This window comes from Dendrobates tinctorius, unplaced genomic scaffold (genome assembly GCF_039654945.1).
Source record: "Dendrobates tinctorius isolate UK_male_01 unplaced genomic scaffold, ASM3965494v1 ptg000163l, whole genome shotgun sequence".
Classification (NCBI taxonomy): Eukaryota; Metazoa; Chordata; class Amphibia; order Anura; family Dendrobatidae; genus Dendrobates; species Dendrobates tinctorius.
Genome location: NW_027361830.1, coordinates 12705601 through 12849779, shown reverse-complemented (window position 1 = coordinate 12849779; position 144179 = coordinate 12705601).

Genomic DNA, 144179 nt, shown 5'->3' with positions numbered 1-144179 from the left:
ACTTTTAAGTAGACTTTTAATTCTTGATTAAAATGTACCCTCTTACATTTTTAGTTGAGTGGCTCTCCAAAACTCTACAGGGCGGGCCATTTATATGGATACACCTAAATAAAATGGGAATGGTTGGTGATATCAACTTCCTGTTTGTGGCACATTAGTATATGGGAGGGGGGAAACTTTTCAAGGTGAGTGGTGACCATGGTGGCCATTTTGAAATTGGTCATTTTGGACCCAACTTTATTTTTGTCAATGGGAAGAGGGTCATGTGACACATCAAACTTATTGAGAATTTCACAAGAAAAAGACAATGATGTGTTTGGTTTAAATGTAACTTTTTTCTTTCATGAGTTATTTACAAGTTTATGACCACTTATAAAATTTGTTCAAAGTGCTGCCCATTGTCTTGGATTGTCAATACAACCCTCTTCTCCCACTCTTGACAGACTGAAAGCAAAATCGCAGAATAAATGCTAGCATAGGTGTCCAATATCCATTGTTTCAAATGCTGCACATCTTGTATCTTCACAGCATAGACAATTGCCTTCAGATGACCCCAAAGATAAAAGTCTAAGGGGGTCACCTTGGTGGCCATTCATCTGGCCCATGATGACCAACAATTTCCAGGAAACTGTTCATGTAGTAATGCTCGGACCTGACACCCATAATTGATGGTATGTTGTGGTATATGGGGTACAAAGATAGTGGGGCCATTCTTCATGAATGGAAACCTCAATGCCAATGGATATCTGAAATTGCTACATGATGATGTGTTGCCCTCTTTATGCACTGAAGATGTCAAGTTCCCTGAGTTTTTCCAGCAAGATGGTGCACCACCACATTATGGGTGTCAGGTCCTAGCATTCCTACAAGAAATCTGACCCCCTTAGACTAGCATTTCTTCTGTGGTGCTGCTATCTGTGTGTCAAGAGTGGGTGAAGAGGATTGCATTGACAATCCAACAAAATGGGCAGCACTTTGAACACATTTTATAAGTGGTCATAGACTTGTAAATTACTCATGAAAGAAAAAAATACCATTGTTTTTCTTGTGAAATTCTCAATAAGTTTGATGTGTCACATGACCCTCTTCCCATTGGAAAAAATAAAGTAGGATTAAAAATGGCCAACTTCAAAATGGCCACCATGGTCACCATCCATCTTGAAAAGTTTCCCCCCTCCCATATACTAATGTGCCACAAACAGGAAGTTGATATCACCAACCATTTCCATTTTATTTAGATGTATCCATATCAATGGCCCTCCCTGTACTCCTCTACATTTTTCCTACTTTTTGTCCCAGCCCTATTCTTATATCAACATTTTCCCACAATTGATATTGGTCAACTTAGTTTTCCATCATTATGTGTATCTATTTCTATATTACGAAGAGTTATTCATAGGGTCGACACATCATATAACCATAGTAAGCAATTGTCAACCAATGGGCTGAGGTCCCCCAAGTCATTAGTCATCCCTATGAGAGTGTAGATATGTACTGTTTGTAGGGACCATGCTAACTGTGATATTATATATGAGAAGAAAGTTTCTTAAGCATAGACAATAGTTTATTATTTTAGTTTTAGTTCCCCCACAAACTTGTTTTTATACTCCTAAATACTTTACATTATTCACTTTTTATTTGAACCATTGCTTATTATCAGACATATAGCAAAGAAACATAAAAACTATAGATAACAAGTCTAATGCAAGGTTACAAAAGACTGGCTATGATAACAAATGTGAAGTTTCAAGGTATTCTTTGACACAAATTTTAATAATATTTTCATCCTAAAACTCCAAATTAGAGAAGCCAACTAATTTTATTTTTCAACTGTGCAACCAGAAATTAGAGAGCAAACATTGTTGTGAATTGTAACATTGTGATACTCAAAATAACCTGCACAGTAACCAAGGTAAGTACTATTAAAATACAAGTATCTATTTGCATTAAGAGCATTGGCCAAAAATCCCCAATATTTTCTTGGTGGTCCGTGAATACGTGGTTAAATACAATGGATTGCTTTTTAAAAAAATTCTAAAATGATACAAAAAAGCACAGCTACTGTACGTACAAAGCCCCTCTCAATGCTCATTATGACAAAGTGGTGGTTATTTTAAGAAGCTAAGAACACTGAACAAAAACTTGTCACAACAAAAGGTAGGACATATAAATATATGCATAAGATCACATTTACGTGGTTTTTTTTCTCTATAAGGGACAATACAGTTTTAATGGATCTACATTTTTGGATTGTATACAGTATTGTATAATATCATGCATTCAGAATGTATTTCATTTGGTTCACATAGATTGGATTGAATATTTCTGAGCTTTTATACCGACAACAGACATTTTCACTTGATATATTTCTTTTGACATAATTCTGTTTTAGGTTAATGGATATAGGCTATAAAACCATTGGATCACTTTAGGAAATGAATAAATTAGAACTTGAAAAAGTCACATTTCCATAATAAATACAAGTGACAAGGAAGTTGTATGAAAGGAACTTGCTGTACAAGACGTACAAAAGAACAAAGTTCTAGTTCTGAAATAAGGGTACAACTCATTTATCATTCAATTGTTATATATAATTAGATGAAGTAAAATATCTACATTACAATTTTTTTTAGCAGTCCCGAATGAACTATAGCAAAGTTGCAGCTCTATGACTGAAACAATTACAGCTATTTATTTAGAGGGAATCAATCAGAAGAAATTCACACCCAAATTATTTGTGTGCATATGTTGGCTTGGATTGTTCTACAGGGGATCAGGTGAATCCTTGGGCGGGTTCAGGGCAGGAGTGAGCCAATTAAACTCCTAAATGAGCAATACTGTAGTTAGCACAGTACACTTGGTTCACCATGTACAAAGACAGCATCTTATCAAACTACCCACTGTTTTCAAGCATAAGTAAATTTGTTAAAGATGATAATGTAATATTTGCAGGCAGCTGAACAGTAGGCCCCAAAACTGATCTAACTGGCCCTTAATATCACATTCTGAGATTGTGTGCCTGTGGCTATTTCAAAGACCATTCCAACAAAGACTATAAATTCATAAAAATCCTTGCAACCAGTAAATAAGTATTTTCCCAGTTCATTGGGTGATTGCCGCCCTGTTTAAATGCTGGTTTGATGATTTTTAGCTTGTCTCTATTGGCCCTTAGACAGGACATAGGCAGTTCTGAATTCAAATTCATCAAATTTCACAAATTTTATTGAGAAATTTGATTTGCATGGAATTTATTGTTTGTATGTCACTTATTGTGCTATGGGATGTGGAAAAACCCAAGAGTAAAATAAATGTAAGATGTAGAAAAAAAAAGAAAAAAAAACTGACAGTCACTTCACCACTGAGTTTTGCTCACTGTCCTTTGCATGATTCTTGGCACCTCCTGTTCTGGCTGCCAAGCATGGAAAGAACAGATATCTTCATAGTAGGTCCGTGGTTCCAGCCATCAATAGACTTGGGATCTCCATGTACACTAGTTTGGGGTCACCCAGACAATTTTGTGTTTTCCATGAAAACTAATACTTTTTATTAATCAAATGAATTGCCAAATGAATTTAAAATCTAGTCCAGACATTGACAAGGTTCGAAGAAAAGATTTTTATTTGAAATAATAATTTTCTCCTTCAAACTCTGCTTTCGTCAAAGAATCCTCCCTTTGCAGCAATTACAGCATTGCAAACCTTTGGCATTCTAGCAGTTAATTTGCTGAGGTAATCTGGAGAAATTCCACCCCATGCTTCCAGAAGCCCCTCCCACAAGTTGGTTTGGCTTGATGGGCACTTTTTGCATACCATACAGTCAAGCTGCTCCCACAACAGCTCAATCGAGTTGAGATCTGGTGACTGCGCTGGCCACTCCATTACAGATAGAATACCAGCTGCCTGCTTCTTCCCTAAATAGTTCTTGCATAATTTGGAGGTGTGCTTTGGGTCATTGTCCTGTTGTAGGATGAAATTGTCTCCAATCATGCGCTGTCCACAGGGTATGGCATGGCGTTGCAAAATGGAGTGATAGCCTTCCTTATTCAAAGTCCCTTTTAACCTTGTACAAATCTCCCACTTTACCGGTGTCAAAGCAACCCCAGACCATCACATCTCCTCCACCATGCTTGACAGATGAGGTCAGGCACTCTTCCAGCATCTTTTCAGTTGTTCTGCATCTCACAAATATAATTCTGTGTGATCTAAACACCTCAAACTTGGATTAGTCTGTCCATAACACTTTGTACCAATCTTCCTCTGTCCAATGTCTGTGTTCTTTCGCCCATATTAATCTTTTCCTTTTATTAGCTAGTCTCAGCTATGGCTTTTTCTTTGCCACTCTGCTCTGAAGGCCAGCATCCCGGAGTCGCCTCTTCACTGTAGACGTTAACACTGGCGTTTTGCATGTACTCTTTAATGAAGATGCCAGTTGAGGACCTGTGAGGTGTCGATTTCTCAAACTACAAACTCTAATGTACTTGTCTTGTTGCTCAGTGGTGCAGCTGGGCCTCCCAGTTCTTTTTACACTCTGGTTAGAGCCTATTTGTGCTCTCCTCGGAAGGGAGTAGTACACACCGTTGTAGGAAATCTTCAGTTTCTTGGCAACTTCTCGCATAGAATAGCCTTCATTTCTAAGAACAAGAATAGACTGTCGAGTTTCACATGAAAGTTCTTTTTTTCCTGGCCATTTTGAGAGTTTAATGGAACCACCAAATGTAATGCTCCAGATTCTCAACTAGCTCAAAGAAAGGTCAGGTTTATGGGTTCTCTAATCAGCCAAACTGTTTTCAGCTACTTGCACAAGGGTTTTCAAGGGTATTCTAACCATCCATTAGCCTTCTTACACAGATAGCAAACACAAAGTACCATAAGAACACTGGAGTGATGGTTGTTGGAAATGGGCCTCTATATGAAAATATTGCATTACAAACCAGATGTTTGCAGCTAGAATAGACATTTACCACATTAACAATGTATAGAGTGAATTTCTGAATCATTTAATGTTAGCTTCATTGGAAAAAACTGTGCTTTTCTTTCAAAAATAAGGAAATTTCTAAGTGACCCTAAACTTTTGAACGGTAGTGTACATAGCCCTTTTCTCTAACTTCTCTTTTCTAAGCAATGCTGGGGATGAGATTTCAGACAGTAGATCCAATCTGATCTATATAAACCAAGAATGGGCAGCATTTTAAACCACAGAATTATGATATGTATCAGAGGTTAAAAGATTGGCAGTAAAAATCTTTTCTGACAGTGTTTTCTTTAGTGGTGGAGGATTGTTGCTATTAGATATTGTGCTAGGCCATGTTAAGATTTTTCAGTACTAAAAGAATAATCATTCAGTAGAGTATGGTACTATTAAAGGCTTCCACCTAGGGTTAGGTGTTTTATTTTGCATTTTAGATGCACAGAGAGTATAGATAAGTGGATCTTTTGGAATTTGAATTTGCTGACTTTGCTGAATTTTCCACAAAAATTTGACTTGCAGCAAGTAAGTTTGCCTGAATCTCAATACTGGAAAGATAGTAGTACACATAAGGAAGAGGAGAGAGAAAGTACCTAGCTGACCGACCAAAAGAGCTTATACGTTCCAGGTGAGAGCGAGAACCCCACTGACCATAAGAGCTTGCACACTACAGTAGAAAGAAAGAGTACCCCACTGACCATAAGAGATTATACTCTACAAGAGAAAGAGAAAGGACCCTGCTGACTGTAAGGGCTTAAATTCTAAAGTAGAGAGGGATAAAGAGAGAAAGATCAATAGAGAACGGAAGAGATAGCGTGCGTGCGAGAGAGGACCCTGTTCACTCTACAGAATAATGATACATACCCAGTGATGGTTCTGAAGATGGAAGTGACTGCCATTCAAAACTGTGCTCCTCTGGGAACTGCTCATCTATGAAGGCCCACATACTGACCTACCTATACAAGGTATTAATACCTGTAAGATGTCATAGCTGCAGGGCAATTTGGAAGGCCCATGTGACAACGCAAAATGCCCTCTGAGGCTTCGACAGCGTGGGGGTCAAGTTTTTTTTCTTTGAGAAGCATAAATCAAATCTCAGTATTCAAATTGACATGAAAGTGAGTTTAAAAAAATTCAATTCAAACTCGATCCTCCTCTGGTCGATCTGCATATCTATAGCAGAGAGTGAAATAGGCATGAAATTGGAATTGTTCTTAATTTCCTTAGGTTTCTTGATATTTTTTAGAGAACTACTTAAAGACAACTCCCCAAAAAGCACTATATCAATTGTATATTCTGTGGAAAAAATGCTGTTAAAACTATGAGTGAAAGATAATCTTGAGTTGTTTCTTGAGCAGCTCAGAGCAATGCGTGCAGTGCTTGTCATGTTATCATGCACAATAAGAAGGACTTGACAATTATAATATCAGGCAGAAATTATACTAGACATTTGAAATCTAATAGGAATTCATGTTAGTCAATCAAATGCCAGTTGTGAAAGTGCACTGTGCAATCGGACAGCTGAATCGTCAAGCCAAAAGATGAAAATAAATAATGTTGCGAGGTGCTGGGATATATCCCAAGTGTCTGCTGCAGAAACAGACAATTATAATTTTTACTATAGCATGATTCAAAGTCACATCTCTGCACGTAGACCTAGAGGTATCATAAAAACTCTATGTAGGTACCCCTATTGGTCAGAAAAAAAAATGGGGATTAAATTACTCATCCATACATTAATAAAAGTTTTGTGATACATTTCTATGTTATATAAAACTCCAAAAAAGCTTTTAAAAAGTCATCCATACAGTATAAGGTGTGACAAGTATGACATAATTACCCGAGACTCTAGAAAGAGCCACAGGAGGAATTTTGGAACCTGACCAAGTTGACACGACAGCAGAGGTAGCAGGAGCTTGTGGTCCAGAACTAGTCACTTTACCAGAACCACCAAATATCAAACCCAGGCAGCAGCAATCACGGATGGAAAATCCGGAATCCAGAATCTGGTGTGTGGAATGAGGGTCCTTAAATTAGTTTGGAGAGACAAGCAGGAAGCCAGGATTAGGACTGGAAAAATGCTAGCAGGACCTCTAGCTGCAAGGTACCAAGAGTTGGCATCTCTGGGGGAAGTTGTTATCTATGACTGGCAGCGGAGATGGGAACCATCAAAGAGTTTGGGACCCATCATCATATCTCCTTCAGCCAGTGCGCAGTAGAGATGGAACACTTACCACAAAGGCTGCAAGAGCTGACAACTGGAACCTGGGTCACGTTCCTCAAAATGGAGGGGCAACATCGCTGGTATGTGGTGGGTATGATCCGAGAAGGAAGGGAGCAGGATAAATCCTTTTTGAGGAATGAACAGGTCTGGGAGAGGCTCCCTGAGGTGGCTTGAGATGGGGCTATTGCCACTGCCTAAAGATCAGACTTTCCTTGGGGTTCCCCACCTCCCATGCAGGATCAGGCGATATGCCTGGTGACACAGGGGGCTGTTGCCCATTACTACATGACATGGGCTCCAAAACTACTCAAAGCTGGGTTACTTACTGCTCAGTCACCTGGAAATTGGGCTCCAGGAAACAGAAGGAGGCAATCCCCCTAGCATTCGGAGGAAGTAGAAGTAGAAGCTAATGCCTAAAAAGGATTATTATATTACAGTCATAATATTTTTTTTCCTGGCTTTGCACTACATAGCTCACAGCAACTACACATTAAAAATATTTGAATGAGGCCTGCCTTGATTTCCTTTCAGTGGTCTATGGATGACGCACTAAACTGCTTGGGTACTCATTACTCGAGTGGAGCAAATCGTAATACTCGGGTGCTCGACCCAAGTAATGAGAATAATGGAAATCAATGGGAATCGTGAGCATTTTTCAGGCTCACCCCACTCTGGTCTGGAGGGGTCTAAAAATTGCTGAAATCAATGGAAATAGATCTGAAATGGCATGGGAGCAGCATGGGGAAGACCCGTGGAAGTATTTCTGTATCCCAGGTTGTTGCTGGGAATGTTGTTGAGTCGTATTCCACTTTTACAGACAAACAAAAAAACATACAAAGCAAGGGAGCAGCTGGCGTTACTGAACCCCACTAACACAGGAGCTAGTGTTATTCTCTGTACAGACGGCAACAACTGGCGGTGTTGGAGCCCAGGGATTACAGTTCAGGTGGTAGAAACATGAACACAACAGGAGACCTGGATACTGTTGCCAACCAATTATTTATTCTGGAAGAGGACTGGCAAATTCCGGAGAGATCCAGGCCTTGTTCATTTTCAGAAAAGTAAGCCGGTCAACGCTATCGGAGGATAGTCGCGTGTGACGGTCTGTTAGTGCACCATCTGCGGCATTAAAGATGCGTTCCGATAATACACTAGCAGCAGGGCAAGCCAGCACCTCCAATGCATACTGGCTAAGCTCTGGCCATGTATCCAGCTTAGAGACCCAAAACTTGAAGAGCCGTCTGGGAGTACAATGAGAGGGCAAGACATGTAGTCTGTCACCATCTGATGGAAACGTTGCCTCCTGCTGACTGGAGCCGTCTGTGATGGTGTAGACATTTGTGGCGGGCACACAAAACTTTGCCACATTTGGGCCATAGTGGTCTTGCCTTGTGCTGAGGCGCTGCCTCTGCTCCCTCTTTGTGCCGAGTTTCCTCCACTGGGTCGACACACAGAGGCGCTTTGTAAAGCACTAGCAGCACTGCTCTCGGGTGGAATAGAGAACATGATGGAATGTACCAGTGTGTCTTGGTACTTCCGCATTTTACACTCCCGGTTCAACAGTGTTATGAGGCTTTGTATGTTGTCCCAGTAGGGAGGATCTAGGAGAGTGTACACCCAATAATCAGCCATGTTGAGAATGTGGGCGATGCGGCGGTCGTTTCTCAGGCACTGCAGCATGAAATCAACCATGTGCTGCAGACTCCCAACTGCCCAAGAAACGCTGTCCCCTGCTTGAGGCGTCATCTCTGCCTGCTCTGCATCACCCCACCCTCGCTCTACATACTGACTACTAGAGCATTGTGTACCTCCCTCCTCTGGAGAGATGTCTTCCCCTCCATTGACTCCTCCTCATCCTCCTCACAAAGTGTCCCCTGCCTAGGCCTTTGTGAGGAACCACGTTGCGCAGACTGTCCAGAAGCAGATGGCATTTGTGACTCCTCATCCTCCACCTCTTCCAAAACCTCCTCCCTTAGTGCTTGCAGTGTTTTTTGAAGCAGGCAGATAAGGGGGAGAGTCATGCTGACAAGTGCATCATCTGTACTCGCCATCCGCGTGGAATCATCGAAAGCACGCAAAACGTGGCAGATGTCCTTCATAGAGGCCCACTCAGTGGTGCTGAAGTGTGACCGGCGCACAGTGCGACTTGTTTTGCACCTGATGCAGCTGGTACTCCATTACTGCTGCCTGCTGCTCACACAACTACTCCAACATATGTAACGTTGAATTCCACCTGGTGGGTTAGGTCACATATGATGCGATGTTCTGGAAGGCGGAATCGGCGCTGCAGAGCTGCAATGCGCGATCTTGCCATGCTTGAACGCCGCAAGTGAGCGCACTCTATGCGGACCTTGTGCAGCAGTGCATCAAGATTCGGATAGTCCCTCAGAAAGCTCTGCACAACCAAGTTGACCACATGTGCCAGACATGGGATGTGAGTGAGGTTGCCTAGGCCCAGAGCTGCCACCAGATTTTGGCCATTGTCACACACTACCAAGCCTGGCTGGAGATTCGCTGGCACAAACCACACATCGCTCTCCTGCTTGATGGCATTCCAGAGCTCCTGCGCTGTGTGGCTTCGATTCCCCAAAGAAATTAATTTTAGTACGGCCTGTTGGTGTTTGGCCATGGCTGTGCTCATATTGGTCATAACAGGCTCCTGCAGCACTGATTCTGAGGAACTGGAGTATGAGGAGGAGTCAATGTGTACAGACTGGATTCCTGCAATCCTTGGAGTTGGCAGAACACGTACAGCGCCACTCTCAAGATCTGTACCCGGCTCCACAACATTGACCCAATGGGCAGTGAGGGAAAGGTATCATCCCTGCCCATGGTTACTGGTCCACGCATCGGTGGTCAGGTGGACCTTGCTACTGATGGCGTTTAGTAGCGCATGTTTAATTTTTCCCTCCACATGCTTTTGCAAGGCAGAGATGGCTTGCCTGCTGAAATAAAAGTGGCTGAGCACGGTGTATTGTGGGACTACCAATACCATGAAGTTACGGAAGGTGTCAGTCTCCACCAGCCTGAATGAGAGCATTTCAAGGGCCAGTAGTTTGGCAATGCCAGCATTCAGAGCCTGTGTTCGGGGATGGTTTGCCGAGTATGGCCACCTTTTCTCCCATGCCTGTGCTACCGATGGCTGTAGAGTGGCCTGGGAGTGTGAGGATGACAGGCAATGAGGTGCTGTGGGTGGAATGTCACTGGGTCTCTGGACAACAGTGCCAGAGGTTCTTCCATGACGATCCTGTGAGGAAGCCGAACCAGCTGTGTGTGAGCTGGAGGAAGAGGCTACAACACGAGCTGAAGAGGTGGTAGGTGGTGCTGTAGGTTGGCCTACGTCTTCAGTGTGTCTTTGTAACTACACCACGTGCTTGGTCCGCACATGTTTCCACATATTTGTGGTATTCAGGTTGCTGACACTTTTCCCTCTTTTCACTTTCTGATTACACAGCTTGCATTTGACAAAGCAAATGTCATCTGCAACTGTGTCAAAAAAGGACCATGCACTGCAAGTCCTGGGAGCGCCCGTTTTGGGTTTTGGAAGAGGAATGCTCCTAACGGGTGCCGAAGTGGAGGCTACAGGCAACCAAGTCTGCCCCCTCCCTCTCCCTCCTGTTTTGGCCATTCGGGGAATCTCTTCCTCAGAGCTGCTCCCACCACCTTCCTGTTCCTCACGCCATGATGGGTCAAGGACCTCATCATCTACACTCCCCTCTTCAAACACCTGCTTCTCCTGGGTAGTCTCGCCAGCACCGTACGCACCAGAAATTTGCACCTGAGTCTCATCATCTGATGCGTACTGAGGTGTGCTGACCATAGGCACTGGCCCACCCACCTCTACAGATTCAGAGGGACAAAGCAGTTGTGCATCACTGCATACTCCCTCTTCTTCACATTCTAGAATGCTGCTTGGCTGGCCCCCTCTTTCCAAGCCAACAGACTCAGAGAACAAAAGTAGAGAATGAAATAGCTGCTGTCCAGGGCTCTCTGACTGCCTGGGCAATTTGGCAGGTGGTGAAGAGACAGATGGTTGCTCTTCAGTGCTCTGGCCCTGAGAGGATGTGGAAGTCATTGAAGTCGATGCGTTAGCTGCCATCCATCCGACAGCGGCTTCAATTTCTTTGTCCCGCAGCAGTGGGGTACGGCGAGGTCCTGCAAAGCTGCACATAAAGGACTGTTGCCTGGTAAAACTGGGGGATGCTGAGTCATTGGTGCCTGCAGCAGGCACAGAATACCCACGTCCTCTCCCTGCTGAAATTCCACGCCCATGACCATGTGCCTTACTCCCTGCCTTCTTCATCTTGGTAGACTGATAAAGATAGGCAGAAAAGTACAAAGGGGGGGCTAAGGCTGGTTTCACATTAGCGCATTTTCAGCGCGCGCACGGCCGGGGGTAGCTCCGCCCCCGAGCCGGCTCTCTGCCCGGCGTGCCCGCCCCTTGCTTGTAGCGCCGCCTACTAGCGGACAGCGGCGCCTGCGATCGGCGCACCCTATCTTTAGCATAGGGTGCGCAGATCGTGCGCAGGCCGTGCGCTAGTTGCGCTTTGACCTGCGCTGCGCACTTTTGACGGTGCGCCGTGCGCGCCAAAATCCGAAAAGTTTGATTTTGGCGCGCACGGCGCACCGTCAAAAGTGCGCAGCGCAGGTCAAAGCGCAACTAGCGCACGGCCTGCGCACGATCTGCGCACCCTATGCTAAAGATAGGGTGCGCCGATCGCAGGCGCCACTGTCCGCTAGTAGGCGGCGCTACAAGCAAGGGGCGGGCACGCCGGGCAGAGAGCCGGCTCGGGGGCGGAGCTACCCCCGGCCGTGCGCGCGCTGAAAATGCGCTAATGTGAAACCAGCCTTAGTGTGCTTATTCCTGAACAGCTGCTAACAGGTATAAGAAACACTAATTTTATAAAGTGTGTGGACTACACTTTAATATGAGCTAATGTGGCCTACACAACTGTCAAGTGGAGTGTTTGGTGAACTTTATTTACGTGTTTTTTTTTTCAAAAAAACAAAAAGGATGTGACCAAAGATGTGAAAGCGATAGTATCACAAACTTTTTGGAGCTATTACAATGCAGGAAGGTAACCTACAATGCAATAGATGAGGCTCCAAAAATAGGCTAATACTAATTAGCTGCAGCTGCAGGGCACAAGCCAGCAAAAAGGCTCCTCTATCTACTCCTATATAGTGTTTGCAACCAACCAATGTAGATGGATACGGATGGAAGCACCCTAATACGGGAAAAAAATCAGGAAAAATGAGCTGCAATAAAACAAAAAAAGGACTATGTATGAGGCAGTGACGCACGCTGAGCAGACTACAACCAGAGGTGGTGCAGAACACACTACAACGTGAGCTGCACTCACACACAGAGACCTCACAGACAGCTGTGAACAGTGCAGAGAACTGGGCACTAGCACTGAAAGGCTGCAGAAAGGCTCTGCTGTCTACTCCTATAGTGTTTGCATCCAATGTATATGGATTTGGATGGATGCACACTAATAGGAGAATTAATGAAAAATGAGCAGCGATAAAACAAAAATATGTATGAGGCAGTGACGGACGCTGAGCGGCCTACAACCAGAGGTGGCTGCAGGACACACTACAGCGTGAGATGTGCTCACACAGACCTTGCAGACAGCTGTGAACAGTGCTGCAAGGCAAAAGAAAGCTACAGTGATTGATAATGTAGCTTGGGTAAAGCACAATATTATTTTGCAAATCGCTATCTCTAACTGTCCCTCAGAATCTTGAACAGCAGCCTGTCCCTAACTGAATTCACAGCAGAGTGAACCCTAAATGGCGGCGTTGGCTTTTATAGTGCATCATGACATCATTTCAGCAGCCAATCACAGGAATGCCATTAGTTATCATGCCTACATGCCTAACAGGATGTGCCCACACTTCTGAGGATTCCTCATTGGCTGCATCAAATCAAACTGGCTCATAGCATTATGGGAACTGGATATGCTAAAAGTATCGGAACTCAGTATCGGAGTTGCGATACCGCGAATATTGGCCGATATCCGATATTTGCGGTATCGGAATGCTCAACACTACAGGAGACGCATATTCTTGAAGGACCTTTGCCATGAACTTGTAATGCCTCATATGATGGAGCAAAGCAGCATGAAATGATTGCCAAAACAAACTAAAGAAGCAATGAAACGGTGTGTCGTACAGTGTCAGGATATTCCAGGGCCAGGAGAAAGAAAACAAAAGTGTTGTTTCATTTGTCCAAGAAACTTAGAGAGGAAAACTGAGCGATATTGTACCACTTGTGGGGAAAATATCTGTAAAGAACACTCTTCAGAAAAGAAGACATGAAAATTGCTTGGAAGACCAATAAAATTGAAAAGAAAGAGTCAGAAAAGAAATGTAACTGCAGCTAGTTTACTCTAGATTTATATAACTGTGTGTTTTTCATACCTTTGTTTGAAATTTGGAAAGAAAATGTTTTTTGGTGTTTTCTGCAAAAAATTATAATTAAAATGTTGTGTATTATTCATATCTTATTTTGCAATTTTGAAATAAACTTGTGAAATTTATTTATGTGAGTTTCTCCATATGATTTGCACTGGGGCCTTAAAGGCTCCCGTTATGTAAAAGTGTAGATTTGTGCTGACATACATGCAAGGGTTAAACAAAGCCGCTATCATCCATGGCAACCACTAATACTTGCAGTTTGGAGAACATGGTCTTGCATGACTCTAGGCTACCTTACCTGACTTTGCTTTCAGAGTATTCTGTGTTATAATCAACTCTAATTTCCATTTTCATTTCTATTTTAATAAATTAGTTTAAATCTGTTGTGCATCACTACCACATACTTCCGCCACTATCATCCACCTAAGATCACATACCGTATATACTCGAGTATAAGCCGTCCCGAGTATAAGCCGAGGCACCAAATTTTGCCATGGAAAACTGGGTAAGCTTATTGACTCAAGTATAAGCCGGGTATGCATTGTCCCCTCATCCCTGTCCTGCTATGTGTGGGTCCCCTCATCCCTGTCCTGCTATGTGTGGCTCCCCTCATCCCTGTCCTGCTATGTGTGGCTCCCCCTGTACTGTCGTGCTCTGTGTGGCCCCCCTGTTCTGTCCTGGTATGTGTGTGGCTCCCCCTGTTGTATGCATGGCTCTCCCTTCCTCCCCCTTGCATGCATGGCTCCCCCGTATTCCCCCGTCTATGCATGACTCCCCCTTACTCCCGTATGTATGCATGGCTCCCCCGAAGTGCCCCGTGTATGCATGGCTCCCCCCGTGTATGCATGGCTTTCCGTCATCCCTGTCATACTCACCCCTCCTGGCGCAGTCTCTGCACTTCCCTGCTTCTCTGTTGTCCCTGGGCAGGCAGCTTCTTCCTGTGCAGAGTGGTCACGTGGTACCACTCATTAAGATAATGAATATGCGCTCCGCGCCTATGGGAGAGGAGACGCGTGCATATTCATTACCTTAATGAGTGGTACCACGTGACCACTCTGCACAGGAAGAAGCTGCCGGTTCCAGACAACAGAGATGCAGGGATGGAGATCTAGCGACGGAGGGTGAGTATTAATGTCTGACTCGTGTATAAGCCGAGGGGGCCATTTTCAGCACAAAAAAATGTGCTGAAAATCTCGACTTATACACAAGTATATACAGTACTTCATGCTTCAAAAAAATGTGCACCCATGGTCTCACTTATTATTTTTCTTGAAAACCCTTAATTAACATATGTAATCAATTTTTTGTTATTATGATAAAGTAGAATAATGAAACCTACACAGTAGGTGGGATTTTAATGTGTGGGAAAGTCCCTATGAAACTGTACAAGTGGTTTAGTTTGAGTTTTGGAAGTGACAGACTCCTTTTAAATGGTACACTGAAAGCTTTTTCTTAGCCACTACGTGTATAGACTCCATCCAAGAAAGGAGTAGATGCATTTTATAAAAAAAAAATGGACATCATTCAAGTTGTTTGCTATTTATATTGTTTACAAAATTAGAAAAAAAGATTATTTAATAAATTAATAAACACTGTTTCCAACCAATAGTTTGGGTATAACAACAAGCTTAATAAATACATTTCAACAATGTATTATAAAATTACTCCTGTCAATCCATTTTGTAAAAGAAACATTTGTTTCACAGGTGTAGAGATGACCAAAGATTGTGATCTTATTTGGGAAATACATAAAAACGTAATGAGGAATGCATAGCTAGCATTATTTCCATTAATAATATAATGCTCCTATCTTATACATAGTTTAATGATGAGTTTATATATTAAATATCACAGATGTTTTTCAATAAGCTTGAAATAAATAGATATTGTCCACTGGAGGGCAGTCATATGCTTTGCAATCAAGAATGAAGAAAACACATTGTATATAACAAAGCAATGTATAATATAGCTTTATAATTATACAGAATATAATACATTATTAGATATACTATAAATTAGTAATATTTATATATTACAAATATGTGAAATTGTTTATTGTTTGTTTTTGTCTTTTATTATAGATAAAACACTAATTATAGTTTATATACAGTATGTAGTGCCTTGAAAAATTATTTAAACCCCATGAACCTTTCCACATTTTTTCACATTACACCCACAAACTTAAATGTATTTTATTGGGGTTGAATGTGATATACCAATACAAAGTAACAAGTATTTGTGAAGTGTAAAGATGATTTTCTAAATATTAAAAAAATAAGAATCTGAAAATTGTGACGTGCATTTGTATTCAGCCCCACTGAGTTGATACTTTGTAGGACCACCTTTCACTGCAATTACGGCTGCATGTCTTTTGGGGTATGTTTCTACTAGCTTTGCACATCTAAGGGCTGACATTTTTGCTCTTGCTCTTCTTTGTAAACTAGCTCTAGGTCAGAGAGATTGACTGAAAAGCTTCTGTGAACAGCAATTTTCAAGTCTTTGCACAGATTCTCAATGTGATTTAGATCTGGACTGTGACTTGGTCATTCAAACACATGGTTATGAATGTCATCCGCTCAATGCTGACTTTTAATTCCCATTGACTTGCATTGGGGTCGGGTTTCGGACGAAACTCCGACTTTTTTTGCCGTAGTCGGACCAGTTTCATCTGAAACAAATTTTGTTTCATGAAACCCGATCCGACCAAAGTCGCTCAACTCTAGTCTCAACTGATCAGAGCACCTTCTCCCTGATGCTGGCTGTATCTCCTACATGGCTTTTTGCAGACTACAAACATGACTTCTTATGTCTTGCTTTCGAAAGTGGCTTTCTTTTTGCCACTCTTCCATAATGGCCAGATTTGTGAAGTATATGACTAAGGCTGGGATCACACATGTGAGAAACACAGTCGAGTCTCGCATGTTAATACCCGACACTGCGGTCGGCACTGAGGAGCGGAGCGTGCGGCCACATAGCAATACTCGCAGCCGCATGCTCCGTGCCGGCGGCTGTGCCAGGTATAAACATGAGAGACTTGGCCGCGTTTCTCGCATGTGTGATCCTGGCCTTAGAGTTGTCCTGTAAACAGATTGTCCCACCTGAGCCGTAGATCTCTGTATCTCCTTCAGAATGACCATAGACCTCCTGGCTGCTTCTTTAATTAGTTCTCTCCTTGCTTTGCATGTCAGTTTAGGTTGATTGCTGCAATGACTTGGTAGATTTAATCCGTAGTAAGAAAACTATGGGTAACACCATTTTCAGAGCTGATTCCTGTCATCCCACTCATGTGAGGGTTAATATTCAAAGGGGAGACTTATATAGATCCAAAAGAAACTGCAGTGACCATTAATCTTATATTCAAGAGAGAGAAGAAATCTGTGCACATTTGAGGGAAAGAGGTTATCAGAATTGGTCTTTGGAAAAAGCAAAAGAAACTGTGGAAAAAAATTACCAGAACGGACATGGTAAAATTCAATTAAAAAAGACCAAATAGCAAAGAATACAACCAGGTAGATGATTACCAAAAAATACTTGCCAATGCTCAAAAGCGATCCGGCTTTGGAAAGTATTCTTCAGAAAGGGTGTTTGTTTCCCACAAGCAAAATTCCTACCCTTTCTAATCTGCTAGCACCTAGTATGATAATGGATAATTCTGTTAAAACGTCCTGACTGTCTACTAAAGGTTTCTTTAGCTGCAGGTGTGGCAAAGGTGGAGAATGCAAATATGCAGTAAATATCAAGCAATTTGTTAAGAAAGTGAGGTCTGAAACAATTGTTATTCGTAACTTTATGAATTGTAGTAGTACATATGTTATATATATGGTTACCTGCAATATTTGTGATTTCGCCTATATAGGCTGCACAACACGAAAACTCCAGCAGCGCATCAGTGAACACCTTAGGGATTCAGTGAACAGAGATGTACCTAATCCCTCTAATGTATCAAAACATTTTTATCAAGTGCATGGTGGTGATTTGAGTGGTTTCCAGTTTTTTGGAATGAAAAGGTCGGTAAGCCCAGAAGGGGTGGAGCTTGGTGACAAAAACTTCTTAGCCGAGAAACCCATTGGATCCTAATGATGGAGTCCGCCCATCCCACCGTTTTAAATAAGCGCACAGATTGTTTTATTAATACTGTTCACTGACCTTTTGACTGTGTATAATGACAGCATTATATTGTTGGTTTTAAGGTCGTATTTTTGTACTGGTAAAACATTTTTTTAATGTTTGTGGGTGTTAGAAATGTGAACCTTGTGATGGGGTGGGATTTCGTTGAATCCTTGGTCAATACAAAACCCTGACTCACTGGTATAACACTAGGTTATGACTAAGGGGCATATTTGCACTAGAACGCATAAACTGGTGTCTAGGACCCCTGCTATTTTTGCCATTTTTTCTATTGTCAGTTGTCTATGCTTTTATATGAAGATTTTGCAATAAAGTTTGTTGGAGTGCAACCTCTTGGTGCTGGATTTTTTCCACTATGTATTAGATTTTCCTGGGATGGCAGCCATGCACAAAGTGGACAGGTGAGCTGAAAAAGACTTTTTCATTTACTTATGTCTTGGTAGATTTGCAATTGTGTAGGATAGGTGGGGGAAGGTGATCCTACAGGAATGGGGGGTGACCCACTTCTTGACGCCGACAGACTTGAGACTGAGACAGAAATTGAGTTCAACAGGTCTGTGTTTATTCACCGCCTTTCTGATGACTTCTGCACTTCGCCACAGGAATTTTGCATTTCCTTTATACACAGACCCTGGTACCTTCACTTCTTATTTTGTACGTCGTGGCGTCCTTTGTGACTCAGTCCACTATGGCTGCCCTAGGCACATCCACCACAGTGCTTCATCATTCAAAGTACACCGTACTTGATACTCCAAGACCGTCTCCGTCTGCCGCTACTGTCCTTTGGGCCACCCCGTGACCTTTTCAACTGTCAGATTCTCTCTGAGGGCTTTCCACCGCCTTTCACGTCACAGCAGACTCTCCTACTCTCCCCACTACCCTCTAATATTCACCCTACAGCATGGCACCCTTTTCTCTTCATCTCAGTGCTTTCATTCCTACACTAAGCTATCCCTCTGCCCCTCACTACAGGCAGATCCATCCGTCAGGTCAACCTCCCTACAATCCCCCTTCCTTTGTCCATTGTCATCCTTTACAATCTTGTCCTATTCTCCTGGGGGCCTGACTCATGTACCCCGGTCTGTCTACCTTCTTCCTGTCTCATCGTCCTGTCAACTTGAATAAGTCGTAGTCGGCATACTCCACGTACCCTGGACCTGTTGAACACACATTTTTTTAAAATAACACTTTAACATTTCAAATTCACTACACACTTTACCATATTTGCTGCAATACATTTTTATCAAGGCAGATTTTCTTTTTTTTTTAGATTTTTTTTTAACACAACAACACACTAAAGCAAAATGTTAACCAGATGAGGACAGGGGTGCTCCCCCTTCCTTTAAGAACAACAATTCCTGTAGGCATCCCTGCTACACCAGGAGTAGGATGTTCTTTTCCATGGGGAAGCAGAACAGTCCCCTCTTTGTGCAACGGTGCACTGCTGTCCCGGCAGTCCAATGTAGTAGGTGCTCCAGGTCACCTCCTGGCGGCCGATGTCTCGCCATAACAGGGGGACTCCACAGCCGTGGAGTCTCTGGGATGCCAAAAGTACCTCTGGGCATTGAGTGTCCCTGATGCTCGAGACCCAGGAGTCCTCGTCCTTTTATGGAGGCTTGTACCCCTCAGGGTAGGCGATGACGGCGACCGCATAGTAGCCGCGGGGACAATATTAGTTGTATTAGGAGACCAAATCTTCCTCCCGCGGAACCTGGCCATGCTTGATGGAAGCCACGTTTAAATAAATTTTAAGGCCAGTGGTACGATCTCTGATAAACCCGTAGCCCTTGCCGACATCCAGGTACACCAGCCACCCATATGACCGGGGAACGGGCGTGGCGGCCTCCCCTTTTTCATGGAGCAGCGCCCACACCTCCCGCTCCTTGGCCTTTATTTCCTCAATGATCTCCTCAACCCAAGCAGAGGGTCCGGTATAGGCTGCGGGGTCCGGTGGGCGGGTTGCAACCGAGCATGGAGCAGAGGCGTCCGCATAAATTGAAGAACAGGCCGTAACCGGAGTAGCGGACAAGACAGAAATGGCCACAGGTGCTTTCGGGTAGGCTGCGTGGCTGGCCGCAGCCAGAATCAAGGCGGCCGTGGGCTCGGGTGAGTAGGCCACAGCCATGGTCGCAGATGAAACAGCGGCGGCCACGGGTGTCGGTAAATAGGCCTGATATGACAGCAGGCTCTGGTGAATAGGCCGCAGCTGGAAAATGGATCACCACAGGGGCAGCCGTAGGTTGGCTCCGCACCAGCGTCGCTGAGCAGGGCAGATCAGGACTGTCATCAGGAGTCATGGAATCATCCAGGATTGTAGTTGCTAAAGAGCAGGAGGTCAGCCGGGGAGACTGAGGGCCGAAGTCAGAGTCCGGGGGTCTGTTTGGTGCATTAGGCCTGAGTGCAGGTTCTGCCTGTGATGTCACCGGCTGAGCCGGGGGAACGCTCACCTTCCCCGGCATCGCGGCTCCCTGAAGGCTTTCCCGCAGCTTTTCCAATTGCCATGAGTCTTCACTCTGCCATCCGACAGAGCTGGCCTCCTGGCCTGATGGCTCCGCAGGAGATGTTTGTCCAGCTTCTTCCACTGGCGGGTCCAACGAGGTACGGACCACCGAGAATGGCTACCAGGGGCAGGTCTCCCGGCAGGTTTCAACCTCCTGACGCCATTTCCATTCCAGGCATCCGAGGCCACGGCAACTGCAGCGTCGCATATCGCCTGAGTTTCTGAGGCTCAATGGCGCCAAGCAACTGCACCCAGTCTTTTCACCAGGGCCACTCCCGCTCGGGGGTGGGGCACTGATCGACCTCTCCATCCATTTTCCAAGGGCCAGCATGGGAGGGCGGCTGCCTTCTGATGTAAGCTGTTCCCCCCAGGGGCGGATGCGACACAGTCCTAGATTGTCCATTACAGTTTCAAGCTCCTGTGTTTCCTCCTGACGCTGAAATGTCACAGCCATTTTAACAGTACACTTTTCTGCTCCGGTTTCACTTTTTGACAGCCAGAAACCCGAAGCACAGTCCCAAATTGTAATCCACAGGGAGATTAAAATTCTTCACCCCGTACAGCTTGGGGTCCTCTGGTACTCGCTGGCAGGCTTGTCGCTGAAGATGTTGTTTTTGCGGCAATGATCCTGCCGACTACGCCAAATGTAGGATAGGTGGGGGAAGGTGATCCTACAGGAATGGGGGGTGACCCACTTCTTGACGCCGACAGACTTGAGACTGAGACAGAAATTGAGTTCAACACGTCTGCACTTCGCCACAGGAATTTCGTATTTCCTTTATACACAGACCCGGGTACCTTCACTTCTTATTTTGTACGTCGTTGTGTCCTTTGTGACTATGTCCACTATGGCTGCCCTAGGCACATCCACCACAGTGCTTCACCATTCAAAGTACACCATACTTGATACTCTCAGACCGTCTCCGTCTGCCGCTACTGTCCTTTGGGCCACCCCCCGTGACAGTCTCAACTGTCAGATTCTCTCTGAGGGCTTTCCACTGCCTTTCACTTCACGGCAGACCCTCGTATCTAGTGAGCTCCCCTGGCTGACTGGAACTTCTAGAACCTTCCCTCAGCCTTTATACTACCTGCCCTAGTAGCTACGCCCACTATCACCTGACAGTTATCCTGACCAATGGCAGTTACACAGTCACTCTCCTACTCTCCCCACTGCCCTCTAATGGTCACCCTACAGCATGGCACGCTTTTCTCTTCATCTCAGCGCTTTCATTACTACACTGAGATATCCCTCTGCCCCTCACTACAGGCAGATCCATCTATCAGGTCAACCTCCCTACAATTGTACCATACTACTTCCAGTTTTGGATGATGCATTGAACAATGCTCCATGAGATATTCAGAGTTTGGGCTATTTTTTTCATAGCTTAAACATGTTTTAGTCTTCTCCACAACTTTATCTCTGACCTATCTAGTGGGTTCCTTGTTTTTCATGATGCTTTTTGATTTCACAGAACACCTATAGTTATACTGAGAATAAATTAGACACAGATGGACTTAATTTACTAATTATGTAGTATCTAGAGGCAAGTGGTCACTTAGGATTTTATTTAGGGTTATGAGACTACAGGAGGCTGAATGCAAATACATGTCAGAATTTTCAGATTTATAATTTTAAAATAATTAGAAAACCAGGTATCATTTCCTTTACACTTTACAAATACTTTCTATCTATCACGTCAGTGCCTTTAGCAACACACACTGGGAGTTTCCACACCTCCAGCCACAGACACAGAATGAGACATTTGCCCTCCATTTTATTAGCAAAACCATGCACCTGGGGTTGGGATATGAGATCGGTCATTCTCACACATCTCTTATGACCGCTTGTAAAACCCGGCCCTGGATTGGCCAAATAACTCTTTCAGCACTATATGTGCTAACAGCCGCAATCACACATATCTCCCCTCAAGGAGTCATCTGGCGACCATCTTACAATATACAGTGTATATATACTATGTGTGCATATATATTAAAATTGTGAAATAGAAAAAATTGCAGCCAATGCTCATAGAAACATGGAATAGGTACTGTACAATTGCGCTATTGTAGGGTGCAGGATTTCGGGGCCACCATTATGCATCACAAGGCACTGTGATGCTGATGGGAGAGGGGTGGTATGATATTGAAGACATGAGGCAGAGATTTTTTCCAGGCATGGCACACCCCAGAGCCTGGAAGAAATCATTAGCATACAGAAATAAAATACGATTTATCAACAAGGTGACAAATATGAGGCATACATGTAGGACTAGTTTAAATTTTCTAGCAACTATATACCCATTTTAGTAGGTTATGTACGGCCCAGGTGGTGACAGATTCCCATTAAGTTTTGTTTTTTTATTGTATCAAATATTTATTTCATGCAATAGAATGCAAATTAATTTTGTAATTATCAAGCAATATTATTTTCTGGATTTCTTTTTTAAGTTGAAGTGTATCTACAATAAAAATTACGGACCTCTCCATTTTTTGCAGGTGAGAAAACTTTAAAAATTGCCAGTGTATCAAATACTTATTTTCCCCACTGTGTATGGAATTTTTGCCATATATAGAGTACAGTAGTTTTCGGATTATAAGACACTCCGGATTATTAGATGCACCCAATATTTTGAGGATAAAAATCGGAAAAAAATCTTTTTTTTTAATAAAATGGTGGTGCTTCTTATAATCCATGTGTCCTATTGCTTACCGGGGATGGTGGCTGTGGTGAAGCGAGGTCCCACGGTCACTGCTGGAGGAGGCAAGAGTGGAGTGTTGCTGCAGGTCGTAGGCTGGGATGAGGGAGTGCTCCCGAGATCTTGATGCCGAGATCTCCACCTGCACATGCGCCGCCCTCAGCAGCCATCTTCCCGGAGTCCACCGCATAGGAAACCATGGAACTGCAGGGGCTCTGGTCTTCTACAAAATGTCGGCAGAGCCCCCCGCAGCAGCGGACACTAACCACAGCTCCGGATACCACCCGCAGCACTGGACACCACCCACAGTGGCGCGCCGCACATCTGAACACCACCTTCGGTCTGCAGCAACGCTCCACTCTTTCCTTCTTCAACCGTGACCCTGAGACCCTGCTCCACCATATTATAAGATGCACACCCATTTTCTCCCCTGATTTGGGGGAAAAAAGTGCATCTTATAATCCAAAAAATACGGTATATTATTTTGCAAAAGTTTTAAGCAGGTGTAGAAGAAATGCTACAAGCTAAGAATGCTTTAAAAATTGAAGAGTGAATATTTATATTTATCAATTAATAAAATGGAAGGTTAATGAAGAAAAGTGAAATCTAATCTAAATAAAATCAATAAATGGTGTGACCACACTTTGCCTTCAAAACAGCATCAAGTAGCATAGTTTTTGATGAAACCTAGCAGTGGTTCCATATATTTGGAAAAAATTACCTCACTTCTTCTGTGGATGTAGACTTTAACCCCTTTGTGACATTTGACGTACTATGCCATGCATGTGCCCTGGGCCTTTATACCCATGGACGGTATAGTACGTTATGTACGTTATATTCGGGGGGAGCGCCGAATGCCAGGAGTGGTTCCGGGAGCAGGCAAAGGGGCTGTCAGCTCTGACAGCCTCTCTGCCTTTGGATAGGAGACCCCGTGTCATGATGCGGGGTCCCGATCGCTGCCATGTTGACGCAATATCATCATGATGACATCTGGGTTTCCAGAGCTGAGAGACTTCCTGTCATGTGCAGTGCATGTCAGGAAGTCTCTCAGTTCAGTGTTATAAAAGCTGCAGCGCTGACAGCTTCTAAAGCATGCAGATCTGCATGCTATAGAAGCGATCAGCCTGCACAAAATGAGTGTCCCATAGTGGGACACAGTGTAAAAATAAGAATTAAATAGAATTTTTTTAAAAAATAATTGTAAAAATATTTTAAAAAATAATTAAAAATAATAATAAAAAATCAATATTTATTCCATCAATAAATAAATATTTAAATAAAAAATCTAAACAATAAAAGTACACATATTTAGTATCACCGCGTCCGTAACAACCCAACCTATAAAACAGTCCCACTAGTTAACCCCTTTAGTGAACACCATTAAAAAAACAATGCACAAAAACAATGCTTTATCATCATAACGCCGAACAAAAAGTGGAATAACACGCGAACAAAAAGACGGATATAAATAAACGTAGTGCCGCTGAAAACGTCATCTTGTCCCGCAAAAAAACAAGCTGCCAAAAAGCTCCACCACTGGAAAAATAAAAAAGTTAAAGCACTTAAAAAAAGGAATGCAAAAATAATTATTTTTTATCTAAAATAATTTTTATTGTTAACCCCTTCCTGACCTGTGACTCAGTGTCATGGGGGGATTGCGTTCCTGCGGGTCAGGTGACCGGGGTCACTGAAAGGTCACCCGACCTGCAGGCACAGAACCCTTTGTACTTCACCCCAGGGAGGGTGGCTTAGTCCCCCCATGGCTATGATCGTTCTGATTGGCTGTTAAAAGTGAAACAGCCAATCAGAGCAATTGTAATATTTCACCAATGAAATTTGGTGAAATATTACAATCCAGCCATGGCTGATGCTGCAATAGCATCAGGCATGGCTGGAGACCGAGATCCGACCCCCCCACGACTGACGGGGGCAATCGGCCCCCGTCACTGACTGACGGTGGTGATCTGCCGCCATCAGCATCTGCTCCCCCTCCCATTCCCTCCGCTCCCCCGCCTTCAGATCACCCCCTGGTACCTTCTGAGGCCCGCTGTCCCTTTCCATTTCCAAATGGCGGGCTCATGCGCAGTGCGCCAGTCAAATCTGCCTTTCGGCAGATTCATTCATTCATTCGGGGACATTTTGATCACTGTGATAAACTCTATTTTGCATTGATAAGCCTATTTTGCATTGAAAAGTCAAATGGCACTCCTTCCCTTCCGAGCTCTGCCATGCGCTCAAACAGTGGTTTACCTGCATATATGGGGTATCAGTGTACTCAGGACAAATTGTACAACAACTTTTGGGGTCCAATTTACCCTGCTATCCTTGGTAAAATAAAATAAATTGGATCTGAATTAAGTTTTTTGTGAAAAAAAGTTAAATGTTCATTTTTTTTAAACATTCCAAAAATTCCTGTGAAGCACCTTAATAAAAATGCACCCCTCTGGGTGCTCAAAATCACATTCAAGAAGTTTATTAACCTTTTACATACATTTTAATTCAGAACCAATTTTTTTTATTTTCACAAGTGTAAAAAGAGAAATGAGCCACAAATTTTGTTGTGCAATTTTTCCTGAATATGCCGATACCCCATATGTGGGGGTAAACCATTGTTTGGGCGCATAGTAGGGCTTGGAATGGAAGGAGCGCCGTTTGACTTTTTCAATGCAGAATTGGCTGGAATTGAGATCGGATGCAATGTCGTGTTTGGAGAGCCCCTGATGTGCCTAAACAGTGGAAACCCCCAACAAGTGACACCATTTTGGAAACTAGACCCCTTAAGGAACTTATCTAGATGTGTGTTGAGCACTTTGAACCTCCAAGTACTTCACAGAAGTTTATAACATAGAGCCGTAAAAATAAAAAATCATATTTTTTCGACAAAAGTGATCTTATCGCCACAAAAAATTTTATTTTCACAAGGGTAACAGGAGAAATTAGATGACGAAAGTTGTTGTTCAATTTGTCCTGAGTACGCTGATACTCCATATGTGGGAGAAAACCACTGTTTGGGCGCACTGCAGGGCTCGGAAGGGAAAGAACGCCGTTTGACTATTTCAATGCAGAATTTGCTGGAATTGAGATCGGACGACATATCGCATTTGGAGAACAAACACCTGATGTGCCTAAACAGTGAAAACCCCCACAAGTGACACCATTTTGGAAACTAGACCCCTTAAGGAACTTATCTAGATGTGTGGTGAGCACTTTGAACCCTCAATTGCTTCACAGAAATTTATAATCAGTCATGAAAATAAGAAATAATTTTTTTCCTCAAAAATGATTTTTTTCCCACTATTTTTTATTTTCACAAGGGTAACAGGAGAAATTGGACCACAAAAGTTTGTTGTGCAATTTGTCCTGAGTATGCTGATACCCCATATGTGGGGGGAACCACTGTTTGGGTGCATGGCAGAGCTTCGAAGGGAAGAAGCGCTGTTTTGGAATGTAGACTTTGATGGAATGGTCTGCGTGCGTCATGTTGGGTTTGCAGACCCTCTGATGTGCCTAAACAGTAGAAACCTCCCACAAGTGACCCCATTTTGAAAACTAGACCCCCCATGGAACTTATCTAGATGTGCTGTGAAAACTTTGAACCCCCAAGTGTTTCAATAAAGTTTATAATGCAGAGCAGTGAAAATAAAAAATATTTTTTTTCCACAAAAATGATTTTTTAGCCCACAATTTTTTAATTTCACTAGGGTAACAGGAGAAATTAGACCCCAAAAGTTGTTGTCCAATTTGTCCTGAGTACCCTAGTATTCCATATGTGAGGGAGAACCACTGTTTGGGCACATGTCTGGTCTCAAAAGGGAAGTAGTGATGTTTTGGAATGCAGACTTTGATGGGATGGTCTGCGGGTATGATGTTGCATTTACAGAGCCCTTGATGTGCCTCAGCAGTAGAAACCCCCCACATGTGATCCCATTTTGGAAACTATACCCCCCAAGAAGCTTATCTAGATGTGTGGTGAGCACTTTGAACCCCTAAGTGCTTCAAAGAAGTTTACAACGCAGAACAGTGAAAATAAAAACTCTTTGTTTTTCCACAAAAATTAGTTTTTAGCCCCCAATTTTTTTATTTGTTCTGAGTACGCTGATGCCCCATACATGGGGGTAAACCACTGTTTGGGCATATGTCGGGGCTCGGAAAGGAGGTTGCACCGTTTGACTTTTTGAACGCAAAATTGGTGGGAATCAATGGTGGCACCATGTCACGTTTGGAGACCCCCTGATGTGCCTAAACAGTGGAAACCCCTCAATTCTAACTCCAACCCTAACCCCAACACATCCCTAACCCTAATCCCAACCCTAACCATAACCCTAGCCACAACCCTAACCCTAATCCCAACCCTAACCCTAATCCCAACCCTAACCTTAACCACAACCCTAACCCTAATCCCAACCCTAACCATAACCACAAGCCTAACCACAACACACCCCTATCCCTAATACCAACCTTAACCCTAATCCCCACCCCTGACCCTAATCCCTAAACCTAATCCTAACCCTAATTCCAACCCTAATTCTAATTCCAACCCTAACCCTAATTCCAACTCTAACCCTAACTCACTTTAGCCTAACTGTAAACCTAATGGGAAAATGAAAATAAATATGTTTTCTTTATTTCATTATTTTTTTATCTAACTAAGGGGTGATAAAGGGGGATGTATTATTTTTATTATTTTGCTCACTGTGATAGGGCCTATCACAGTAACCAAAATGAACCAATAGGAAAAATCTTCCTATTGTTGCTGGGTGCCAACCGGCAGATCTCGGCAGGCGCACTGCGCATGCGCCCACCATTTTCTTCCTGGAGGAAGATGGCGGCACCCATGGGGGGAAGCATGAGAGCCGAGGAGCACCGGGAGGTACCGGGGGGATCGGAGACCCTATTTCTCTCTCCTCTGATGTGCAAACACATCAAAGGAGAGAGAAATTAAATGCACATCGGACTTTTTTTTGCGGTAGCCATTATACAGTAAATAACGGTGATCACAAAACCGGGGTAAGTAAAAACCGACCCAAATCATGTTCTCTGGGGTCTCGGCTACCCCCGGTAGCCAAGACCCTGGAGAAAATCAGACTCTGAGGGGCACTATACACTTTTTCCACAGCACCTTGAATTCACAGTGCTGTGGTTTAAGTGCCCTTAACTACCGCCGTTAAAAGGTGTATTGGCGGTTATTAAGGGGTTAATACAAAAAAAATTTAAAAAATACATATAAATGCATGTAAATATTCAAGTAGTCTGCAGACTGAAGCTCTCATGGATGCAGATACTGTTGAAATTTTGATAACAGGCAGGGGGAGTTGGAAGGTAGAGTCCATCAGCAGCCTCCCAGCTCACAGGCTCCCATAGTTTTCAGAACATCTTGAACTTCTTTACCCTAATGATAGTGTGTCTCTATGTTTGTCTTAGAGATTGTCTCTGTTTTGCGTTCATTGTCCTGTTGCAGAATAAATTTGCAGTCAATAAGATGCCTCTCTGATGATATGTTCTCGTAGGTCTCAGCATTGAGGACATGTTATTCCTGACCAAGTCAACAACTTTATTTGCTGAAATTCAGCTCTAAACTTGCAAGGAATCCTCATGATGCTTCACAGCTGCCTCTATACACTCATTATTATATCACTATAAAGGTAGCTCGCCCTGCTTTTTTTACTGCCACCCCCTAATGATGATCCATTTCATGTCAGTGACTGAAGAAGTAGGGTGATGCAACAGTCACTTCTCCTTATTTCTTTCCCTGAAGCAAATTAGGAACCTTGTGAAAGAAGGTGTTGTGTTGTGATAGTGAAAGAAGCTGTGGTAAGTGAATGCAGTTTATACGAATTAACTATATAAAGAAAACAGTAAGGAATTTTCAAATAAAGTCAAATTACAAAAGTGGTTACAGATTAGAAATATAAATTTGATGTCTCAGAAAGCCCCTTGAATAATGCAAATGATGAAAAATTAAAATAAAATGTTCAAAACAGCTCAATTTATTCAGTATGAGTATGAGTTCCATGTACAGAAATACACACACTTATATGCCTTGGCATAAGATCAATGACATTATCAGTTGTTCCCTGAGGAATATTCCACCACGGAGAATGTACTTGGGCACACATATCATCAAGATCAGCTGCTTGCATCTTCCTTTGTAATTGTTAACCAATGATGTCACATAGGTGCTTGAGTCAAGAAGTCCAGATATGCTGTAGACCATGGTAGCAAGCTAAGGGTACACAGGCTGCTCACTGTAGCATGAACAACACGCAGCCCACTATTCTAGTTTCAAGAAACAGCTCTCACACCATAATCTCTAGCAGTAGGACCAATGTGATGTTCCCTCAAAAAGGTATCTTTATGTCTTTTCACATGTGGTCTCCAGACAAATTTTGGAGTACCTTTGCATCCAAGACAAAAGCAGGACTCATTGGATATACCTCATTTGCAACCTTCATTTCTCATCTCCAACCTCCATCTGCAAACCATGTGCAAAATGCTATTTAGAGGCCTTTGAGAGGGACTCCCACACCAATTGCTACTCCTGGGATTATGGTGTGGCATGGCACAACGTATGGTAGTCAGAGATCTTTAGTCCTTACTCAAGGTACAATAACAGCTCAGTGTTACATTAATCTAGTCATAGTACCAGTGATATGCCATTTCTCCAAAATGTGCCAGAAGCTGCTTTACAACACAACAGTGCCTGGCCACATGCTGCTCATGATAAGAAGAGCAGAATTAGCATGCCACCATGACCTGCAGTGTTTTTGGACTTCTCTCCCAACGAGTACATCTGGGATATCATTTGTTGTGAATTGCAATGTGAGCTGCCAGCAGCGGATCTTGAATAGTTGCATTCCCAAATATATTCAGTAAGGTGGAACATTCCTCAGACATATAATAACTTCAATGAAGGCATGCCATAGGGTGTAAGTGTGCATTTTTAGGCATGTGCAACGACACTGAAAAAATTAAACTGTTTTGAAAATTTAGTTTCAATTATTTCATCATTTACATATCATTAACATGTCTATAGTTCTAGCAGTTCTATGATTTCCATAATTCCATGACATTTATTTCTTGGTGTTTCAATTTCATTGTTGAGGTGTTTATGTATTATATGAATTGAAAAAGAAAGGATAGTGTTGCAATGGCCCAAATTCTAAAATATCAATTGAAATGTGGGGCGAGGGTGGGGATCTTAATAAATTAATGCTCACAAACCTCTATAAAGTCAAGCAATGTTGTAAAGTTGGACAAAATTAGTTCTGAAATGATGTTACTTCAACAAATTTTTGTTAAAGCTGATACGTAAAAAAAATCCATGGGGTGTACTTATATTTTTCACTGATTTCTTCTACACTTTGGTATAGCTTTTGTTAAATATCGAAATACAGTGGATGAATTGAGTATTGAACACGTTGCAAATTTTCTAAATAAATATATTTCTAAAGGTGCTATTGACATGAAATTATCAGTGGATGTCAGTAACAACCCATGCAATCCACACAGTCAAAGAAATCAAAACATAGATGCCCATAAATTAAGTTATGTGAAATAATGAAATAATGAGAAATGACACAGGGAAAAAGTATTGAACACGCTTACTGAAATTTATTTAACCCCTCTCTGCCATCCGGACACAGACCGCTCCTGGCACTTTAACCCCCGGAATACTGAGATAGAACACGATCACAAAAGGACAAAAGGTCTATATTAATGTGGCATCTATTCGTCACGGCCGGGCTCTACATGAGGGGGACTGGGTGTCGTACTACAAGGAGTACTGCCCCCGTGGCTACTACGCGGTAGCTGTGAGTTGCTGAGCCAGAGGACCGTGAACCCCCCTAGTAAGAACTCCTAGCACACTCCCTATACCCCGGGTGCTCCACGGCTGTGGGGCCCCTCGCTGCCGGCCACCTGGGAGTGGTTTGAACTCTCGAAATTTCGTTGCACTGTTGTGCCAAAGCATAAGGACAGTTGATGTATATGTTAATGAAAATTTGATATAAGAAGTTAAAGTTGTTGGTTGTATAAAGCCTGGCAAAGCGGGGTGTCAAGAAGCAAGGGAGTGCATGTGTCCAAGGAAGGGGGGGAAGAAAAAAAAAACATGTGATGTTTATTTGTTAAATGCTGGTTTAAAGAAAATGAGCAAAAGAAAATGAAAAAAAATATAAAATGGGTACTTGTGCTATTATAAAGTTGTTTAATGTATAATATACCAAAGTAATATGCAACAGGTCCGAGTAAGGGAAGGTCTGCGGGACCAAAGGAAAGTGTGAGATCCGGTAGGGATCTAAGAGTTGAGGAGGTCTGGGAGACCGGGACGCCGACCATGACATTTTATTGAAAGAAGGGAAAATGAGTTGGAAGACGTGAGAGAGACAGCCATCCTAGGTCAGGTCCCCAACACCACGGACACCCCGGAAGGAGGAAGGCGGGCGCTGGCAATGATCTGGAAGGTAAGAGACCTCGATCATGGCGTACCGAATAGTGGAAGGTGACAGTAGGGGAGAGTAGGGGAAGGTACACGCCATAGAGAGAATATGGGTGTACCTAGCCCAATTTGAAAGACGTTGTCATGTGGCGTGCGCACTGGTGAGTAGCAGTAGGCTGCTCAGAGCATAGTGCTCCCAGTACGGTTCGGCCCCCGCAGATAGTGGGTTTGGCTCAACAGCTGGTCCGACAACAGAATGTAGGTGTAGCTTCAGAACGACGAAGGCAGGGATGATGATTATCGAGGACGACAATGGACAAAGGAAGGGGGAGTGTAGGGAAGGTGACCGGACGGACGGATTAGTCAGAGTGAAGAAGGAAAGGTTTGCACAGTGTAGGTAGGTGTCAGTTATTACAGTGGGAAACAGCTAGAAAGTGTAGTGGACGTGCAGTACCTTGGGTTGACCATTAGATGGCAGGGAGGAGTGTGAGCAAAGGACTTGACATCAGCTTAGGGCTTTAGAAACCGTTGGTCATGGGGGGTGGGGTTACAGTGACAGGGGACCGGGAGAGCTATAAATACTGAGGGAGGGTTCCAGAAGGTTCCAGTCCCCAGGGGGAGCTCAAGTGACAGGAGGACTGCGACAGTCTGTGCACTCTGAGGCAAACCAAACCAGGGGGACTGAGGAGAGAGAACGTCAGGGGGGTGGTCCTGACAGGAAAGAACCGCAGTAGAGACGAGGCTCTGGGTGAAGGACACCGTATGGGTAACGACGAAACTGGCCAGTAAAGTGCTGATGGTGTACGGGCCTAAGGCAGCCACAGTGACTGAGCTGACAGGATTGTCACAGCGTGAAAAGGGGCGGTACGTATAAATACGTCCCTAGTGTAACGTACGGTGTATGAAGCGGCCCTGGACACGGAGGGCTGTGAGAGAGAGAGATATTGCGGTGTGCTGCGAGGGCCGTCAGTCGGACGGTGAACAATAAACTTGGACCTGTTGCACCCAGAATCTGCCTCCATCTTGTCTCTGTTACGTCTCTGAGCAGCATAAAGAGGGACCACCCACCCAGCCCGGCCCACTGACCCTACACACACGCTGTGGAAAAAACGTGCGAATTCGCAGCATTTTATTTTCCACAGCATGTCAATTCTTTGTGCAGAACTGCAGCGTTTCTGCATCAATTGACTTGCATCAAGTCGGACACTTCTGCAGCAAAACCACAGGTCTAAAAAAGATCTGCATTTTTGCTGTGGATGAAACGCTTCAGATCGGGAGGAGGAAAGTGTGTTGGCGGAGTGTGGGTGGTGACTGTGTGCAAGTCTGTGTGTGCGGGTGGGGTCTGCCTGTCTGTGTGTGTGGGTCGGCATGGCTGTGTGCGGTGTTGGCGGGGGTCAGCGGGGCCGTGTGCGGGGTTGGTGGGGCTGTGTGCGGGGTCGACGAGGCTTTGTGTGGGGTCGGTGGGACCATGTACAGGGTCAGCGGGGCTGTGTGCGGTGTCAACGGGGGTCGGCAGGGCCGTGTGCGGGGTCAGCAGGGCTGTGTGCGGGGTCGGCGGGGGTCTGCGGGGCTGTGTCAGTGTGTGTGTGTTTGTAGGCAGGCATTGTCCAATGGGTCTACAAGTTCCATCTGGCTATGTCTGCTACAGTGACAGTGATTGATATATTAGCCAGTGATGGGACAGTAGTAGTCCCATCATCCGGCTAATGTGTTAAATAAAAAAAAACACATACACACACACATATAGTTCATACTCACCATATGCTGCTAATCCCCGAAGCCCTCGCTCACCTGAAAAAAGTAAAATAATAAACAAACACTCTCCTCCCTGTGTCCGAAGTAGTCCAAATAATATGATTGTCCCACAATGATCTCCCGTTGAGAGCTGTCTCATCGGCTGATGGGACAGCTCTCCAGGGGCTCCAGTGATATAATGACGGAGATAATCCTCCCCATTGTATCACTTTGCCGCCAACAGGTCACCTGAGTTCACCTGTCACTTTGCAACACTACAGCATGAGAATTTTCTCACACTGTAGTGCCGTAAAGTGAGAGGCTTATCTCCGATGACACACTGTTGGAGGGTTATCTCCGGTCAGTGTGTCATCGGAGGCCTATAGAGCGGTCACATCTGCTGATGTGACAGCTCTATAGGGGAGATCGTCGTAGGACAATCGTTATTAAAGAGTGACTGCGTCAGACAGGGAGTATACTGTTGATTTGTTTTTTTAAATTTTTTTTGCAGGTGATCGAGGGCTTCAAATGGATTTAGACGTGTAATAAAAACTATGAAAAAATGTGTTGTTTTTTATTTCATTAAAATACTTTATTCTGAATTTGTGTGTGCTTTTTTCACTCTTTATTAGGTTAATCATGGATAGGTGTCTTATTGACTCCTCTCCATTGCTAACCGGGCTTAATATCACCTTACAATAGCAGGGTGACATTAACACCTTATTACCCCATATGCCACCGCTACTCGGCAGTGAGAAGAGAGGGGCTAAGTGCCAGAATTGGCGCATCTTAGAGATGCGCCATTTCTAGAGCGGCTGCAGGCTGGCATTTGTAGCTGGGGGGGCCAATATCCTTGGCCCCTTCCTAGGCTATGAATATAAGCCCGCAGCTGTCTGCGTAGCCTCTCTGGCTATAAAATATAGGGGGACCCCACACCATTTTTTTCTCTTTTTTTTTTTCAAAATTAAACATACTGTTCATCAACAAATATCGACCTTGCTATTATTTATCTATATATATCTATCCATAGATATATCAAAAGATAGATATATCTATGCATATATCTATAGATATATCTATGGATATATCTATGGATATACTCAGAAAAAATTACACAACAACTCTTGTGGTCCAATTTCTCCTGAGGGGCGAAAATATCATTGTTATGATTTTTTATTTTTACCGCTCTACTTTATAAATATCTGTGAAGCACTTGGGGTTCAAAGTGCTCACCACACATCTAGATAAGCTCCATAGGGGGTCCATTTTATCATTTTACCCTTGGTAAAATAAAAAAAATTAGATCTGATTTAAATTTTTTGTGAAAAAAAGTTAAATGTTCATTTTTTTATCTTTCCAAAAAATCCTGTGAAGCACCAGTAGGGTTAATATTCAGGAGAAATTGCACAACAACATTTTTGGCTCAATTTCTCTTTTTAAACTTGTGAAAATAAAAAAAATTGGTTCTGAAGTAAAATGTTTGTAAAAAAAGGTTAAATGTTATTTTTTTCCTTCCACATTGCTTCCGTTCCTGTGAAGCATTAAAGGATTAAAAAACTTCTTGAATTTGGTTTTGAGCACCTTGAGGGGTGCAGTTTTTAGAATGGTGTCACTTTTGGGTATTCAATGAGATTAATGTGATCAGCAATGCAAAAATCAGTCTTGTGTGATTGACATCTTCCCCGATCACCAGTCATCCGCCAAACACATTAAACTATTGGATAAAGAACTGTAGTTTATTGTGTATGGAAGCATTTAGTAGCCAGTGTGCAAATTGCAAAATTTCATTGACAATAAAAAAAATAAAAAAAATACATTATTATTCAAAGACTTAAAATAAAAGTTTGATTCAAATAATAGGTAACTTTCTTCAATAATGTGAGTCTTTTAATTTTTTCATTTCTTTTTAATTTTATTTAAGGCAACCTGTCACCTTGGAAAGCATTATTCATTGGGTAATCTACATGTAAATAACATTACATTGTTGCCCATCCACCTTACTGAAAGTGTGGCTGTTGGGAAAAAAATAACTTGTTTTCTCACAGGAGCCACCAGCTTTCAGTCATAATGGCCGTGTAGAGAGTGACTGCAGTCATTATCATAAGCATGCCCTGGTATATTGATTGACAGGTGCTCTGCAGAGACCGATGTCAATTATAGTGCCAGGTATGCTTAAAGCTGTGACTGATGACTGTAATTGCCTCCCGGAATCATCCCCATGACTGAAAGCAGGTGGTTCCTGGAAGGAAATAAGTTAATTTTCTCCCTGTGGCTGCATTTACGGTGGCCATAATGCTATTAAACTGCAGAAAAATCCTAGATCTGCAGGTAAATAGTGTTTTCTAAGGTGGCAGGTTTCCTTTAATGCTATTTGGATATATTGTGATATTAGAATGAAAAAACAGAAATGTCTTCATGTTTATTTCTTGTAGCACTAACCTTTTGTGACACTATCATATTTTTCTTCCTTTTCCTATTCAAGTAACTTTATTGCTATATTTATAGCTTAGATGCTGTGGTTTGTGCCAAGCACTAGCTTGTTAACATCAAGTGACTCATCCTGACAAGTGAAGTTCAGTATTTCATATTTCAACTTTTGATATTTTTATTGCTATAAGACAAATGTCAAATACGTCTTTGATGTCTAATATTGGAGCTCTGGAAAGCGCATAACAAACATGTTTTCCATTGTGCTTGACTACTTCATCTTTAGTTTTACCCCCAGAGAAACATTCAAACACTGGTCTAAAATAAATCCTCTCTCATTCATCATCATCATCATCATCAGTTTAAGTTCTGTTTTCACATGCAGTTTAAACTTGTCTTGCTGAGTTTCCACTGGATAGCATAACATATGTAGGGGTTCACTCTCTCTGGCATTAGTCATTAGCCTTAGGTACTATTCACATAGGCAATGCAGGTTTGGCCAAACATGTGCATTTTTCCACCGGTTGAACAGCACCAAAGCAAATTCATAAACATACAGTGGGTACGGAAAGTATTCAGACCCCTTTAAAATTTTTCACTCTGTTTCATTGTATCCATTTGGTAAATTCAAAAAAGTTCATTTTTTTCTCATTAATGTACACTCTGCATCCCATCTTGACTGAAAAAAAACAGAAATGTAGAAATTTTTGCAAATTTATTAAAAAAGAAAAACTGGGGGGGCGTGGCCTGCTGCACATGGACAGAAGCATAGTAGAACTTCTCCGGTGCATACTGACCCCATAAAGCCGCACACAGCTACGTACAGCAACGGCTCCAGACCCGAAGGACAGCAGAAAGTAGTGGGAGTGTGGGGCCATGAAAGACCTTTGCAGCAGCAGAGGAAAGGGCAGGAAAAGCCCCCTTAAGCTCACCCAGTTTTATCCGGCGGCGGAGAGTGAGCAAAATGGCGCTGGGAAGCTCAGACACGGCATGGACACACAGCGCTCATCCGCCCTACGCTCAAGGGGAGAGGTAGGAGAATCTCCACGGAGGCATGCAGAGGGGGAAAATAAGGGGAGCAGCCTACCCGATTATAGAAAGGAGGATCAAGGTGGGGTTGACTCTGGAACCTCCACGGCGCAGAGGGATGGAAGCGGCGGGGAGGACTCAGAAATCCAGCCCCAGGCATCCCCTCATGGAAGAGGCCTAAGGGTCTCAAGCAGCTCTGCTGGAGAACCACTAAATGAGCACACTATGAGACAACTTATGTCTGAAATAATGTCTACCTTTAAAAAAGATATGCAAAACATGCTTAGATCTATGCAAAAGGACATTAATGTTCTGGAAGAACGCACGTCTCACATAGAAGATAAGATGGCAGAGTTAACCGCTGTGCACAATGAGGTGGTGGACACAGTGGTGTCCACGGATGAAGAGGTAGATGCATTAAAACTGAAAGTAGCAGATATGGACTACAGATCTTGCCGCAACAACATCCGTTTGAGGGGCATTGTAGAAACGGTGAAGACCGAAGACCTCAAAGAATTTCTTACTGATTATTTCTCATGTCTGTTGCCGGAAACCCCACAGCTTGACTTGATTATGGATAGGGCACATAGATTGCCCAAGCCAAACCGTCTCCCAACCGCAATACCGAGAGATGTTATAGTAAGAATCCACTTCTTTGACATAAAAGAGAAGGTGATGGAAGCTGCTCGAAGTCCGCCATCTCTGCCCGACCGCTTTAAAGACATAATTATATTTGCGGATTTGTCAGCTTTCACTCTAGCACGCAGGAGAACATTTTCATCATGCACGGGGATCCTAAGAGAACACAATATCCCGTACAAGTGGGGGTTCCCAATGAAGTTGGTAATAATGAAAGATGGGCGCAAGCATGTGGCGAACAACTTGGAGCAAGCTTTACGCCTTTGTAAAGAATGGAATCTCCCTCTTAAAACTGGGGAGGTTCAGGGGAAAAATACAACACCACGACCAATCTTGGAGGAATGGTCTCAAGCGTGAGCAGCATGCAACAAGGAACTGGCTTAGTCTCCTGGAACAGGAAACGTAAATCCGGAGGAGGTTCTCTGTTGGTTGATATTTTTCAGGGGAGCTCTTATGGCTTCGTTCTTTTCGGTTATACAAATTGAGAGCAGTAAAACCCGTTGGGGTAGGACTGTCCGAGTCCTAGAAACCGGGGGTCAGTTATGGCAGGACCCCATCACTTACGGCTATCGGGACTTGGACATGGATCATTCATCAGGATCTTCGGAACTCTGGTTTTTGGATTTGCTTTTGTTTTTGTTTTATTCTTTTCTTCATATGGAGATTTTTCATGCAGCCTTTTTGATTTTTTATTGCTTCCCAAATTTTATGTTTTTTTGTGCTGTTTTTCTCCGAATTTGGTACTTTTTCTGGTACTGGTCCAAGTTTGGGACTTATGTCAGGGCCCAGGCCGTATGTGGTCTATTAAGCTTTTGCTGGGTTCCCGATACCTTTGACAGCCAGCCTGTAAGGGCTCTCTGTATGTGTGCCTTAGAGGGCATAGTTACTAGTTTGAATGTTATTTGTGTTTACTGTTTTTTTGCATTCACAGTGGCAGCACTTTACAGTCGGATCTTCAGGGGTGGGGAAAAGGGGTGAGAAGCAATTTGAATAAGTGGGCGCCAGTGCCCAGGATAAGTATGAGTTTGTATGTTTCATGACATGTTTGGTAAACCTACACAGGGGAGTATATCCCACCAGTATACCTTATACACAGCAGCGGCACTTAGCATTTTTAGTCACACTCATAGATGGTGATTAAGTTTTCATCTGTAAATGCCAAAGGCTTAAATTCCCCTTACAAGAGGTCAATATTATGGAAGGAGGCTCTGAGGACCAATGCAGACATATTGTGTATACAGGAGACTCATTTAAACAGTGAAGATACGAGTAGATTAAAACATAAAAGATTCCCTCATGTGATTATAGCACCGGCGAATAGGAAAAAAGGTGGGGTGTCGATTGCAATAAGGGACTTGGTGGCCTTTTCTCTAACTAACCAAATTATAGATTCTCATGTAAGATACATTATACTACAGTGTTTAATCAACAACATCCCAGACACATTAGAAACCATATATGCCCCCAACACAGGACAATATACTCATATTAAGAAAATAATAGCAAAAGCTATTAAAGTCAAGAAAGGTTCTCTTATAGTAGTAGGGGATTTTAATGTAGCGTTGTGGCCCAACATGGATACTACAACTAGATCAAATAAACTCAACCCTAGCCCACTTGCCAAACTGTTTCACATGCAAGAACTGTACGACATTTGGAGACTTAAAAACCCATCTACACGAGATTATACGTTTCTTTCTCACCCGCATAATACGTACACGAGAATTGATTTTTTTCTAGTTGATAAAACAATAATCCCTCGAGTATTAACAGCTAACATAGGTACTATAACTTGGAGCGACCATGCTACTATCACATTAGAAATAGAAGAGAAGCATGTCACAGATAGATCCCCAATTTGGAGGCTCAATACTTATATCCTGAACCACCCCACTTATGCTTCACAAACGCAACAACCCATTCAAGACTAATTTACACAAAATGATAATGGAGAAGTATCGGACGCAACTCTATGGTGTGCACATAAGGCAGTCATGAGGGGGCATTTTATAAAGCAGGCTTCCCATTATAAAAAATCTACGCAAACTGCAGTACATGATATTCAAACCAAATTGGGAAGATTACATAGATTGCACAAAAGATCATACTCTCCCACAAGAGCGGCCGAGATTTCAGACCTTCATAAAAGGCTACATGAGCTTAATTTACACACATACGAGAAAGCCCTCAAAAAACTCAAAATGAAATATTATTGGCATGGAAATAAATCTGGGGAATTATTGGCTAAACAGGTGAAAATACGTGCAGCAAAATCCTGTATCCCATATTTAAACAGCCCCAATAAGGGAAAAATAATAGACCCTCAGAGAATCGCAAACGAATTTGCCAACTATTATGAATCCTTATACAATTTAAAAGGAGATAATCAAACCCACCAACCAAGTGATGAAGAAATAGGGAGATTCTTAGACTCAATAAGCTTACCCACGCTATCACCCACACAGAAAGAAACATTATCTCAGGAGCTCACAATTTTGGAAATTCATAGAACTATTGATACCTTGAAGCTACATAAAGCCCCAGGACCAGATGGCATTCCAAACAACTATTATGTAAAATATAAAAATTTGATCTCTTCTTACTTGGTGAGAGTATTCAAAGAAGCCACCAAGAATGGTGCCTTTCCAGCAGAAATGCTGAAGGCTCATATTATCACCCTACCCAAACCAGGAAAGGATCCAAATACCCCGACAAACTTTCGACCAATTTCGCTTTTGAATACTGACGTCAAACTATTTGCTAAAGTACTATCCCTGAGACTTCTAGACATTCTTCCCGAGTTGATCCACTGGGATCAGGTTGGATTTGTCAAAAACAGGCAAACCAGTGACGGAACGAGACGCCTTATTGATTTAATTGCTGAGGTGGAGGGGAGTCGTGCGCCTTCTCTGCTCCTGTCATTGGATGCGGAGAAGGCGTTTGACAGAATCCACTGGGGATTTATGGAAAGGACGCTTAGATGTTTTGGATTCGGGGGACCCATTCTGTCTTCCATTATGGCATTATACTCTGGGCCTTCGGCCCAGGTGTATGCAAATGGGTATCTGTCTCCTGGGTTTAATATCACAAACGGAACGAGGCAGGGGTGCCCCCTCTCCCCATTGATATTCGTCTTATTGATGGAACCATTTGCCCAGGCTATAAGAATGGAGAAAGAAATTTCTGGGATCAGAGTGGGCACTATGGAAAATAAGATAGGACTATTTGCTGAGGACGTTATGTTATGTGTCACGAATCCTGAAGTCTCCCTGCCCCATATATTTAGACTTATTACCCAATTCAGAAAAGCTAGCTATTACAAAATTAATTTAAGTAAATGTTTATTTCTTGACATGGGTATCCCACAGACTACAAAGCAGAAACTAATGGAACAATACCCTTTGACATGGAGGGCTGACTCAATTCCATACTTAGGGATTCAATTAACTTACCCAATCAAAAATCTGGGGAAAATAAATTACGCACGTTTACTGCAAAATATCCATAAGGAGCTGCAGTCATTTTCTAAAGCAATGATATCCTGGTTGGGCCGGATTTCAGTGGTAAAAATGATGGTATTACCCCAAATTTTATATTATTTTCGCAACTTGCCTGTCCAAGTCCCACTTCACACCCTCCTAAGGCTCCAGTCCGCTTTAATGAACTACATAAGGAACCAACGGAGAGCGAGAGTATCAGCGAAATTCTTGTTTTTGCTAATAAGACTTGGGGGGCTGGGATGCCCATGTGTACAAGCATATTATCGTGCTACGTTGTTAGATCAGTTAAGATGTTGGTGGGATGGAAACTCTACAAAGGCTTGGATAAAACTGGAAGCGCAGATAGTGGGGCATCCCTCTATGGCCTCGTATATGTGGCATCTTCGATTGGCCAAAAAGGAGCAATTGCCAAGACACCCCACGATACGAGCAGGCGCAAACACCTGGTTAATGCAGACGATAGGACAGAAATTACTCCCTACAAGAATACATAAGCTTCCTATGAATGTAGTGGGTAACTTGATCCAGAATTTGGATTTGGGAGACTGGATCTTGTAGGGACTATTTAAAGTTGGAGATATTATGAATAACTCGGATCTCAGACCGTTTGGTGATCTAGTTAGAATGTTTGGGATACATCAGAGGGATTTTTATAAATACCTCCAAATTAGACACCTATTAACAAGTGTTAAAACAGATCAACAGGAATTGGTCTCACCATATGAAAACTTCTTTGAAGTCAACAAAGATACAAAAGGGGGAATATCAAGGGCGTATGAGGTCTTGAATGAAGTGGGCGGCCCGCACTCCCTACCATTTGTGGGGAAATGGGAAATTGATTTAAAACACATTTTCGGGAAGAACAATGGGATTACTCTTTTCAAATACACAAAAAAATGTCCCACTGTATTAATCACTTGGAGATATCTAGAAAAAAGATACAAAAGGGGGAATATCAAGGGCGTATGAGGTCTTGAATGAAGTGGGCGGCCCGCACACCCTACCATTTGTGGGGAAATGGGAAATTGATTTAAAACACATTTTCGGGAAGAACAATGGGATTACTCTTTTCAAATACACAAAAAAATGTCCCACTGTATTAATCACTTGGAGATATCTAGAAAAATTTTGTACAGATGGTATTATACACCAACGCGTTTACAGAAAATATATCCTCAATTATCAGACAAGTGCTGGAGGTGTAATAAACAGCCAGGCTCGTTGCTTCACGTCTGGTGGGAGTGTGGGTTGATTCAACCTCTCTGGGCGGAGACACAACAATGCTTAAGCTCGATACTGGGCTATGGTGTGGAGTTGGGGCCCGAAACAGCCTTGTTGTCCATAGGCCTGGAAGATATGGACCATAACGATGCAATAATAACCGTACAATTTTTGACTGTGGTAAGAGGGTGTATTGCGAGCAAATGGAAAACTTTGCAGGTTTCTACTGTTCAAGAAATAAGGGCCAAGATGCGACATAATTGTAGTATGGAAAAGATGATAGCAATCAGCAAAAATAGAGGGTATAAGTTTGAAGTTACTTGGGGAAAATGGCTGGAGTACTCGGATTCCAGGCGAGATTAGGTCAAGGGGCATGCTGGAGCTCAGGCTGTCTGGTGTATAGGTGGAGGTTCAATCATTGGGGTTTCAATGTTGCATAATGATTGTTAAATTTGGAAACTGGAAACCAGAAAAGAGATAATTGCTTATTATTAAAGATAACCGACTGGATGCAATTGTTACTGCCCATAATCTGTATGTTTAATTTCTATTTTTATTGTTATACTTCAATAAAAAATTATGGTTTAAAAAAAAGAAAAACTGAAATATCACATGGTCATAAGTAGTGTTGAGCGATACTTTCCGATATTGAGAAATATCGGATCGGACCGATACCCAAAAAGTATCGGGTATCGCCGATTCCGATACCGGAAGCCCCATGCAAGTCTATGGGACAGAAATATCGGAATTAAAAAAACCCCTTTCTTTACTTGCACATCCAGTTCGGGAGGGGGAAAGAGTGTGGGCGGTGCGTGGGCAGACACTGTGCGTGTCTATGTGTGCGGGCGGGGTCTGTACGGGCCTCTCTGGCGTCTGTGCGGGCCTGCTGGGGGTCTGTGCGGGCCTGCCGGGGGTCTGTGCGGGTCTGCCGGGGGTCTGTGCGGGCTGCCTGGGGGCATGTTTGACTGTAGGGACCATGTTCTTTTCTTTGAATACCTCTTTTTTTCTCCTGTAAACTCTATGTTGATGCCCTTGCCCAAAAAGCTCTACTTTTGTCTCATCTGACCAGAGAACATTCTTCCAAAACGTTTTAGGCTTTTTTCAGGTAAGTTTTGGCAAACTCCAGCCTGGCTTTTTTATGTCTCGGGGTAAGAAGTGGGGTCTTCCCAGGTCAACTACCATACAGTCACTTTTCATTCAGACGCCGACGGATAGTACGGGTTGACACTGTTGTACCCTCGGACTGCAGGGCAGCTTGAACTTGTTTGGATTTTAGTCGAGGTTCTTTATCCAACATCCGAACAATCTTGCGTTGAAATCTCTTGTCAATTTTTCTTTTCCGTCCACATCTAGCAAGGTTAGCCACAGTAAGAAAATAGGGGGGGAAGCCAGCACTGCTTAAGGTTAGAACGCATAAATTGAAGTGCATATGCACATAATATCCAGCTGTATTCAAAAATGAGATATTTGGCAAAAAAATTGATCAATTCAATTGAGCCACCCCGCCGCGCCAAGGCAATCTCATGTGGGGGGTCCTACTCTACATTTATAATAAATACTGTGCCATTACGGCCTCCTAAGAGCATGACCACATCAAGTGCAATCTGTACCTGAACATTGCTGGATCGCTCCCATGAAGCCAGATGAAACAAGTGCAGATGAAGGCCAACCAGGTCTGAACACAGACATATCAGGATTGACCTCCACACATTGCCCAACCAGCAAACATAGATGAAGGGCGATATTGGCCCGGACACAGGTGCACAATTAAATAAAGCTTGGGGCAGGGCGGGGCTGCCGTGTGTGTGCACAGCAGCCTAGATCCATCATAATGAACACAGAAAAATTTACAGCGGACATAGCCAAGCGTGCACGGCAGCAGTGGTGGTGAGCCACAAACCAACAACAAGAAAATAGGGGGGGGAAGCCAGCACTGCTTAAGGTTAGAATGCATAAATTGAAGTGCATATGCACATAATATCCAGCTGTATTCAAAAATGAGATATTTGGCAAAAAAATTGATCAATTCGATTGAGCCACCCCGCCGCACCAAGGCAATCTCATGTGGGGGGTCCTACTCTACATTTATAATAAATACTGTGCCATTATGGCCTCCTAAGAGCATGACCACATCAAGTGCAATCTGTACCTGAACATTGCTGGATCGCTCCCATGAAGCCAGATGAAACAAGTGCAGATGAAGGCCAACCAGGTCTGAACACAGACATATCAGGATTGACCTCCACACATTGCCCAACCAGCAAACATAGATGAAGGGCGATATTGGCCCGGACACAGGTGCACAATTAAATAAAGCTTGGGGCAGGGCGGGGCTGCCGTGTGTGTGCACAGCAGCCTAGATCCATCATAATGAACACAGAAAAATTTACAGCGGACATAGCCAAGCGTGCACGGCAGCAGTGGTGGTGAGCCACAAACCAACAACAAGAAAATAGGGGGGGAAGCCAGCACTGCTTAAGGTTAGAACGCATAAATTGAAGTGCATATGCACATAATATCCAGCTGTATTCAAAAATGAGATATTTGGCAAAAAAATTGATCAATTCAATTGAGCCACCCCGCCGCGCCAAGGCACACACACACGGCAGCCCCGCCCTGCCCCAAGCTTTATTTAATTGTGCACCTGTGTCTGGGCCAATATCGCCCTTCATCTATGTTTGCTGGTTGGGCAATGTGTGGAGGTCAATCTTGATATGTCTTTGTTCAGACCTGGTTGGCCTTCATCTGCACTTGTTTCATCTGGCTTCATGGGAGCGATCCAGCAATGTTCAGGTACAGATTGCACTTGATGTGGTCATGCTCTTAGGAGGCCGTACTGGCACAGTATTTATTATAAATGTAGAGTAGGACCCCCCACGTGAGATTGCCTTGGCGCGGCGGGGTGGCTCAATGGAATTGATCAATTTTTTTGCCAAATATCTCATTTTTTAATACAGCTGGATATTATGTGCATATGCACTTCAATTTATGCGTTCTAACCTTAAGCAGTGCTGGCTTCCCCCCCTATTTTCAGGTTAGCCACAGTGCCATGGGCTTTAAACTTCTTGATGACACTGCGCACGGTAGACACAGGAACATTCAGGTCTTTGGAGATGGACTTGTAGCCTTGAGATTGCTCATGCTTCCTCACAATTTGGTTTCTCAAGTCCTCAGACAGCTTTTTTGTGTTCTATCTTTTCTCCATGCTCAATGTGGTACACACAAGGACACAGTACAGAGGTTGAGTCAACTTTAATCCGTGTCAACTGGCTGCAAGTGTGATTTAGTTATTGCCAACACCTGTTAGGTGCCACAGGTAAGTTACAGGTGCTGTTAATTACACAAATCAGAGAAGCATCACATGATTTTTCGAACAGTGCCAATACTTTTGTCCACCCTCTTTTTTATGTTTGGTGTGGAATTATATCCAATTTGACTTTAGGACAATTCTTTTTGTGTTTTTTCATTTAAGACAAATTAAAGAAGATAATAATACCAAAGAAATTGTGTTTGCAATCATTTTCAGGAAGAAACTGAGTATTATCTGACAAAATTGCAGGGGTGTCAAATACTTTTGGCCACAACTGTATCCTGGATGAAAACCTCTTCCAGAGTGCTCTGGACCTCAGACTTGGCTGAAGATTCACCTTCCAACAAGACAATGACCCTAAGCACACAGCTCAAATGACAAAGGAGTGGCTTCGGAACAACTCTGTGACAATTCTTGACTGGCCCAGCCAGAGCTCTGACCTAAATCCAATTGATCATCTCTGGAGAGACCTGAACATGCCTGTCCACCAATGTTCACCATCCAACCTGATGGAACTGGAGAGGATCTGCAAGGAAGAATGGCAGAGGATCCCCAAATCCAGGAGAGAAATACTTGTTGCATCATTCCCAAGATGTCTTATGGCTGTACTTGCTCAAAAGGGTGCTTCTACTCAGTACTGAGCAAAGGGTCTGAATACTTATGACCATGTGATATCTCAGTTTTTATTTTTTTTAAAAATGTGCAAAAATTTCTAAATTTCTGCTTTTTTCTGCCAAGATGGGGTGCAGAGTGTACATTAATGAGAAAAAAATTTAAACTTTTTTGAATTTACCAAATGGCTGCAATGAAACAAAGAGTGAAAAATTTAAAGGCATCTATATACTTTCCGTACCCAATATAAGTCCCTAGCCATGTCGAGGCGCTAACTAAACAGAACAAAACCTATCTACTTCTACATGGCTGAGCAAGCCACTGTTCAGTCAAATAAAACAGCTAATGTCCAAAGAAACCACTAATAGTAGTGTTTCCCTGCACACAACCTGTGCAGACTCTTCTCAGAGAGGAATTCTTGCCTCTGCTACATATAGCAAAGTCACTGACTCCCTGTCACTCCATTCAGAGCGCGACCACAACAGTTCTCTCTATCAGATACAGCTCTTATCTTGGCTGGTCACTCACAAAGCCTGTGCATTGAAATCTGCTTCATCCAGCAGACTGATGCTTCCTCAGAAACCTACCACTCAATGAATCTACTTCCTGCTTCTTAGGGAAACACTGCTGGCACTTCTAATTAAACACTGCAACGCTGGAATTTAACCCTCTCATTCCCTTCTATGCTGCACATAGTCAACTGCACTATTTTGACCATTCAAACAATAGAAATTTTATGAATTCAATGATTAGTCAATAGGAACTGTTAAAAAAAGTAACCTTTAGAAAAAGTAGCTGTGAACAGATGAGACAATGGCCTTACTTATAAAAATTAAACTTAATATTTTATTTAATATTTTAATGTCTTTCCTGTAATAAATTGCTTTTTTTGGAAATCTTAAATAAATATCAATTAGATATTGATTATTGTGGTAAAATACTGTAAAATATGTTAATGGCTACATACAATTTTTCAACAAATTTATATTTGCTCCCTTCTTAAATCTAAACCACAAAAAATATGAGGATAAAGACTTCAGGTTCAGATTGTTTTTTCTTTAGGATTTGTCTATTGTCTGTAACCAGGGCCACTTCTTCATTGGGTTTAGATGAATATCTAACCTCAGGTGTCGGTTTGAAGTCTTTTATGGAACATCAATGAGATCTCTGCATTAAAACTTTGCTGACACTGCATGTAACTGACTGGATTATGTAGCACAGGCTCAGGGGCTGATCCCACTCTAGAGCTGCAAAGGGACAGGTGCTCTAATCAGCTTTGGTATGAGGTTGCTACAGTGGGATGAGATCACCTTATCCCACACTGATTTCGCTGCAGCCTCTCAAAGGTGGCAAATATGCAGTAGAATATAAGCACTCCACAGTGAAGCTGAAGATAAAAGGAACTTTTACTAAACTCTGGAAGCTGTTACAGTATACAGAAAAAGTGATAATGTAATGGTACAGAATAAGCAGTGTTGGGAGAGCAGTGTGAAGATGGGGCATAGTATGGAAAAGAGGAAGCGTGAGGGACATTGTGACATTGTGAACATAGGGAATACAGTGTGGAAATTATAGTTCATAAGGGAGGACAGAGTGATAGGTGTAATTCATAAGGGATGACAGTGGCATCAAAGTTTATAATGTAGAATGGTGTGACAGCCATATGTCATGAGGGAGATTGTGTGGTGAGTATAATTCATAAAGGTGGACATTGTGGTTGCCACTGTTTATAATAGGGATAGTATAGTGGATATAATTCATAAAGGTGATGGTGTAACAGCTGTATTTGGTGAAGGGAAAAGTTTGATAGGCATTATTTATGGTGTGGCGGCTATAGTTCATAAGAGGTCAATGTGGTTGGTATAATTCATAAAAGTGACAGCTATAGTTCGCAGGTGGGATGGTGTGATGGTTATAGTTCACCATGGGGGACATTTTATTTATTTCTCCATTATGATGCTGCTTCTTTTTGATTGATTGATCTCATGCAGGGGAAAAATAAATGCCCCAAATGAAAAAATTCTGGTAATGCTTTCTTGGACTTAAAATTATATTCTAAACTTTGCAGTCTAATATCTTCAATGAAGAGGAGAAATTAATAAGCAAAAAATACTTTTTATGTAGCTCTTCAGCCACTATCCCATGATATGGCTAGTTTAACATGCTCAACCGGGAGAAAGGCACTCTGTGATAGTGTTACTGACTGTGTCTAATCAGTACTGTGGTCCCAGTATGGTCCACAGTCTGATGATGGCTGGCAACAACTCCCAGGATCACTTTACCATTGTTAAGTTCTTAGTGGGAGCTGCAGGTACATGCAGTACAATTGTATATGACAGATGCTGACATAAATTTGATGCTATATTTATGTGCTTATGGTTCTGCCTCTGTACTCATGTACTGATAGTTCATATGGTGCTGTATTCATGTACTGATGACAATTCTGGTTGTGAATTCATGTACTCATGATAGTTTTGGTGCTGAATTCATGTACCAATTGCAGATTGCATGCTGTATTTATGTACTGATTCAGTTTTTGTTGCTATATTCATGCAGTAATGATAGTTGTTCTACTGTATACATGTACTGATGACAGTCCTCATGCTGTATTCATGTACTAATGATGGCTTTAGCTTTGCATGCATATACTGATGGTAGCTCTGGACAATCTTTATCTACTGTTGATGGTTCTGGTGTTTTATTCATTTATTAATTATGGTTCTGGTGTTGTACTCATGCACTAATCATGGTTCTGATGAAGTACGTAGTCATGTAATTTTGATGGTTTTGATCTTGTAGTCATGTAAATGCTGTAATCCTTAATTTGAAGGATGATGTGTTACATGACTATGTTAATAAATAGTGTGTCTGACAAGTTAGAGATTACTACATTTGTATTTATGTTTGGAGTATTAAACTTCTATTTTGGAGGAGAGTAGAAAATGTGTGCTAGGCATTCTGTGTAGATACTCTAATCTTGTGAAATACTTGTATAACACATTTTACATTTTCAGTATTCAAATGTTATTTGTTTGCTGTAAAATTGCGGTATTGCACTATATAGAACAAGTAATCAGATTATAGGTTCTAGTCCCATCTTAGGGTCCCGTTACATTTAGCGTTGCACCAGCGATCCCAACAATGATACGACCCGGTCAGGATTGTTGGTGCATCGCTAAATGGTCGCTAGTGAGCTACCAAACAGGCAGATCTCTCAGGCGACGCAGCAGCTATCCAGCGATGCTCGGCGGTCTTTCTTACCTGTCACATGGCAGCGATGATGATGACTTCCGCCTGCGTCCATGCATCACTAGTCAGAGCCAGCAGGACGCCAACGAGGAGAAAATGGTCCTGGACGTTCGCTCGCGAACAGCGATATCCAGCGGGGGGCCGGTCGGAGGTAAGTGTCACATGTAGCGAGATCGCTAGCGATATCACTGTTGCGTCACAAAATCGGTGACGCTTTAGCGATATCACTAGCGATCTCGCTATGTGTAAAGGCCCCTTTACTCTGAAACGCCATCATTTTACAGTATGTGTCAAAATGAGCTGGGAATGGGTAGACTGGTCAACTTGGCAGCTCTCTCCAAGTTTTTTCTGTCTGGGTGTACCTGATTTAGGCTGTGTACCCACGTAGGCATTTTTTTGCGTTTTTTTAAGCATTTTTACCAGCAAAAACGCTTACAAGAAGCATCCCATTCATTTTAATGAATTCCGCACTTTTTCTGCATATTGATGCTTTTTTTTCCGTGAAAAAAACGCATTGCGGTAAAAAATGCAGCATGCGGGGAAAAATCCGCATTTCTAACTATATTCTATGAACAGGAGAATGCTCCTGTCAAAAATGTACAAAAAAACTCGCAAAAAAATACACAAAAATCGTGCAAAAAAACACCCCAAAAAAGTGGGTTTTTCCTGGGAAGGAGACCGTTTTTCTCTGCATATGTGGGTACATAGCCTCAATATTTTCATGCTGTCTGTGTATGGCGAGAGACGAGAGACTAGAGATGACGATTTATTTGATACAATGCAAATTGAATTGGTGTTGAATTGTGCCCTGGTGAATTTGAGAAATTTCTGATTCTATTCAGGGAAATCACTAAAACAATGTTGTTGCAACACCACATTTAATTTGAATTATCCAGACTTATTATTTCAGTAAGCCCAGGGACATGAGTTAAGGCCCCGTCTCACATAGCGAGATCGTTAGCGAGATCGCTGAAATGTCACAGATTTTATGACACAACAGCGACCTCGCCAGCGATCTCGCTACATGTGACACATAGCAGCGACTGGGCCCCCGCTGCGATCTCGCTGATTGTGCTCGAATGTCCTGGGTCATTTTTTGAATGCTGGTGTCCTGCTGGCCAGAATGCATTTTTGTGTTTGACGCCGACGAGCGACCTCGTTGGTGACTCAGAACTCAGGGACGCAGACGGGAGTCGTCAGAATAGCTGCTGTGTGACAAGGACCCAATGACCGCCCCAGGTCATTATACGGATCGCCGGATCGTTTATTCATCATTGAGTAGATCTGTCTGTTTGACAGCTCACTAGTGACCATTTAGCGACGTACCAGCGATCCTTACCAGGTCATATCGTTGTCGGGATCACTGGTGTGTCGCGTAGTGTAATGGTACCCTTAGAGCTCATGTGAGAATGACTGTTTACCCTTGTTGTAATTGAATTATTATTCAATGGCTGTCATTTGTTGACTGGCTGCTGATTAGCTATTATATCTGTCCTAGTATTGTTCTACTATTTTTAAGAAACAAATCACATTGTTTGAATGTTTGTTTATATGCTGATGACTCATTGGTGTTCAGCAAATATGGAGGACAATCTATGCATGTTGTTTTAACACTCCAGCAGTGAGGGATGGACTTCTTCCAACTTCCCCTGAGCCTGTGGTGTAATGACTGAATGAGAAATTGTGACCTATAAAAAGAAGGATCTGCCTGTGTTCAGTTAGTCACTACAATACAGAAGCCATGGCATCATGGCTCCGACTGAAAAAATACACTGCTGCCTCATTGACCATCACTGAATCCTCAAAGACGATTAAAGAATCCAGGTTGGGACAATCAATTCACCTGGCCTCGTACATCAAAGGACTGTCAGCTTCCTAAGCTTGTCATTATCTCCTCACTGTGGGAGCCTGCCAAAAGCAGGAAGCCACTGGTGGGGGTATTTGGCACTGGAAGCAGCTCTAATCCTGGCAAGTCAGCGGAAAGGGTGCGACTGTAATTTGCACCATCTTGGATATTTGCTGGGACTGTTCTATATGCTATTGCGTGTTGGTTCAATAAATTATTGCAACATTGTTTTACCCTCACTCTGTGTTGTCTGAGTAGTATTTTGCCCACGGGGAGAGAGAGAGTGGGCGTTCAGTGGTGTGAGCCCTGGTCCATGCAGTCTTTCTAAAGACAGCTGGGCCAGCGGACGAGAGCCCCCATGAACCCTGTATCTCTACAAATGCCTGCTTCCATTTTACACATTGCAGAAGTTTGCATCAGCCACTGAAAGGTCACATGACCTCAGGACCTCATCTGCGACTGTGCAGATTTATGTCATAGCGGAACCAATCAGGAGAAGCAATCATAGCATGAACAAAAGCTGAGGCTGGGAATATAGCAGTCAGATTAGGTTGATTCAGAATAGTGAGAGTCAGGCTGGAGTCACAATAGAGAGGAATACGGACGAGTGCTATGAAATAAAAAATCTCTTAGCACTTCTGATCAATGTTATTCTATGAGGCATCTCCCATCATCCTTTTTTTTTTCTCATCCGTATTATACACGCGAGTGAAATCGCAGCATGCTGTGATTTGCACCATATAGCGGCTGAGACTCGCCAATGCAAGTCTATGAGAGTGAGAAAAAAACGGACACCACATGGCCCATGTGTGTGACTTGCGAGAAATACGCACCGGTGTCCTTTGAAAAGCCATCAATTCATGTGCGGTGTACATTAAAATCACACTGACAGCTAATAATAGAATAGATAGAATAGAAATATACACATAGTATAGGTGTACATTTATATATGTCAGTGAGAAACATACATATATCTTTATATTTCATAGAGAGATAGATAGCGGAATAGCTGTTAATTCATTTGTCAGCTTTTGTAAAGTCATTGCAGAACCCGATAGGATAGGAGACATGGTTTACATACAGTAAACTCATGCAGAACAGTGAGATTTATATACAGCTCTGGCAAAAATTAAGAGACCACTTGCAAATGTTCAGTTTGTCTGATTTTTCTCTTTATAGGTATATTTTTGAATAAAATGTAAATTATTCTTTTAGTCTACAAACTTCTGACAACATGTCTCCAAATTTCCAAGCAATAAATTTTGCTTTTTTTTCTGAAAAGGAGAAATGGTCAAAATTAAATAAAAAACCCAGTGCTAAAAGATCTAAATAATGCAAAGAAAACAAGTTCATAATCATTTAGAAACAACAATACTAATGTTTTATTTTGTGGAATAACCATGATTTTTAAAAACCGCTTTAATGTGTCTTGGCATGCTTGCCACCAGTCTTTCACACTGCTTCTGGCACAAAAATGTAAGCAGTTCTTCTTTGTTTGATGGCTTATGACTATCCATCATCCTCTTGATTACACTCCAGAGGTTTTCAATGGGGTTCAGGTCTGGGGAATGGGCTGCCCATGACAGGGTTTCGATGTGGTGGTCTCTTAATTTTTGCCAGAGCTGTATATATATATATATATATATATATATATACAGTCATATGTAAAAGTTTGGGCACCCCTATTAATGTTAACCTTTTTTCTTTATAGCAATTTTGGTTTTGGCAACAGCTATTTCAGTTTCATATATCTAATAACTGATGGACTCAGTTATATTTCTGGATTCAAATGAGGTTTATTGTACTAACAGAAAATGTGCAATCTGCATTTAAACAAAATTTGACCGGTGCAAAAGTATGGGCACCCTTATCATTTTCTTGATTTGAACACTCCTAACTACTTTTTACTGACTTCCTGAAGCACTAAATTGGTTTTGTAACCTCATTGAGCTTTGAACTTCATAGCCAGGTGTATCAAATCATGAGAAAAGATATTTAAAGTGGCCACTTGCAAGTAGTTCTCCTATTTGATTCTCCTATGAAGAGTGGCATCATGGGCTCCTCAAAACAAATCTCAAATGATCTGAAAACAAAGATTATTCAACATAGCTTTTCAGGGGAAGGATACAAAAAGTTGTCTCAGAGATTTAACCTGTCAGTTTCCACTGTGAGGAACATAGTAAGGAAATGGAAGAACACAGGTACAGTTCTTGTTAAGCCCAGAAGTGGCAGGCCAAGAAAAATATCAGAAAGGCAGAGAAGAAGAATGGTGAGAACAGTCAAGGACAATCCACAGACCACCTCCAAAGACCTGCAGCATCATCTTGCTGCAGATGGTGTCACTGTGCATCGGTCAACAATACAGCGCATGCATAACGCCTTTTTGTATGACCAAACAACTCAATCTTTGTTTCATCAGTCCACAGGACCTTCTTCCAAAATGTTACTGGCTTGTCCAAATGTGCTTTTGCATACCTCAGGTGACTCTGTTTGTGGCGTGCTTGCAGAAACGGCTTCTTTCGCATCACTCTCCCATACAGCTTCTCCTTGTGTAAAGTGCGCTGTATTGTTGACCGATGCACAGTGACACCATCTGCAGCAAGACGATGCTGCAGGTCTTTGGTGGTGGTCTGTGGATTGTCCTTGACTGTTCTCAGCATTCTTCTTCTCTGCCTTTCTGATATTTTTCTTGGCCTGCCACTTCTGGGCTTAACAAGAACTGTACCTGTGTTCTTCCATTTCCTTACTATGTTCCTCACAGTGGAAACTGACAGGTTAAATCTCTGAGACAACTTTTTGTATCCTTCCCCTGAAAAGCTATGTTGAATAATCTTTGTTTTCAGATCATTTGAGAGTTGTTTTGAGGAGCCCATGATGCCACTCTTCATAGGAGAATCAAATAGGAGAACTACTTGCAAGTGGCCACTTTAAATATCTTTTCTCATGATTTGATACACCTGGCTATGAAGTTCAAAGCTCAATGAGGTTACAAAACCAATTTAGTGCTTCAGGAAGTCAGTAAAAATTAGTTAGGAGTGTTCACATCAAGAAAATGATAAGGGTGCCCATACTTTTGCACCGGTCAAATTTTGTTTAAATGCAGATTGCACATTTTCTGTTAGTACAATAAACCTCATTTGAATCCAGAAATATAACTGAGTCCATCAGTTATTAGATATATGAAACTGAAATACCTGTTGCAAAAACCAAAATTGCTATAAAGAAAAAAGGTTAACATTAATAGGGGTGCCCAAACTTTTACATATGACTGTATATATATACTGAACACATGTTTTGACGAATATTTGAGGCCATGGATCAGTTAAATGTCCATTTTGCAAGTGTGCGAGAAAATAACGGCATACGGATGCCATACAGATGTCATGGATACTTAGATGTGAGGAAATCGCATCGCTAATAGATTACATACGGATAACTGTTCAGGGACCATTTGTGCGTTTCTTGGCTGTCAAAATCGGACCTTTTTTTATACGTTAAGTGTGACTCCAGCCTCAATCAGTGCTCACAGCTCAGGAAATGAGGTAAGAACTGAAAATCTTAAAATATAGGACAAATACTCCAAACTGTAAAGTGTTGTAGAACTGCAGCACTAAAGAAGATGATTGTAGCAATCTGCGTATAAAAAAATGAATCAATTGATAGGGGGAGAGAGATAGCAGAAGTGCCCGCAGCAGTGCCAGACTTAGTGTAATTCCTGCTGAATTTGAATTACAATTAAACATTTTATTTTCTTCATTATTAATGTACTTGAAAGCAGTAAGCCAGCACATTATTTTTGGCAGAAACAAAGTCTCCAACTAGTACCAGTCAGAGATGGTGGGCTTGTTTGTCACAAGTAAACTTATTGAGTTTTTGTAACAATTTTTTTGAAGGGAGAATAAATGTTATTAAAAAAAATCCCTCAATCCAGTCATTTAACTGCAACTATCTACATCACAAATTGTTCATGCTGCAAATAATTTTTTTCTGGATCTAATTTACTATTCAAATTTATATCCATACATGCCTTAGCATTAGAACACTGTGTTGCAGCTACAGACTTTGCTACCTAGCATGTCTTATTATGTAATTTTTGTGAAGGATGTAGAATTTTGTTGAAAAAAATAACTTTTTATTAACTGCAGATATTTTAAAGGGCACGTGTCACCCCCTCCAGGCATTTCCAAGTAAAAGAGTCACCATGTGCAGCACTAATGCTGCATTCTGCTCTTTTACTCAACCTCTGCTCCACCACAGATATAATCGTTTATAAAGTTGTTCCAAAATACCTGAAATTTGTCAGATGGACAGGACTTTCCTCCTCTGCCAGATGCCTCTCATCCATCCTTCCCTTCAGACCTGGCGCCACCTCCATAGTTTGCTTATGAAAGTCTGGCGCCTGCGCTGTACTGTATGTTAGGGGGCATGCGCAGTTTACGCTGCCTGATGTCACCAGGCTGTCAGATAACATCTTGGCCTTTGATCTCGCGCAGCCTGAGATCCTGCCCCGCAGTCGTTTATGATTTATCCACACTGCGGGGCTGGGATTCTCAGGCATGCGCAGTGGCGTTCTGCGGCGCTCCGCCTCCCAGAAATCACTCCGCCTCCTTCTTCCTACATTGCTTTGTCAGCCTTGTAATCATCTGCCCGAGAATCCCAGCCCCGCAGTGTGGATAAATCATAAACGACTGCGGGGCGGGATCTCAGGCTGCGCGAGATCAAAGGCCAAGATGTTATCTGACAGCCTGGTGACATCAGGCAGCACAAACTGCGCATGCCCCCTAACATACAGTACAGCGCAGGTGCCAGAATTTCAAAAGCAAACTAAGGAGGCGGCGCCAGGTCTGAAAGGAAGGATGGTTGAGAGGCGTCTGGCAGAGGAGGAAAGTCCTGCCCACCTGACAAATTTCAGGTATTTTGGAACAACTTTATAAATGATTATTTCTGCAGTGGAACAGAGGCTAAGTAAAAGAGCCACCTTGACAGAATGCAGCATTAGTGCTGCACAAGGTGGCTTTTTTACTTAAAAACGCCTGGAGGGGGTGACAGGTGCCCTTTAACTGTGCATGCCTATTTTTACACACCTGTTTTACTAGTCCAATATGACAACCATATAAGACACACATATGCTGTGGTATGCTGACAAATACAGCATAGCTTTCTGTACCAACTACCTAGCATTTGTTGCTATGTCTTTTTGGCAAGGGTAAGATAATTGTGGTTAAAAACATTATCAAAAGTTAATTCTAGTGATATAAAAATTGTATGATAAAAATTAGCAGTAGTAATGGATGGGATTTTGTCAGGAAAAAAAACCAAAACATTCCACCAACAGCGGCAAAAGCATCACTACACCATGAGCATCAGCTGTTCGGGTAGAAATAGTACCAGATGCCTCTTGATTTTCCCACCTGTCACGATCCCACCTGGTGCCACCAATATGTCACGGACCAGGGGGGTGTGACCTTTGGCCGCACATGGCTATCACAGGCACAAGGGGGCGTATCATAGTTATCCCACTGCTGGTACCATGTGATAAAAACAGCAAGCTAGTCTTACCCTAACAATTTACCTCAGGGGGGTTTATTTTAGTTATCCTTCCACTGCCACAATATGTTACAAGCTGTCGGAATTTATGTATATCCCACTTTCCAGTTCCACTTTGGAAATTGCAGCTCTCCAGTGCCCCCCTTACCCTCAGGTCAGTCAGGGAACTACACCTAGGATAATTAGTTACCGGACAGGCTGCTTGTTGTGCAATGTCTGAGGGGCCAGCTTGCAGTGAGGGAATTATAAATGCTTTGGCCGCAGTCACACAATCAGCTTATAAAACCCGCTCAGTCACTGCCAGCGCTACCCGCCTAGCCAGAATACACTTCGCTGCCACCAGCTTCAGATTCCTCATATTAATATTTAAAATTAATAGAGGGGTTTGAAGCAAACCCAAATCAGTAGCATAATTAGCTTATAGGCACATGACTTCATCACAGAGCAAAGAGACTGAACTAAAAATTTTTATAGTTTATTCCCAAAAGAAGGGCAGTGTTTACAGACAATAAAAAGGCTTTACGAAATGAGACAATAAAAGTATGTACAATACGATTGCAAATAAAAGGGATTTAAAAGCAGAGGTAACTTACATATTGCTTAGATCATTTCAGGCAGAACCATGCGGGGAGGAGGAGCCAGACATCATAAATCATGGATGAGGTCTTTTTGCAACGACTCCCAAGCAGCAACTACCCAGGGGGCTCAGTTGCAGACTTATAAGTCTGGGCTTGTGACATCACCAAAGGGGCTGTCTGGTGACAGTCCTCCCCTTTCTGAAAGTACAGATTTGGGTTCTGAAAACTTATAACCATCATTTCTGGGCTTGAGAACCTAGCAGAATATCGGCAGAACCATCATTCATCTTATATTGAAATTAGCTTTGTAATGACATCAAACACTAGCTGTTTATTCTGCTCTTTTCAGGAGAAATATATTTCTCTGGTTCCGTGGGTGCTAGAAATTAGCAAGAACCACTGTGGTGGAGCACATCCCAATGTGTAATTTTCATATTTCTGTCATAATCTGGCAGCTTTTTATGACCAAATGATTAGATTCTCATTATTGCCTATGAGAGTAGCTGCACATGGTGGAAGGGACAAAGGGACCCCCTGCCATGAGGGAGGAAGCCAGTCACTCGTAATTCAGGTTACACTGATTGTGTGTGTGAGCTGAGGAGGAGGGACAGGGGGGTGAGTGACTGCCAGTGAGAGAATACAATGCTGTAGCTTTGACAGGCTAAGGAAAGGAAAGGGGTCAGTCAGCCCCCACACTGACATAGCATAGTTCAGTGTGTAAATAGAAGATTCTGCAATGTGATAATCCAGGGAATCTTAAGCTGGAGTCACACATAGCGACTTACCAGCGATCCCGACAACGATACGAACAGATAAGGATCGTTGATGCATCACTGTGTGATCACTGGTGAGATGTCAAACAGGCCGATGTGCCCAACAACACAGCAATGATATGGCGACATATAATGACCTTTGTAACGATGTCAGCGGTCGTTGTAACCCTGTCACACTACCTTTCTTCTGATGATGCAGTAACCGATGAGGGTGGTACTCTGTGACGTTCCAGGCACACGGGAGTGGATTTGAGTTGACATTTCCGCGCCCCCTAAGCTCCGATTGGTGGTCGCTACAGCGTTCTGATTGGCGGAGTTTTTTTTTTTACCAGACCCCACGTCGCATTGATTCTGTTCTTTGTTCCTGCCAGTGTATACAGATCGCTGTAGTGTTCTTTGTCCCTGTCAGCGTGTATCACGGATTGCAGTAGCGTTGTTTGTTCCCGCCTGTTGCCCTGCAAGATCACAGTAGCGGTTTCTGGCTGCGACATCAGACCAATTGGATATCCTTTTATTTGTGTTCATTAACTTTTTGGACAACTATATTGCATGGTAGGTTTATTTTTCGTATTTAAAGTGCTGTATTTAAAAGAACATTTTCAAAGTCGCTTAATCGATTGTAGTGAGGTTGGCGGGCGTGTCAAGTTGTGCATATAAATTTTTTCTTTTGTCTTTGTTTTTTAAAAACAATTTAATTCAAATTTATTCTCATGTCTTTTATTGTTTAAAATGAATTCAAGTTCTCAGCTTTCATAGCTCTTGAGGTCGATTTTTTTTTTTTTTTTAACGGGCAGCCATTTTAGGTGGAGTTTGTTGTGCACACCCTTATCCTCTAAAATACTGTGCTTGACTTCAAACTAAATTATTTTATTTTGAACCGTTTTAAAACATTGCTAACTGTATTGAATTCTTTCTTTCAGCTGTCTTACAATACCGAAGAATTTATTCGTGAAATTATCGAATTGCATAGGTCTCTTCCATGCCTTTGGAAAATAAAGTCGTCCGATTATAGTAATCGTATCAAAAAACGGGAGGCATACCAGAAGATGATTGCCCTCTTCCAGCTCCATAATCCGGACGAGAAGGAGGATGAAGGTGTAGTTCGGAAAAAAATCCAAGGTCTCCGCACTGTCTATAAAAAGGAGCTAAACAAAGTGGAGAAGTCATGGAAGTCAGGTGCCGGCACTGAAGAGGTCAATGTGCTTTCATTATGGTCCTTTGACTTACTTGGCTTCACCCGTGACCAGGCGATACCACGGCCATCTGTCTCATCGGTGGGGCAGACCTTGGATGAAGACCCTGTGATCCACCTGGACCAAGATTCTCCAGATGCAGATGTAAGTTCCTTCTTTGTCATCCAGATTATATAAATTTAAAAGTGTGTGGGGGGGTGTGGCCTGGCTTCTGCCACATGAAGAAGCAAGAGTCCTAAGCTCCCACAGAAACCCCACTAAAAAGCGTCATAAGCGACTCTGAGACCCATTACTGGCTAGGATTAGCCTTCTACCTAAAGCCTAACTCACAGGGCTTAATCTGAGACCAAATTCAGATCTCTAGGCTAAAAAGATCTTGTGATAAGAAGATCTGAACATTTTGAGCTGGGAGACCTCATGGTCACGCCGCCATCTTAGACCCCGGATGTACTGTGACCTGCGGCAGAAAACAGAGGAAGAAACTGTCTGTTCTTCCCCGGCTACCAGGAGGTCCCTCGCCTGTCAGCTGAAGAGCGGTTAGGACCTAGGATTTTGGGGCCGCAGCTGCAGAGCGGTCTTCTGGGGAGGTTGCAGTGTCTCATGCGCCGCCGGTTTCACAGCCGGAGCTCCTGCATCTACACATCAGTACTCTGCCAATCGCAATCAGAGCAGGGACCGGAGCCTGTCAGCGATCGCTCCGGGGACTTACCCGGATCACTGCTGAGGAAACTGCTGTGAAGGACAGACCCACCGGAGGACACTGCGACTGGTCACGTGGAAGCGCCGGTGGAGAGGAGACGTGGGCCACTTCTACCCCCTGCAGCATTGGGGGATAGAGACCGGAGTCTGGGCTCCTGATCACCGAAATTGCGTCACCAATCTGAAGCACAGTAGCGACACAGTAGTGTCAGCACCCTCCCTACAAATAGGGGTACAAGGTAAGCCCGGCAACGGGATTCCCCTACGGACTATAACACTCTGCAAATATAGAGAGGGGTGTACCCTGGACTGGCCAGCGAGAAACTGCTGTGGAGTTTGATATAAACTATAATCGGGAAATCACTTCCCCAGCATTAACATATGAGAGGGAGACGGGATTACTGCTTAAGCGAGGGGCATATTGTGGAATATCACAAAGTGTAACCTACACAGTTCAAGGTCCAAGAGACTGGGAGTCAAATTATAGAATTATAGACTGCAGAGCGCAATTTTTACATAAAGTGGACGGGAGGTGCTATAGGTGAAATTGCCGTTTATTGAGGGACAGAGAGCAACGCTGTGGAATATAAAGTAGTCATTGTGGATTGATAATAAATCTCTAAGGTATATAGTACCCACAATAAAGTCTGGCCTAGTACCTCCTCTCAACGCCACTGCTCCACCTAGTGGATAAATAAATATTTCTCTGTGACAATTGAGAATTTGAGGATAATAGCTTTATTCCTTCCTAGCTTTGGCATTTAAAGAGGCACTTGAGTTATGTGACTTACACGGAGGGTGTCCATCCTGTCGCTCTAATTATTTAAAGCCGGGAACCTGTCTACTGAAATTGGGAGACCCAATTTAAATAGCTTGCTTATACACCAATTTTCCAAATGGAACAAAAGTCTGATAACAAAAAATCATTACAAAGCCAAAGAAAAACCTCCGCATCTTATTCCAGATCAAATACAGATATTCTCAACCAGCTGAGCCCAATTAAACTTAGATCTCCCCAAAAAGCTGATGACTATAAGACTCATAAAATAACAACACAATCAAACGGCGCTAAATCCACCTTCCAAAATACCACTCCAGTTACTAGAAGTAAAAACCCTCCTTCTTCGATGACTTCCTCCTCTGCACCGAATCAGCTGATGGATACTTCCGTCTCAACTAAGAGAAGTGCTCCAGAAGAGGAGAGAAATTCGGAATCAGAAAATAAAAATAAAAAAGATCGACCTGAATCTGAACCAATGGCTCCAAAAATGAGCCACGAGGAGATATTCTTTCAAAAAATAACTTCACTAATTGACGAAAAACTAAATACGGGCTTCGCTAAACATAACGCCGCTTTCGAGGAGGTTTGCAGAGGTACCCAAAAACTAGAAATTTATGAATCCAAAATAATTGACCTTGAAAAGAAGACAGAATCACTAATCAGTAGTGTTGAGCATTCCGATACCGCAAGTATCGGGTATCGGCCGATACTTGCTGTATCGGAATTCCGATACCGACTTCCGATATTTTTTCAATATCGGAATTCGGCATCGGAATCGGAAGTTCAGTTGATTGACGGCCTGACGTCATCATGATGCATCATGATGCGCCGTCATTTCGGGCCTTCCGGGGGTCTGTGCCGGCCTGCCGGGGGGCTGTGCCGGCCTGCCGGGGGGCTGTGTGGACTGCCCGGGGTCTGTACCGGCCTGCCGGGGGTCTGTGCCGGCCTGCCGGGGGGCTGTGCACCCTGTGGGGGTCTGTACCGGCCTGCCGGGGGGCTGTGCCGGCCTGCCGGTGGTCTGTGCACCCTGTGGGGGTCTGTACCGGCCTGCCGGGGGCTGTGCCGGCCTGCCGGTGGTCTGTGCACCCTGTGGGGGTCTGTACCGGCCTGCCGGGGGGCTGTGCCGGCCTGCCGGTGGTCTGTGCACCCTGTGGGGGTCTGTACCGGCCTGCCGGGGGGCTGTGCTGATGTCCGGGGGTCTGTGCAAGCATCGTCCGATGGGACTACAAGTCCCATCGGGCGATGCCTGCTACCATGACAGTGATTGACACATTAGCCAATGATGGGACAGTAGTAGTCCCATCATCCGGCTAATGTGTTAAATGTTAAAAAAAAAAAAATACTACATACATACTACATGCTACATACATACTACATGCTACATACATACTACATACATACTACATATATACTACATACATACTACATACATGCAACATACATGCTACATACATGCTACATACATGCTGCATGCTACATACATACATACTACATACATACTACATGCATGCTACATGCATGCTACATACATACATGCATGCTACATACATACTACATGCATGCTACATACATACTACATGCATGCTACATACATACTACATGCTACATACATACCACATACATACTACATACATACTACATACTACATATATACTACATGCATGCTACATACATACTACATGCTACATACATACCACATACATGCTACATACATACTACATATATACTACATACATACTACATGCATACTACATGCATACTACATACATACTACATGCATGCTACATACATACTACATGCATGCTACATACATACTACATGCTACATACATACTACATATATACTACATGCATGCTACATACATACTACATGCTACATACATACCACATACATACTACATACATACTACATATATACTACATGCATGCTACATACATACTACATATATACTACATGCATGCTACATACATACTACATATATACTACATGCATGCTACATACATACTGCATGCTACATGCATGCTACATACATACTACATACATACTACATATATACTACATACATACAATACATTCATACAATACATACATAGACATACAGTACATATAACATAGAGTAACATACTTACCAATACTTGTCACATTGTTCCCCGAAGCCATTGTCTTTTCCGGAATAAATATTAACATAACAAACCACAAAAATACTCACCCACGATCCGAAGCAGTCCACGAGTGTGTCCCACGACGATCTTGGGTAGAGAACTGCAGCATCAGATGATGCTGCCGTTCTCTACGGGCTGCAGGAATCCAATGACGGAAGGTAGGTATCCTTCCGCACTGTATTCCTCCGCCACTTAAAAAAAAAAAGTCCCTAGTCTCACTTTATGCCATTGCTGTGTGGGAAATTCCCACACAGCAATGGCATAAAGTGAGACTAGGGACTTTTTTTTTTTTTAAGTGGCGGAGGAATACAGTGCGGAAGGATACCTACCTTCCGTCATTGGATTCCTGCAGCCCGTAGAGAACGGCAGCATCAGCTGATGCTGCAGTTCTCTACCCAAGATCGTCGTGGGACACACTCGTGGACTGCTTCGGATCGTGGGTGAGTATTTTTGTGGTTTGTTATGTTAATATTTATTCCGGAAAAGACAATGGCTTCGGGGAACAATGTGACAAGTATTGGTAAGTATGTTACTCTATGTTATATGTACTGTATGTCTATGTATGTATTGTATGAATGTATTGTATGTATGTAGTATATATGTGGTATGTATGTAGCATGTAGTATGTATGTAGCATGCATGTAGTATATATGTAGTATATATGTAGCATGTAGCATGTATGTAGTATGTATGTGGTATGTATGTAGCATGTAGTATGTATGTAGCATGCATGTAGTATATACGTAGTATGTATGTAGCATGTAGTATGTATGTAGCATGCATGTAGTATATATGTAGTATGTATGTAGCATGTAGTATGTATGTAGCATGCATGTAGTATATATGTAGTATGTATGTAGCATGTAGTATGTATGTAGCATGCATGTAGTATATATGTAGTATGTAGCATGTAGTATGTATGTAGCATGCATGTAGTATATATGTAGTATGTAGCATGTAGTATGTATGTAGCATGCATGTAGCATGTACTATGTATGTAGCATGCATGTAGTATATATGTGTTATGTATGTAGCATGTAGCATGCATGTAGCATGCATGTAGTATGTATGTAGTATGTATGTAGTATATATGTGGTATGTATGTAGCATGTAGTATGTATGTAGCATGCAGTATGTATGTAGCATGCATGTAGTATATATGTAGTATGTATGTAGTATATATGTAGTATGTATGTTGCATGTAGTATTTATGTAGTATGAATGTAGCATGTATGTAGTATGCATGTTGTATGTATGTAGCATGTAATTTTTTTTTTTTTTTTTACATTCAACACATTAGCCGGATGATAGGACTATTACTGTCCCATCATTGGCTAATGTGTCAATCACTGTCATGGTAGCAGGCATCGCCCGATGGGACTTGTAGTCCCATCGGACGATGCCTGCACAGACCCCCGAAGCCTGCACAGACCACCGGCAGGCCGGCACAGCCCCCCGGCAGGCCGGCACAGCCCCCCGGAGCCTGCACAGACCACCGGCAGGCCGGCACAGCCCCCCGGCAGGCCGGCACAGCCCCCCGGAGCCTGCACAGCCCCCCGGCAGGCCGGCACAGCCCCCCGGCAGGCCGGCACAGCCCACCGGAGCCTGCACAGACCACCGGCAGGCCGGCACAGCCCCCCGGCAGGCCAGCACAGACCACCGGAGCCTGCACAGACCCCCTGGCAGGCCGGCACAGCCCCCCGAAAGGCCCGTACAGACCCCAGAGAGGCTGTACAAGGGCAGGAAAGGGTTTTTCTTATTCCGATACCGGAAGTCCCATAGACTTGAATGGGACTTCCGGTATCGGAATCGGCGATACCGATACTTTTTTTAAAGATCAGCCGATACCATCCGATACGATACTTTGAAGTATCGGACGGTATCGCTCAACTCTACTAATCAGTCAAAACATCGTTCTAAAAAAAGAAGTTAACGATATCAGAACCAAAATGGCTGACTTAGAGGACAGGAGCCGGAGAAATAATTTGAAAATCAGAGGTATCCCCGAAGAAGTAAGCCAATCAGAGCTACCAGAATTTGTCAAAACTATTTTCAAAAAAACAATACCAAACCTCAATACCCTAGACCTGTGCATTGACAGAATACATAGACTTCCTAAACCCAAAGGCATCACAGCAGACAAACCAAGGGATACGATCCTTCGTCTGCATTTCTTTACCACCAAGGAAAAGATACAGAATTATGTCAAAGCCAAGGGCTTGCTCCCGGAACCTTACCACCAACTAAAAATATTTACAGATCTTTCAAAACATACTCTGGATTCCCGCAGATCCTTCAAGCCTTTAACAGATATTTTAAGAGGCAAAAACATCCAGTACAGATGGGGATTTCCTACTAAACTGATGTTCAACCATAGAGATAAATTCGTAGTGATTAATTCTTTGGAAGAAGGCATGGCTCTATTTAAATCTCATCCCTGATCTGACTTTAATGAATTAAAGAGACCTTGGAAAAGTCAGAGCAATCGTCTCAATAACCATGGGGTAAAAAACGAAGAACTTTCTTCTTTTTTCACGAACTTTTCCCCCAACAGGTCGAGACTTCCTCAGGGAAAAGACCTAGAATTGAATTTCTTGCTCATACCAGTAATACTGTACTGTATTTGATTAATACGTTTGTTTCTGATTGTTGAAATTTTCTCTGTTTCTCTTTTGGTGTTCCTTTAGCTCCTTTAACACTTCGAATTATGCAGCTGAAATGTATGTCCTACGATGTCAGAGGTCTTAATAGCCCATGGAAGAGATACACACTGTGGAAAGAAATTAAGAATTCACACGCAGACGTCGTCTGCATCCAGGAATCGAAATTTAAAAAAAGGTAACCATCCAAATTTCACCCACAGGGACTTTCTACATTCTTTCTCAGCCTCATCTCCCAAAAAAAAAGCAGGAGTGATCACGTTGATAAAAAACACAGTGCCATTCCATTTTATGGAGGAGGTGGTGGACCCCGCTGGCAGGTACCATGTTTTGGTGTGCGAAATCAATTCGACTCAATGTACAATTGTCAATGTGTACTGCCCTAATACAAAACAACTGAGTTTTCTCAACAAAGTGATGAGGAAAGTCCAGTTAAAAAAGAGGGGCAATTTGTTCATTATGGGAGACTTTAACATGGTTCCTGACGGAGTTTTGGACTCCACTTCTCCAACTCGCCAATTATCGGGTAATCTCAGTAAATGGATTCAAAATAACGAGCTATATGACACATACAGATGTCTGAATTCCTCATCCAGAGAATATTCACACTTCTCAGCGGCACATAAACTTCTGCGAGAATAGATTTACTTCTCACAGACATTTTCACTCTCACTAAAATGAAAAACTCATCCATACTAGACAGATCAATCTCGGACCACTCTCCCATTTTGTCTGAAATTTGGGTTGGCCCATTCTTTAAAAATTCCACAGTATGGAGGTGCAATAACTTTCTACTGAACATTCCAGAATATAGAAACGAAATTGTCACGACATTAAAACAATACTTTAAAGAAAACGACACAGGGGAAATGAACCCACTTACAGTCTGGTGTGCACATAAGGCGGTAATAAGAGGGAAACTGATCCAAATTACAGCAAGACAGAATGCAAAAAAAAGAGAAAAAATTAAAACTATACAAAAACAAATAAATTCAAAGGAAAATGATCTCTCTAAGACTAACATAAAATCTCAGCAAATTTACAGGGAAATACTTAACTTGAGACAAGAATTAAATAGGGCTATTCTTGACGACTTTGATAAAATCGTTAAAATATCAAAATTTAAAGTATACTCTGAAACGAACAAGCCAACGAGATTCATGATGTCCAAACTGAAGAGCGAGAGAATCCGTAGCAGAATATACAAAATAAAAAACGCAGCCGGAGATATAAAACATCATCCAACCGATATTGTAGAGGAATTCGCATCTTACTATGGGAAACTATATAACCTAAAGAACGTAACTCCTCAACCAGACCCCCAAAAAATAAATGAGTTTATTAAGAAACTACAACTTCCTAAAATCAACCCTCCAGACCTATCACAACTTAACTCACCTATACCAATTTCAGAAATTATAGAAACGGTAAACTCACTAAAACTACAAAAATCACCGGGCCCAGACGGACTAACGAATGAATACTTCAAGAACTTTGCAGACGTACTCGTCCCGTATATGGCTAAAATTTTCAATCAAGTTTCGGAGGGTGGCTCTTTTCCGGGGGAGATGTTGGAGGCAATTCTCATTGTGATACCCAAGACATTAAATAACCTAGAAGAAGTGAAAAATTTTCGCCCAATTTCCCTGATAAATTCAGATATAAAAATTTTTTCCAAAATACTGGCTACAAGACTAAAGGGAATACTACCAAAACTAATCAATGATGATCAATCAGGCTTCATTGAAGGCAGACAAACTTCTGATAGCACTAGGAGACTTGTCAACATTATTAACAGAATTAACTCTACCCGAACTCCTTCAATACTCCTAACACTTGATGCCGAAAAGGCGTTCGATAGGGTCAATTGGTCATACCTAAAAACTGTTCTCCTAAATTTTGGTTTCAACAACAAATGAATAGAATTGGTGTTCACCCTATACTCACAACCAAGCACCAAAATTTACATAAATAACAACTTATCCAAATCATTTTATATAAATAATGGGACAAGACAAGGGTGCCCCCTCTCGCCACTGCTGTTCGCCTTGGCGATAGAACCTTTAGCCGAAGCAATTCGCATAAACGAAAAAATCACAGGGATCAACACTCCATCTAAACAATTCAAAATAAGCCTGTTTGCAGACGATATGCTGCTCTCACTCACAAACCCGACACAATCCATTGCAACATTGCTTGAGATAATAGAGGAATTTTCACAAATATCAAACTTTAAAATTAACGATAGTAAATCGAAAATCTTGCAATTCTACCTTTCAGATACTACAATAAACTCTATTAAAAATATTTCAGAGTTTGGTTGGGAGGAGGACCAAATATCACACCTGGGGATTGTGTTCAAAAAAACATTACGCAATACAGTTAAAGCAAATTGCGAGACTTTTCTAGCCACTATCACAAATGACCTCCAACCCTGGAAAAACATAGGCCTGTCGTGGGTGGGCAGAGTGCTAGCAATAAAAACAGTGATACTCCCGAAACTTTTATACATTTTTAGGGCTCTCCCTCTTTCCTTTCCAATAACATTCTTTAATAGCTGCAACAAAAAAATCTTCTCCTTTTTCTGGGGAGAGAAGAGAGCTAGAGTAGACAGAACAATTCTCTATAAACATAAATATAACGGAGGAATGGGGATTCCAAACATTCTAACTTACTACCACCCATTCTTATCAAACAAAGCCAATATTGGATGAGTGAGACTGCCGAACCATCTTGGAGAATGCTAGAGAGAGACCATAGTCCCTCAAACCCACTCAAAAATCTTCTCCTCAATCATATATTCCATATAAAAAGATATAGACTAAATCACCCAATTTTTCTGGCGATTACCCAAGCTTGGGATCATTTGGCCTCACCGAACAAAGCTGAGAAGCCAAAACTGAAAGAAAATTTCCCAATATCCCTGATCGCGTCTATTTACGGATTTACTGTGCCTGAAATATGGTCAAAAAATGGCATTCGAAAGTTGGGAGACGTTCTTGTAATGGATAAATTACTCAGTTTTTCCGAGATTAGAAACAAATTCAACCTAACCTTCTCAGACTTTATGCAATATTGCATAATCAAGGAGTATATACAAAAATTTGTCAGCTTGGTCCCTCCGAAAACAGAGGTGGTTCACCTTCTTCTAAATAATCCAAACCATAAAATTTTCTGGAGCACTAAATTCCTTTGCAGCTCTCTCAATAAAGATGGCGTCTTCACAAAAAACAAATATATGTTCAAGTGGGAGAAAGACTTCCAGTTCTGCGCAACAAAAGATCAATGGGAAAAGGCAATAAGAGACTCATACTCTTCCAACATATCAATACGACTTCACGAATCATACTACAAAATATTAACAAGATGGTACCTAACTCCTTCTAGAATATCACATTTCAAAACAGATTCATCCCCTTTGTGTTGGAGGGGATGCGGGCTCAAGGGAGATTTGAAACATATTTTCTGGTCCTGCCCAGCTCTCACAGAATTATGGAATAAGATTTCCATATATATTGGTGAACTTCTCGACAAGAACTTTACACTTTCCCCTCAAACAGCTTTTTTTTCCTTGGGCTTGGAAGAGGTACATTACTCAACTAAAAAAGTTATAATACACCTTTTACTGATAACTAAAAATATGATAGCCTCCTTCTGGAGAAGAACTGACATACCAAGATTTTCTGACATTGTGGATAGACTAAAGACGCATAATACCTTAGACTTAAAATTCTCAATAGCAAATGGATGCTTGCATAAATATGACAATAAATGGAGCATATGGAACACTAAATACCAAGATTTAGTTTAGTTTAGCTAAGACTTTTCTTGTTAATAAGTTTTTTTCTTACTCTTAAACTAAAAGTAGCTTTCCAGCTCTTTTCGATGTACATAGTTTAAACATGGAAATTCAAAGAAGATTATCTTACAAAGACAGGTAAATTTTTTTGTAGTAGATAGAGTTGAGCGACTTTTGCTTTTTTAGGGTCGCGTTTCGTTTTGTGAAACCCGACTTTTCCAAAAGTCGGGTCGAGCAAGATCGTCCGATTATAGGGAAAAGTCGGGGTCGTCCCGAAACACGAAACCCAATGTAAGTCAATGGGGAATAAAAGTCGGCAGTGAGAGGAGGACAGGAAACACACCTACAGTGCCCATTTGAATGCCAAAAGCATCAATTTTTCTTACTTAAGCTTGTCAACCTTAATTAACTTCATAATACAAGTTACGCACTGAAAAATGGGGGTTATTTGGCTAAATTTGTGGGGGGGGAGGGCTGGCTGCAGGTTTTCATGTGCCCTGGGCGAAAGAGCGCCCCTTTAACACATACCACAACTCATCATGCTCCGATACGGCAGAGAAATAGCGGTATAGTACAATGAAAAATACCTCACTTTTTACATCTCATGACGAGGCCCATCTATTTCTCCATACAAAATCATTGGTCCCATATAATGTTTGAAACAGTATATGATGAGCTGCACATAATGCTACAGTATATGTTGGTCCCCATGGATGAAGCTCCACTGTCTTATGGGCCCAAATAATGCTCCAAACATAATGGGCCCCATTTCTACTGCTCTAGTGTATAATGGGCCCTGTAAATGCTGCTCCAGTGTCTGATGTCCACCTTTGGAATGTTCCAGTGTATGGTGGGCCCCATCTATCATTCTCCAGAGTATAGTGCTCCCCAAAAATTACTGTCCCAACATAGAAAACAATCAAATAAGTCTCCTCGCTAGGGAATCCCTGTACTTGTCTGGACAGGTGCTGTAGCTTGCTTAACAGCTCGCCAGCCGTTCTCACGCCCAGTATGGATTGCACGTGATTGCACAAAGGTTAGAAAGGGTACCGTATCCCTGGATAACAAGTATGGATAGCGTACACATTCAAAATATATGTCTATACAGCATGAGGCAGGCTCAGACGGTGTTAGGCCCAGTATGGATTGCACGTCATTGCACAAAGGTTAGAAGGGGTACCGTATCCCCGGATAACATGTATGGATAGCGTACACATTCAAAATATATGTCTATACAGCATGAGGCAGGCTCAGACGGTGTTAGGCCCAGTATGGATTGCACGTCATTGCACAAAGGTTAGAAGGGGTACTGTATCCCCGGATAACATGTATGAATAGCGTACACATTCAAAATATATGTCTATACAGCATGAGGCAGGCTCAGACGGTGTTAGGCCCAGTATGGATTGCACGTCATTGCACAAAGGTTAGAAGGGGTACCGTATCCCCGGATAACATGTATGGATAGCGTACACATTCAAAATATATGTCTATACAGCATGAGGCAGGCTCAGACGGTGTTAGGCCCAGTATGGATTGCACGTCATTGCACAAAGGTTAGAAGGGGTACCGTATCCCCGGATAACATGTATGGATAGCGTACACATTCAAAATATATGTCTATACAGCATGAGGCAGGCTCAGACGGTGTTAGGCCCAGTATGGATTGCACGTCATTGCACAAAGGTTAGAAGGGGTACCGTATCCCCGGATAACATGTATGGATAGCGTACACATTCAAAATATATGTCTATACAGCATGAGGCAGGCTCAGACGGTGTTAGGCCCAGTATGGATTGCACGTCATTGCACAAAGGTTAGAAGGGGTACCGTATCCCCGGATAACATGTATGGATAGCGTACACATTCAAAATATATGTCTATACAGCATGAGGCAGGCTCAGACGGTGTTAGGCCCAGTATGGATTGCACATCATTGCACAAAGGTTAGAAGGGGTACCGTATCCCCGGATAACATGTATGGATAGCGTACACATTCAAAATATATGTCTATACAGCATGAGGCAGGCTCAGATGGTGTTAGGCCCAGTATGGATTGCACGTCATTGCACAAAGGTTAGAAGGGGTACCGTATCCCCGGATAACATGTATGGATAGCGTACACATTCAAAATATATGTCTATACAGCATGAGGCAGGCTCAGACGGTGTTAGGCCCAGTATGGATTGCACGTCATTGCACAAAGGTTAGAAGGGGTACCGTATCCCCGGATAACATGTATGGATAGCGTACACATTCAAAATATATGTCTATACAGCATGAGGCAGGCTCAGACGGTGTTAGGCCCAGTATGGATTGCACGTCATTGCACAAAGGTTAGAAGGGGTACCGTATCCCCGGATAACATGTATGGATAGCGTACACATTCAAAATATATGTCTATACAGCATGAGGCAGGCTCAGACGGTGTTAGGCCCAGTATGGATTGCACGTCATTGCACAAAGGTTAGAAGGGGTACCGTATCCCCGGATAACATGTATGGATAGCGTACACATTCAAAATATATGTCTCAGGAGGCAGGCTCAGACGGTGTCAGGCACAGTATGGATTTGACGGCCCAGATTACACAGCGGAGGAGCAGGGAGAGGTAAAGATTGCAAATGCTGGGGCCCTGGCCAAGCAAGGGGGGCCCACTCGTGGGCGTCGGTACTGGCACTGGGCCCCTCATAGTACAGCGGTGTGTCTGACGGCGGGTGTGCACCACCACCGTCAGAGACACTTGATTGCACTATGAGGGACCCTGTGCCAGTGCCCGCGCCCAAGAGTCGGCCTACCCACCTGTCCAGGGCAATGGCACTCGCACGGTGTCGTGCGCTAGGTGGTGACCCCGGCCATGGGGGGGGAGGCAGCACAGTTAGGGAGTTTTAGAAAGTGGCATATGTTGATGTTGGACATTCTACTGATGCAAAAGGCGAAATAGGTGAAGTACCAGGAAGAGGTGGACCAAAGCAAGCCATTTTTCTGTCACCCTATGTGTCATCAGGGGAAGGTGGGACAAAATCCTTGGAAACCCATGCGTGGTTCATTTTAATGAAGGTTAGATCATCCACATTTTGGGTTGACAGACTGGTCCTTTTTTCTGTCAGGATTGATCCAGCTGCACTGAAGACTCTTTCCGATAGCACACTTGCAGCTGGGCAAGCGAGCTCCTGTAAGGCATATTGGGCCAATTCAGGCCAGGTGTCCAGTTTAGCGGCCCAATAGTCAAAGGGGAATGACCTGTGTGGGAGAACATCGATATGGGAGGAAAAGTAGTTTGTAACCATAGTTGACAACTGCTGTCTCCTGTCACTTTCCATCGATGCAGTATTACCAGTTGTGTGAGCGGTATTTGAAAAATCAGTCCACAACATTGTCATGAAACCCCTGTCTCCAACGCCACTTCTGCTGTGTGCACCACGAACACCTCTGCCAAGCTGCCCCCGGCCCGTACGGCTCGTGTGAGAACCATCACCGCTGCTGTGTGCTGGGAATGCCTCAAGCAACCGATTTACCAGAGTTGCTTGTTTATTAGCCAATATTAGGTCAAGGTTCTCCTGTGGCATGATGTTTTGTAATTTGCCTTTATAGCGTGGATCCAGGATGCTGGCCAACCAGTAGTCGTCATCGTTCATCATTTTGGCAATGCGGGGGTCCCTTTTTAGGATCCGCAAGGCATAATCTGACATGTGGGCCAATGTTCCCGGTGTCAATGATGCACTGCGAGTGCTGGGTGGAGGAGCACTTTCTGGCAAATCCACATCCCTCCAGTCACGCACAAACCCTGTACCAGACCTTGCCACGCCAACATTTTCACTTGCCCCACGAGATGCATCCTCCTCCCCTAAGTAATCATCCCCATCATCCTCCTCCTCCTCCTCCTCTTCTTCCTCCATCTCGTCCAGGAGAGGTCCCTGAGCAGACAATGGCTGAATGTCATCAAGGATTCCCTCCTCCTCTTCCTCCTCATCAACATTGGCTGCAGACGCCTGATCCTTAAGGTGCGTCAAAGTTTGCATGAGCAGACGCATAAGTGGGATGCTCATGCTTAGGATGGCGTCGTCTGCGCTTACCAGCCGTGTGCATTCCTCAAAACACTGAAGGACTTTACAAAGGTCTTTCAGCTTCGACCACTGCACGCCTGTCAACTCCATGTCTGCTCTCAAAGTGCCTGGCCGTGTATCCTCCCACAAATGCATTATGGCCTGCCTCTGCTCGCACAGCCGCTCCACCATGTGCAGGGTGGAGTTCCACCTTGTTGCAATGTCGATAATGAGGCGGTGGTTGGGAAGGTGGAGCAATCGCTGCAGCTTCTGCATACGAACGGAGTGTACAGGCGACCGGCGGATGTGCGCGCACAGTCTTCGCACCTTCTGGAGCAGGGCTGTTAACTCCGGATAATTTTTGAGGAAGCACTGCACCACCAGGTTCAAGGTGTGAGCCAAGCAAGGTATGTGGCTGAGTTTTGAAAGGGCTATGGCTGCCACAAAATTACGGCCGTTATCACTAACTACCTTGCCTGCCTCAAGATGTACACTGCCCAGCCATGACTCAGTTTGTCGCTTCAAGTACTCGGCCAGCACCTCGGCGGTGTGTCTGTCGCCCAAACACATCATCTGCAACACAGCCTGCTGACGCTTTCCACTAGCTGCTCGATAGGGGGACACATCGTGTGCAACAGTGGCAGCTGCAGATGGAGTGCTCGTACGACTGCGCTCTGTGGACGAGCTGTCGCTTCTGGAGGAGGAGGAGGAGGAGGAGGGTCGAACGCCTACAGCCAACTGTTTCCTATACCGTGGGCTAGGCAGCACTGTCCCACCACCGCTGTCCCCTGTGGACCCTGCATCCACCACATTAACCTAGTGCGCAGTGATGGACACGTAACGGCCCTGGCCATGCCGACTGGACCATGCATCAGTTGTGAGGTGCACCTTTCCGCTCACTGACTGCTTGAGTGCATGGACAATGCGGTCTTTCACATGATGGTGGAGGGCTGGGATGGCTTTGCGAGAGAAGAAGTGGCGACTGGGTAGGTCATAGCGTGGTACTGCATAGGCCATGAGTTCGCGGAAAGCTGTGCTTTCCACCAACCGAAAGGGCATCATCTCAAACGAGATTAGTTTGGCAATGTGGGCGTTCAAACCCAGTGTACGCGGATGAGAGACTGAGTACTTTCTTGACCTACTCATAGTGTCTGGGAGGGTGAGCTGGACTTGAGAGCTGCATATGGTGGAAGTAGCGGTGGACAGGGCGGACTGAGAGAGGGTTGATCATGGTGATGGAGTTGGTGTTCTTTCTGATGGCCTAGAATCAGTCTTTCATTGATATAACAGTGGGATTCCCTGACTGCTGTGGCCTTGCAACGACACCTCAACATTTGCTGCTGTGCTAACCGGTGGGCTTACAGTGGGGGAAACAATGTAGCGTTGCTGACTACCTTCGTTGTGATCAGTTGCACATGTGGCACTTGAGGTTTAGTGTTGTGTCCACGCTTGCAAGTACATGCTGGTTAAATGTCTAAGCATGCAACTGGTATTCAAATTTTTCAGATTTTTCCCTCGGCTAAAGGTCTTTGCGCACTTCTTACAGATAACCTTGGCCTGATCATGAGGATTTTGTTCAAAAAAGTGCCACACTGCACTCTTCCTACTTTGGCAGACATTTTGCGGCCTAGCACGCTGTGATCTTTTGACCCTCTGGACAAGCTGTCCAGCAACTCTTTTGATGTTTGGAACCTGTCTTTGGAGTGCTCCGGGCCTGCCAGATAACAGCTGTTGCGATGTCGATGTCTGCTGTGGATGCTCCTCATCTGAGCTATTGGAAGCAGCACCCTCTTCCCCCAATGGATGCCAATCTCGGTCAACAACTGGGTCATCCATCACCTCCTCTTCTATGTCATGTGCACCTTTCTCTGTGTCACCGTGTATGGTGGTATAGTGTGCGGGAAGGGGCACCTGAGTCTCATCAGGGTCAAAATCTGGCTCTGTACACTGCGAGGACAATGTAGTGCTCTGAGTGAATGTACCAGCAGAATCATCCATCAGCGGCTGTGCATCAGTGCACTCCATGTCAGATTCATCTTGGCCTGGGTAATTCACCATTTCACTTGATAATCCAGGCATGGTATGTGAAAACAGCTCCATGGAGTAATCAGTAGTATGGCCTGCGTCATCCTTCAATCTTGGTTGGGGTGAAGGACACAAGGAAAGGTGTGGTTCATGAACATGAGCCTCCAATGACGACTCAGTGCTTTTACTCTTTACAACTGAAGAAGAGGAGGCGATAGAGCTGGAGGCTGAGTCAGCAATGTAAGACAAAACTTTTTCCTGATGCTCTGCCTTTAAAAGCGGTTTGCCAACTCCAAGAAAACTAAGCGTTTGAGTCCTTATGTAGCCAGACGATGACGCAGGGTCAGCACCTCCTGCATTCGGTCCTATTTTGCTCTTGCCACTACCATCAGATCCACCACCAACACCATCATTACCAGCTGCCAACCCCCGCCCAATTCCACGGCCTCTTCCACCAGCCTTCCTCATTTTTGGTAGAAATGTAGACAAAATCCAACAAACTATATAGTAATGTAAAACAAGGTACAAGGTGTCTATAGGACAGGGGAGTTTTAGAATTTCTGCACACACTTGTGGACAGTGGACACTTGTGGATTGTGTGCGGCCCACTGATATCTGAGCGCTATGTGACACGCTCGATGGCACAGCTGCCTGTGACAAAAGTGACGAGAGGATAATGGAGATTTTGAATCTCTGCGTACACTTGTGGACAGTGGACACTTGTGGATTGTGTGCGGCCCACTGATATCTGAGCGCTATGTGACACGCTCGATGGCACAGCTGCCTGTGACCAAAGTGACGAGAGGATAATGGAGATTTTGAATCTCTGCGTACACTTTTGGACACTGGACACTTGTGGATTGTGTGCGGCCCACTGATATCTGAGCGCTATGTGACACGCTCGATGGCACAGCTGCCTGTGACCAAAGTGACGAGAGGATAATGGAGATTTTGAATCTCTGCGTACACTTGTGGACAGTGGACACTTGTGGATTGTGTGCGGCCCACTGATATCTGAGCGCTATGTGACACGCTCGATGGCACAGCTGCCTGTGACCAAAGTGACGAGAGGATAATGGAGATTTTGAATCTCTGCGTACACTTTTGGACACTGGACACTTGTGGATTGTGTGCGGCCCACTGATATCTGAGCGCTATGTGACACGCTCGATGGCACAGCTGCCTGTGACCAAAGTGACGAGAGGATAATGGAGATTTTGAATCTCTGCGTACACTTGTGGACAGTGGACACTTGTGGATTGTGTGCGGCCCACTGATATCTGAGCGCTATGTGACACGCTCGATGGCACAGCTGCCTGTGACCAAAGTGACGAGAGGATAATGGAGATTTTGAATCTCTGCGTACACTTTTGGACACTGGACACTTGTGGATTGTGTGCGGCCCACTGATATCTGAGCGCTATGTGACACGCTCGATGGCACAGCTGCCTGTGACCAAAGTGACGAGAGGATAATGGAGATTTTGAATCTCTGCGTACACTTGTGGACACTGGACACTTGTGGATTGTGTGCGGCCCACTGATATCTGAGCGCTATGTGACACGCTCGATGGCACAGCTGCCTGTGACCAAAGTGACGAGAGGATAATGGAGATTTTGAATCTCTGCGTACACTTGTGGACACTTGTGGATTGTGTGCGGCCCACTGATATCTGAGCACTATGTGACACGCTCGATGGCACAGCTGCCTGTGACCAAAGTGACGAGAGGATAATGGAGATTTTGAATCTCTGCGTACACTTTTGGACACTGGACACTTGTGGATTGTGTGCGGCCCACTGATATCTGAGCGCTATGTGACACGCTCGATGGCACAGCTGCCTGTGACCAAAGTGACGAGAGGATAATGGAGTTTTTGAATCTCTGCGTACACTTTTGGACACTGGACACTTGTGGATTGTGTGCGGCCCACTGATATCTGAGCGCTATGTGAAACGCTCGATGGCACAGCTGCCTGTGACCAAAGTGACGAGAGGATAATGGAGATTTTGAATCTCTGCGTACACTTGTGGACAGTGGACACTTGTGGATTGTGTGCGGCCCACTGATATCTGAGCGCTATGTGACACGCTCGATGGCACAGCTGCCTGTGACCAAAGTGACGAGAGGATAATGGAGATTTTGAATCTCTGCGTACACTTTTGGACACTGGACACTTGTGGATTGTGTGCGGCCCACTGATATCTGAGCGCTATGTGACACGCTCGATGGCACAGCTGCCTGTGACCAAAGTGACGAGAGGATAATGGAGATTTTGAATCTCTGCGTACACTTGTGGACAGTGGACACTTGTGGATTGTGTGCGGCCCACTGATATCTGAGCGCTATGAGACACGCTCGATGGCACTGCTGCCTGTGACCAAAGTGACGAGAGGATAATGGAGATTTTGAATCTCTGCGTACACTTTTGGACACTGGACACTTGTGGATTGTGTGCGGCCCACTGATATCTGAGCGCTATGTGACACGCTCGATGGCACAGCTGCCTGTGACCAAAGTGACGAGAGGATAATGGAGATTTTGAATCTCTGCGTACACTTGTGGACAGTGGACACTTGTGGATTGTGTGCGGCCCACTGATATCTGAGCGCTATGTGACACGCTCGATGGCACAGCTGCCTGTGACCAAAGTGACGAGAGGATAATGGAGATTTTGAATCTCTGCGTACACTTTTGGACACTGGACACTTGTGGATTGTGTGCGGCCCACTGATATCTGAGCGCTATGTGACACGCTCGATGGCACAGCTGCCTGTGACCAAAGTGACGAGAGGATAATGGAGATTTTGAATCTCTGCGTACACTTGTGGACACTGGACACTTGTGGATTGTGTGCGGCCCACTGATATCTGAGCGCTATGTGACACGCTCGATGGCACAGCTGCCTGTGACCAAAGTGACAAGAGGATAATGGAGATTTTGAATCTCTGCGTACACTTGTGGACAGTGGACACTTGTGGATTGTGTGCGGCCCACTGATATCTGAGCACTATGTGACACGCTCGATGGCACAGCTGCCTGTGACCAAAGTGACGAGAGGATAATGGAGATTTTGAATCTCTGCGTACACTTTTGGACACTGGACACTTGTGGATTGTGTGCGGCCCACTGATATCTGAGCGCTATGTGACACGCTCGATGGCACAGCTGCCTGTGACCAAAGTGACGAGAGGATAATGGAGATTTTGAATCTCTGCGTACACTTGTGGACAGTGGACACTTGTGGATTGTGTGCGGCCCACTGATATCTGAGCGCTATGTGACACGCTCGATGGCACAGCTGCCTGTGACCAAAGTGACGAGAGGATAATGGAGATTTTGAATCTCTGCGTACACTTTTGGACACTGGACACTTGTGGATTGTGTGCGGCCCACTGATATCTGAGCGCTATGTGACACGCTCGATGGCACAGCTGCCTGTGACCAAAGTGACGAGAGGATAATGGAGATTTTGAATCTCTGCGTACACTTGTGGACAGTGGACACTTGTGGATTGTGTGCGGCCCACTGATATCTGAGCGCTATGTGACACGCTCGATGGCACAGCTGCCTGTGACCAAAGTGACGAGAGGATAATGGAGATTTTGAATCTCTGCGTACACTTTTGGACACTGGACACTTGTGGATTGTGTGCGGCCCACTGATATCTGAGCGCTATGTGACACGCTCGATGGCACAGCTGCCTGTGACCAAAGTGACGAGAGGATAATGGAGATTTTGAATCTCTGCATACACTTGTGGACAGTAGACACTTGTGGATTGTGTGCGGCCCCCTGATATCTGAGCGCTATGTGACACGCTCGATGGCACAGCTGCCTGTGACCAAAGTGACGAGAGGATAATGGAGATTTTGAATCTCTGCGTACACTTGTGGACACTGGACACTTGTGAATTGTGTGCGGCCCACTGATATCTGAGCGCTATGTGACACGCTCGATGGCACAGCTGCCTGTGACCAAAGTGACGAGAGGATAATGGAGATTTTGAATCTCTGCGTACACTTTTGGACACTGGACACTTGTGGATTGTGTGCGGCCCACTGATATCTGAGCGCTATGTGACACGCTCGATGGCACAGCTGCCTGTGACCAAAGTGACGAGAGGATAATGGAGATTTTGAATCTCTGCGTACACTTGTGGACAGTGGACACTTGTGGATTGTGTGCGGCCCACTGATATCTGAGCGCTATGTGACACGCTCGATGGCACAGCTGCCTGTGACCAAAGTGACGAGAGGATAAGGGAGATTGGATTGCTTTTAAAAAAGCAATTTGCGGAGCAGTGGGTAAACAGCAATGCCAGCGTGTCAGGAAGCCTTAAAAGGCAGCCCAACAACCAACACCACTGATACACCACAATATAGCCTCCCCTTGCACTGCACACACAGTGACTTGTGTGTTGTGCAGGCCAAATCGCTAGCAGCAGAAGCAGTTTTTTTGTCTTCTTCCCTGCCTAACGCTCTCCCTACAGAATCAGCAGCAACCTCTCCCTATACTAAGGTCGGCAGAAGTAAGATGGCGGTCGGCGTGCACGCCCTTTTATACCCCCTGTGACGCCCACCAAAGCAAGCCAATCACTTGCATGCCCTTCTGAAAGATGGTGGTGACCCGTGCCTATGTCATCACGTTGCCCACAGTGTCCGTGGATCCTGATTGGCTGAAAAAGAGCGCAAAACAAACTTTTGAAACGCGACTTTGGCGCGTAAGTCGCCGACCTCATGGCCGACCTTATCCTAGGGTCGGGTTTCGTTTCATGAAACCCGACTTTGCCAAAAGTCGGCGACTTTTGAATTTTTTCGACCCGTTTCGCTCAACTCTAGTAGTAGATATACAAATATGTACAGCTCTGTCTATGTTACTATCAAAACTCCTTTCTTTCCCTTCCCTACTCCTATCCCTTTCCTTCCCCCCTTTCCCTACTTACCAATGCGAATTACTACATAAACAAAGAGCATGTTTGTAAATTCTGCTAAAATACCTAATAAAAATATTTGAAAATAAATTTAAAAGTGTGTGCATTTCTATCAGTTAATTGAAAAAAGTAATGGTTTAACCTGTATGATTCTGCAGTTTTCAAACATTAACACTGGCAGTTCAGATAAGTACACCAATAAATAATTAATTTGTTGTGTACTGCATGATTGTGTACTGCATGATGTCCAGTGATTATTTTTGTGGTTTCTTTAACCGTACTTTTCTTTCTCTGCAGCCACATCAGCAAAAACTTGGGATTCCAACAACTGCTGACCTTACAGAGAACAGTATGGAGGACCCTTCTGAGGGTTCAAGTCAAGACCCACCGCCCTCAAATGTACCTCGGCGACACCCACTTTCCAGAAAAAGAAAGTAATCTGTGCAGCCATCGCCAGACCTCCTATGTTTGGCGAATCAAATAATGGCTATTCAGGCCAAGAACAATGTGGACCTCTTTGCACAGTTTACGGCTGAGAGACTGGGAAAGCTGGATTCTCGGCAAAGAAAACACGCTGAAAGGGTCATCTTTGAAACGTTGAGTCAAACCGATGAAGGACAACTGGATGACTCTTCAACTGTCCGACGTTTGTGCGACCATGATCCATCTGAACACACATGGACTCAAATGTTGCAGCCACTGCGTAGCACGCCTGTTCGTCGGTTTGTTCCACCACAAAACCGTGCGTTACCAAACCCCCCCAGTATTCTGATTATTCTCAATCCTTTCTAACACAACTGTCTACTCCGCCTAGGCGTGGTTTTTCTACTGAAGAGTTCCAGTACCAGGAGTTATAGCAACCTTATACTATCTGTTTATATTTGATTTGCAATATTTTACATTCTTGGTTTTTGTGTATATTGTGTATTTATTTTCTGTGTTATTTTCTTATTACTTGAAATCTGCATCAGCTTATTTCCATGACAACCTTGTGTTTTTAAATGTGGTTGGTTTGGGCCATGTATATTTATGCAAACATGTAATGTATGCTAGTAGATGAAATGGGTGTGGTTAATCTTGCGTATCAAACACGGGAGTTAAATGGCCCGCACGGGATTGCAACGGAGTCCCCTCATCATGTGCCCCTCTTCATACCTCCTTCCCACTCCTGTCACCTCATCCCAGGTCCTTCGTCCTGCCTTTGAGAAAAAGAATTGCAAAACAATTAAAGAAAAAAAAAAATTGAAAACAAACCACAAAACTACACAACATGAAAGCGTATAAGAAATAAAACTTTTTTTTTCTTTTGGCCCAAAACAGAGGCCTGAAATGTTGATGTTATTTTCATGAACAAACATATAAAATCTCAATCTATTAGCGGCGGCAACCACCTTCATCTTCTGCAGCCACTGAGCGCATCAGCAGGGCTCTGTGTGCTTGTAAGGCCTCAATGGCTCGGTCCACTGAGGCCACAAGTTCTGCGGTAGAGGGGTTTTCTGAAAAAAAAGAATACTGTTAATATAAATTTAGGTGGCATCATCAAATAAATTTGCAAAGTGTTATTTATGTGACACGAACGTGTGGTTCCACCTCTTCCACGCTACAATCCGCGTCACCGGGTTGTGATGGGCTTAAGGACCATCCCAAGGCCCTTGCATCCTGATGCGGTGGGGTGGCTATTGAGTCCCCCTCTTCCAGCTCACTGTCCTCTTGCGCCAGGTCTGCAGATGTGGGAGAAAAGAAAAACCGCATTATGTACTAGACGATAGTAAACAGAATTCAAAACGTCAATAATGCCACAGTGGTGCAACGCTGTCTCATAACCCCCATTAACAATACCAACAAATATGAGGGGCTTATGGATGCTGCAACAGTGTTGGATGTCCCCCACTATTAATGCCCCAGTATAAGAGGGGGAATCTTAATGGTGGAGCAATGTCTCATGCACCCCAATAACAATGCTCCAGTATATGAAGTGGCCTTATGGATGATGCTACAGTGTCTGATCTCCCCCACTATTAATGCCCCAGTAAATGATGGGGGCTTATATATGCTGCACCAGTGTCTGATGTCCCCATTTTAACAGGAAATAGTATATAAAAGGCCTCAAGGATGGTTTGATTAAGAACTTTCAATTTTTTTTTATTTTCGTTTTTTTATTTCATATTATAAAAAAAGTCCAAATATCTGTCAGTTATATCTGTTGACTGTAGGAAGTTGACATGATGAAGGAAAAGTGATGGCGTCTAAATATTTCAACACTCACCATGATGTGACGCGCTCCGTGACCGTATGTTGTCTATGCGGCCCCGGGATCTATACCGCAGATCAGCAATTTTCTTCCTAATCAGTGTAGTGCTGCGGTTGATGCCAAAATTAGTTGACAGGCTTCGCTTGATCCTGCGCAACACTGCCTGCTTGTGCAGGACAGGGTGTTCGTACAGCTGCGCACAGAAGTAATCTTGCGCCTCCATCTCCTCTACCAGGTACAGCACCTCAGCCTCCCCCCAGGGCGATGCACATTGCCTGGCTGCCATTTTTATGCTCTTGTACAAGTAGTAGGCCGCAGCAACGCTCCTAGACATGCCCATGACACCACTGCTCCGCCCAAAGCAGTTGACAAGCGGCGCCGGTTACGAAATGCAAATGCGTCCTCGAATGAACACCACCTATTAAGTTTAGTAATTTGTGCGACGCTATTGCGTCCATACATTGAGGCTCCCTTAACATGTCAAAAATATGTATACCTACATAAATGTCTGTGTGTTCTATTTTGTGTTTGAGAGTGTGTGTTCAATATATTTGCCCATGTAAAACCACACCATTTTCAAATACGTAAATTGACCGTGTCCCACTCCCACACTTCTACCAACCCCCAAATATTGGCTTACCATTCTGTTGGCCTGGGACAACACCCAAAGTCCAACGGATTTCTGTTCCAAGTATATGCCGACCTCACCAAGAGAACCAAATAAAGGTTTTGGTACATGAAATGAACAAGCATATTACACACAGATTTTTACAAAAATTTACACTTTACAAGAACAAGTTTATTACACATAGATTTTTTAAAACACTTTAAAAGTACAAGTTAATTGCACACAGATTTTTTAAACATTATACATACTGAAGTTAAGTATAAAATACCGTAAAATATAAAATGACATTAGACATATTTACAAAGAATAAAGTAATGTAAATTGGGAAATCACTGTGGACTATATATTCTGTTGCTGCCAATGAACAGCACCGGGTCCATTAAAATAGGCACAGTAATTGTCTCTGCAGGTCTTCGCATCCTGGGTGCTTCTTCTGGGTCCCAAAGGACGAAGGCCTGCAATAACATTTTCGTTTGCCTGCCATTCACCAAGCTGAAGTTCTCCGCTCTGGTTCACATTGTCCACAAAACCTGGCGGACAATAAGTATTTGAATCCCGGCGCCGAAGAAAATTGTGTAGCACACAACATGTCAAAACTACCGAGTCATTAGAGTCCAGTTTTAGGTTGATGGGTGTGTGCAGAACCCGGAAGCGATTTGCCATAATCCCAAAGGCATTCTCCACAAAACGACGTGCCCTTGATAGCCGGTAATTGTAAATTCTCTGTTCTGGTGTCAGAGTTTTTTGCGGGAACGGTTTTATTAGATTTGGAAGAAGTGGAAAAGCCTCATCTCCAATAAAAGCAAAGTTCATGTTTCCTGTTGTGTTTGCGTTGGGAGGCAGGTGGAGTTCGGAGTTATACAAGCGATCTCCAAAAAATGTATTCTCCAAAACCCCACCATCGGAAACTCTTCCATTCATGCCAATGTCCACATAAATAAATTCGTAGTTGGCGTTTACAAGGGCCATCAGTATTATGCTAAAATAGCCCTTTTAGTTGTAAAAATATGATCCGCTGTTGGGGGGCTGAGTAATATGGACATGTTTTCTGTCCAAGGCCCCACCACAGTTTGGGAACTGCCACAAAAGATCAAAATCTTTGGTGATCTTGCTCCATTCCGCCTCCGTCTTGGGAAACTCCATAAAGCTGCGAAGACAAGAAAAAATGGCCTTGCACGTTTCCGGTATGAGAACGCTCAACAGCGGCCTGGAAATGGCGGAAGAAAAATGCAAATCCTGCAATGAGTGTCCGGTGGCCAGGTAGCGCAGCGTGACTGCCAATCTCTCATATACTGGGATGGCAGCACGCATGACTGTATCCTTCCATTCGATAAGTTGGGTAATTTTGTCCAGTAAAAATGTGAATGACTCCTCTGACATTCGCAGATAATTGCGGTAATCATGTGGGTTTTTCTCCTGAAGCTCTTTCAGCAACTGCATGTGGGACAATTCGGACCTCCTCTGCAGCCAATCTCTTGTCCACATGCGACGCCTTCTTTTGGAACACCTCTCCTGCATCCGCGATTCTTCTTGACGCCGATGTTCCTCAACAAGTAATGCAGCAACGACGACAGCACACTCTGCATTATTCATTATGGTGCTAACTGGGGAAAAAAAAAAATTAGTTTTTTTGGATGTCTTATCTCCTACAAAAAGAGGCATGAAAGGTAATAACTTGCTATGTTCTGTCAAGTTGTTAAAATGGAAACGCTGGAGAGACCACAAATGATACAGTCATATGTAAAAGTTTGGGCACCCCTATTAATGTTAACCTTTTTTCTTTATAACAATTTTGGTTTTTGCAACAGCTATTTCAGTTTTATATATCTAATAACTGATGGACTCAGTTATATTTCTGGATTCAAATGAGGTTTATTGTACTAACAGAAAATGTGCAATCTGCATTTAAACAAAATTTGACCGGTGCAAAAGTATGGGCACCCTTATCATTTTCTTGATTTGAACGCTCCTAACTACTTTTTACTGACTTCCTGAAGCACTAAATTGGTTTTGTAACCTCATTGAGCTTTGAACTTCATAGCCAGGTGTATCAAATCATGAGAAAAGGTATTTAAAGTGGCCACTTGCAAGTAGTTCTCCTATTTGATTCTCCTATGAAGAGTGGCATCATGGGCTCCTCAAAACAACTCTCAAATGATCTGAAAACAAAGATTATTCAACATAGCTGTTCAGGGGAAGGATACAAAAAGTTGTCTCAGAGATTTAACCTGTCAGTTTCCACTGTGAGGAACATAGTAAGGAAATGGAAGAACACAGGTACAGTTCTTGTTAAGCCCAGAAGTGGCAGGCCAAGAAAAATATCAGAAAGGCAGAGAAGAAGAATGGTGAGAACAGTCAAGGACAATCCACAGACCACCTCCAAAGACCTGCAGCATCATCTTGCTGCAGATGGTGTCACTGTGCATCGGTCAACAATACAGCGCATGCATAACGCCTTTTTGTATGACCAAACAACTCAATCTTTGTTTCATCAGTCCACAGGACCTTCTTCCAAAATGTAACTGGCTTGTCCAAATGTGCTTTTGCAGACCTCAGGAGACTCTGTTTGTGGCGTGCTTGCAGAAACGGCTTCTTTTGCATCACTCTCCCATACAGCTTCTCCTTGTGCAAAGTGCGCTGTATTGTTGACCGATGCACAGTGACACCATCTGCAGTAAGATGATGCTGCAGGTCTTTGGAGGTGGTCTGTGGATTGTCCTTGACTGTTCTCACCATTCTTCTTCTCTGCCTTTCTGATATTTTTCTTGGCCTGCCACTTCTGGGCTTAACAAGAACTGTACCTGTGTTCTTCCATTTCCTTACTATGTTCCTCACAGTGGAAACTGACAGGTTAAATCTCTGAGACAACTTTTTGTATCCTTCCCCTGAAAAGCTATGTTAAATAATCTTTGTTTTCAGATCATTTGAGAGTTGTTTTGAGGAGCCCATGATGCCACTCTTCATAGGAGAATCAAATAGGAGAACTACTTGCAAGTGGCCACTTTAAATACCTTTTCTCATGATTTGATACACCTGGCTATGAAGATCAAAGCTCAATGAGGTTACAAAACCAATTTAGTGCTTCAGGAAGTCAGTAAAAAGTAGTTAGGAGTGTTCAAATCAAGAAAATGATAAGGGTGCCCATACTTTTGCACCGGTCAAATTTTGTTTAAATGCAGATTGCACATTTTCTGTTAGTACAATAAACCTCATTTGAATCCAGAAATATAACTGAGTCCATCAGTTATTAGATATATGAAACTGAAATACCTGTTGCAAAAACCAAAATTGTTATAAAGAAAAAAGGTTAACATTAATAGGGGTGCCCAAACTTTTACATATGACTGTACCTACTGTGATCAGGAGAACCGTAGATAAGGTCAGTCTGGAATCGCAGCCAGAGAATGGTAGATCTGTGACCAGCAGGAAGTTGAAAGATTGAAAAAAAAAAAAATACAATAGTTGCTTTGTTGGGTGCCTGCACACAAAAGACCGCCTAAAATGGCAGACCAGGCAAACATATGCACAAATAAACCACACCCTCCCTCCTAATGAAAGCTGATATGTTGCAATGTTCTGTAAAATAGTAAAAATGAAAACGCTGTAGAGACCACAAATGATACCTACTGTGATCAGGAGAACTGTAGATAAATAAAAAGGTCAGCCTGGAATCGCAGCTAGAGAACGGTCGATCTTTATGTGGCAAAAAAGTGCAATCTGCACAAGAAAAAAAAAAATTACAATAGTTAAAACCTATGAAAGCTGATAAATTGCAATTTTTTGTAAACATGTCAAAATGAAAACGCTGAAGAGACCACTAACCTACTGTGATCAGGAAAATCGTTGATGTGTCCTGGGTGTACTGTACTGGGTTTGTGACCCTCAACAACGGAGAACGCTGCTATGCTGCCTTCTTCACAGGGTCCGGAACAATGAAGAAAAGCGCATCTATTTTGGCTTTATTAGGACAAGGGCGCCAATCAGAACGTAGTAGCGACCACCAATCAGCTCCAAAGGGGCGTGGAATGTGCACCGCTTAAACACGCCTGTTGTTTCTCGTTTCAAGTCGCTAGCAAGGTCGTTGGCTTGGTGTCACACTGAATGATGCATGCTACCCAGCGGGGCCTCAACGATCAAAAAAATGTCCAGACATTTCTGAACCGACCAGCGATTTCACAGCGGGGGCCTTGTCGCCGCTACAAGTCACACGTAGCGAGATCGTTTGCAAGGTCGCTATTACGTCACAAAACTTGTGACTCAGCAGCGATCTCGCTATGTGTGACTCCAGCTTTACATCATATTTTACATTACCATTACACCACCGCCAGTCCAAATGGAATTGTTTCCGCAGCAGCTGACATCTCCTCCCAGTAATGGGACAGTCTGTCTTCCCTGTATACGGATTTTACCTTAGAATTGAGAATTTTGATAATGACTGATCAATTTTGGAAGAGGAAGAAGCAGATTTTTCTTTTTCTTTTCAATGATCTTTTTATTGATTAATCAAAAGATGATAACACCACATAGAAATAACCAATTTAAGGTAACATGGATTGTAATGGTGTAAAACATTTCGCAAATGCAAAATATTTTCATTTATAAAAGAGTAGAACTAACAATAGAGATGAGGGGGGAAGAGAGCCGTAAAAGAAAATGGGGGAAAGAGAGAAGGAAAGAAAGAGGCAGGGGGGGAGGGAAAGTAGAGGAGAGAGAGAGGGTAAGTGTTCTGAAATATCACAGACCAAGTTTCGAGTTAATCAAATATGCTTACTTGTAGAGGCTTTAGGGTAGATCTATACTTAATCTAGGAGAGCCAGTTCTCTCTGTTGCTGCCCAAAAGGGTTGGAGGACAGGGTAAGTCCACCATATGTGAAGGTAGTCACCCCCTCTTCCTCGCAACGCCAACACCTAGCCCGAGCTCCCGACCGCCAGGTGCAAGTCTGTGCCCGTGTAATGTACCATCATGTAACTATTTTAAAAGCGGTTTCTTGGATTTTCACGCAGCTCGTTGGGCCGTGCGAATGCGTATAGATATGGTCTATTTGTGATTGTGTGAATTTGTATCCTAGGTCTTTTTCTCAGAGGGCAATGTATGCTCTTTTCAGGGATAGGTCTTTAGATAAGAGTGTCTGGTAAATTGTAGAGAAGACCTTGGTTGGTCTTGATACTTGAGCAGAGAACTTCATATGGTATAAACTTGCGTGGATTATCTGGGCAATATTGTATACGTTTCAGTAGCTCTCTCAAAGAATTATAGCAGAGAAAAGTGAAGCTCGTGGGGGCCAAGAGATCACTCAATTCAGTCAGTGGAAGGAGTGCCCCATCCACCATCAGATTTATCTGATAAGATATATTACAAATGTACTTTTTCTCATGTGTAGTATTGATTTATGAAGCAAAAATTAAAGTAATGGTTATTCTTTAATGTTGGATCCTACCTGCCTTTTAAATTTTGAAGCTTTTAGCCCAAGAAAGGCATGTTTGATAAATATTAGGTCTAGGGTTCCATCAAAGAATGGTCACATTGCTATGGTTGATGGGCTTGCATGAATTGGCCAATTTATGTGCTAAGTACCTTCATTTTTAAAAGTACATTCAATATATTAGCAATGCAGTTAAAATTGTATATACTCAATATTTACATCTCAGGGCTTACAGTATGCTGCTTTATTCTTTTATCTGTATATTAAGCAGTCATGTCATCTTGCACCTGTACACACTTGCTTTATCCTGTTCAGAGCTGCTGGTCAATTTTTTTGTCTTGTAGATAGATACAAGCATAGATAGCACCTAAGATAAAAGCAAAATGAGCAAATACCCTACAATATGTAAATATATAATTAGTAATAATATATGTAAATAACATAGGGTACTTATTTTGATCAAGAAGATGTAAAAGCCATCCCACTGTGACAAGATGTACCTAATCGAGATGGACCCTAAAGGGCCCGTTACACATAGCAATATCGCTAGCAATATCGCTGTAACATCACTGATTTTGTGACGCAGCAGCGATATTGCTAGCGATACCGCTACATGTGATACTTACCTCCGACCGGCTCCCCCGCTGATTATCGCTGATCACGCGAGAACGTCCTGGACAATTTCTTGTTGGGCGCTTCCTGCTGGGCTTCCTGTGGCGCCGACGAGCGACGCGTGGACGCGGGCGGGAGGACGTCAGGATTGCCGCATCTGACAGGTAAGTAGCGACCCCCGACCGCTGCAATGTCGCTGGTGAGATCTGCCTGCTTGGCAGCTCACTAGCGACCACTTAGCGATGCACCAGCGATCCATATCATTGTCGGGATCGCTGGTGCATCACTAAGTGTAACGGTACCCTAACTCTAGTAGTTCTCCTCACTCTGTGTCAGCAGACCTAGATAGATAGTAGATTTAAATTATTAATATTATAATCAGAATAAATAAAGGAAGATTACATTAATTGTACTTTGATCTTTAAAAATCTATTGCACATTTATAATCAGGTGCAGTTAATGTGTGCAATGTTACTAAATAAACTTTCTTAATTGAATTAAACATATTTTTGTATGTACCATCAATTTGCATTAAATCCATTGGCTGTAATATTCTCAGTGGCCTTTACTGACATTCTCTTATTGGTACAGAGGATTATTTTTGACAATGAAATGATGCTTATAGCAACTTCTTGTAATATAAAAGATTTACAACTAGTATGCTTTATGTTTGTAAGCGAAAAATGAGAACATCTGACTCATATTTCAAACCATCATAGTGCACTTTTCAAGCTTGATCTATAGTGAACCTTTAGGTTTCCTGACATTGTCATCTAACCTAGCTGGTAGAAGATGTCTATAATTGACTGTAACATGTGCATCGCTTTTGTTTTATAGAAATAAACTGCAGATAGAACCTCACGGGCTACTGTCATATTAGGACTCCACATCTGTCATGTCTGATTGTTGACACTGCTTGCTTGTCAGAATATAACAAAATGAGCAAACACTCATGGTACAACATGTCTGCAGATTTTTACTGAACTTGGTTAACCTAAAAATGTCTGTAAGAATAACACACTACATACAGTATGCTTCTAGTTGGCAAAACTGTTGGTACAAGACTGAATGCAAATGTTCTTATAAGGGAAAACTTGAAGAGTTGCACAATGTTACCAGGAATTAATCTTATTTCTGCTGTTACAACTGAGAAATAGGTGTTCATCCTTAAACATAATGTTGGACTTAGTAATGTGAGCGATTTGACTTCATGAGTTCACAAAAAGCATTTAAAACATGGTAACTAATATAGATGAGTTTATTGAAACAGTACCAATAAAATTTGTGTTGAAATTTAATGGGCCCAGGAAATTTAAACAATTTGTGGTTCACTTTGTGCAAATTGTCAAAAATGGCCACTATCAGTTTACATAATTCAGCATATTTTAGCAGTCAGATAAGGTTCACAGTACTTCAGTCATCCAATTTTCATATAATACCCTGAAGATAGGGAATATAAAGAGGATATCGCCGTGCAGGATCTAAGCACAGTATTAAAAATGGCACTAATGAAAATATAAATCTTGTGCGCTCACCAGATTATAGATGGAAGATACAGTGTATTGACCCTGGGGGCATCCCAACCAAGGTCCTGGTTACTCGGTCTGCTGCACGGCTCCTGGTCCACGAGGCAATCCTCAATCGTCCGTAGGGGAAGGTAAGAAAGATGCAAAAAAAAACAGTCTGGTGCCAGTGCTGCAGAAAAATATATCTTTTGCTTAAATGGCTTGATTAAAAAAGTTTTTTATTCTACATATACCAAGTAAAAATGTTTTACTTGGTATACAGTATGTAGAATAAAAAACTTTTTTAATCAAGCCATTTTAGTACATGATATATTTTTTGGGAGCGCCTGCACCAGACTGTTTTTTTTGCATCTTTCTTACCAGTATTTCAGTCATGGTGAGGTGACACTCCGCATTATGGCTGAAAGTTAAAACATCACATGGCATCATGCAAGTAATAAGAAGAGACTTTCATCAGTTGCCATTTTATCATGAATCTAGATAGTGAGTGGATGTCACAGCTCACAACTTAGCCATCAAGATAGAGAGAAAAAACACACAAAAAAGCAAGATACCATGTGTAACAGAGAAACGTGTCAGACACATTTTTGAGGGCCATTAAAGATATCCATGACTTTACAAAAAACTAAAAATATACCTAAGCACTAACAGGTAGGTATTTACAAATTACCTGCCTGTTGTGCACGGAGCTGTTCTTCCCCAGCACAGTGCCCTCACAGACCGCTCCTGCAGGGGATCCAGAAGCCTCTGCTGACATCATGTCTACAGAACGGAGGCTTCTTTTCCTGTCAACTTTGTTGACAGGGCACTACATCCGAGATTATTCTGATTGATAGACAGGTCCCCACTGCCCACCTGGGGGAGCTGGTTGTCAATCAGAATGACCTCGGAAGTCCTGCCCCATCTTTTTTGTAAAGTCCTAAATACCACCTTTAAAACCTTTGGAGTTCTTCTGATGATTGAGATAATATAGTAAGCATGGCAAATTCAAATTTTAAAGATTTTCTTGTCTCTAATAACTAATAACTATCACAAATTATAAGCTATAAAAGCCGCAGCAGGTAAGAGTCACAGTATGTTATGTTATGGCCAGTTAAATAAAAGGCATAATCTGCTGCAGTTCGGAAGCATTGCAGTACAGTGTACAAATTTTCAGAAGATTTAATTTTAGGTCTCTTAGTAAGGCTGAAACAGCCACTAAAATAGTTTCATACAATATAAGAAATAAAAATTAAAAGCTGCCAATTTTCCCTTATACATTGCTTTAATCCGATCTTACAACCCCCCAAAAAGTGGTACCCACTACAATAAATGGTAATGATAATAACTCAAAAGTGCTACTCAGTATAACTAAAGCTCACCTTGCCATAGCCCCCCACCCACATCTCCATAAATCATAAAATAAAAGTATCTCTCAATATTCCAACACATACGGATATTATTAATTGCAGAATTGCAGTTGTTCTTTCCATTTTCCTACTAAAGAAAAATTATAAAAGTCTTTCAATAAATGATATAATTCCATAAAATGGTAGCAAAAGAACACAGCTCTATGTCATTGTTACAGAGGGTATAGCCTAACATTAATCTATATGGTTCTTTATATATTTCAAAATATAAAATGCTACTCTATATATACAGTGACATGTAAAGTTTGGGCATCCCTGGTCAAATTACTGTTGTTGTGAACAGTTAAGAAAGTTGAAGATGAAATTATCTCTAAAAGGCCTTAAGTTAAAGGTGACACATTGCCTTGGTACTTTAGGCAAAAAAAATATTGTCATTTTTTTAATTTTAAAATTTCAAAAAGGAAAATGGGCAGATGCAAATGTTTGTGCACACTTGGAGATTTGTGTGCTTAGATAACTTTGACCAAAGTTTTGAGACCTTAGCCTGTTAGGTTTATGGCTTGTTCACTGTCATCATTAGGAAAGGCCTGTGATGAAAATATCCGGCTTTATAAAAAAAAATCTGACTCCTCTAACCTTGTGACAAAAACAACTGCAATGGGTTATTCTAAGCAGCTGCCTAGCAAACTGAAATGAAAACGGTGGTGGATCACATTGAAGGAGAAGGCTAAAAGAACATATCAAAGCATTTTCATATTGCCCTTTCAAGAGTTCGAAATATAATTAAGAAATTGAAGTTTACACGATCAATGGAGGTCAAGATAATGTCTTGATTACCAAGCAACATTGCAGTGAATGCTGCTTGTAGCGTTGTAAGAGAGGTAAATCCGAACACCCGCTAGACTGCAAAAGACCTTCAGAAAGATTTTAGCAGACTCTTGAGTTGTGGTACATTGTTCTATTGTTCAGAGACACCTTTACAAATATGGCCATCATGGAAAAGTCATCAGAACAAAACCTCTCCTGCATCTTCACCATAAAATTCAGGGTCAGAAGTATGCAAAAGAATATCTATTCCACTATGGTGTGGACTGATGAGATTAAAATATAACTCTTTGGCCACAATGATCAAAGGTACAGTGAAGGAAATAATTATTTGATCCCTGGATGCAGCCAGGCCCATCTTCCAATGTTAAAATTAACCTACCCATAAAATTATAGACTGTTCATGTCTTTGTCAGTAGGCAAACTTACAAAATCAGCAAGGGATCAAATTTTCTTCACTGTATGTGTGGAGAAAAAAGGGCACAGAATTTCAGGAAAAGAATGTCTTGCCTACCATTAAGCATGCGGTGGATCAATCATACTTTGGGATTGTGTTGCAGCCAATGGCATGGGGAACATTTTACGGGTAGAGCAAAGAATGGATTCAATGAAATTTCAACAAATTCTTGATGCAAACACAACACCATCTGTAAAAAAGCTGAAGTTTAAAAGAGGATGGCTTCTACAAATTGATAATGATCCTAAATGCATTAGATTACCTCAAAAGGCGCAAGCTGAAAGTCTTATAATGGCCCTCATGGTCCCCTGATCTGATCATCATTGAAAATCTGTGGCTAGACCTTAAAATAGCAGTACATGCAAGACAACCTAGGAATCTCACAGAACTGGAAGAATTTTCCAAGGAAGAATAGATGAAAATCCCTCAAACAAAAATTGAAAGACACTTGGCAGGCTACAAAAAGCATTTGCAAGATGTGATACTTTTAAAAGAGGTACTAGGTATTAACCTTGCAGGGTACCTAAATGACTGCATCAGCGCATTTTCTTTTTTGTAATTTTTAAAATGTAAAAGATGAATATAAGTAAAATAAATAAATAAAATATGCAGATCTACAAAACATTCCCAATGAATCCTAATATTTAACATAACGCATAAAGAAAATACATCACTTGATAAAAAAACAATTAAAACAAGCACACTACAATATAAAATAGTGTGGGTGGATAGCAGCACTGACCTATAGTAATAGTGCTCTCTATAATACATGTGATATTATTCAACCTATTCAACTCTCTGCGGCAGTGTACAGATTAAGGCAAATAAATATTGATGCAATCCCCTTGAGGAAAAGAAGAGAAATCTAGCTCTACGTAAGCGTAGTAAGTGAGTATATGATTATTAGGTGAGAAACAGAAAGTGTGCTCACCTATGCCATGCACCATGCGTCGCTCACACACAGACATCATCTGCTGGCCTCTAATCTGCCAGCATCATGTATTACACTGCAGGGAGCCATTAAGTCTTCGCACCGCAATACATCTAACCTGAGTGGAAGTGGATGCAATATTTTTAGGTTCTGTTAGTTGTTTCCTGTCATGGATCAAACTCTTTTGGTATCTCCAGGCTGTTTATTTCATGATGTTCAATACTCCATTACAAGAGTTCTCTTTTTACAACAACCAACAAGTTTCAAACATGACTATAGTACACACATAAATGTAGTGAGACCCCTAGAGGCCACATCATCATATAACATATTGCTGCAATGCAAGTGAATTTGGTGTCATAAACCCCCCCCAGCATGGGCCCTGTTGCAGTCGCGCCCTCTGTGACTACTATTGTTACGCCCCTGCATAAATATATCAGAAAGAATCACCAACAAAACACACACTTCTGAATATTTTTAGTTTTGAGTGGAAAGGGAAAAAAACATCAAACAAGAATAAAAATATTTCAAAGCACCACGAACCAAGGAAAACATAAAATAAATGTTACCTCCCTAACGGAGACCAAAATAAAGTTAATATTCTTAGAATCAATATTAAAAAGATAGAAATAAAGAGGTATAAAGATGGTGTACACTTAATGTTCCAAATACAACTTAATATTTGGATATCAAAAATATGTTGTCCAAAATCCTATAAAAAAAACCCTCTAATTCCAGTTATAGTACCCATAGTGCTGCACACAAAAGTGCTAGGAAAGCATACAGTAACTAAACTGTGATCAGGCATTAGATGCAGATCCTGCCATCATAAGGAAATATCACATCAGTCTTCTGTATGCGACCAAAAGTGCAAAATGCAACAGTAAACAATATAATAACAATAAAGTGACTGCTGTTTTCTAGAGTAGTAGCAATAGAAGGTATACAAGTCCCAATAATAAATACTGAGTTTCATTTGGAACATATTGTTGGTCTCAGTGTTTTGTCAACTGAAAAATTAAAATGCTCTGGCATAGTGGTGAAAAAATAAAAACAAATCACTACCTTATAAATGCTCCAAATATCTGCATTCTGAAAGATCTAAGGATTTTGCTACTCAAAATATAATCAGAGAATCTTAGGATATCTTATATTCAGAATACCCGTGCTTTTTTGTTTCAGTAGCAGATGAAGGTACTGATAGATGAGGGTGCAAAGTAGAGATGAGCGAACTTGTTAGGAAAACATTTGCCAATTTCAAATTTGGCACATTCGGATTCGTGTTCGGTTTCCTGAGAATTTTTACTCAAAGCTGGAAAAAGTCAGTCACACTTCAGTAAATTCAGTACAGCACCGCGTGCGAGAGTGTAGTTAGCAGGGGCAGTAAGGGTTGCCTTTCCTGGGCTGTTTTAAAACTGCAAAGGAGGACCCAACTCACGCTATCTGCCAAATTTGCAAAAAAAAATCAGTAGGTGCAAAAATTGCAATAATTCGACAACTACATGCATGAACCGACACATGCATGATCAACATGTCTTAGTCTGGGAGTCACGCTGTACTAAAATACCGACTAGCGGGCTTTGCCACCCACTGGCCATCACATTGCCTTGTGACTGCTACATGTAAACATACCCTTATAGTTTGTGAAATTCAACTTGTGGAAAAAAAAAAGCTGAAAGACTGCAGCTGGAAAATAAGCTTGCCCAAAAAAGTAAAATGATGAAAAGGAATTTAGAAATGTATTCATTTTAAGTACCCAATTTAATCTATCCATTTTAATTACTCATTTAATTATCCCCAGCACGCTGTCAGTAGAAGGATGTCTGGCCCTTGCCCTCAGCTATGGACCCTCCTTGCTCTATGATCCAGTGATGCATTGTCACACACGGGTCAGAAGAGGCATGCTGCCAGTGGCAGGATAATCATATTTTGTGTCCAAGGAAGACTTCAATTGCACTCCCATTCCAATTTTTGAATTAAGCTCAGTAACTGTACATTGCTTCATGTTATATCGGTGACACCCAAACAAGCCAGAAGCATAAGGTAAAGATGAAATATTCACACTGTGTCTGAAAATATTCTGCACATTTATACACACACTCTCTCCATCCACAGGTACTCTGCAAAACCAGCATAAAAGCTGTATACTCAACTCTGCACATCTGCATGCAGTTCATGCACACTTTGCACATGTACATACACTCAAGTCACACACAATGCATGCCTGTACACACTTTAAACACACACTTGTACAGACATCTGCATACACTACAAGTACACTAACTGCACAGAATACACATATTCTTACATTACTCTCAAGAAAATACTGTGCAATATGACGCCCCCATTACTAACCCCATAGTCATATTGTATAAAAAAAAAACAGAAGACAGTCCTTTTAGTTGAAAGTACTACACAGACTCCTTTAATAAATTTTAATTAAACCATACTTACGACATCAATTATTATATCAGAATTGGAAACGTAAACTCAAAAATTCAATTTGGAGTATGAGGGGAGCATTACTAATTATTTATAAGTAAAATACAACCTTTATTGAATCAATAAACAAAACAAACACACAGAAATCCACAAACAACCGTGTCACCTATATAGGCCCTAAATCGGGGCCCTGATAACAGCTTCCTACCAGCGGAGGTTGGCACCCTAAACACAATCGAGATTGGCGCCCCCGCTCCACGATGGCTGACAACACACAATCACCATTTAAGCAGGAAAGGAGTGTAAAGGTGTCGCCGGTAAGGGTAGGTTTAGGCAACAATAGAAAAGGTGCAAAAAAAGTGCTGTAAACACGAGACATAAAGTGACAAGTGCAAACAAATGAGTACCTGACTATATTGTTCCTTGTGACTGAACACCTTCCTGTCAGCGGAGGTTGGCACCCTACTTGTCAGCGGAATGGTGCCCCCGCTCCACAACGGTTATCCCTGAAGTCCCTGATATAACTGATAAATTAAACAAGGATAGCAAGAGCTAGATAGCCAGAAGGTGCATTTAACCCATAAGGCCAATACTGGCCCACAAGAGAGAAAGATACTAATGATAAATAATTAAATCATGTTGATAACAATAAAAGGGTACTCAAAGTTTGTGGTTGATGGAGTGAAACCTCAACGCGTTTTTCCTTTTAGGATCATCAGGAGGCAGATAATCATATGCTGTGTGCAGTCCGACCAAACTCCCCATATATATAACATAACAGTCAATAGATGCCAATCAATCCTCCATGTTGAAGAGGTCCAATCAATAAGATACAGCAAATGGGGCTAGCCACAGACAAGCACATACACATAGCCATGCCCCTATCATCTTGAGAGGATAGGGGCATGGCTATGTGTATGTGTTTGTCCAGGGTTCTCTAGGAGTAACAGGGTCAGCCATCGTGGAGCGGGGGCACCAATCTCGATTGTGTTTAGGGTGCCAACCTCCGCTGGTAGGTAGCTGTTATCAGGGCCCCGATTTAGGGCCTATATAGGTGACACGTTTGTTTGTGGATTTCTGTGTGTTTGTTTTGTTTTTTGATTCAATAAAGGTTGTATTTTACTTATAAATAATTAGTAATGCTCCCCTCATACTCCATACTTACAACATCACCCATTGCAGTGACACCATTGTCTCCTGCAAGAGAATTAAAATAAAAAGAAAAAATATTCCTCACCTTTCTGCAGAGAAGATAATCCATTTGTCCCATGATGGGTCTAGCACTGCTTCATCTATATGGCAGGCTGCATGGTTGAATGATGCAACTATACAGCCTGTCATCCAGCAGAGACATAGAGCAGAGTCTGCTACCACTGCCTCGTGTCTCACGGTGAACCTTTAATGGTACAATCTCTGCTACAATCCCTGCTTGCTGTCTACTTGCAACATTTCATTTAATGGTATATAACAGTGCCTGCTGAATGTTAGCTAAATTCATTTGTTGCATTTAACTCAATACTTACTGCTGTGTATTCATGTTGTGGCCATTGGCGATGCTATCAGGTGCAAGGTGTTACTAGCATATTGATGTAGCCAAGCCCTGTGCCTTTGATTGTGTAACCTCCTCTGGTGCGCACGCCAATTGCTAATTTATTTCAAATCAGTTCCCACAATCCCTCTCACCTTAGCCTCTACTCAATCCTATATATTTAGATGCCTCCTAAGGGGGGCACGTGTGTGGGGTCTGGCATGTGTCTCCCTGCAGTATAAGTATCACTGCAGCAAAAGTATCTTGAAGATGCAGTTATTACAACGGCAGTTAGTCACGGCAGGAGTCAGGACCCCACACTATACACCTGTCTCTTTTGGGTATGTCTGCTGAGTAAGCACTTCTTATTACTTGTATCAAGCTTTTCTATTAACCCTCCTACTCCTTCATATGTTTACATATGCCCTCACAGTGTTTGCTCCTTTAATCCTCACTCTCCTTTGCTATCCCCAAACCCCAGCACCCTCTAACCAAATAATCATCTCCCCTTCCCTCTTTCCTCCCCACCTGACTTCCTCTGCTGAACTGCTCCTCAACCTCAAATCTGTCCGAATGAAACATAAAACAAGCTGCCCACTCTCCTTCTCCCATCTGCTCTCCCTTTCTCTGCTTCTCCTCACTGCTGGTGACATATCTCCCAATCCTGGACCTCCACAGCTCATACCCCCCATTACTACCCCTTCCTACTGCTCCCTAACTAATAAAAACTACCGCAATCTTTCCAATTTAAAACCTGTGCCATTGACACCCCCTGCTTTCTCTCTCTTGAACACTTTGGAATGTCTGCTCCATCTGCAATAAGCTTCATCTGTTTCACGACCTCCTTCTCTCTCGCAATCTTGCCTTCCTCGGCCTCACAGAAACATGGCTGACACCCTCTGACACTGCCTCCCCTGCTGCGCTGTGTTACGGCGGCCTCCACTTCACCCACGCTCCTCGCACTGGCAATAGACATGGTGGAGGAGTGGGTCTTCTCCTTTCTTCCAACTGCACCTTTAACCCAATCCCACCTCTTCCCTCCCTTATCCTCCCCTCTTTTGAAGTCCACTCTGTCCGCATCTACTCTCCCTCCAACATCCAAGTGGCCGTCATATACCGACCTCCAGGCCCGACCAGTGCCTTCATTGACCAATTCTCTACCTGGCTTCTTCATTTTCCTTCAACTGACATCCCCATTATCATCATGGGTGACTTCAACATCAACACTGATACCCTTCAGTCAGCAGCCACCAAACTCCTGTCCCTTACTTCATCCTTTGGACTTACTCAGTGGTCCTCGTCAGCCACTTACACAGACGGACATACATTAGACCTGGTCTTCACCCGCCTCTGCTCTCTTTTTAACTTTACCACCTCCCCTCTCCCTCTATCCGTCCACCATCAACTCACTTTATCATCCCTGTCCTCCTCTCCTGGCACCCATGTCCAGCAACATGCGCACCCCCGCAGAAACCTTGCACACCTAACACCCACACGCTCTCTGACTCTATTCTACCACTTTTCTACAATGCCACTCTCGCCTCAGCTATTGACACGGTTGCCCCTCTCGTTCATGGCAGAATGCGACATATCAACAGACAACCCTGGCACAATAACACCACTAAAAAGCCCCGTAAAATGTCCAGGATTGCAGAGAGGTGTTGGAAGAAAGCAAATTCGCAAGACGACTTCACCGCATTCAAACAGGCAACACTCGCTTTCAAATCTGCCCTCACCTCTGCTAAAATGGCCTACTTCACAACCCTCGTATCTTCCCTATCTTACAACCCCAAATAGTTATTCAAAACTTTTAACTCCCTCCTCCACCCACCACTGCCCCCACCAACCTCCCTCATCTCTGCCGAGGACTTTGCCACACACTTTAAAAATAAGATTGACCAAACAAGGCAAGTCTTCATCATTCAACCACCACAACCACTTTGTATACCAGACCAATGCCCAAAACCCATAACCTGCCTCTCCAACATCACTGAAGGGGAGCTTAATTGTCTCTTCTCCAAATGGCACCTCACAACCTGTGCACTCAACCCAATCCCATCTCCTCCCCAACCTCACCACCACACTTATCCCATCCCTAACCCACCACTTCATCCTATCACTAATGCCTGGTACCTTCCCTTCTGCTTTCAAACATGTCACAATCATGCCTATCCTTAAAAAGCCAACCCTCAACCCAACCGCTATGTCCAGCTATCACCCAATATCGCTGCTCCCATTTGCCTCCAAACTCCTGGAGCAGCACGTTCACTCTGAACTTTCCTCCACCTATCATCTAACATGCTCTTTGACAATCTACAATCTGGTTTCCGCCCCCATCACTCCATTGAGACAGCCCTGACCAAAATTACTAATGACCTACTTACAGCCAAATCATACGGACAATACTGTATACTCCTGCTTCTTGACCTGTCCTCTGCATTCGACACAGTTGACCACTGCCTCCTACTACAGATGCTCTCCTCCTTTGGCATCAAAGACCTCACCCTATCCTGGATCTCCTCATACCTTTCCAACCGCACATTCAGCATCTCCCACTCCCACACTGCCTCCTCATCCCACCCTCTCTCTGTTGGAGTCCCCCTAGACTCTGTTTTAGGACCCCTATTCTTCTCAATCTATACGCTTGGTCTTGGGCAACTCATAAAGTCCCACGGATTCCAGTACCACCTTTATGCTGATGACACTCAGATCTACCGCTCTGGCCCAGACATCACCTCTCTGCTGTCCAGAATCCCAGAGTGTCTATCAGCCATATCCTCCTTCTTCTCCTCTCGCTTCCTCAAACTCAATGTGGACAAATCTGAACTCATCATCTTTCCTCCATCTCACAGATCTTCCTTGCCCGACCTAGCTATAACAATTAATGACATCATGCATTCCTCAGTACCGTAAGTCCGCTGCCTCGGAGTAACCTTTGACTCTGCCCTGTCCCTCAAACCGCACATCCAAGCTCTTTCTACCTCCTGTTGCCTCCAGCTCAAAAATATTTCCAGAATCCTTCCTTTCCTCAATTCTCAATCTACTAAAATGCTTGTGCATGCCCTCATCATCTCCCGCCTCGACTACTGCAACATGCTTTTCTGTAGTCTCCCTGCTAACACCCTCGCACCTCTCCAGTCCATCCTTAACTCTGCTGTACGACTAATTCATCTTTCTCCTCGCTACTTCTCCGCTTCTCCCCTCTGCAAATCTCTTCACTGGCTCCCATTCCCTCAGCGTATCCAGTACAAATTGCTAATACTGACCTACAAGGCCATCTATAACCTGTCTCCTCCATATGTCTCTGAACTAATCTCCCGATACCTTCCCTCATGTAATCTCCGGTCCTCCCAAGACCTCCTTCTCTCCTCCACACTTATTGCTCCTCACCCAACCGCCTCCAAGACTTCTCCCGAATTGCCCCTATCCTCTGGAATTCTTTGCCCCAACATGTCCGACTATCAACCACATTTGGATCCTTCAGACGAAACCTGAAAACCCACCTCTTCAAGAAAGCCTTCAGCCTGCAATGACCTCCTTCTCTCTCAGCACTACCGGAGATATCATCTCAACCAACACCAGAACTGCTGCAACCCACCAACCTACTGTCTCCTTTCCCACCACCCTGTAGCATGTAAGCCCGAAAGGGCAGGGTCCTCTCCTCTCTGTATTAGTCTGTCATTGTTAGTTTGTTTACTGTAAGTGATATCTGTAATTTGTATGTAACCCCTTCTCATGTACAGCACCATGGAATCAATTGCAAATAATAACACCAGCAAAAAATCTCAAATGTCCATGCTATAAGGCGACTCAATATCATACTTGAAACAAGGAGGAACAACGAGTATATGTAGCCAAAAATTCAGAGAAAATTGTATCTATCAGAAAATGTATTTTAATAAATATAGTACAAAAATTATGTAATAACAAACATGCTTGGGCATATATCAATATCATGTGACTAGCTCCATGGGTCAATATAATGACCAGGAAATGCGGGACCCAACTGTATAACAACACATGTACTATTCAAAAAAGGTCACATGGAAGATTAGAAATTATTCCAAGAGATGTGTTTAGCGATAAGGAGAGAGCAAATAAATAAAAATTCACAGTGCTAAAATCCCATAATACATATCAATCACTATACCGCTAGGTGAACATTATATGGTAAGGGTAAATAAACATACCAATACTCTGAATACCTCCCATTGACACAACATAGCGCCTTTACATATACATAGTCCAGTGCATGGTAAAGGAGGGATTAGTGAGAAATTGGTGAGGAATAGTTACCCATAATGGTGTATGTGAAGTCCCGTCTGGACCCAGGTCATGTACCCCGACGCGCATTTCGCGTACACAGGATGTCGCTTCCTCAGAGGGCGTGGCCTAATCCTGGTCTCGGTCAGGTATTTATAACAAGTAAATCCGGTCACGTGACCGAAGTGAAAGGTGAAGAGTGCGCAAGCGTGGAATGCGGAAGTGCGCTACCCATTGCTACCAAACCTCAGTCTCAGCACACACAAGATGGTCACATAATGGGGCTGGTACCAAGCACCCAATCACGTCACACAATTGCGATGTCAAACCGAGGATGAGAGCAATAGGGCCACATATCACAACAAAAATGTGAACAGTGATCGGTATAATACCAAATTATCACGATATCATAAATATTGCAATGTAAAATAAAGGATGTGAATAAAGTGGTGAAATTATATCAAGTTTTATTAGTAATGAGGAAGCGACATCCTGTGTACGCAAAACACGCGTCGGGGTACATGACCTGGGTCCAGACGGGACTTCACATACACCATTATGGGTAACTATTCCTCACCAATTTCTCACTAATCCCTCTTTTACCACGCACTGGACTATGTATATGTAAAGGCGCTATGTTGTGTCAATGGGAGGTATTCAGAGTATTGGTATGTTTATTTACCCTTACCATATAATGTTCACCTAGCGGTATAAGGATTGATATGTATTAGGGGATTTAAGCACTGTGAATTTTTATTTATTTGCTCTGTCCTTATCGCTAAACACATGTCTTGGAATAATTTCTAATCTTCTATGTGACCTTTTTCAATGGTACATGTGTTGTTATACAGTTGGGTCCCGCATTTCCTGGTCATTATATTGACCCATGGAGCTAGTCACATGATATTGATATGTGCCCATGCATGTTTGTTATTACATAATTTTTGTACTATATTTATTAAAATACAATTTTTGATAGATACAATTTTCTCTGAATTTTTGGCTACATATACTCGCTGTTCCTCCTTGTTTGAACCATGGAATCAATGGTGCTATATAAATAATAATAATAATAATAACCTTTAGGACCTGACTGACATCACCACGAGCTCCCAGTGCCATCAGAAAGGTCCTGAGAGTTTACATTCGATGAACTGACTTCACCTATCTGACGTCAGAGCGAGCACCTTTAGAAATTTTCCCGCAGCGCTCGCAATAACGTCAAAATGGTACTGGAGATGTCAGTGTCCATGTGTGTGATACGTGTGCTGCATCAGTACCACATAATGGGCAACAGGGAAGCAGCAGTACAGTAAGCACTGTTCCCCAGTGCCTGGTGCTAAAGACTCCTGTCATCATTCTCCCCTGCTTTGCCGGCGATCAGCATGAGCGGGCGAGAATGATGAAAGTTGTATTCTAGTGAGAACAATTATAACATGTAGTGGCTTTCGGGAATATTATTCCCATCAGCCTACACCAGCTCCCCCTAATAACATTGACAGCAGGAGCTGCTGATGTGAGCATTCCTCATCTGCCAGCTAGGCTATAAATAAATAAAAAATCCGGCGTGGGTTCCCCTGAATTTTGGAAAACCGGCCAGGCAAAACTCATAGCTGGGGCCTGCAACCATGATCTGTCAGCATTAGCAATGCTGGTTATCAAGAATAGAGGGGTCCTCACTAGAGTTGAGCGAAACGGGTCGAAAAAATTCAAAAGTCGCCGACTTTTAGCAAAGTCGGGTTTCATGAAACGAAACCCAACCCTAGGATGAGGTCGGCCACGAGGTCGGCGACTTACGCGCCAAAGTCGTGTTTCAAAAGTTTGTTTTGCGCTCTTTTTCAGCCAATCAGGATCCACGGACACTGTGGGCAACGTGATGACATAGGCACGGGTCACCACCATCTTTCAGAAGGGCATGCAAGTGATTGGCTTGCTTTGGTGGGCGTCACAGGGGGTATAAAAGGGCGTGCACGCCGACCGCCATCTTACTTCTGCCGATCTTAGTATAGGGAGAGGTTGCTGCTGATTCTGTAGGGAGAGCGTTAGGCAGGGAAGAAGACAAAAAAACTGCTTCTGCTGCTAGCGATTTGGCCTGCACAACACACAAGTCACTGTGTGTGCAGTGCAAGGGGAGGCTATATTGTGGTGTATCAGTGGTGTTGGTTGTTGGGCTGCCTTTTAAGGCTTCCTGACACGCTGGCATTGCTGTTTACCCACTGCTCCGCAAACTGCTTTTTTAAAAGCAATCCAATCTCCCTTATCCTCTCGTCACTTTGGTCACAGGCAGCTGTGCCATCGAGCGTGTCACATAGCGCTCAGATATCAGTGGGCCGCACACAATCCACAAGTGTCCAGTGTCCAAAAGTGTACGCAGAGATTCAAAATCTCCATTATCCTCTCGTCACTTTGGTCACAGGCAGCTGTGCCATCGAGCGTGTCACATAGCGCTCAGATATCAGTGGGCCGCACACAATCCACAAGTGTCCAGTGTCCAAAAGTGTACGCAGAGATTCAAAATCTCCATTATCCTCTCGTCACTTTGGTCACAGGCAGCTGTGCCATCGAGCGTGTCACATAGCGCTCAGATATCAGTGGGCCGCACACAATCCACAAGTGTCCAGTGTCCAAAAGTGTACGCAGAGATTCAAAATCTCCATTATCCTCTCGTCACTTTGGTCACAGGCAGCTGTGCCATCGAGCGTGTCACATAGCTCTCAGATATCAGTGGGCCACACACAATCCACAAGTGTCCACTGTCCACAAGTGTACGCAGAGATTCAAAATCTCCATTATCCTCTCGTCACTTTGGTCACAGGCAACTGTGCCATCGAGCGTGTCACATAGCGCTCAGATATCAGTGGGCCGCACACAATCCACAAGTGTCCACTGTCCACAAGTGTACGCAGAGATTTAAAATCTCCATTATCCTCTCGTCACTTTGGTCACAGGCAGCTGTGCCATCAAGCGTGTCACATAGCGCTCAGATATCAGTGGGCCGCACACAATCCACAAGTGTCCAGTGTCCAAAAGTGTACGCAGAGATTCAAAATCTCCATTATCCTCTCGTCACTTTGGTCACAGGCAGCTGTGCCATCGAGCGTGTCACATAGCGCTCAGATATCAGTGGGCCGCACACAATCCACAAGTGTCCACTGTCCACAAGTGTACGCAGAGATTCAAAATCTCCATTATCCTCTCGTCACTTTGGTCACAGGCAGCTGTGCCATCGAGCGTGTCACATAGCGCTCAGATATCAGTGGGCCGCACACAATCCACAAGTGTCCAGTGTCCAAAAGTGTACGCAGAGATTCAAAATCTCCATTATCCTCTCGTCACTTTGGTCACAGGCAGTTGTGCCATCGAGCGTGTCACATAGCGCTCAGATATCAGTGGGCCGCACACAATCCACAAGTGTCCAGTGTCCAAAAGTGTACGCAGAGATTCAAAATCTCCATTATCCTCTCGTCACTTTGGTCACAGGCAGCTGTGCCATCGAGCGTGTCACATAGCGCTCAGATATCAGTGGGCCGCACACAATCCACAAGTGTCCACTGTCCACAAGTGTACGCAGAGATTCAAAATCTCCATTATCCTCTCGTCACTTTGGTCACAGGGAGCTGTGCCATCGAGCGTGTCACATAGCGCTCAGATATCAGTGGGCCACACACAATCCACAAGTGTCCAGTGTCAAAAAGTGTACGCAGAGATTCAAAATCTTCATTATCCTCTCGTCACTTTGGTCACAGGCAGCTGTGCCATCGAGCGTGTCACATAACGCTCAGATATCAGTGGGCCGCACACAATCCACAAGTGTCCACTGTCCACGAGTGTACGCAGAGATTCAAAATCTCCATTATCCTCTCGTCACTTTGGTCACAGGCAGCTGTGCCATCGAGCGTGTCACATAGCGCTCAGATATCAGTGGGCCGCACACAATCCACAAGTGTCCAGTGTCCAAAAGTGTACGCAGAGATTCAAAATCTCCATTATCCTCTCGTCACTTTGGTCACAGGCAGCTGTGCCATCGAGCGTGTCACATAGTGCTCAGATATCAGTGGGCCGCACACAATCCACAAGTGTCCACTGTCCACAAGTGTACGCAGAGATTCAAAATCTCCATTATCCTCTCGTCACTTTGGTCACAGGCAGCTGTGCCATCGAGCGTGTCACATAGCGCTCAGATATCAGTGGGCCGCACACAATCCACAAGTGTCCAGTGTCCAAAAGTGTACGCAGAGATTCAAAATCTCCATTATCCTCTCGTCACTTTGGTCACAGGCAGCTGTGCCATCGTGCGTGTCACATAGCGCTCAGATATCAGTGGGCCGCACACAATCCACAAGTGTCCACTGTCCACAAGTGTACGCAGAGATTTAAAATCTCCATTATCCTCTCGTCACTTTGGTCACAGGCAGCTGTGCCATCGAGCGTGTCACATAGCGCTCAGATATCAGTGGGCCGCACACAATCCACAAGTGTCCACTGTCCACAAGTGTACGCAGAGATTCAAAATCTCCATTATCCTCTCGTCACTTTGGTCACAGGCAGCTGTGCCATCGAGCGTGTCACATAGCGCTCAGATATCAGTGGGCCGCACACAATCCACAAGTATCCAGTGTCCAAAAGTGTACGCAGAGATTCAAAATCTCCATTATCCTCTCGTCACTTTGGTCACAGGCAGCTGTGCCATCGAGCGTGTCACATAGCGCTCAGATATCAGTGGGCCGCACACAATCCACAAGTGTCCACTGTCCACAAGTGTACGCAGAGATTCAAAATCTCCATTATCCTCTCGTCACTTTGGTCACAGGCAGCTGTGCCATCGAGCGTGTCACATAGCGCTCAGATATCAGTGGGCCGCACACAATCCACAAGTGTCCACTGTCCACAAGTGTGTGCAGAAATTCTAAAACTCCCCTGTCCTATAGACACCTTGTACCTTGTTTTACATTACTATATAGTTTGTTGGATTTTGTCTACATTTCTACCAAAAATGAGGAAGGCTGGTGGAAGAGGCCGTGGAATTGGGCGGGGGTTGGCAGCTGGTAATGATGGTGTTGGTGGTGGATCTGATGGTAGTGGCAAGAGCAAAATAGGACCGAATGCAGGAGGTGCTGACCCTGCGTCATCGTCTGGCTACATAAGGACTCGAACGCTTAGTTTTCTAGGAGTTGGCAAACCGCTTTTAAAGGCAGAGCATCAGGAAAAAGTTTTGTCTTACATTGCTGACTCAGCCTCCAGCTCTATCGCCTCCTCTTCTTCAGTTGTAAAAAGTAAAAGCACTGAGTCGTCATTGGAGGCTCATGTTCATGAACCACACCTTTCCTTGTGTCCTTCACCCCAACCAAGATTGAAGGATGACGCAGGCCATACTACTGATTACTCCATGGAGCTGTTTTCACATACCATGCCTGGATTATCAAGTCAAATGGTGAATTACCCAGGCCAAGATGAATCTGACATGGAGTGCACTGATGCACAGCCGCTGATGGATGATTCTGCTAGTACATTCACTCAGAGCACTACATTGTCCTCGCAGTGTACAGAGCCAGATTTTGACCCTGATGAGACTCAGGTGCCCCTTCCCGCACACTATACCACCATACACGGTGACACAGAGAAAGGTGCACATGACATAGAAGAGGAGGTGATGGATGACCCAGTTGTTGACCCAGATTGGCATCCATTGGGGGAAGAGGGTGCTGCTTCCAATAGCTCAGATGAGGAGCATCCACAGCAGACATCGACATCGCAACAGCTGTTATCTGGCAGGCCCGGAGCACTCCAAAGACAGGTTACAAACATCAAAAGAGTTGCTGGACAGCTTGTCCAGAGGGTCAAAAGATCACAGCGTGCTAGGCCGCAAAATGTCTGCCAAAGTAGGAAGAGTGCAGTGTGGCAGTTTTTTGAACAAAATCCTCATGATCAGGCCAAGGTTATCTGTAAGAAGTGCGCAAAGACCTTTAGCCGAGGGAAAAATCTGAAAAATTTGAATACCAGTTGCATGCTTAGACATTTAACCAGCATGCACTTGCAAGCGTGGACACAACACCAAACCTCAAGTGCCACATGTGCAACTGATCACAACGAAGGTAGTCAGCAACGCTACATTGTTTCCCCCACTGTAAGCCCACCGGTTAGCACAGCAGCAAATGTTGAGGTGTCGTTGCAAGGCCACAGCAGTCAGGGAATCCCACTGTTATATCAACGAAAGACTGATTCTAGGCCATCAGAAAGAACAACAACTCCATCACCATCATCAACCCTCTCTCAGTCCGCCCTGTCCACCGCTACTTCCACCATATGCAGCTCTCAAGTCCAGCTCACCCTCCCAGACACTATGAGTAGGTCAAGAAAGTACTCAGTCTCTCATCCGCGTACACTGGGTTTGAACGCCCACATTGCCAAACTAATCTCGTTTGAGATGATGCCCTTTCGGTTGGTGGAAAGCACAGCTTTCCGCGAACTCATGGCCTATGCAGTACCACGCTATGACCTACCCAGTCGCCACTTCTTCTCTCGCAAAGCCATCCCAGCCCTCCACCATCATGTGAAAGACCGCATTGTCCATGCACTCAAGCAGTCAGTGAGCGGAAAGGTGCACCTCACAACTGATGCATGGTCCAGTCGGCATGGCCAGGGCCGTTACGTGTCCATCACTGCGCACTAGGTTAATGTGGTGGATGCAGGGTCCACAGGGGACAGCGGTGGTGGGACAGTGCTGCCTAGCCCACGGTATAGGAAACAGTTGGCTGTAGGCGTTCGACCCTCCTCCTCCTCCTCCAGAAGCGAAAGCTCGTCCACAGAGCGCAGTCGTACGAGCACTCCATCTGCAGCTGCCACTGTTGCACACGATGTGTCCCCCTATCGAGCAGCTAGTGGAAAGCGTCAGCAGGCTGTGTTGCAGATGATGTGTTTGGGCGACAGACACACCGCCGAGGTGCTGGCCGAGTACTTGAAGCGACAAACTGAGTCATGGCTGGGCAGTGTACATCTTGAGGCAGGCAAGGTAGTTAGTGATAACGGCCGTAATTTTGTGGCAGCCATAGCCCTTTCAAAACTCAGCCACATACCTTGCTTGGCTCACACCTTGAACCTGGTGGTGCAGTGCTTCCTCAAAAATTATCCGGAGTTAACAGCCCTGCTCCAGATCTAACCTTCATTAAAATGAACCACGCATGGGTTTCCAAGGATTTTGTCCCACCTTCCCCTGATGACACATAGGGTGACAGAAAAATGGCTTGCTTTGGTCCACCTCTTCCTGGTACTTCACCTATTTCACCTTTTGCATCAGTTGAATGTCCAACATCAACATATGCCACTTTCTAAAACTCCCTAACTGTGCTGCCTCCCCCCCCATGGCCGGGGTCACCACCTAGCGCACGACACCGTGCGAGTGCCGTTGCCCTGGACAGGTGGGTAGGCCGACTCTTGGGCGCGGGCACTGGCACAGGGTCCCTCATAGTGCAATCAAGTGTCTCTGACGGTGGTGGTGCACACCCGCCGTCAGACACACCGCTGTACTATGAGGGGCCCAGTGCCAGTACCGACGCCCACGAGTGGGCCCCCCTTGCTTGGCCAGGGCCCCAGCATTTGCAATCTTTACCTCTCCCTGCTCCTCCGCTGTGTAATCTGGGCCGTCAAATCCATACTGTGCCTGACACTGTCTGAGCCTGCCTCCTGAGACATATAGTTTGAATGTGTACGCTATCCATACATGTTATCCAGGGATACGGTACCCTTTCTAACCTTTGTGCAATGACATGCAATCCAGACTGGGCCTAACACCATCTGAGCCTGCCTCATGCTGTATAGACATATATTTTGAATGTGTACGCTATCCATACATGTTATCCGGGGATACGGTACCCCTTCTAACCTTTGTGCAATGACGTGCAATCCATACTGGGCCTAACACCGTCTGAGCCTGCCTCATGCTGTATAGACATATATTTTGAATGTGTACGCTATCCATACATGTTATCCGGGGATACGGTACCCCTTCTAACCTTTGTGCAATGATGTGCAATCCATACTGGGCCTAACACCGTCTGAGCCTGCCTCATGCTGTATAGACATATATTTTGAATGTGTACGCTATCCATACATGTTATCCAGGGATACGGTACCCTTTCTAACCTTTGTGCAATCACGTGCAATCCATACTGGGCCTAACACCGTCTGAGCCTGCCTCATGCTGTATAGACATATATTTTGAATGTGTACGCTATCCATACATGTTATCCGGGGATACGGTACCCCTTCTAACCTTTGTGCAATGACGTGCAATCCATACTGGGCCTAACACCGTCTGAGCCTGCCTCATGCTGTATAGACATATATTTTGAATGTGTACGCTATCCATACATGTTATCCGGGGATACGGTACCCCTTCTAACCTTTGTGCAATGACGTGCAATCCATACTGGGCCTAACACCGTCTGAGCCTGCCTCATGCTGTATAGACATATATTTTGAATGTGTACGCTATCCATACATGTTATCCGGGTATACGGTACCCCTTCTAACCTTTGTGCAATGACGTGCAATCCATACTTTGCCTAACACCGTCTGAGCCTGCCTCATGCTGTATAGACATATATTTTGAATGTGTACACTATCCATACATGTTATCCGGGGATACGGTACCCCTTCTAACCTTTGTGCAATGACGTGCAATCCATACTGGGCCTAACACCGTCTGAGCCTGCCTCATGCTGTATAGACATATATTTTGAATGTGTACGCTATCCATACATGTTATCCAGGGATACGGTACCCTTTCTAACCTTTGTGCAATGACGTGCAATCCATACTGGGCCTAACACCGTCTGAGCCTGCCTCATGCTGTATAGACATATATTTTGAATGTGTACGCTATCCATACATGTTATCCGGGGATACGGTACCCCTTCTAACCTTTGTGCAATGACGTGCAATCCATACTGGGCCTAACACCGTCTGAGCCTGCCTCATGCTGTATAGACATATATTTTGAATGTGTACGCTATCCATACATGTTATCCGTGGATACGGTACCCCTTCTACCCTTTGTGCAATGACGTGCAATCCATACTGGGCCTAACACCGTCTGAGCCTGCCTCATGCTGTATAGACATATATTTTGAATGTGTACGCTATCCATACATGTTATCCGGGGATACGGTACCCCTTCTAACCTTTGTGCCATGACGTGCAATCCATACTGGGCCTAACACCGTCTGAGCCTGCCTCATGCTGTATAGACATATATTTTGAATGTGTACGCTATCCATACATGTTATCCAGGGATACGGTACCCTTTCTAACCTTTGTGCAATCACGTGCAATCCATACTGGGCCTAACACCGTCTGAGCCTGCCTCATGCTGTATAGACATATATTTTGAATGTGTACGCTATCCATACATGTTATCCGGGGATACGGTACCCCTTCTAACCTTTGTGCAATGACGTGCAATCCATACTGGGCCTAACACCGTCTGAGCCTGCCTCATGCTGTATAGACATATATTTTGAATGTGTACGCTATCCATACATGTTATCCGGGGATACGGTACCCCTTCTAACCTTTGTGCAATGACGTGCAATCCATACTGGGCCTAACACCGTCTGAGCCTGCCTCATGCTGTATAGACATATATTTTGAATGTGTACGCTATCCATACATGATATCCGGGGATACGGTACCCCTTCTAACCTTTGTGCAATGACGTGCAATCCATACTGGGCCTAACACCGTCTGAGCCTGCCTCATGCTGTATAGACATATATTTTGAATGTGTACGCTATCCATACATGTTATCCGGGGATACGGTACCCCTTCTAACCTTTGTGCAATGACGTGCAATCCATACTGGGCCTAACACCGTCTGAGCCTGCCTCATGCTGTATAGACATATATTTTGAATGTGTACGCTATCCATACATGTTATCCGGGGATACGGTACCCCTTCTAACCTTTGTGCAATGACGTGCAATCCATACTGGGCCTAACACCGTCTGAGCCTGCCTCATGCTGTATAGACATATATTTTGAATGTGTACGCTATCCATACATGTTATCCAGGGATACGGTACCCTTTCTAACCTTTGTGCAATCACGTGCAATCCATACTGGGCGTGAGAACGGCTGGCGAGCTGTTAAGCAAGCTACAGCACCTGTCCAGACAAGTACAGGGATTCCCTAGCGAGGAGACTTATTTGATTGTTTTCTATGTTGGGACAGCAATTTTTGGGGAGCACTATACTCTGGAGAATGATAGATGGGGCCCACCATACACTGGAACATTCCAAAGGTGGACATCAGACACTGGAGCAGCATTTACAGGGCCCATTATACACTAGAGCATTAGAAATGGGGCCCATTATGTTTGGAGCATTATTTGGGCCCATAAGACAGTGGAGCTTCATCCATGGGGACCAACATATACTGTAGCATTATGTGGAGCTCATCATATACTGTTTCAAACATTATATGGGACCAATGATTTTGTATGGAGAAATAGATGGGCCTCGTCATGAGATGTAAAAAGTGAGGTATTTTTCATTGTACTATACCGCTTTTTCTCTGCCGTATCGGAGCATGATGAGTTGTGGTATGTGTTAAAGGGGCGCTCTTTCGCCCAGGGCACATGAAAACCTGCAGCCAGCCCTCCCCCCCCACAAATTTAGCCAAATAACCCCCATTTTTCAGTGCGTAACTTGTATTATGAAGTTAATTAAGGTTGACAAGCTTAAGTAAGAAGAATTGATGCTTTTGGCATTCAAATGGGCACTGTAGGTGTGTTTCCTGTCCTCCTCTCACTGCCGACTTTTATTCCCCATTGACTTACATTGGGTTTCGTGTTTCGGGACGACCCCGACTTTTCCCTATAATCGGACGATCTTGCTCGACCCGACTTTTGGAAAAGTCGGGTTTCACGAAACGAAACGCGACCCTAAAAAAACAAAAGTCGCTCAACTCTAGTCCCCACATCACATTTTTTATTATTTACATAAATCATGAAAAAAAAAGGCGTGTGGTTTCCCTAATTTTGACAACCAGACTTGCTATTTTGCCTTGTATTGTTAGGTGACATCAAGCCCCGAGGTTAGCAATAGTGACGTTTATAAGACGCCCTTCATTATTAATCCCATAGTGATATTATAAAAATATACACACCAAGAATAGAGTCCTATATTTTAAGTAATGACACAGACTTCTTTATTGAATCTAAATTAAACCATACTCACCGAATGCCTAATCCACTGAAGTCAACGTCTTCTGTAACAAAAATAAAATAATAATAATCTTTATTTTTATATAGCGCTAACAAATGAACCACAATATGCGTCACCTGTCCACAGAGAAGATAATCCATAATGCCCCACGACTATCTTGATGACTTTGAGAGCAGTCAGTGATGTGACTGTTTTCAAGAACAGCCGGCTACACACTTGCATAGGAGGTGTTACACCCGTCCCCGTCCTGGCGCTGCGCCCAGGTCTGCCACTGTTACACCTGGCCCTCGTCCTGGCACTGCGTCCTGGCCTGCCGCTGCTCTCCGTTCTGGGCACTCACCTCGAGCCTCACATGCTGCCCCTAGGCAGCAGCCGGCCTCCTCTGGATCTCATGCTGCTGCTCAGCGTTCTGGCCTCCCTCCTGCCTCCTCCTCCTAGCATCCTGTGAGGCGATCTGTAGCTAAGGCTATTAGGGCAAGCCCGCCCGCTCTCTTGCCTTCTTAAAGGGGCGGCATGCATTATTCAAAAAGTGCAATTAACCAATGGCAGCGCACTGGCTGCTATTTCTGGCCTCTCCTCCATAGGGAGAGCGCCGGAGCAACGAGTATCTATCATTGCTACATCTGGTTCTCATGCTAACCTCTCTGCACTGCGTCTGCAGTCTCTGTGCATTGTCTAATGCTCTTTGTCTCCTCAGCATATAAGTATCCTGTGTTACCTGGTTATATCTGCAACCATCTGGGCCTAAGCCATCCCGTTTCGCCAACAGCCATCCGAGTCCAAGGACTGTGTGAAGGTCACTGGAACCGACTCCTTACCAACTACCCGGATCCAGGACCCGTCTCATTACAGACTCCGCTGTCATGACAAGCAAGGGCCCTCGCCTGGCGGCTCCTACCCGCTTCCATGGTGATCCCACTCAGTGTTGGGGTTTTCTCAATCAGTGTACCCTACACTTCAAAATCTTGGGGCACATGTTTGCTTCTGACTGTGCAAAAGTGGGCTTCATTATGTCACATCTAGCAGGAGAGGCTCTCGCCTGGCTGAATCCGATATGGGAGAGAGGAGACCCGCTGGTTAATGATCTTCAATCTGTCCTAGAAACTTTTTGCAGGACCTTTGATGAACCTGGCCGGGTCACGTAGACCGCTTCTGCCCTGCTTCGCTTACGCCAAGGAACCCTCACGGTGGCTCAGTATGCTGTTCAGTTCCGCACCCTCTCGTCTGAGTTATCCTGGAACAATGAGGCCTTGCTGGCTACCTTCTGGGAGGACTTATCTGGAAAAATTAAGGATGAGCTGGCGGGACGGGACAGGCCTATCATCTTGGATGATCTGATTTCCTTGGCGACCCGGATTGACCTGCGTTTTCAGGATCGTTCAATGGAGATTAAGCATGACAGGAGATCTTACCACCTGGACTCTAATTCTTCCAAGACGTCTACCTCATCCTCTTCTCCCGAAGCTATGGAGGTAGATCGAGTAAGTCTGGCCTGCCGCCGCCAGGAGGCGCGTCGCAAAGATGGAAGCTGTCTGTACTGTAGTAGTTCCGAACACCTGATCCGCTCCTGACCAAAGAAGTCGGAAAACTCCTGTGCCTAGGCTCGGTAGGAGAGGCCACCCTAGGTAGAGAACGTTCCTCTCCTTCATTGCAGATCTCAGTCTCCGTGACCTGCAGAGCAATAAAATTTTCTGGACTCTGTCTGTTGGACTCCAGAGCCATGGTCTGTCTCCATGGTTTCCCTCTCCAAATTGTGTCCGACAGAGGAGTCCAGTTCACCTCAAGATTCTGGAGAGCAGGTTGTAAACTGGTAAGAATTGAGCTGGATTTTTCCTCAGCATACCATCCCTAGTCCAATGGACAAGTGGAGAGGACAAATCAAATTCTGGCTGGATTCCTGCGTCACTTTGTCAACGCCCATCATGACGACTGGGTAGACTTACTGTCCTGGGCCGAATTTTCTTACAACAATCAAGTAAGTGAATCTTCTTGAAAGTCTCCCTTTCAGATTGTTTTCGGATTGCAACCTGGAATACCTCTTCCCATTTCCGGATCATCTGGCGTTCCAGCTGCCGATACTTTCTCCGAAGATTTTTCTTAGGTCTGGAGGGATACCAAAACTGCTCTGGAGAAAGCCTCCCAGCGTATGAAAAGGCATGCGGACAAGAGATGTTTGGATGCGCCTATCTTTCGCCCCGGAGACAAGGTATGGCTCTCTTCTATCTACATCCATTTAACCCCTTCCTGACATCCGACGTACTATCCTGTTCACGGTACCCGGGCCCGTATGACCGTGGACGGGATAGTACGTCTACCGCGATCAGCGGCGCCCACGTGGTGAGCGCCGCTGATCGCGGCCGGGTGTCAGCTGATTATCACAGCTGACACCCGGCACAATGTGTCAGGGGCAGTCACGGACCGCCCCGACACGTTAACCCCTTGCACACCGTGATCAAACATGATCGCGGTGTACCGGGAGTTAAAGGGAAGCATCGGCAGGGAGGGGGCTCCCTCTGTGCTTCCCTAAGCCCCCCACGGCAGCGCAATGTGCAGCGCTGCTGCGGGGGGCTCCTATCCTCCAGGCCCCCGAATCCAAGATGGTGACGGGGGCCTTCTGGGACCTGAGGAAGCTGGCTTCCTCAGTGCCTGCAAAGCGCAGGCAAGAGGAAGTCTTCTTCAATGCCTGTGACAGATTGCTGATCTGTCACAGTGATCTATGATGTGACAGATCAGCGATCTGTCACAGGACAGTGATGTCCCACCTGGGACTATGTAATAAAGTAAAAAAAAAAAAAAATGTAAAAATAAATTTAAAAAAATCGCCAAATAAATTAGAAAAAAAAAAAAAATATTCCCTCAATAAATCCATTTTTTGGAAATAATAAAAAAAAAAACAATAAAAGTACACATATTAGGTATCGCCGCGTCCGTAATGACCCGCCCTATAAAACTGTCCCATTAGTTAACCCTTTTAGCGAACCCCTTAAAAAATAAAAATAAAAAATGAAGCAAAAAATAATGATTTATTATCATACCGCCAAACAAAAAGTGTAATAACGCGTGATCAAAAAGACGCATATAAATATCCATGGTACCGCTGAAAACGTCATCTTGTCCCGCAAAAAACGAGCTGCCACACAGCATCATCAGCAAAAAAATAAAAAAGTTATAGCTCACAGAATAAAGCGATGCAAAAATAATTATTTTTAATATAAAATAGTTTTCATTGCATAAAACCGACAAAAACATAAAAAAACGACCAAAATGAGGTATCGCTGTAACCGTACTGACCCGAAGAATAAAACCGCTTTATCAATTTTACCGCACGCGGAACGGTGTAAACGCACCCCCCCAAAAGAAATTCATGAAACGCTGGTTTTTGTTCATTCTGCGTCCCAAAAATAGGAATAAAAAGCGATCAAAAAATGTCACGTGCCCGAAAATGGTACCAATAAAAACGTCAACTCGTCCCGCAAAAAATAAGATCTCACATGACTCAGTGGGTCAAAATACGGAAAAATTATAGCTCTCAAAATGTGGTGATGCAAAAACTATTTTACAATAAAAAGCGTCTTTTAGCGTGCGACAGCTGCCAAATATAAAAACCGCCATAAATAGTAAGTCAAACCCCTCGTTATCACCCCCTTAGTTAGGGAAAAATAATAAAACTAAAAAAAAGTATTTATCTCCATTTTCCCGTTAGGGTAAGGCTGTGTGCACACGCTGCGGATTAGGTGCGGATTCATCCGCGCGGATTTTGTAAAATCCGCAGGTGAAACCGCAGGTCAAAAGACCTACGGTTTTACCTGCGGATTGCTCTGCGGTTTTGTCCTGCGGTTTTTCATCTCCTCAATAGAGGAGATGGCAAACCGCAGGAGAATCCGCAGAAAGAATTGACATGTCAATTCTTTCTGCGGATTGAAAACCGCAGATAATCCGCGCGGAAAATTCCGCACCGTCTGCGCTGCGGTTTTTGATTCCCATAGGGAATCATGGTACTGTACACCGCAGCAGAAACTGCTGCGGGTCCGCAGCAGCCAAAACCGCTGTGGAACCGCAGCAAAATCCGCAGCGTGTGCACACAGCCTTAGGGCTAGGGTTAGGGCTAGGGTTAGGGCTAGGGTTAGGGTTAGGGCTAGGGTTAGGGCTAGGGTTAGGGCTCAGATTAGGGTTAGGGGTGTGTTGGGGTTAGGGTTGGAGTTATAATTGGGGGTTTCCACTGTTTGGGCACATCAGGGGCTCTCCAAATGCAACATGGCGTCTGATCTCAATTCAAGCCAATTCTGAGTTGAAAAAGTCAAATGGTGCTCCTTCCCTTCCAAGCTCTGCCATGCGCCCAAACAGTGTTTTACCCCCACATGTAGGGTATCAGCCTACTCAGGACAAATTGCAAAACAATTTTTGGGGTCCAATTTCTCCTGTTACCCTTAGGAAAATAAAAAATTGGGGGCAAAAATATCATTTTTGTGGAAAAAAATGATTTTTTTATTTTCACGTCCGAGTGTTATAAACTTCAGTGAAGCCCTTGGGGGTTCAAAGTGCTCACGACACATCTAGATAAGTTCCTTGGGGGGTCTAGTTTACAAAATGGTGTCATTTGTGGGGGGTTTCCACTGTTTAGGTACATTAGGGGCTCTCCAAAGGCAACATGACACCCGCAGACCATTCCATCAAAGTCTGCATTCCAAAACGTCACTACTTCCCTTCCGAGCCCCGACGTGTGCCCATACAGTAGTTTTCTCCCACATATGGGGTATCAGCATACTCAGGACAAATTGGACAACAACTTTTGGGGTCGAATTTCTCCTGGTACCCTTGGGAAAATAAAAAAATAGTGACTAAAAGATCATGTTTGTGGAAAAAATACGAATTATTTATTTTCACGCCCGGGCATTATAAACTTCTGTGAAGCACTGGGGGGGTCAAAGTGCTCACCACACATCTAGATAAGTTCCTTAGGGGGTCTAGTTTCCAAAATGGTGTCATTTGTGGGGGGTTTCCACTGTTTTGGTACATCAGGAGTTTTCCAAATGCGACATGGTGTCCGATCTCAATTCCAGCCAAAAACGTCAAATGGTGCTGCTTCCCTTCCGAGCTCTGCCATGCGCCCAAATAGTGGTTTACCCCCACATGTGGGGTATCAGCGTACTCAGAACAAATTGCACAATAACTCTTATGGTCCTGTTACCCTTGGAAAAATAAGAATTGAGGGTGAAAAGATCATTTTTGTGGAAAAAATATGATTTTTTAATTGTATGGCTTTATGTTATAAACTTCTGTGAAGCCCATGGGGGTTCAAAGTTCTCACCACACATCTAGATAAGTTCCTTAGGGGGTCTAGTTTCCAAAATGGTGTCATTTGTGGGGGATTTCCACTGTTTTGGTACATCAGGGGTTTTCCAAACGCGACATGGTGTCCGATCTCAATTCCAGCCAAAAACGTCAAATGGCGCTGCTTCCCTTCCGAGCTCTGCCATGCGCCCAAATAGTGGTTTACCCCCACATGTGGGGTATCAACGTACTCAGGACAAATTGCACAATAACTTTTAGGGTCCTGTTACCCTTGGAAAAATAAGAATTGAGGGTGAAAAGATCATTTTTGTGGAAAAAATATGATTTTTTAATTGTACCGCTGTACGTTATAAACTTCTGTAAAGCCCTTGTGGGTTCAAAGTTCTCACCACATATCTAGATAAGTTCCTTGGGGGGTCTAGTTTCCAAAATGGGGTCACTTGTAGGGGGTTTCCACTGTTTAGGTACATCAGGGACTCTCCAAACGTGACATGGCGTCCGATCTGAATTCCAGCCAAATTTGCATTGAAAAAGTCAAACGGCGCTCCTTCCATTCTGAGCTCTGCCATGCGCCGAAACAGTCGTTCCCCCCCACAAATCAGGTATCAGCGTACTCAGGACAAATTGCACAATAACCTTTGCAGTCCAATTTCTCCTGTTACCCTTGGTAAAATAAAAAAATTGAACCTGAAGTATTTTTTTTGTGAAAAAAAGTTAGATGTTCATTTCTTTTTAAATATTCAAAAAAATTCCTGTGACACACCTAATGGGTTAATAAACTTCTTGAATGTGGTTTTGAGCACCTTAAGGGGTTCAGTTTTTAGAATGGTGTCACTTTTGGGTATTTTCTTTCATATAGACCCCTCAAAGTGGCTTCAAATGTGATGTGGTCCTAAAAATAAAATGGTGTTGTAAAAATGAGAAATCGCTGGTCAACTTTTAACCCTTATAACTTCCTAACAAAAAAAAATTTTGGTTCCAAAATTGTGCTGATGTAAAGTAAACATGTGGGAAATGTTACTTATCAAGTTTTTTGTGTGCCGTATCTCTGTGATTTAAGGGCATAAAAATTCAAATTTGGAAAATTGCGAAATTTTCAAAATTTTTGCCAAATTTCCATTTTTTTCACAAATAAACGCAAGTTATTTGAATGAAATTTTACCACTAACATGAAGTACAATATGTCACGAGAAAACAATGTCAGAATCACCGGGATCAATGGAAGCGTTCCAGAGTTATGACCTCATAAAGGTACAGTGGTCAGAATTGTAAAAATTGGCCCGGTCATCAACGTGCAAACCACCCTTGGGGGTGAAGGGGTTAAAGATGCCATCCTACAAATTGGGTCCCCGGTTCATTGGACCATTTGAGATCTTGAGACAGATCAATCCAGTCTCGTATAAGCTGAAGTTGCCCACTTCCCTACGTGTGCCTAACTCCTTTCATGCTTCTCTCCTCAAACCAGTAGTTTTGAGCCCCTTCTTTAAGGATCCGGGTACCACTCCTGACCCTGTCTCGGAGGATGATGTTTTTGAGGTAAAACATATCCTGGCCGTAAAAAAAGTAAGGGGTAAGACCTACTACCTGGTGGACTGGAAGGGTTTTGGTCCTGATGAGAGATCTTGGGAGCCTAGGGAGAAAATCCAGGCTCCTCTTCTTCTTAAACAGTTCTACGCAGGCTTGAAGAAGAGGGGGTGTAAAGAGGGGGATACTGTTACATTCAGTCCCTGTCCTGGCGCTGCGCCCAGGCCTGCCACTGTTACACCTGGCCCCCGTCCTGGTGCTGCGTCCAGGCCTGCCGCTGCTCTCCGATCTGGGCACTCACCTTGAGCCTCACATGCTGCCCTTAGGCAGCAGCCTGCCTCCTCTGGATCTCATGCTGCTGCTCAGCATTCTGGTCTCCCTCCTGCCTCCTCCTCCTAGCGTCCTGTGAGGAGATCTGTAGCTAAGGCTATTAGGGCAAGCCCGCCCGCTCTCTTGCCTTCTTAAAGGGGCGGCGTGCATTATTCAAAAAGTGCAATTAACCAATGGCAGCGCACTGGCTGCTATTTCTGACCTCTCCTCCATAGGGAGAGCGCCAGAGCAACGAGTATCTATCATTGCTACATCCGGTTCTCATGTTAACCTGTCTGCGCTGCATCTGCAGTCTCTGTACATTGTCTAATGCTCTCTGTCTCCACAGCATATCAGTATCCTGTGTTACCTGGTTATATCTGCAACCATCTGGGCCTAAGCCATCCCGTTCCGCCAACAGCCATCCGAGTCCAACGACTGTGTGAAGGTCACTGGAGCTGACTCCTTACCAACTACCCGGATCCAGGACCAGTCTCATTACGGACTCTGCTTTAATTTTGTTATCCCTTTTGGTCCCGCTGGGACAGCTGCCATGTGTTCGGGGTCTAACTGGAGGTAGCACCTGTGTCCTCCGGGTATTCCATTCTGGCCCTGCCTGAGGGGCTTTAATACGGGTACCCGGGGCTCACGAGTCACACCCCCTTCGGAGCCCCCGGACCGTGGTCCCGAGGTTCCACTTAAAAAATGAAAACGAATGTGAACTTCACCATCTCTGCCTCCGTTTCCATTCGTTACATGAGGTTATTTCTCCTTCAGTGTATAGCAGTGAGCTGCCTTAAGAAAGGTCACACGAGTTCATCAGCTGATGAGCTCCAGTGATCTCACTTATGGCACCATCGCAGTGTGATAAAGTTTACCAGAGTTCATCATGAACTCGTGTGACCTCTTTCACAGCAGTTCAGTGCTTTACACTGTGGTAGCGATTACCTCCCATTGGTGTATCACCAGCAGCCAGGTAGAGCAGTCACATCACCTGATGTGACTCTTCTACATGTGAGATCACATGGGAAACTCTGGATTATGTAGACTAGGGTGGACAGGTGAGTATATGGTGGCTTATTATTTTTGATTTATAGGAGACAACGGCATCATGGATTTAGTGTTAGATGAGTATAATGTGCTTCTTATTGTTATTTGAATGTGTATTTCATTAATTTGCATGTTTTTTTACTTTTTACCGCGGGTCATTGCTGCGGTCACAGTATTTCTGCGAGGTCACGCTAACATCTATATTATGTATACAGTACACATAGTATAGGTGTCATTGACACACATTTATATATATATATATCTATTTCATAGAGATATAGATAGACCAATATCAACCAAAGAGGCAAGGAAAACACCTCAACTCTTGCACAAATCACATGTAGCATATATAATTAGCCACAAAGTGGTGCCCAATTACCCTAACAATAATGCAAATGCAGACAACCATATCCACAATGACAGATACAGTGACCTACCAAGTATCCTAGATCTCTGACTGTCTAAGCATTTTCAAACAAAAAGGTTGATGTCAGATGCGATATACCTCTATATAATATAGCTGCTGTTTCCAAAGTGTGCCCAAAACTTATACCTCCAAGCCTCGAAGAAGCAGTGTGAAATTTTGCTTATAGATTTCCAATCATATAGGTGTGTTACTCAATTTCTATGAGTTTTTGTTTATTAAGGACAATTTTTGTATATTGATTAATTTTCAAACTGTGAATGATTATCCCTTTAATCCAGATCATCACACCACACAAAAACATTAATAAATAACATTCCCTTATGTCTTCTTTAAATCAGAACCATATGTAAAATGTTATTTTATATTATTAGCATTTTAGGAGGTTTAAAACAGTAGCACCGAATTTTCATTTTTTCAAGGAAATTTACAAACTGTATCTTTTTAGGGACCTATTCAGGTTTGAAGTCACTTTGGGGGTCCTATATATTGGAAAACCCCCAAAAGGGATACCATTTTAAAAACAGCACTCCCTGACATATTGAAAACTGCTCTCAGGTAGTTTATTAACCCTTCAGGTGATTTTCAGGAATTAATGCAAAGTGACATGATAGGAATGAAAGAGTGTATTTTTACCACCTAAATATCATTAACTTCTGAACAGGTTACTATAGCCGGCAGACTCTAAGACCACTATTTGGTTATGAATTGCAATGGCCAACATCAGGACCACAAGATCATGATCTCAGGGTGCTGATGGGGTTAGAGGAAGCCCCCACAATCTGTTAACCATTTATATGATGTCGTCACTATTGACATCAGCATCTAAATGGTTAAACAGATATGGACGGTGCCTACACATATCGTGGCTAATGTAGCAAGTTGTCAGCTATAGTGTACAGCCGACAGCTGCTGGATTGTCACCTGTATGGGGACGCTATTCTCTTATATCTCATGTCATTAAAAAGACGTATCGGTGGTCATTAAGGGGTATCAATACATTTAGCTTGTTGGCAGATCCAGGTGTCTGACTCCTGTTGCTTAGTCCTGAGGTAATTGATTCCATACATTTATGAAGCAACCATAGAACACCTGAAATTACTACTAACCTGAGATGAGCAAATTTATTTGCCTCAAGTTAAAAAAAAAATCTCCAGCATTCATTATTTGGCAATTTTCTGAATCATAGTGGGCATGGAAAAGGGTTAAAAAAAATTCCAAAAATAAAATTCACTTTGATGCTCATTTGTCCCACCACCACTACCTCTACATTTTGCCTCTTCACTCTCTGCCAGGGCTACCGGCACTGAGTAGGCATTTGTCATCACAGTGATTCCTTCATCTCTGCTATTAACAAAAGTAGAAAAGTGGAAACACACAGTCAATCTTTTTCCTAGACTGCCTTTACCCTTGTGTGGTGGGTGGTGACTGACAGTTTTCTGATAAACCTTATTATTTCTACATAATAGAAGTTGTATAACATATGGAACCTGTTATTTATCAATTTATGTAGACACTGAATTGCCACATTTTTCCCTGTGAAGGTCCTCCTGTACTAGGGATTAAAGCAAACCTATAATTTGGAACACTTTGATCTGATTATGTCTGATGTGCCTCTCGCTTTGCTAAGTTTCCTTTCCTCCTCATTCTTCCTCCCATCTGTATAGACTTCAATATGATCTATAACCTAAAACCTCAATGTGTTGACTGTCCATTTTGCTTTGACATGGGTGAAATGGGTCAAATTCGCAGCTCCTCTGCACCTCTATCTCAATGGTGGCAACTACCAGTATAGATATCACTACAGAAGCTCATCTGTGGAATATGGCCTGTAGGGACGACTGCAGCCAGTACTATGTCTAGATTATTGCAGCTTAGCATAGTGTGTTGGGTCACATGACTGGACATTTAAATATCTAATTCTCTAATTTAAAAGAACAAGACAATGAATGTCTAATGATTAGATAGCCATTATTTAAACATAAATAGATATATTGTGACAGCATCAATCTAAGTTCCTAGAAGAATATTACAGTCACATTGTGTAAGATTATTTATCATAGAATCATAGAATCGTAGAGTTGGAAGGGACCTCCTGGGCCATCTCGTCCAACCCCCTGCTCAAAGCAGGATTCGCTAAATCATCCCAGTCAGATGTCTGTCCAGCCTCTGTTTGAAGACTTCCATTGAAGGAGAACTCACCACTTCTCGTGGCAGCCTGTTCCACTCATTGATCACTCTAACTGTCAAAAAGTTTTTTCTAATATCTAATCTGTGTCTCCTCCCATTCAGTTTCATCCCATTGCTTCTAGTCTTTCCTTGTGCAAATGAGAATAAAGTTGATCCTTCTACAATGTGACAGCCCTTCAGATATTTGTAGACAGCTATTAAGTCTCCTCTCAGTCTTCTGTTTTGCAAAATAAACATTCCCAAATCCTGCAACCTTTCCTCATAAGACAGGGTTTGCAGACCGGTCACCATTCTGGTCGCTCTTTTCTGAACTTGCTCCAGTTTGTTGATGTCTTTTTTAAAATGTGGTGCCCAAAACTGGACACAATATTCCAGATGAGGTCTGACCAAAGAGGAGTAGAGGGAAATAATGACTTCACGTGATCTAGACTGTATGCTTCTGTTAATACATCCTAGAATTGCATTTGCCTTTTTTGCTGCTGCATCACACTGTTGACTCATATTCAGTCTGTGATCTATTAGTATACCCAAGTCTTTTTCACATGTGCTGTCACTTAGCCCTATTCCTCCCATTCTATATATGCTTTTTTCATTTTTATTGCCCAGATGTAGTACTTTGCATTTCTCCCTGTTAAAAACCATTCTGTTAGTTGCTGCCCACTTCTCCAGTTTATTTATATCTTTTTGAATCCTTTCTCTCTTCTCTAGTATTAGCTATCCCTCCTAGCTTTGTGTCATCAGCAAATTTAATCAGTTTACCCTCAATTCCTTCATCTAAATCATTGATAAAGATGTTGAACAATACAGGGCCCAGGACAGAGCCCTGTGGTACCCCACTTGAGACATTCTTCCAACTGGATGTGCAGCCATTTACGACCACTCTTTGGGTCCGATCACTAAGCCAGTTATGAATCCACCTAACAGTTGCCTTGTCCATTCCATACTTAGTCATTTTTTCAATAAGGATTGTATGAGAGACTTTGTCAAATGCTTTGCTGAAGTCAAGATATACTATATCTACAGCATTTCCTTGATCCACCCAATCAGTGATACCGTCATAGAAGGAAATTAAGTTAGTCTGACATGACTTATTAGTTACAAACCCATGCTGACTCTGTTTAATCACTTCATTCTTATCCAGGTATTGACATACATGTTCTTTAATAATTTGTTCAAAGATCTTTCCTGGTATCATATGATTCTAAAATAATTGCTCCAAGATTTAAAAACAAACAAACAAGACAACTGCATTTTAGTGATGAATGATGTATAACTTTTTCCTTTCCAGGACAATTATCACACATTTTTATGAACACAAATATTGTCTGGAATACAAAGTAAAATAAATAAAATTGTATTTTGCATATTTTCTGAAAGATGACAGCTGGAACATTGTAAAAAATGTCAGCCAGTACTTTACACATTCAAAGGTCCCTTCATACAGCTGTGCATCAAATAATGTGTTTTAAATAATACATAAAAAATCATTTATGTGGTCTTACTTGATGTAGATCTTGATGTGCACAACACGCCATAAAAATAAAAGTTTAAAATATGCAGAGTTCATATTGTACATATTGCTAAATACTATTTTAAAATGCTCAAATCATCACATGTTCCCCAGAACAAAATAAATCAAAAATACCATATCTCAAAGTAATCTTTTGAATTACAGATTTGTGTTTTGTTTATAGGTACAGGGGTGACTGGATGTGTAAATACTCATATTCTAAGGGTACCGTTACACCTAGTGACTCACCAGCGATCCCGACCAGTGATATGACGTGGTCAGGATCGCTGGTGCATCGCTAGGTGGTCGCTAGTGAGCTGCCACACAGGCAGATCTCACCAGCGACATCGCTGGGGTCGGGGGTCGCTACTTACCTGTCAGACGCGGCGATCCTGTGTCCTCCCGCCCAGCTCCACGCGTCGCTCGTCGTCACAGCAGGAAGCGCCGCAGGAAGTGATCGCCGAGGAATGATCCAGGAGCTTCTCGTGCGATCAGCGATAACCAGCGGGGGAGCCGGTCGGAGGTAAGTATCACATGCAGCGATATCGGTAGCAATATCGCTGCAACGTCACAAAATCGGTGACTTTACAGCGATATTGCTAGCGATATCGCAGTGTGTAACGGGGGCTTTACTCTTTAGTACAAGAAAAATAAAGAACTCCCTTAACCCCTTCACCCCCAAGGGTGGTTTGCACGTTCATGACCGGGCCAATTTTTACAATTCTGACCACTGTACCTTTATGAGGTCATAACTCTGGAACGCTTCCATGGATCACGGTGAATCTGACATTGTTTTCTCGTGACATATTGTACTTCATGTTAGTGGTAAAATTTCATTCAAATAACTTGCGTTTATTTGTGAGAAAAATGGAAATTTGGCGAAAATTTTGAAAATTTCGCAATTTTCCAACTTTGAATTTTTATGCCCTTAAATCACAGAGATACGGCACACAAAAAACTTGATAACTAACATTTCCCACATGTTTACTTTACATCAGCACAATTTTGGAACCAAAATTTTTTTTGTTAGGAAGTTATAAGGGTTAAAAGTTGACCAGCGATTTCTCATTTTTACAACACCATTTTATTTTTAGGACCACATCACATTTGAAGCCACTTTGAGGGGTCTATATGATAGAAAATACCCAAGAGTGACACCATTCTAAAAACTGAACCCCTTAAGGTGCTCAAAACCACATTCAAGAAGTTTATTAACTCTTTAGGTGCGTCACAGGAATTTTTTTGAATATTTAAAAAAAAATGAACATCTAACTTTTTTTCATAAAAAAAATAATTCAGGTTCAATTTTTTTTATTTTACCAAGGGTAACAGGAGAAATTGGACTGCAAAAGTTATTGTGCAATTTGTCCTGAGTACGCAGATACCTGATATGTGGGGGGGAATGACTGTTTCGGCGCATGGCAGAGCTCAGAATGGAAGGAGCGCCGTTTGACTTTTTCAATGCAAAATTGGCTGGAATTCAGATTGGACGCCATGTCACATTTGGAGAGTCCCTGATGCACCTAAACAGGGGAAACCCCCTACAAGTGACCCCATTTTGGAAACTAGACCCCCCAAGGAACTTATCTAGATATGTGGTGAGAACTTTGAACCCACAAGGGCTTTACAAAAGTTTATAACGTACAGCGGTACAATTAAAAAATCATATTTTTTCCACAAAAATGATCTTTTCACCCCAATTTTTATTTTCCCAAGGGTAACAGGACCCTAAAAGTTATTGTGCAATTTGTCCTGAGTACGCTGATACCCCACATGTGGGGGTAAACCACTATTTGGGCGCATGGCAGAGCTCGGAAGGGAAGCAGCGCCATTTGACGTTTTTGGCTGCAATTGACATCGGACACCATGTCGCGTTTGGAAAACCCCTGATGTACCAAAACAGTGGAAACCCCCCACAAATGACACCATTTTGGAAACTAGACCCCCTAAGGAACTTATCTAGATGTGTGGTGAGAACTTTGAACCCCCATGGGCTTCACAGAAGTTTATAACATAAAGCCATACAATTAAAAAATCATATTTTTTCCACAAAAATGATCTTTTCACCCTCAATTCTTATTTTTCCAAGGGTAAAAGGACCCTAAAAGTTATTGTGCAATTTGTCCTGAGTACGCTGATACCCCACATGTGGGGGTAAACCACTATTTGGGCGCATGGCAGAGCTCGGAAGGGAAGCAGCGCCATTTGACGTTTTTGGCTGGAATTGAGATCGGACACCATGTCGCGTTTGGAAAACTCCTGATCTACCAAAACAGTGGAAACCCCCACAAATGACACCATTTTGGAAACTAGACCCCCTAAGGAACTTATCTAGATGTGTGGTGAGCACTTTGACCCCCCCAGTGCTTCACAGAAGTTTATAACGCCCGGGCGTGAAAAGAAAAAATTTGTATTTTTTCCACAAACAAGATCTTTTAGTCACCATTTTTTTATTTTCCCAAGGGTACCAGGAGAAATTGGACCCCAAAAGTTGTTGTCCAATTTGTCCTGAGTATGCTGATACCCCATATGTGGGAGAAAACTACTGTATGGGCACACGTTGGGGCTCGGAAGGGAAGTAGTGACGTTTTGGAATGCAGACTTTGATGGAATGGTCTGCGGGTGTCATGTTGCCTTTGGAGAGCCCTTAATGTACCTAAACAGTGGAAACCCCCCACACATGAACCCATTTTGTAAACTAGACCCCCCAAGGAACTTATCTAGATGTGTGGTGAGCACTTTGAACCCCCCAGTGCTTCATAGAAGTTTATAACGCCCGTGCGTGAAAATAAAAAATTCGTATTTTTTCCACAAACATGATCTTTTAGTCACCATTTTTTTATTTTCCCAAGGGTACCGGGAGAAATTGGACCTTAAAAGTTGTTGTCCAATTTGTCCTGAGTATGCTGATACCCCATATGTGGGAGAAAACTACTGTATGGGCACACGTCGGGGCTCGGAAGGGAAGTAGTGACGTTTTGGAATGCAGACTTTGATGGAATGGTCTGTGGGTGTCATGTTGCCTTTGGAGAGCCCCTAATGTACCTAAACAGTGGAAACCCCCCACAAATGACCCCATTTTGGAAACGAGACCCCCTAAGGAACTTATCTAGATGTGTGGTGAGCGCTTTGAACCCCCAAGGGCTTCACAGAAGTTTATAATGCCCAGGCATGAAAATAAAAAAATCGTATTTTTTCCAGAAACATGATCAATTAGTCCCCAATTTTTTCATTTTACCAAGGGTAATAGGAGAAATTGGACCCCCAAAAGTTGTTGTCCAATTTGGCCTGAGTACGCTGACTCCCCATATGTGGGAGAAAACTACTGTATGGACACACGTCGGGGCTCGGAAGGGAAGCAGTGACGTTTTGGAATGCAGACTTTGATGGAATGGTCTGCGGGTGTCATGTGCGTTTGGAGAGGCCCTGATATACCTAAACTATTGAAACTCCCCACAAGTGACCCCATTTTGGATACTAGACCCCCCACGGAACTTATCTAGATGTGTGGTGAGCACTTTGAACCCCCAAGTGCTTCACAGAAGTTTATAACACTCGGACGTGAAAATAAAAAAATCATTTTTTTCCACAAAAATGATATTTTTGCCCCCAATTTTTTACTTTCCTAGGGGTAACAGGAGAAATTGGACCCCAAAAATTGTTTTGCAATTTGTCCTGAGTAGGCTGTTACCCTACATGTGGGGGTAAAACACTGTTTGGGCGCATGGCAGAGCTTGGAAGGGAAGGAGCACCATTTGACTTTTTCAACTCAGAATTAGCTGGAATTGAGATCAGATGCCATGTTGCATTTGGAGAGCCCCTGATGTGCCCAAACAGTGGAAACCCCCAATTCTAACTCCAACCCGAACCCCAACATGCCCCTAACCCTAACCCTAGCCCTAACCCTAACCCTAGCCCTAACCCTAGCCCTAACCCTAAACCTAGCCCTAACCCTAACCTTACCCCAACACACCCCTAGCCCTAACCCTAACCCTAACCCTAATGGAAAAATGGAAATAAATACATTTTTTTTATTTTATTATTTTTCCCTAACTAAGGGGGTGATAACGGGGGGTTTGATTTACTATTTATGGCGGTTTTTATTTTTGGCAGCTGTCGCACGCTAAAAGACGCTTTTTATTGTAAAAATAGTTTTTGCATCACCACATATTGAGAGCTATAATTTTTCCGTATTTTGACCCACCGGGTCATGTGAGGTCTTATTTTTCGCGGGACGAGTTGACGTTTTTATTGGTACCATTTTCGGGCACGTGTCATTTTTTGATCGCTTTTTATTCCGATTTTTGGGATGCAGAATGAAGAAAAACCAGCGTTTCATGAATTTCTTTTGGGGGGGTGCGTTTACACCGTTCCGCGTGTGGTAAAATTGATAAAGCGGTTTTATTCTTCGGGTCAGTACGGTTACAGCAATACCTCATTTAGGTCGTTTTTTTATGTTTTTGTCGGTTTTATGCAATGAAAACTATTTTATATAAAAAATAATTATTTTTGCATCGCTTTATTCTGCGAGCTATAACTTTTTTATTTTTTCGCTGATGATGCTGTGTGGCAGCTCGTTTTTTGCGGGACAAGATGACGTTTTCAGCGGTACCATGGATATTTATATGCGTCTTTTTGATCGCGCGTTATTACACTTTTTGTTTGGCAGTATGATAATAAATCATTATTTTTTGCTTCGTTTTTTATTTTTATTTTTTAAGGGGTTCGCTAAAGGGGTTAACTAATGGGACAGTTTTATAGGGCGGGTCGTTACGGACGCGGCGATACCTAATATGTGTACTTTTATTGTTTTTTTTTTTATTATTTCCAAAAAATGGATTTATTGGGGGAATATTTTTTTTTTTTTCTAATTTATTTGGCGATTTTTTTTTAATTATTTTTACACTTTTTTTTACTTTATTAAATAGTCCCAGGTGGGACATCACTGTCCTGTGACAGATCGCTGATCTGTCACATCACAGATCACTGTGACAGATCAGCGATCTGACACAGGCACTGCAGAAGGCTTCCTCATGCCTGCGCTTTGCAGGCACTGAGGAAGCCAGCTTCCTCAGGCCCCCGAAGGCCCCCGTCGCCATCTTGGATCTGGGGGCCTGTAGGGAAAGAGCCCCCCGCAGCAGCGCTGCACATTGCGCTGCCGTGGGGGCTCAGGGAAGCACAGAGGGAGCCCCCTCCCTGCCGATGCTTCCCTTTAACTCCCGGTACACCGCGATCATGTTTGATCACGGTGTGCAAGGGGTTAACGTGTCGGGGGCGGTCCGTGACCGCCCCTGACACATTGTGCCGGGTGTCAGCTGTGATAATCAGCTGACACCCGGCCGCGATCAGCGGCGCTCACCACGTGGGCGCCGCTGATCGCGCCGACGTACTATCCCGTCCATGGGCATAGGGGCCCGGGTCCCATGGACGGGATATACCGTCGGATGTCAGGAAGGGGTTAAATATGAGCACATATACTGCCTGGTTGGCAAAAGCTGGGGATGACATTAAGACATTTCCTATGCTCCAGTGCCACTGAATGTTGTAAAAGGGAAAGATGACAAAATAGTCTGTGATCTTTTTCATGATGTCAGATTCTTTAACAAAGACACAGGACCAGGTAGTAAAATGTATTATACTGCTCTCCAAATTCAAACGAACACTGATCTTTGAATGGTGCCGCTACAGTATTAGATAATTAAGCCTGATATAATTTAAGAGCTACTATTCTTGACTTTACCAATTTGTAGCCATGACAAATGTTTAACGTTATGATTAGAGATGAGCAAACTCGAACAGTAAAGGTCGGTGTCCTTACCGAACATCTACTGTTCGGGCATGGACTCCGAACATGGACTTCTCTAGGAAGTCCGTGTTACTGTTCGGGTTCAGCCCCCCTGAGCACCGGGTGTTTATCGCACTCTCATGTACATGACAGTGTGGCAAAGATTGCTTCTGATTGGCGGTAAAATCGGAGGTATAAAGTTTACCTCCAGTCACTGATGTCGGCTGATGGGATTACTACTCCCATCAGCCTATGCCTCCTGCCGCTAATAACAGTGAAAGCAGGCTGTGGCAGATGGGAGAATTCATCAGTGGGATCCTGCGCTCTAAGTAAATAATCATGTATTTTTGATAACCAGCCAAGCAAAACTGACAGCTGCAGGCTGAAACCCTCAACTGTCAGCATTAGCACGGCTGGTTATTAAGAAAACAGGGGTCCCCACACTGTTTTTTTAATTATTTACATAGCTAATTTTAAAAAACGGCGTAGGGTCCACCTCATTTTTGACAAATAGCCTTGATAAAGCAGACAGCTGGGGGCTGGTATTGTTAGGTTGGAAAGTGGAGTTCATATTTGTGGGGTTGATGTCATCTTTCTATTGTCTGGTAACATCAAGCCCACTGATTAGTAATGGACAGGCATCTATAAGACACCCATCCACTACAAATCCTATCTTTATATTGTAAATATACACACAGCCAGAATAAAGTATTTTATTTAAGATAAAAACAAACCACACTTTTCCTTTGTTATTTAGAAATAACAAACACAATCATACTGACCTAATGCCCATTCAATTGAATCCCTCATCTCCTGTAATAAAACCAAAATAAACAACAATATCCCTCAACTTTTCAATGTTCTATCCCACGCCATAAGCCAAGGGGCCACCGTCCAGGCTGAGAATCACTGATGAATGAGCTGCTGTGAGCGCAGCATCAGTGAGCAGCAGTGACCTCATTGAGGTTACCTATGGTCACTGAGGCTGTGTTCCCAGCCAGGCTGAACTGCGGTGACCTCGCTCCAGTGAGATCACAGCTAGCACAGTGAGAAAAAGTCTCACGGTGCAGAGGTGAGTTCATCACAATGAAATTCTTCCAGTGAACTGCGATGAACTCGCCTCTGCACCGTGTGACTTTTTCTCACTGTGCTAGCAGTGATCTCATCAGAGGGAGGTCACTGCAGTACATTGGCCCAGCTGGAAACACAGCCTCAGTGAACTGCGGTAAAAACAATTTATCCCTAGACATGGATTACAGCATGGGACTGAACGACAGACATGTGTGGGATATTGTTGTTTTATATTTTTGTTTTGTTATAGAAGATGAGGGATTCAATGGAATGGGCATTAGATGAGAATTACTGTATTGGTTATTTCTAAATGCAAAGGTAAAAGTGTGTATTGTGTTATTTCAAATAAAAGACTTTGTGCACGATAGCATGGCAAACACTGGATGTTAGGGCCCCCTATTCAACTGAATGGGGTTTGGATTTGAGTCCAGGTACTTTTTTTTAACTGTTCAGCTTAACCCACCGGACCATCCAGGGGTCCTCCCATCTCTAGTTATAATGTATTACATATGTTCTTGTCAGAAGGTAGTTCTAGAAATCAATAAGATATAAGTTTGCTAGGATTGAAATATTTTGATCTACATATAAGTTTTCTTTAGGACTCAGAAATTATAATGATTTAGGTTTCCCATTTTATTAAACCTTATAATGAAGTCAACTCCTCCTAATTTCATGAATCTTAAGAAATAGAACGAAATGCAGCACTCACCCAATCCTGTATGAACTTGTGGTTTATTCCATTAAGTAGAAAACATGGTTACATGCGGTGGCGCAGGTGTCAGGGGAGTGATTCATAAGAATAGGAGAACTGACGGACTATGGCCATTTCACGCCTTTCTGGCGCTTCTACAGCTCCATCCCCCTAATTTGACACCATAAGAAAACAATATATATTTACTAAGAACAAAATATACATTACATGTTCAATAAAAAATAAATGATTCTAAGAATGAAAGGAAGAAGTCCAAAAGTGGTGCATACGTCATATATAAAACCTACATTTAATATGCTCAAATGAAAAAGACTCACATGCTAAAAAATTCTTTTTAGCCTTTTAAATTTTGCTGAATTTGGAAAAGCCAGTCAAGTAATTTTAGAAAATGTGAACTTTAAATTTGCAGGTTCAGCTTCGTAAGCAAGGGGATTATAAAACCACATTACTAAATCTTTTTATATCATTGAGTCTTTTCTAGGAGCCTGCAGCCTTAAGTTTGCATATAAAAAAATGTTGAAGTCAGCTCACCTTTCCGCTAGGTGCAGCTTATCTCACCATCAGCAATGCCCTGCACTGATCCAAGTGAGCTTAAGGAAACATCGGTTCAATAAATGGAAGGATCCCGCGATGTCGGGTGACTGTTAAAAAACAATATTTATTGTCAAAATGGCATTAAAATATTCTCAGGCACATAATGTCTGGAAACACTGTATGGAAACACAGATCTACGCGTTTCGACGTAAGTTCTTTTTTAAGATCTGACTGTGTGCACACTGAACAGCATATTTATATGGTGGCCAATAACATGATTGGCTGGACAATTAAGTGCTATAATATATGAATTTTACAATAGTAAAAACACAAGAGAGAAACAATGAATATACTGTATATACAAAAAAGAAAAGGAAAAATATACATAAAAAGCACAGAAACATATAATATACTGGAATGGCATCAAATGCAGTTTCAAGAATTGCTAAATTAATAGTGTTTTATAAGGTCTTGTCTGACATTCAGACCTGAGAGAGCCCTGGTGTTTAAAGTAAAAATCTAAAAAGATTCTTTCCAAAGTCATTTATAATTGCCACCTCTGCAAGATTTGTCCACTTTTTAAATAGCATGGAACAAGAAAGAGTTAACTGCTCTATTGTGGCAGGTAATGAAATGGCGTGAAGCCGCAGATGGAAAGAAATAGTCCGGATTACTTATATCTGCAATTTGACGTCTGATTCTGATTTTTAGAGGGCAAGTGGTACAGCCAACATACTGAATGTTACAGATAGTACATTTAATGCAATAAATAACAAAGGAAGTATTGCAATTAATAAAATCATGAATAGGATACATAACATAATTGGGAGCAGAACTAAAATGGTCCATTTTATGAGCAAAGCGGCAGGCTTTGTATTTGTTGGCTCCACATTTGAAAAAACCTCTAATATTTAACCAATGTTTTCGGGAATTTTCTCCAGCGACATTGCTCTGAAAAAGACAAGGAGATAAAATTGAGCCTACGGTTGGAACCTTTCTGGAAAAAAAATGCACCAGATTTTTTAAAATAGTTTTAAGTTTCACATCTTGATTTAAAACAGGGAGATATTTCCGTATAATTGAAACGATCTGTCCATATTGCAAACTATATTAGATGCTAAAGGTAATGGGAGAATTTGAAAATTTGATAGTTTTATTTTTTTGCTCTGTAAAAGCCGTTCCCCTTTGAAAATATTTACTTTTTCCATAGCTTTATTAAGATTATCGCTAGATTAGCCCCTCATAGATAATTTGTTGCAAACTATATTAGATTGTTTTGAGAAAACATCCTCACTAGTACAATTCCATTTTAATCTAATAAGTTCCCCAAAAGGGAGATTTTTAATTACATGTGGGCTGTTTCCCTTGTGGCTCCTGTTTGTCCTGTAGGAATGTTGAGAGAGCCTTCACTTTTTGTTCCTCGGATGGGACACATACCTATAAAATACGTGAATATATCTCTTGCACGAGTGATTTTGTTGTGTAGTAAGCAACTTGTCCGTGCAAATTAATATATGTGGGCCTGACGTCTCGTGAACTACTGGTACGTGTAAGAGCACGTGAGGGACATTTTGTCGGCTTCAACCAATGATGACATGACCTCCATGAAAACTATTCCACGCCATTTCAAGCTGAGACATGCATGCAGCCCCGATCTACTCAGGGTACAGGGTATTGACCGTATCCATGGGGGTATCAGGGTGGTAATTTAAAACAGAGATTGTCTCAGCTCGAATGCAAATGGATCATAAAGTTGGGCACAATGACTCCCTCTGGATTAAATGAGAAACTTAGTTTCTCATCTTTTTTGTGATTCACTATACAATGCATTCTTTCTGCGCCTTATTGTTTTTTATTTAAAAATATATGTATATATAAACAAAATCTATTTTTTTCGCTTCTAGCCTTGCATCTCATCATGTTCCTTGGAGTTTTTTATCCTTTTTGATTTTAATATGCATATTTTTTGTGTTTGTAGTACCGCAGCTGATGATATGTTCATTTTGAACTGTGCCATTGCTGTTCTAGATGGATGCCATCTTCACACCGCAGTGCCTGCAGTCTCTACACCTAGAGCCGCCCTTGTCATTTATATATGCTTTATTATTATTTTTTGTTTCAAAATAAATTCTTTTGTTTTTTATTTATTTTTTATTTATTATTTTTTTTAAAAAAAAAATTTGCTTATGTTATTATTTATTTTATATTTATTATGTATCCCCTTATTTTCATCATTTTTTTCATCATTTAATTCCCCTTATTATATATTTTTTTGTTTACTGGTTGGTTTATTTACCTTTGAGGGTGCTAGCCTGGGACTTAATTGGACAATGCATTGACATCAGTATATATTATACATTTGTACCATATGATCTAGTTATGGCTTTATTTTGCCTCAGGCTATATACATGTCCCTGGATGATATGGCACTGTATGGCTTTATATGCTATGCTTTCCTTCTAAACTTGCCGCTTTGTGTTGCGCGTGCTGTCGGTGTCTCCTGGGTGACCCTCGCCCTGGAAGGTGTCGGCACAGTGCGATGCGCTCCAATGACATCATTGGAATTTTTGCTTCTGGAATGCAACGCGTCCGTGACACCGAAAGTGACGATGTGGTGCCAGATACCCTGCCCTCGTGCGCTCCTTACACACAATGTGGCTGATTGAATATCACCAAACATGGCGTCATATTTAAATGAGCTGATCATAAAGGATTATATCGCCCCCCGAGGTACTGAGGTGCGAAACACGCATCGGGGTGTCTGTTTGGCGTGGGAACACCTTCACTGTGGGTAAGGGGACTCCTGTTTCTTATATCTGTGGTGGTTATAGCTATTGATGAAGAATGGACATTTATGTCCTGGCAGTATTTCTTTACATAGGGAGTCTCTATGTTTATTTGGGCTTGATTGTTTTGTCCACTATCATTGTATGGGTGGCACCCTTATGGATGGAGAATATGTCCACCTTTTAATGTATTTATACGGGAGTTTCTGGTGCCTATTTGTTTGCAAAGTCCCTGCTCTACTGCCATGGCTGCATTACTGTTTGCCTGTTTTTGCTGTTTACATTTATTATATTTTTTGTAACTTTGCATCATATTTTGTCATGTCCTGTCATTAATTTTTTGGACTATTTAATAAAGTGATTTTTTTTTACATTTATCAGGAAGCGTTTATATTACTTTATACTACTTTATATGGTGTACTTTTTTTGGAGGGATTTAAATTCTCATTTTTTCCTTGATGTTTTGCCAGTTGTATGGAGAGTATACCTAATTTAAATTAAATTATGGTATTTGTATGTATCCATGTTCCTAGCCATGTGCTTATTACAATATCAGAAGGATGCTCATGGTCAGAAACGCCCGTGTTTCTTCTTCTCTAAGACCTTCACACAGGCAGAGAGGAATTATTCCATCGGGGACAGTGAGTTACTGGCCTTGAAGTTAGCCTTCTCTGAGTGGAGTCATCTCCTAGAGGGAGCCCGGTATCCCTTCCAAGTATTTACCAACCACATAAATCTGCTCTATTTTCAGACGGCCCAGCGGCTTAATTCTCATCAGGCCAGGTGGTCCTTATTTTTCTGCCGGTTTAATTTCACTCTTCATTTTCTCTCTGGGAGAACAATTTACGTGCCGATGCCCTATCCCATTCCATAGTCTCATCCAAGGAGGGGGTTGAGCCACGGCTTATTGTCCCATCGGAGAGTCTTTGAACAGTGGCTCCAGTGTCTCTGGAGCAGGTGCCTCCGGGCAAATTTTATGTACCACATAACCTGCGCCCGGAGGTCCTTTCATGTGCTTTCTAAGATAGGAGGACATTTTGGTATAAAGAGGACCACTGAGCTGTTGGCGAGAACTTTTTGGTGGCCTCGGATAGCACCTGACATGAGGGACTACGTTCAGGCTTGTTTCTCGTCAGACAGGAATTGGTCTTCCCGGCAGAGACCCGCGGGCTTACTACATCCTTTGCCTGTGGCAGATAGGCCCTGGGATATGGTCAGGATGGATTTTATTGTGGATTTGCCCAAGTCCTGTAACAACAGGGTTATTTTGGTAGTCACTGACCATCTCTTCAAGATGGCACCCCTAGTTCCTCTTCCACACGTGCCTTCGGCATGGGCCTTGGCGGTACTAGTCGTGAAGCATATTTTCTGCTTTCATGGGATGCATGACAAGATTGTCAGTGATCGAGGTCCTCAGTTCGCGTCTTGGTTCTAGAGGGAGCTTTGTTGGCTACTTAGTATTGAGCTCAATCTCTCTTCAGCATACCATCCCAAAACAAATGAGCTGGTGGAAAGGGCCAACCAGATTCTTATCACATACGTACGGCATTTTGTTTCTGCCAGGCATGATGACTGAGCATCCTTGCTACCTTGGGCAGAGTTTGCTTTAAATAACGCTGTCTTTGATTCCATTGGGCAGACGCTATTTCTCCTTAATTATGGTCAGCATTCATGGGTACCTGTGCCCATACCCATCTCGTCCTCTGATCCTAAGGTGGTGGATTGGGCAGTGGAGGCACGTGACATCTGGGATCACATGCAGGATGATATTAAGGCTTCTAAAGAGAGAATGAGGGTCTCCACCGACATGCATCACCGTCCCGCTCTGGTTTTTGCCCCTGGTGACTTAGTGTGGCTCTCTGCTTGCAACATCAGGCTGCATGTAGAGTCCACTAAATTTGCTCCCCACTTTCTAGGTTCTTTCAAGGTTCTGGAACAGGTGAATCCTGTGGTATATCGCCTCAGCCTTCATCCACATCTGAACATCACCGACACCTTCCAAGTCTCTCTCTTGAAACCCGTCTATATGACCCGGTCTTCTGGGACTCCTTCCCAGAGCTCGGATACGACCTTGGACGATTTTGATGTCAATGCCATTGTCGGGTCCAAGGTGGTGTGTGTCAAAAATTTTTTTTGGGTGGACTGGAAGGGTCATGGGCCTGAGGAGCCGACTGAACACATTCGTGCCCCTCAGCTTATTGCGGCTTTCGAGCTTGAAAAACATCGCCGGGGGATAATGTTAGGCACCAAGACTCTCCCACTGCACAGGGTAGATCCCAAGCCTTGTCTGCCTCTACTGTCTCCCATTCTGCTCCGGCCGCAGTGGAGGCTGCTCAGCAAAGACGTCAGTCTCAGCGTCTTGCTCAGACTTGTGCTTGGTTACTGCTGGCCTTCCAGCCAAGTCTATGGTAACCAGCAATAGGCAGCAGCAAGCAGATGCTCTGGAGACTAAGTCCAGAAATCACCCAACTGAGCATGCTCGTGTGGCGACCTCTCGTTGGTGGTTGGTCATCAGCTGCTCTGTTGATGTGGCAGCTCCGAATTGGTCCATGGACAAGGTCCTTTCCGACTGGACTTGAGCGGAACACATAAAAGGTTCTCTTGGGTGCACGTCAGCATGCTAGTATCATGTGTGTTGTGTGTGAGAGTGGACACGCTACCACTCCGTGTGCTGCTACTACAACAGTGATTGTGTGTCTAGGCAGGCAGTGTGGGGTGGGAGCTCCTGCTTGGCTTAGCATCTGACTCTGGGTCGTGTGTGCGACTATCACAGCTGAGTGTCAAAGCAAGTACAACCACCAGCCTAGACTTCCCTGGGGGTTAAGCTATAGGGACCCCAACTAGCTTCATAATTGCTCTACTCCTGGGTCGTTTAACAGAATACAGCTCTTAGAGTTCTGTGGAGTAACAGAGATAGTTACTCTGCGCTCTGTTCACACTGGGTGACATTTAACTCAGTGTGATTAAAGTGCTTTCTCGCAGTATCGCTCTGCCATTGTTCACTAGCTGCGGCTGAACATCACTGCATGGTGGACCCTGAGTTGAGATCACACTTCATCATAATTTATATTTAGTGCGATCTGCAAACCCTAACAACAACTTGTTATGAAATTAACAAGCCTTCATATGTCTATGTCAATAAAAAATTAAAAGGTTATGGCTCTTTGAAAAAGTGGAGGAAAAATAAAAACACAAAAATGAGAATTGCCTGTGTCCTTAAGGGCTTAAATGCCACAAATTATACAGTAAACTATCTATAGTAATGGAGTAACAGCAGTCACAATATATAGAGTATAGTTGGGTTATCCATAACTCAAAATAATATTCTTGGTAATAAAGAAAATGGCATTGTGATGAAATTGCCAGGACAGATAAAAGCAGATAAACTGATACTGCCGCAAAATACTCACTGTAGTAACATCAAAATTGTACCCTGTAAAAGCACAATATCCAAATAGGTAGCAGATAAAAATGAGTTTAGTACATACTGTGACACAGAACCTTTGAAGTCCTGACCTGTTTAACTTTAAACTGGTTTTCTGAAGGGATAACACAAATGCCAATATGTTTCATGCTGTATGATCAATAGTGGCACTAGCAATTTAATGACTCTGTCATATGTCCCGTACTTGATTACCATTTACATTGTTGTATATTGTGAATGACTCTGCTCTATTGTATTTATTGTGACTACCATTCATTTACCTTTATGTACATTTCATAATGTCACTATTTTATTATTATATATTTTTTGGTATTTAATAAAGATTATCAGTTTTGTAACCGCCGTTGTAATTTTATTTTAGGGGCATTAGCATTTAATGTTTATATAACAATTAAATATCTGTGTAATTGAAGACTTTTGTATGTTGAAAGCTAAAAATGTCTCCTCTGTTCACAATGATAAACATCTCTAATGATCACAGTTGTACTACCAACGAACTTTAGCCAATATGCTATCAAAGTCTATGGTAGGAAAATGTCTTTACTCCAGAAAGTGTCAAGTAATGCAAAAATCATGTTTATGTAATATAATGCAAACACGCACACGCACATGCACAGAAACACATGCAGACACAATTTGTTCCTTTAAAAATGTTATAAGAACTAAAATGAATTAAAAAAACTGATACTTTGTATTAATATAAAGGAAATAGGTGCAGAAGCTGGATACCACTTTGTTCAGCCATACAAATTGGTAGCATTTTCTTTCATAGCTTCATCTTTAGAATAATTTAAGATAGCAGATTATGCTGTCAGTTTCAAAGAAGCGAATGTTTATATATTGTAGCACAGAGCCTATAAGTCATATAGTAAAAATGCTATGTGCTAACTGCTAATCCTTATGGCACACTATTCACCTTTGATAGGCACTGAGGAATGCTTTTTCATCTTAATATACAACATGCTCAATGAAATATTGTGCTTAGAAAATTCCTAAATAGATTGATTGAGGGCATATTGCAGGCAAAAGATTTATCAGCGAGTTCTGGAGAGACCTTACTAAAATTGAAAATAATACAAAGAAGTTAATTGTGAAAGTTTTGAGATAGCAAAGAAATTTTTTTGCAACTAAAATAAAGAAAACTAACGCTATTGTCAAATTATATGAATATGATGAAATACAAATATTTGCTTTTTAGAGTTGCATGACAGTGGTAGCGTTGTTGTCTATTAAAGTACGTCATATACGCAGATGAACAATATGCTTTACTAAATTCATTTTATAATATTTGCTCTTCCACTAGTTGCTTATTTGTCATTATGTGGCTTTGGCTGGTTTCACACTTGCGTTTTTTTGTGCTGTGTTTTAGCGCAAAAAACCGCATGCGTTTTTCCCCCTATACTTTAACATGGGTGCGCATGCACACGAGTTTTTATGCGTTTGTATGCGCATGCGTTTTTTTGTAGTGTGCGCTCGGGCGCACAAAATGCATCCTGTTGCATTTTTTGTGCGTCCGACTTGCCCCCAAAAAACGCATGCGCACGCAATGCATTTTTTTTTTTACAGCAAAACACCCATTCTAGTCTATGGGTGCGCATACGTGCGCATTGTAATGCGCACGTATGCGCAAAAAAAGCATGCGTTTTTTTATAAAAAATGCTCGCAAAAAGACGCACACAAACACATGATGCTTTTTTTTAAAGCGTTTGTGTGCGCAAAAAAGCGCAGCAAAAAAATGCAAGTGTGAAAGTAGCCTTAGGCTGGTTTCACATTAGCGCTTTTTAAGCGCACGCACGGCCGGGGGTAGCTCCGCCCCCGAGCCGGCTCTCTGCCCGGCGTGCCCACCCCTTGCTTGTAGCGCCGCCTCATAGCGCACAGCGGCGCCTGCGATCGGCGCACCCTTTCTTTAGCATAGGGTGCGCAGATCGTGCGCAGGCCGTGCGCTAGTTCCGCTTTGACCTGCGCTGCGCACTTTTGACGGTGCGCTGTGCGCGCCAAAATCCGAAAAGTTTGATTTTGGCGCGCACGGCGCACCGTCAAAAGTGCGCAGCGCCGGTCAAAGCGCAACTAGCGCACGGCCTGCGCACGATCTGCGCACCCTATGCTAAAGATAGGGTGCGCCGATCGCAGGCGCCACTGTGTGCTAGGAGGCGGCGCTACAAGCAAGGGCCGGGCACGCCGGGCAGAGAGCCGGCTCGGGGGCGGAGCTACCCCCGGCCATGCGTGCGCTTAAAAAGCGCTAATGTGAAACCAGCCTTATACGGCTTTTTTTATAACGGATTATTCCCAGAGTTGCTAATTATCTCAAATTAAAGTCACCCAAAATAAAGGTGTCTGGAAACATGAAAATGGTGCTTTTACAGCCTTACCAAGATCTTCTCCAGTGTGACATCTGTTATTATTGATTAATATTACTGGATGGCATAGAAACAGTCCAGCCAACAATACTGGTATGGAGGGACCTATGATGTCACAATGCCAGATGGAATGGGTATGTGCTAAAGGTGATCAGATTTTTTTTTATTCAAATTCTCCTGCTTAGCCAATACCCCAAAACTGTTTAGCCAATATCCCAAAATTGCATTTATAAAAAGACTGGAAAATATGTGCATTACACTGTAAAATCCAATTGAAGTCTACTGAACCTATTTTGATCCTTGCAATGGAAACACAGTTTTTTAATGTACAAATGACCTCAAAAAATAGATGACATGCTCCTGATATGGGGGGGGGGAATTATGCAGTGGCCATGGATTTCTTCTATTATAGCAATAAAAATTAATTAATAGCATTAGCATAATCTTTAGGTATTCATTTGACTGATAATTTAGGTATTACTTTGACTGGTAATGAAAAACAGAAATTATTTTCTCAGCACACAAAAAACTATGGCAACTAGGGAAAAGCGAACCCGAACCTCAAACATGGACTTTTCACAGGATGTATGGTTTACTGTTCGGGTTTGGATGCCTTATAAAGTTTGATGAAAGGCTGAAGCAAAGCCAATCAACAAGCTTTTAGGCTGTGGGCACTTCCAAAGCCATCACAGTAATGCCAAATATTGGTATGGTTGTGATTGGCCGGCGCAACCAGGTCTGTATAAATGCTGAATCATGGGAACTGCCACGATTCTGCTCTTCTTAGGGTAGGGACAGGATAAAATTGGAGTGAGGGACAGTGTTAGGTAGCACACTCTGCCACTAATCTACTGTGTGCACTCTGCACTTGACTTAGTGAGAAAACTGTGCCAAGAAGCCGCTGTGCGTATTCTGCAACCCATATTTGTGGGAGTACTGTGCCAAAAGTCGCTATTTGTACTCTGCAACCTTACCCATAGGAGTACTATGCCAAAAGCCACTGGATGTACTCTGCAGCTGTATTTGTACCAGCAATGTGCATAAGAAAATTCTACCCTGCAGCCGTCTTGTTGACAGTTGTAGACCAAGCAAACAATTTACCTGAATAGCTGTGTCATTTCTAGTAGTTGGGAAAATAAATAAATCTCCGGAGCCATTCATAGCCAAACATCATTTTTCTGGTCCACTGCCTGTTTCCTAGTTGTGAGGCAAATAAATAATAATAATAATAATAAAAATAATAATAATTTTATTTCTATAGCGCCAACATATTCCGCAGCACTTTACATCATAGAGGGGACTTCTACAGACAATAGACATTACAGCATACCAATAAACACATAGATCACAACAGATACCAAGAGGAGTGAGGGCCCTGCTTGAAAGCTTACAATCTATAAGGAAAACAGGGGAGACATGAAAGGTGGATGGAAACAATTGCTTTTATTGTTTGGACCAGCCATAGTGTAAGAATCGGTTGTTCCTGTTGCTGCATGAACCAGTTAACAGTCTAAATATGTAACAGTACAGACACAGAGGCTATTAAATGCATAAAGCATGTGAGAACATGATGTGAGAAACCTGGTTATGGTAAAAAATTTTGA